The following is a 134,586-nucleotide window of genomic DNA, read 5'->3' as shown; positions in this document are numbered from 1 at the left end:
ACGAAATCTCCTTAGCAAATGAGAGAAAGAGAGAAAGAGGAAAAGAAAGAGAATGAGAGGGAGAGAAAGGGATTCTTAGTATTACTTTCGCGGATTCCTCTCAACGAAAACCCTTGGAGCTACTGTTTCTTCAACTGAATCCACTTTCACTTGTATTCGAAAATAAGATTTGCATCTCACCTTCTGGTTCAAGCTTCTTAACGATGAATTACATATATCTTACATAGATTTTCTATTTGATTTAGGAATCAGTGTTTTCCCCTAAAAGTTCAACTCTTGGGTTTGTTCATTCGAAGACTTGGGATTCTGTCAATCGATTAGAAGTGACTTATGCTATTGCGGAAGCCGTATTTGGGCGTGACCCCATGTGGATGTCGTGGTACACCAATTCCGAGCCCTGACTCATCGAATCGAGTTAGGGGTTACTACTTTACTCGAATTAAATTAGGTAAAAACCCTTAACTCTTGATTAAAGTCTAATTAGGTTAGAATTCACGTTACTAACAATGAAATTGTTAATGAATTAGGGTTTAGAGCATTTTTCCTAAATTTTTGATACTAGGGCCGCATCTGAATCGAGGATTTTCGACTCTAAGGTGAAGATCTACTTTCAAGCTTCTACATGAAATTTTAGATAATTAAATATGTTTATTTGCTATTTGGTTAATAACATGCTCGATAACTTGAATGATATGAAACTCCTAATATTAGAACTCTTTGATGTCGAATGTCAGAAAATGTTGATATGGATTGAATTATGTTGATGTAGATTGAATTACACTGAATTATACATGTGTTCAATTGTCATGTGTTGATATAGGTTGGATTGTATTGATGTTTATTGGATTGTACTAATTGATACATGTGCTCACTTGGTATATCATGGTGTGATATTGAAATTTCTTATAATTATGTTTATGTATTTGACAAATTCAAATTGTTGTGTGGTGGATCGAGCTTTGCAAATTATTTAAATAGGCGAATAACCTGCTTTAGGATGGCTATCCTATATTTATACGACCCGCCAAAATTAAACACGGATAATCAACAGTATTTGGAACTACACGAGATGCCTCGCACCCAATGTTAGTTTGCCTGAGCTCCTCTGTAATCGATCTCATCAATTTAATGTAGGACTCAATCATTCTTATGCTTGCCGATTATATAACATTCGATAGAATCTAGGCTATCATTATTATCATTGACTTAAGTCTAGTCATAATCATTAGTACATTATGATCTTACAAAGACTCATGAGCCGAGAATAGTGGTATGGGTACTGTGTCCAAGCTATTGACCTGTGCTAGGTGACAAGTCTGTCATATGGTAAAAAAATTGGGGTGCGAGCCCACCATATTGGTATAAATTTGGGTAACGAGTCTCCCCGTAATAACCATTGAGCACTTGTGAAGTCCATGAGCCTATCGTATTGTAAATGGAATTGATGTCGTGACTTCACCACATTTATGTTTAAGTGACAATACTTACATTATTTGCGCTTGTCCATAAGTGATGAACCCAAAAATAGATCAAGGGATACTGGTGAGGAGTCGCTACGTACTACAATGAGCCATATGATCCGGATAATGACTCTTGACATAATGACGGTATACTAAATTCGTCAATTTGTTATATGAATTGAGATTAATAATCACTTAGTTAATCATACATATCATAGGATAAGTGGTTGCGAAATAGGCATTAAAGTCATTTATTGAGAGAATATTGGATTGTGATGATCACACATCTCATCGTAACATTAATGCACTTAATAACTAGATTCGGAAACTGTTTATTTTGTTATGTCATCATTACTTGCATCTGGTTGTGTTAATAACATGTGTAACTTACTTAGTATTTGTGCATTAGAGGTAATATGCTTAAGGATATTACATGTATGAATACGTATTTGTTATGAATCGACTTATCACTAAAATGTCCTAAGTATAATCTTGTGGATATTTCTTTACTATGTGTTCATTTGAAGCATTCTATTTGACATATGTAGATGACTCAGGAATATGACCAGTTGGTGGTGCCCTCTAGGTGTTCTAGTAGATCTCTAACTTCTTTCCGCTTGATAGTTGTATTTTCTATTTATGTTACAATTATTGTTATTTATATAATTCTCATTTGGGTAGGTACCACTTTTGGAATTGTATATTTTGATTATTAGCCATATATTTTTTTGTTTTGTTATCTCTATCTTACTTTGAATCTGCTAAGTTGAAATGTATTACTCTGATTATTTGTGTATAGATGAATGTGAAGCTGAATGAGAACACACGTACATTTCTCTTAAGATCATACCCGAGAACTCAGAAAGTATTCGTACTCAGGTGTCGAATTTTGGAGCGTGACATGACATCACTAAATTCAGTGAGCCCCGCCATGAGGTACATGTTATATCAAAACTTTGGCGAGCTCATTGTAAGGCTTGAGCCAAAAATTAAGACAGATCCAAACATCAAGTGGACCACACTGCAGAAAGTAGTGGGTGATTAACCGTCTACCATTAAAATCTTCTTGGGGTTGGATCAATATGATATTTGCTTTTCCTCTTCATCCAGGTCTGTGTGACCTTATGAATAGATTGGATGGAAAATAAACATTATGCTGGCCCTACGAATGTTTTAACGGTGGGAATCATTGTCCCCACTGTTATTTGTGGTGTGGTCCACTTAAGCTTTGGATATGACTCATTTTTTGGATCATGCACTAAAATGATATGAATGGTGTGGATATATAAATACATGTACTGTTTATATGTTTAGCGCACATTGATTGTCAAATTTCGTAAGATAAAAGTGTTACAAGTCAGATCGCAAGTTTGGAATCACAACTACTCTACATCAGCTCAAGATCGGCTTATCATCTCAAGAAGTCGTCGCCCGATTTCAAGACAAGTTATCCCATGTATTTACTAAAACACAGGTGGTATAACCCTAAAAAAGACCTAACGGCTCTTTCAAAAATTCATTCATTTTGGGTTATTTATATTGTATTTGTTCTAGAGTTTGGCCAGCCGAACTTCTGGTTTGGCCAACTTAGCTTTCTCGACTAACCTAACTTCAAGTTTGGGCTTAAAATCAAATTCTGTTAAAAATTCGGCCAGCATAACTTTTGGCTCGGCTAGCCTAAACTTGAAATTCGGCTAGCCCGAGTGAAGTTCGGGTCAAATTCCAACAATGCATTTATTTGAAATTTGTAGGAATTCAGCCAGCCAAATTTCATCTTGGGCTAGCCAAATTTTTGATAAATCTTATCCCGCGTTATCCAATAATCGTTCAAACGAATCCATTGAAATTTGACCAGCCAAAGTTATTCTTAAGCTAGTCGAATTTCCAATATATTTGGCTATAAATAAAAGCCTTCTCTCATTCTAAACTATAACGAAAAATCACTCTAAACCTTCTACAAGTGAGAGAGAAGCTCAAGTCCTTGGCAAGCTAATTGTGTGGTATTTATAATATTTTTTTTTAGTTTATTCAATTCCCTTTCTCAATATTATTTTAATCTTATTTTAAATAGTAATCTATACTCCTCTTGAGATCTAAGAGAATTGAAACAAGTAGTCATTGTATTTTTCATTTGTAAAATACTATAAAACCTTATACTCTCTTTTTTTTTCTTTCTTTTTTTCTTTTTTTTTGAGTAAATACTGCCTCCTCTACATTCAAAAAAAGTTCTTCTGCTACAAATTCTACTACGTTTTTGAATCAGCATTTGAAGATAAGTTCTTTACTACTTATTTCATTTAGGTTTTTCCGAGATAGCCTGAGAAAATCTCAGTGGGTTGATTTGTAATAGCTTATGAAAATCACAAAGCGGGTTTTTAATTGTGATAGCCCGTGAAAATCACAAAAGGGGTTTTATTATGGTGAGCCCATGAAAATCACAAGGAACTATATAAAGCTGTTAAGGTAAACCTGTGAAAACCTTGTTATAGTTAAAGCCAAAATTACGAGGGTAGGAATTTTAGGAGTGAAGTAGGTATGGTTGTTTTAAGCACCGAATCACTATAACTCCTTGTGCTTTGTGGTGAATGTTTTATTCTTTTTTGTGATGGATGTTATTTATTTCATTTTTGTGGTGAATGTTGTAATTACTTTATTATCTCTTGCTAGTTTGAAATATTGATTTTAAAGACATTCATGAAATAAGGTTGTCCTGCATAATAATTTTGGTAAAGATTATCATACGAATTATTTGGAATCAAGGTTTTAATACTTAGCCAATTGAAATTCTGTGTTCTTTATATATTCCACTTTTATTTCGATTATTCGGCATTGTGGGCAGGGATGAAAGTTGGGTGGGTTTAACCCGATCGACCCATGACCAACCTGACATTGGGTTGGGCTCGGGCAGGATGTATCGGGTTCGATCTCGAGCTTGGGCTATACAAACACCAACTTGATAAAACTTGGGTTGAGCTCAGGTTGAGGTCTCGGGTTACCTGACCCAACCCGAACTCGATCAAAATATATGTTACTTATAAATTATAATTGAGCGTGGATCGTCTATGTTGAAGGCATAGGAAATTCCAGTGCCGTCGGGTCTCACTAGTCCATGTCATTTCCGATGACTAAAGCTAACAAGATATGCCCAATTTCTCTTTGCCACATAGATTGCGTGCTACACAACAGGACTTTTAAAGGAGGAATTGTCCTATATTTTAGCTTGTTTGTTTTTTTTTTTTTTTAAAGTTCTTTACCTTAAATAACTGCATAATTAATAAAATCATTGGTATAAAAAATAAGATGGGTTTTGAAATATAATAAACTAATGTAATAACAAAAATATTAGCATGTATTCCCCGGACCCATTCTGTTTGAGTTGGGCTTGGGTTGAGAATTCCCAACCTGAGGTTGGGTTGGGTTGGATTGGGTTGGGTTGGGTTAGGGTTGAAGTATAGGAACATTAGGTTGGGCTAGGATTGAGCACCAACCCGCCCGACTTTCATCCCTATTTGTGGGGCCGTGTAACTTTGATCTCCTACTCCTTACAACCGTTCGCGTTCCAGGGCCAGTGTAGTTGACACGCTCCTCTTTGAGCGCCATGTACACACACCAACCAGGTCGATGGTGTGTGACACATTAGGTAATCTGCTTCCTCCACAGTGGCCTGTTTGGATTAGTGATCACGATACTAATGCGCTGTAAACTGTGGTATAAAAAAATTTATAAAAAAAAAAAAAAAAAGAAGTAATGATTACCATTGCTACGGTAGTATAAGGTAACCAAAACGACGAGTATGGTTTGTTTAATGTTTTTCACATGTACAGTAATTTCACTAGCTCAAAGCACTTAGATGTGATTTCGCTATTATGTATTATATCTATACCATCCATCCATTTGCAAAATCATATTAAAGCGTATCTCCAAAAATGAGCTTGATCCAACGGGCGCGGATTAGATGCTGACAAGGTCAGTATCCAAATCGCTACTGAAGTGACATCACCAAGCTCTGTGGACGCCACCATGATGAATGTGTTATATCCATACCGTCCATCCATTTGGAGAGAACGTTTTATGGCATGATAAAAATAAAGAGATAGATCTAAAGTTCAAGTGGACCTCACCATAGAAAACAGTGGGGACAGTGACATCCACCATTCAAAACTTCTTAGGGGCCAAAAAGTTTCTGAACAAGCTTATAATTTTGTTTTCACTTCATCTATGTCTATGTTAACTTATGAATAGGTGGATCTAAAAAATACATCATGTTGGGCCCTATAAATGTTTCAACAGTGGGTGCGACTGATCCCATGGTTTTCTGTGGTGGGTCCACTTGAACATGAAATCTATTTCATTCTTTTGGTCATGGCATAAAATGATCTCTAAAAATGGTTGGACGGTATGGATACAACACATGCATCATGCTGGGGCCCACAAAGCTTGGTGACGTCACTTCAGTAGCGATTTGGCTACTGACATTGTCAGTATCCAATCCGCGCTCTGATCCAACACCTCTATGACTCTAAGAAGTTTTCAACGGTAGGCATTTAATCCCCATACAAGCTATGGTGTGGTTAATGTCTTCTTTGAACCTACCTCAATTCATATCCCAGTTAATGAAATGATCATGCAAGACCGATGGATGATGTGGATATAGCACAGACAATATGAAGGGCCCACAAAAGCACGCCACCTTAACATACTTCCATCTATTAGTATCATGGGGTGATTCCAAAGAATTATTGCAATTTAATAGCTATTAATATATAATAAAGAAGAAAGAGTTAATGATACGAGTTTTACAAAACATTACGACGGTGATCTATTATCCAACGTGTGTAGCCCGATGCTACTTCACTGGCGGAGAAGGGACGCCGATTACCTCCACAGGACGCGGATTTCCTGCAAAAGGATTCTGGGTAGGGCCACTGCGATATTTGTGAGAAATCCAACCCGTCCAACCGTTTTTCGAGTTCATTTTAGGATATAATGCCAAAATTGAGGAGGATCCAAGACTCAAATGTGACACATGAGAGGAAACAATGATGAAAGGAATGCCTACCGTTGAAACCTTCCTAGGCTCCACCTTGATGTTTATTAGCCATCCAAACCGTTTATTAGCTTATTTTCACTGAGATAAAGTGAAAACACCGTAAAATTAGATCGATGACAAACTTTTGTGGCTATATAAATGTTTCAACGGTGGTCACTTAATCTCTACTGTTTCCTCTCGTATGGCCATTTGAGTTATGGGTCGACCTTATTTTTGGTCACGTGTCCTAAAATTGAGCTCGGAAAACGGACAGCCGGGTTGAATTTCCCACGAACATAGCTGTGAGCCCGAGTATTCTTGCGCAGGAACTTCCTGCTAAAGGCTTTCACAGGAAATCCGCGTCCCTGCGACAGCGCGACAGCATGTGACAGGACACTCGGGAGTGCTGCCTCGATGTTCGCGAGAAATCGAATCTGTACATATACATATGTTATTTATCCGATCATCCCCAAAAATGAGGCCGATTCAAGATTAAGAAGTAAGTAGGGAAATGCTTACCGTTGAAACCTTCTTAGGTCCACCTTAATGTTTATATACATGACATCCATACCTTTCACAAGGTCATTCCTGCTAGGATGAACTGAAAATACAAAAGTAGTAGCTGAAACGTCTGCGACCCACGAATATTTCAACGGTAGAGTGTTTCCTGTCGCGAGGCCTACCTGAGTTTTGGATCTGCATTATGTTTGGTTCAATGTTGTAACACGATCTGAAAAGATGGATGAATGGTGTGGGTTTCTCACAAACATCAAGGTGGTAGCCCAACTGTGGCAGGCAATCCCATCCACGGAGATTCGTGCGAATCCTCGCTTGGAGACGATTTGCAGTCCCATGGGTGGGCTCCTAAATGCAGCCGGTGGGGTTGATCTGGATTCCACGACCAGATTTTGTTTTACGTCCGTGGCCGTTCATAATGCATTGTATGCAGCCATCCATTAGGGGCCACATATTATTAGTATCCTGGTAATCGGAACCGTCCATTTTGTGTCATCTACAATTTATGGATAACCTTAAAAACTAACTCTAAAGAGATGATGAAATTCTAGAAATTGAAAGAAGATGTTCAATGGCTCAGATTTAACTCTAAAAATCAAAGGCTGATATCATTAAATAAATTACCATTATGGAATTATAGCTTATATACATTAGTAAAGATAATATAAATGATTTAAATCAGCAGACTATTTTAGCATGTGGGCCCTAGTGGGTGGCAACGGGCAGATGCCGAGGTGCAACCGAGGTAAATCGAACTCTTCTTAATAGCGAATTAGTGCAGCCTCGGCCTGATTCAAGACGGTGCGGCACTTACCATGGGGCCCACATTAATGTATTTATTCTATATCCACGCTGTCCATCCGTTTTATGAAATTATTTTAAGTCAGGATTCCAAAAGTGGAAAAAAATCCAAATCTTATGGATCATACTATAGGAAATTTCAGTAATTGAACGTCCCACCGTTAAAAACTTCGTGAGGCTCATCTTAATGTTTATATGGTGTTTATTTTCCATCCAACCTGTTGTTAAGGTTACATAAATCTGGATGAAGTAAAAAACCAAATATCAGCTTGATCCAAAACTTTTATGGCCCATAATAAACTTTTAATAGTCATTCACAACTATTTCCATGGTATGACCCACCTGAAATTGGGATCTGCTTCATTTTTTTCTCATCCTCTAAAGATCTCTGAAAAAACAGATGGACGGTGTAGATGTAGAATACATGCGTCAAGATGAGCCCTGCAGTAATGGCTGGTGCATCTTGAGTGAGTCCGGGGTTGCGCCTAATCCGCCGCGGCCTTCAGTAAAACGGGTCGAGAGATTTACATCTGTACGACCCATTTATGGCCCGTTTACATTTGTAAGCCCACTTCTTTTGTACCGCTCAAGAACAAGCCCCATGCGTAGGGACGGCTTCCCAAAGGTCGAAAATGCCCCTCCTATACCAGACACCTTATTCACGCTGGCAGCCGCTTCTCCACCCAGAAAACATGGTTTTTTCTTCTTTTCTCTCCCTTATCATTCATCATAGTTGTAGGTTATCATTTTCTGCTTACTTCTTCCCCTCTGTGACTGTCCATCCAAGCAGTAAAATCCTTCTTTTACCGCTTTCTTCTTTCTTCTTTATCTGGTCGAGAATATACACCCCACACACATCCTTTTCAACTTTTTTGAGCTTAAGACAGGACGAAAAATGGTCCGTCCAGCTAAGAAGCTTCGAATGGTAGGTATATTCAAATCCCTGCTTTTGTTTTGTGGACCCCACTGTATATTATACTATATATGCGCACGATCTACAATCCATTTTCATTTTTTAAAATATATTGAACTTTCTTTGTGTGGACCCCACTGTATATTATACTATATATGCCTATGGTCCCCAATCCATTTTCATTTTTTAAAAATACTGAATAGTATGGCATGTTGTAAGTGCTATAGTTTATATCCCTGTTTGTTGTCAAATTTGTGGTGCCAAAATCACTGTTATGTTATATATAACCTGCGCCAAAATCACTGTTATGTTATATATAACCTGCTTAAGTGAAGCTCTCTCAAGGATCAACATACATGAACAAGCTAAGCTCACATCAAGCAAAGCTCTCAAGTACAAGACTCAGGATCTTGAATGAAAGAACTGATCACAAGACAAGACTCTTGAATGCAAGAACTGCTCACAAGACTCAAGCTGAAAAGAAAAAGAAAGTACAAGGCAAGACTCAAGCTGAACTCAAGACTCAAGCTGAAACTCAAGCCACTTTCATGATTGAGCTACTTCAAGGTTTAGTCTACATCAAGACTTCAAGGCTCATTCTTCATGGTCTCTTGTTTCAATGTCCATACTTCATGATTGAGGTTTGTTTGACCATAGGATGACCTTAGAAGTAGGTCATTTCGGATACATAAGTCGAATGTTATTTTACATGTGATTGGTCTGTTCTTCGACCAGTCTAGGCTCTGCTTCGACTAGTCCTAGACTTGCTTCGACCGCCTAAGAAATTCCTCGACCATCGTAAGTTTGTTACAAATTCGGATAAAATCTTATCCTTCGACTAGTCCTGGAACTGCTCGACCGATCGTAGGAACAGTGTCGACGCATCTTCGAGTCGTAGAATCTACGACTCAAAGTCAGAGAAGATATTCAGGACCTACGACTGCGTCGAAGGAAACCTACGACTGGTCGAGGTGACCTACGACGATCGTAGGAGGGCTACGACCGATCGTAGAAGCCAAAGCAAATCCCGCCGGATTTTTCAAATATTGGTATGGCTTCGACTAGTCGAAGAGCACTCTGGACCGAAGACTCGATCTTCTCACCTATAAATAGTGCACGAATCTCGGAAGAAATCATCGATTTAATTATAGTATTCAAGCCAATCTTCGTCGAACTTCCGAGAGATAATTTTGTGCTCCATCTAAGCTAAGTGTGCTTATTTAATATCTTCTTTCCTTAGCTTTATTTTAATTGATTTTGTTTCGGTTATCCAATCCGATTTGAAAAGAGGAATTGTTATTCCCTTTCTTTGGAATCAAAATCAATTAAGGCAAGCCCTGTTTGGTTTAATTTAAAATCAATTAGATCTAGAACCATTGTAATCAGTCTTGGACATTGAACTTGGACATTCAATCATCTACTTTGATTTGGTTCTACCGCCTACAACGAAGAAGATATTCGGTATTTTACATATTGTAAATTCCTTTCTAATATTTTGGTTTCTTTCAAGATTTGCCGAAAAATCTTGTTATATTGGTTATCCGAGGAAAGCCAGGAAAACTCGAAGTGGGGTTTTTAATTGTGTAAGCCCACATACAAAGACACAATTGTAAGGGTTTTGGGTGAACCTGGGAAAACCTATCTTTAGTGAACGCTAATATCCCTTGTGTGAGGATATTAGGAGTGGAGTAGCTTTTTGTGTGGCTGTTGGATAACGGTTGGTGAACACACAGGCGAACCACTATAAATCCTTTGAGTTGTGGTTGATTGATTTATTCTTTTAATTATTTTTATTCTTTTTGTGGGATGTATGTATGGTGGTGAATGTTGTAATTATTTCAAGCTTTGTGAGAATGTTGTAATAGCTTAGAATTTACTTTCTGCTATTCCTTTATAAGCTTGTTTTTCAATTTCATTTTGAAAGTTGTTCCAGCAAGGTTGCCCTGCCATTTTTATGGTGTATGGCTGTCCCTAGAACAATACATCTTTAATTACAAGTTATTTCAATTCAGTTCATATTTGTTTTTGTATTCCTCTTCGATTTGAGACTTGATACAAAAACCTTTCTAGAAATAAGGTTGTCCTACCATAAACTCTGTTTTTGGTGTAAGGTTGTCCTTAGAATAACGTTTGTATCAACCTCTCAAGATCTGAATTTTGAGGTTGTTTTTCTTTCCTGCATTATTATTTAATTTGGCTATCATTTTCTTTATTATTCCGCTGTTGTAAGTTTTTATTTGGCATTGTCCTATTCACCCCCCCTCTAGGACATATAGCTTGGCCTTTTCAAGTGGTATCAAAGCCTAATAGCTCCTTTTAATTCTTGGATTTAATTCCTGAGCTAACGATTTAAGCTATTCAGATGTCAAATTTTGATAGCCTTTCAGTCACTAGGCCTCCACCCTTTGATGGCTCCAACTATGCTTATTGGAAAGCCAGAATGAGGATCTTCCTCAAATCAATGGATGAAAATGTGTGGCAAGCCACGGTGGTGAATGGAATCCTCCTATCATGGAAGTTACTGGGGTTGATGGTTCAAAGTCTATGAAAACCACACCATATTACCAATGGACTACCCTTCAGAAAAGTGAGAGTAGTGTAAATGCTAAAGCACTAAATGCAATTACTTGCGCACTATCACCGGATGAATTCAAAAGAATCATCTCTTGTGATACTGCAAAGCAAGCTTGGGATATATTAGAAATGACACACGAGGGTACTACAATTGTCAAAAAATCTAAAATCCAACTCCTCACAACCAGATTTGAAGAAATTCATATGGAGGAAAATGAGATGTTTATGGACTTTTACACTAGATTGAATGACATTGTAAACTCAATGTGGGGTCTTGGCGATAAAATCCCAGAAAGTAAAGTATGTGCAAAAATATTACGCTCACTTCCTGAACGGTTCAATTCTAAAGTAACCGCAATCCAGGAACTTCGTGATACGGATAATATGAGGGTTGAAGAACTAGTTGGTTCTCTACAAACCTACGAGTTAAACTTTAAAGCTCCTAAAGGTAAATCTATCGCACTAAAATCTTCTAAATGTAATTCAGAAGAAAATTCTGATTCAGGAGATGATATGGCTCTTTTAGCTAAAAAATTTTACAAAATTTTCAAAAGCAAGAAAAGAGTTGATTTTCAAAAATCAAATGATAAAAGAAGTTTAGACCCAAATCTCGAAAATCTTTGAAAGATAGTCAATGTTACAACTGTCTAGAATATGGGCACTTAGCAAATAGATGTCCTAAAAGGGACAAACCTAAGAAGAAGGGTATGTTGGCTACATGGGATGAATCATCTGATTCTGAAGGTTCTTCTGAATCAGAAGATTCTGAAACCGAGTCGGGCAATGAGGTCAAAGCTCTTATGACTCTAGCCAAATTCACATTTTCAGATAATGACTCTACAAGTGAAGAAAATCTGAATAGTGAATATGAAAATGAAGATGATCTTCAAGACGCTTACAATGCCCTATATAAGGAAAGTTGTAAAATTGCTGTCAAACTTAAACTTCAAAAAGAAAAGTTTTCTAAACTCAAAAATTGTTTTGAATCGCTTGTCTTAGAAAAATCACAAATTTCAGATAATTTTGAAAAATCAAAATGCGATTTGGAATTTAAAAACTCTCAAATTGTTGATTTAAAATCTGAAATTGAGAATCTTAAAACTGAAGTATCCTCTCTTCTGAGTTTAAAGGACACATGGAAATATGCCCAAGGTGATCCAAAGTTAGAAAAATTGTTATCCGGATCAAGAAAATGTGGCGATCGATCCGGGTTGGGCTATGATAAAAATCAACCTCCTAAACAAAAGTATACTCCTCCTATGTTTGTTAAAGGAGAGTCCTCAAACTCAAAAGGGAAAAGTACTTATCAAGATTTTTCTAAAAATTCAAAAACTTTTCAAAAACCTAGAAATAGCCATGTCAACTTTAATCAGAATCGAAATCCACTAGCTGAAAAGATAGTTGATTTACTCAAGGAGCTATTAAAATCTAACTCTATAGGTCATTCCTACAAGTATACACAAAAGAAGACCAACTATGTTCCTAAACCCAAAACAATTATGAAATGGATTCCTAAAGTCACCGCTTGGTTGCTCACACCGCTTTCAAAGCAACAAGTCATTCAAAGTGGTACCTAGCGGTGGATGCTCCAGGCATATGACAGTGACAAAGCTTTATTCACCGATCTGAAAGATATGACTGATGGGTCACCACATTTGGTGATGGTAGCAATCGCAAGATAATAGGCCAAGGTACGGTTCAACTTTTTAATCTTCCGTGTTTAAAAATGTTTTATATGTTGAAGGCCTAAAGCACAACTTGCTTAGTATATCACAAATATGTGATAATAACCATAATGTTCGGTTTTCTAATCAAAGTTGTGAGATATTAAACAATAAGGGTTCTGTAATATTAACTGGACGTAGAACGTCCGAAAATTGCTATATTATTAGTGAATCCAGCTCATCTAATCAAACATGTTACATGGTCCATACAGACGAGGCGATTTATGGCACAAACGTCTTGGACATGTACATTATCGAAATTTATATCGATTGAGCAAACGAGAACTTGTAAGAGGTTTACCCAAACTTCAGAAATTAGATAAAATATGTGGTGAGTGCCGGATAGGCAAACAAACAAAGAACTCACACAAAAAGGTGAATTCAAATACCACATCAAGACCACTCGAACTTCTCCACATGGATCCGATAGGACCTACCAGAACAGAAAGTCATGGTGGGAAAAAGTATATCCTAGTAATAGTTGATGACTTTACCAGATTCACTTGGGTAGTCTTCTTAAGGGATAAATCTGAAACCCTTGAAGAAGTAAGAAAAGTTCTCAAAAGGATTCAAACTGAAAAATCTTCTCAAATCAGTAAAATTCGTAGTGATCATGGATCTGAATTTGAGAATAGCAATTTTGAGAAGTTCTGTACCGACCAAGGAATATTACATGAATTCTCTGCTCCCAAAACTCCACAACAAAATGGAATTGTAGAAAGGAAGAATAGGGTGCTTCAAGAAATGGCTAATGTCATGTTGAATAGCATGAAGCTCTCTAAAAATCTTTGGGCTGAAGCAGTCAACACAGCTTGCTATATTATTAACCGAGTCTACACAAAAAAAGATAATAATAAGACGGCTTACGAATTGTGGTTCAATAAAAAGCCTACTGTTAAATACTTTCGAGTTTTTGGCAGCAAGTGCTATATTTTACGTGATCGTGAAAATTTGGGAAAATTCGATACGAAGAGTGATGAAGGTATTTTTCTAGGATACTCTTTAAACAGTCGAGCTTATAGGGTCCTGAACAAAAGGACTGGTGTGATTCAAGAATCCATTAATGTTGTCATTGATGATCATTTAAACACACCAACTTCTAATTCAGATAATGATGAAGTACTAATCATTGATAAACCTGATACTTCATCTAATCAAACTGATTCTGAGTTGAGGACTGTTAAAGATCATCCAACCACACAAATTCTTGGAAACCCTCTCACTGGTGTTCGCACCCGTAGACAACTTGAGGATATATGTAATTATGTATGTTTTACATCCCAAATTGAACCATCTAACGTAAAAGAAGCACTTACTGATGAGAACTGGATTGTTGCGATGCAAGATGAACTCAACCAATTCATAAGAAATGATGTTTGGTATCTCGTACCAAGACCTAAAAATAAACACATCATCGGAACAAAATGGATTTTCAAAAATAAGTCCAAATGTGGAAATATAATTAGAAACAAGGCTAGACTGGTGGTACAAGGTTATACTCAAATTGAAGGGATTGATTTCGATGAAACCTTTGCACCAGTAGCACGTCTTGAATCTATCAGACTATTTATATCCATTGCATGTTTTAGAAATATAAAGATCTATCAGATGGATGTGAAAAGTGCTTTTCTAAATGGCGATTTACATGAAGAAGTCTATGTTGAACAGCCAATGGGATTTGAAGATTCCAAAAATATTGATCATGTATATCGGCTTCAAAAGGCACTTTATGGATTAAAACAAGCACCTAGGGCATGGTATGAGAAACTAACAAAATTTCTTTTAACTCATAATTTTCAAATGGGATCTGTTGATAAAACTCTGTTTGTTAAGAAACAAAATGATCATATCTTAATGGTACAGATTTATGTTGATGATATCATTTATGGATCAACTTGTACTAACTTGACTACTGAGTTTGCAGATTTGATGAAATCACAGTTTGAAATGAGCATGGTTGGGGAATTGACTTATTTCCTTGGATTGCAAGTAAAGCAACAATCAAGGAATATTCATTTCTCAATCTAAGTATGCCTTGAATCTAATCAAGAGATTTGGATTTGAGAATGGCAAGAATTTCGATACTCCTATGAGTACTACCCGAAACTATCAAAAGACTCTAATGGTAAAAATGTTGACTCAAAACTTTATCGGAGTATGATTGGTAGTTTGTTATATCTAACTGCTAGTAGACCCGATATTTCTCTAAGTGTTGGTATTTGCGCAAGATATTAATCGATCCAAAAGAATCTCACTTGATTCCTGTCCAGCGAATTATTAGATATGTCGCAAATACTGTAAATCTCGGTCTCCGGTATCCTCATGAAACCAATGTTCAATTAGTTGGGTACTCGGACTGGGCGGGTAATCTAGATGATAGAAAATCAACCAGGTGGTGGTTGTTTTTTATTGGAAATTGTCTAGTTTCCTGGTTTAGTAAGAAACAAAATTCTATTTCACTTTCAACAACTGAAGCTGAGTATATTGCAGCTGGTAATGCATGTACACAGCTTGTCTGGATGCAACGAATGCTAAATGATTATATTAAACAGGATTCTATGTTATTACATTGTGATAATTTCAGTGCGATAAATATTTCAAAAAATCCTATTCAGGATTCTCGTACTAAGCACATTGACATTAGATTTCATTATATAAGGGAATTAGTAGAAGAAAAAGTTATATCTCTAGAATATATTCCTACCGAAGATCAACGTCTGATATTTTCACAAAACCTCTTGATAAAAGTAGGTTCAAAAAGATGAAATTTGATCTTGGCATGTGCATTTTAAATTGATAATTTATGCCTTCTTGTATATTATTGTATATATTTGCTAGATTAAATTTCAATTTTTGTGTATATTGCAAGATATTGGATTTTTGGGGTTTGTACGGATTTACACGACCAGTCGTACTACGACCGGTCGTAGATACCCACGACCAATCGTGGAGCACCGGTTTCACTTCAAATGGTATCTATGCTATCTCAAATGGTACTCGATTTGTTTGCCTTCCTTAATCTGTCATTTTATTCTTCAATTTCGTCTCCATCCTGGTCATAGTGACATTCCATTTGCATACTTTATGATGTATTGGCTACTCATATGTTAGTCGATATGCTGTTGATGAAGCACCAATCCATCATCGATCTTCAACAATACAAATATTAATAAGATGAAGTTGGATCTGCTTCGAACAAGGTGGTGGAGGTGGTGGTGGTCTGAAGAAGCTGGTGTTGATATTAATATGGATGATATTTTTGAGGAACCGGATTCGACTCTGCTAATGATCCGATTTTGTACCATCTCGATGTTGATGCACGTCGAGTGCATTAGAAGATAAAGTTGAGAATATTAATGTTAAGTTGGAGAACATGTCTGTTGCTCATGATTTGCAATTCAAATACATGCGCAAATACCTAAGGCGCTTGAACAAAGGCATGCACCAACTTGATCCTTCTATTCTTACTCCATCTTCAAGTTCTAATTCCGACTAGTTTCTATGAGACTTTTGGTATGTAATAACTTTATTACTTTGCTCTTGTTTGATTGAGTTTGAGTTGGATTCTATGCTGTTGGATATTTGTTTTTCATGTAAAATTTATGCTGGATATATGTGATGCTATCTTGAGTATCTCTATGACTCTTTTGCTATACTCTATTTCCTCCTCATGTTTACTCTCATTCCTTTATTTAGTTCTCCTTTGTCATATTGTGACAAAAAGGGGGAGAATGGTTTGTTGTTAATGTGATTGTGAGAGGAGTAGCATTGGTTATGTTACTCGGGGGAGTGGGGTGTCAAGAAGAATATATGTTTGATCTTGTTTGATCTTGTTTCTTGTTGAATGTTGAAACCGGTTGAATGTTAAATGTTGATTATTGATTTGCATGTATTAACCGTTGTTTTACTTTTGTTTGGTTATGTGTTTTTGTCACTAATTTGACAAAGGGGAGATTGTAAGTGCTATAGTTTATATCCTGTTTGTTGTCAAATTTGTGGTGCCAAAATCATTGTTATGTTATATATAACTTGCACAAAATCACTGTTATGTTATATATAACTCGCTTAAGTGAAGCTCTCTCAAGGATCAACATACATGAACAAGCTAAGCTCACATCAAGCAAAGCTCTCAAGTACAAGACTCGAGGATCTTGAATGAAAGAACTGATCACAAGACAAGACTCTTGAATGCAAGAACTGCTCACAAGACTCAAGCTGAAAAGAAAAAGAAAGTACAAGGCAAGACTCAAGTTGAACTCAAGACTCAAGCTGAAACTCAAGCCACTTTCATGATTGAGCTACTTCAAGGTTTAGTCTACATCAAGACTTCAAGGCTCATTCTTCATGGTCTCTTGTTTCAATGTCCATACTTCATGATTGAGGTTTGTTTGACCATAGGATGACCTTAGAAGTAGGTCATTTCGGATACATAAGTCGAATGTTATTTTACATGTGATTGGTCTGTTCTTCGACCAGTCTTAGGTCTGCTTCGACTAGTCCTAGACTTGCTTCAACCAGTCTAAGATCCTCGATCAATCGTAAGTTTGTTACAAATTACGGATAAAATCTGTTATCCTTCGACTAGTCCTGGAATCTGTTCGACCGATCGTAGGAACAGTGTCGACGCACTTCGACCGGTCGTAGAATCTACGACTCGAAGTCCAGAAGATATTCAGGACCTACGACCGGTCGAAGGAAACTACCAGTCGTAGGTGACCTACGACGAGTCGTAGGAGGCTACGACCAATCGTAGAACGGTCAAAGCAAATCCCGCGGATTTTTCAAATATCTGATATGGCTTCGACTAGTCGAAGAGCACTCTAGACCATCGAAGACCTGATCTTCTCACCTATAAATAGTGCACGAATCTCGAAGAAATCATCGATTTAATTATAGTATTCAAGCCAATCTTCGTCGAACTTCGAGAGATAATTTTGTGCTCCATCTAAGCTAAGTGTGCTTATTTAATATCTTCTTTCCTTAGCTTTATTTTAATTGATTTTGTTTCTCCATTCCAATCCGATTTGAAAAGAGGAATTGTTATTCCCTTTCTTTGGAATCATAATCAATTAAGGCAAGCCCTGTTTGGTTTATTTTAAAATCAATTAGATCTCGAACCATTGTAATCGAGTCTTGGACATTGAACTTGGACATTCAATCATCTACTTTGATTTGGTTCTACCGGCGCTATAACGAAGAAGATATTCGTATTTTACATATTGTAAATTCCTTTCTAATATTTTGGTTTCTTTCAAGATTTGCCGAAAAATCTTGTTATATTGGTTATCCGAGGAAAGCCAGGAAAACTCGTAAGTGGGGTTTTTAATTGTGTAAGCCCACATACAAAGACACAATTGTAAGGGTTTTGGGTGAACCTGGGAAAACCTATCTTTAGTGAACGCTAATATCCCTGTGTGAGGATATTAGGAGTGGAGTAGCTTTTTGTGTGGATATTGGATAACAGTTGGTGAACACACAGGCGAACCACTATAAATCCTTTGAGTTGTGGTTGATTGATTTATTCTTTTAATTATTTTTATTCTTTTTGTGGGATGTATGTATGGTGGTGAATGTTGTAATTATTTCAAGCTTTGTGAGAATGTTGTAATAGCTTAGAATTTACTTTCTGCTATTCCTTTATAAGCTTGTTTTTCAATTTCATTTTGAAAGTTGTTCCAGCAAGGTTGCCCTGCCATTTTTATGGTGTATGGCTGTCCCTAGAACAATACATCTTTAATTACAAGTTATTTCAATTCAGTTCATATTTGTTTTTGTATTCCTCTTCGATTTGAGACTTGATACAAAGACCTTTCTAGAAATAAGGTTGTCCTACCATAAACTCTGTTTTTGGTGTAAGGTTGTCCTTAGAATAACGTTTGTATCAACCTCTCAAGATCTGAATTTTGAGGTTGTTTTTCTTTCCTGCATTATTATTTAATTTGGCTATCATTTTCTTTATTATTCCGCTGTTGTAAGTTTTTATTTGGCATTGTCCTATTCACCCCCCCCTCTAGGACATATAGCTTGGCCTTTTCACATGTCCTGATAAATTAGCAAAATCAAGACTCAAATGGCCCACATTGAGGATTTTTTTAACAAAGAATGAAATCAGATGTGAAACTAAATGAAAACCGTGAAAGAGACCGAGCACCGACTGAGTTAACAGACCGAGGACCCACTGAGTTATTGATGAGGACCGTGAACTGAGCTAAAATGACTGTGAACTGAGCAAAAATGACGAGAACTGAGCTAAAATAACCGTGAACTGAGCTAAAATCACCGTGAACTGAATTAAATTGACCGTAAACTAACTTAATTCTGACCATTCCCCGTCATTTCATAGTCAATTCCCTTCACTCTATGGTCGTTTCCAATCATTTGATGATCATTTTCAGCCATTCCCCTTCACTTCACAGTCAATTTCATGCATTTCATGGTCAATTCACTTCACTCCACGATCATTTCCATGCATTTCACGGTCAATTCCCTTCACTTCACGGTAATTTCCAATCATTTAACGGTCATTTCCGGCCATTTCCCTTCACTTCACGGTCATTTCTATGCATTCCACGGTCAATTCGCCTCACTTAACAATCATTTCTATGCATTTCACGGTCAATTCGCTTCACTTCACAATCATTTCCATGCATTTCACGGTCAATTCCCTTCACTTCACGATCATTTCTGGCCATTCCCCTTCACTTCATAGTCAATTCCATGCATTTCACGGTCATTTGCCTTCACTTCACGGTCATTTCCATGCATTTCACGGTCAAATGCCTTCACTACACGGTCATTTCCAGCCATTCCCCTTCACTTCACAGTCAATTCCATGCATTTCACGGTCAATTCGCTTCACTTCACGGTCATTTCCATGCATTTCACGGTCAATTCCCTTCACTTCACGGCCATTTCCAATCATTTAACGGTCATTTTCTGACCATTCCCCTTCACTTCATGGTCATTTCCATGCATTTCACGGTCAATTCGCTTCACTTCACGGTCATTTCCATGCATTTCACGGTCATTTCCCTTCACTTCATGGTCATTTCCAATCATTTAACGGTCATTTCCGACCATTCCCCTTCACTTCACGGTCATTTCCATGCATTTCACGGTCAATTCCCTTCACTTCACGGTCATTTCCATGCATTTCACGGTCAAATGCTTTCACTTCACGATCATTTTCGGCCATTCCCCATCACTTTACGGTCAATTCCATGCATTTCACAGTCAATTAGCTTCACTTCACGGTCATTTCCATGCATTTCACGGTCATTTCCCTTCACTTCACGGTCATTTCCATGCATTTCACGGTCATTTTCCGGCCATTCCCCTTCACTTCATAGTCAATTCTATGCATTTCACGGTCAATTCGCTTCGCTTGATGGCCATTTCCATGCATTTCACGGTCAATTCCCTTCACTTCATAGTCATTTCCATGCATTTCACGGTCAATTCCGACAATTCCGCTTCACTTCACAGTCAATGCCATGCATTTCACGATCAATTCCCTTCACTTCGCGGACAATTTCATGCATTTCACGATCATTTCTCTTCATTTCACGGTCAATTCCATGCATTTCACGGTCATTTCCCTTTACTTCACAGTCAATTTTATGCATTTCACGGTCAATTCCTTTCACTTTACGGACAATTCCATGCATTTCACGGTCAATTCCCTTCACTTCACAGTCACTTCCATGCATTTCAAGGTCAATTCCAACAATTCCGCTTCACTTCACGGTCAATACCATGCATTTCCTGTTCAATTCCCTTAACTTCATGGTCATTTCCATGCATTTCACGATCAATTCCCTTCACTTCATAGTCATTTCCATGCATTTCACGGTCAATGCCATGCATTTCCATGAATTTTTATTCTGACCGTCTCTATCAGCATAGTAACGGGATATTCTCGTGCTTCTTTAAATAGAGCATTAACATACTCAGTTATGTTTTTAGTGACCAAATTGAATCTTTTTCCTAGGGAAGCGCGAAGATGCCCACTTTTCATACCCTATTTTCCTCAGCCATGCATGTACCAGGGGGTTGGCATGTTCGATATCATGCATTAATTTTTTTGAACTCAACCCTCCTGCAAGTCTTTACAGCTTGCCAGTAGTATATTTCTAACGACTTGTCTTTGAACGTGTCCACCAAGTTTCGATATATATGGTACGCGCAGTACCCATGGATTGCTACTTGGAAGACCTGGAGAACTTCTTTCATTCGACCTTTTATGCCGGTCTAATATGATCACAAGACCAGGGCAATCCCCTAATGAATCGTTAAGGTAGGTAAGGAACCAGTTCCAACTGTTGTTGTTCTCTGATTCTCCGATACCAAAAGCGACTAAAAAGTATGATTGTCGCCATCAAAAGCCGTAGCAACGAACAGAACACCCTTGTACTTACCTTTTAAATGCGTCCCGTCAATGACCAAGACCCTTCGCAGAGATATTTGAAAACTTCTGACGTACTGCCTGAGCGCAACAAAACATCTCTCAAATCTCATCATCTGTTTATTCACAAGCAAAGCGGTCGTTGTCCCCGGGTTCGCCATCCTCAACTCATGCAAGTACATCGCGAGTTCTTTGTAAGAGTCTTCATAAGACCCCATTACGCAATCGATTACAATCTCTTTAGCACGCCATGCCTTCTCATAACCAATAACAATATTATACTTCTCTTGTATTGTGAATATAATGTCATTCGGCCTTAACCCCAAGTGCTGCTTAATGCGATTGACAACCAGTTCACTGGCCAGCTTACTGCTTGCTTGCCGATGGTCGCTCTTCATCCATGACATTCCACATATATTTATGGATCTATAAGTCTTAATCTTGAATATCCCCGCTTCATTCACCGTAGATGCATGTACCCTCCATTCACACTTATCTTTCATACACGCCACAATGAATTTCTTGGATGTGGAATATAGGACCTTCTATTGAAAGTTGTTGCAAATTACATATTAGCTCAAAAGATACTTACACCAGCTCTTATCCTTAAACGTTTGACCAACGACTATATCAATCGGGTCATCAAGTGGATATGAATAGTGACAGGTCTGCATTGGTGTATCCAACATCCTCGAAAGGCACAATGGGAAGCCTGATGGTGAAGTTCGATGTTCGAGCCTGTTCGGGCAATGGAATGTCGCTTCCACTTACGTTTCTGGTGTTAAATGTTGAGGGCAAGTCTACTCTTGTAAATGAAGGTGATGCCGTATATTCACTTCTGAGATTCACGTCAGCCGACGCCCTCACTTGACTTGTCATGAGGTTCGATGTCTAAGCTGGCTCGAGTATTGGGCTTAGAGGTACCTATGAAGGTGATGTCATGTCTTCATATTTCTATCCATGTTACTCACCCAAACTTACAACAGCTGGGGCGTCATGTTCGAACGCACTGTAAGCCACCAGGTCTTCGAGTACTGCCTCATTAACGTGTGCATTGTCTTGATGAATAGAGGGATGTAGTGATCCAGATGCTTTAGCTGTGCTTCCAAGAACATTCTCACATCTTCATCGTCTTCAATTATAGTTGAAGGGGTTGATTCATTTGTGCAAGGCTACAGTACTTTCAACCTTATATTGTAATGCTCAGGTCTAGTCTTCACAACTCGATGCATTTTCGATACAAGCTGTTCATACGTAGTGTCAACTCTCACCACTGAAGGTTTGAAGTAACCACCCTTGTACATGTATCGATTATTTTCGCTAGCTAACTCCCCACCATATGAGGATATGATCATTACCGAAGCTATTTTCTGAAAATAAACACAATAATATAACTCGTTTAGTATTCACATATATAAGGTGGATTTGACTGAGTAGTATGAAATCCACCATTATATTATCTCAAATATGATTGACTTAGCGGTCACATTTTCAAAGTTCTCAAATATGTCATCAGTTCGCGATGATTTTCCCCTTGCTTCGTAGTCAATTTCACTCACTTCTAGGGCAAGTTCACTCACTTCGCATTAAATTTCACTCACTTCTTGGTCCTGAAGTGATTGAAAATGAGTGCAAAGTGAGCGTGTGTCTAATTTTGGGCTCAATTGTAATTACCATATAAATGGGTAACAATTATTCACCTAGGTAATTGCCACATCTTTCCCAATGTAGATGTGACAACTTACTTTTTTAACACTTAAATCGAGAATTTTATAAAATTAATGTGGGGCCCATCGTGATGTATGTGACGTATCCACACCGTTCATTTGTTATGTTAGCTGAATTTAGGGTATGAGCGAAAAAATGAGGCAGATCCAAAGCTCAAGTGGACCACACCATTGAAAACAGCAGGAATCGAACACCTACCATTAAAAACTTTTTGGGGCCTTTAAAAGTTTTGCATATGGCTAATATTTGTGTTTTCCCCTTATCCATGTCTATGTGACCCTATGAACGAGTTAGATGATGAAAACACCTAAATGTGGGCCCAGCTAAGGAAATAACTTTCAACGGTATAAGAATTAAGGTCATTGTTTCCTTTCGTGTGAGCCATTTGAGTGTTGGATTAGCCTCCTTTTTTGTCTGATACCTCAAAATGTTATAATAAAATAGATGGACGATGTGGATATATCATATACATTATAGTGGAGTCCACATATTCAATTCCATGCATTTTTTTGTGAAGGGAATTGACCGTGAAATGCATGGAATTGTCCATGAAGTGAAGGGAATTGATCGTGAAATGCATTGAAATGACCGTGAAGTGAAGGGAATTGACTGTGAAATGCATGGAATTGACCGTGAAATGAAGGGGAATTGCCGGAATTGACCGTGAAATGCATGGAATTGATCGTGTAATGAAGAGAATTGACAGTAAAATGCATGGAATTGACCATGAAGTGAAAGGAATTGACCGTGAAATGCATAAAATTGACCATGAAGTGAAGGGGATTGACCATGAAATGAATTGAATTGACTGTGAAGTGAAGGGCTTTCGCATAGAATTAACCATAAAATGCATGGAATTGACCGTGAATTGACCGTGAAATGCATAGAATTGACCGTGGAATGAATGTCTTATTGGAATTTTGAATCGTAGTGGTAAGAAATTCACAATTTCAAAGAAAGCAACAAATGCATTCAATATATAACATTCACAATCGTATTACAAAATATTGCACTACAAATTCACAGTCATATTACAAAAATGCACTACAATTTGACTGGTAAAATACGTGAAATTGACCAAGTAGTGCATGAAGTTGACCGATCAATTGAGTATATTGACCGGGAACAAAGTGAAATTGACCGCGAAACTTCGTTAAATTGACTGCGAACTTCTTCGAGTTTATTAGATAGCCACGTAAAATTGACTTTGTAATGTATGAAATTGACCACTGGAAATTGACCACAAACTTATAGGTAAACACTTAAAAATTTACCAAGAATTTAAATTTCAAGATAATTGACCGCGAACTCCAATCACTCCCTGACACTCAGTGAAATCTATGTTCGAGAAAAAGAATAAGAGTGTGTTGATGTGAAACATGTTTTTCAGAAAAAAGTCTTCAAGATTTCACGTCTTTCAATGCATTGGCATCCTTTCAGAAAAAGAATGCACTTAGTCTTGAGTAGAATGCAACACGGAAGATGTAACGTGATGGTATAAGGAGATTTAGTGAAGAAAATGGGTGAATTTAAGAAATAGGGATGATATGGGTGCGTCTGGACTTGTATTTGGGCGTAAATGAGAGAATGGAGTGAAATTGATATAGGAGGGGCATTTTCGACCTTTGGGAAGCTGTCCGCACATATGGGGCCTATTCTTGAGAGGTAAAATGAAGTGGGCTTACAAATGTAGATGGGCCATAAATGGGTCGTACAGTCGTAAATTTCTCAAAAGGCATGGATAGGACGCGGATTCGGTGGATCGCGTTAACAACGAGGTGGGTCGAACCCGGTAATACCAGCACCAGAACCCATCTAGAGACGGACGCTCATCGCAGTGGCTCTACGGGCCCTTCTTGATGCATGTGTTGTATCTACGCGGTCCATTCATTTTGAAAGATCATTTTAGGGTATGAATAAAAAAAAGGAGGCTAATCTAATGCTCAGGTGGACCACATCACAAGAAATGGTGGGAATGAAATGCCTACCATTGGAAACCTATTGAGGCCACAGAAATTTTGGATCAAGCCTATATTTATATTTTGTATATCTGACCTCATGAACAGGTTGGACGGCAAATAAACATCACGGTAAGGTTTCAATGGTGGGCGTCATTGTCATCACGGACTTCTGTAGTGTGGTCCAATCAAGCCTCAGATCTCCCAACTTTTTAGGCTTATGCACTAGAAAATTAATGGATGGACAAACATATACGTTACGGTGGGCCCCACAGAGCTCTACCAGGACTGTCCGTCTCTAGATACGTCGCTGTGGGAGTTGTACCTAAACTGCGCCACGAGGCAGGTGGATCCGTGACTGCAGGGTCCACCGTGATACATGTGTTTTATATTCACGCGGTCAATTCGTTTGCTTGCACATCTGAGGGCATGAGATGAGATAAAATAAAGTAAACTGAATCAGGTTCAAGTTTAAAGTTAACCATATGGTGAGAAACAATAGAAATTAAATTCACACCATTAAAATTTTTTTGGCTCCCATGATGCTTATTTTTCATCTAACATGTTAATAAGGTTATAAGAAGTTAAAATACAAGTATGATCTTGTTCTAAATCTTTTGTGGTCCTTAGGAAGTTTTTAATAGTGGATGTTCAATCTCCATTATTTCCTTAGGTGCGGTCGACTTCAGATCTGGACTTATATCTTTTTTGGATTTACTAAAATGAGTTAGTAAAATGGATGAACAGTGTGGATATAAAATACATACGTCACAAAACAGTGGCCCTACAGTCATGGATCCATTGACCTTGACGCTTTACCTACTGTAACGGGGTTTTAAGTTTCATGGTTAGCTAATCTAGACCATTGGCACGCTGCATCTCTCAACAAATCCCAATAGCATTTGCCTTGGATCTACCAAATTTGGCACTTTATGGACATTTATCAATCCACCATTAAAAGTAATAGGTTAATGGTGTGGATTATGAAAACATGGCCCAACTATTCATAGGGGTGTACACGAACTGAGCTAGCTCGGTTAGCTTGCTCGACTCGACTTGAAAAAGCTTGATTCGATTCGAGCCAAGTCGAGCTGATTTTTTGAGCTCAAAAATGAGTTCGAGGCGAGTTCAAGCTGGCCCAGCTTAAATCGAACCAGTTCGGTGACTCGGTCACTTTGATATTGATGTTAGACACCAATTGTTTGATGAAATGACTCAAAGAAGTGTGGCTTGTGACAAGGAAGGTATGTATATGAAACCAACACCCTTTTTTCATGATTTTTATGTTGCTTAGAAGGTGTTTGATAAAATAACTGTAAAACCATTGTTGCTATCTCAAATATAGTGAGATTTGGAAGGTGCAGTTCAGGTGTTTGTGAAAATGCTTCAAAGGCGAACTCGGCTCAATCTTGGCTTGAACTCAACCCAAGCTGCTGACCGAACCGAGCCGAGCTAGCCAGTTAGGCTCAAGGACAAAGCCGAGCCGAGTTCGAGCTGAGGTCAGCTAGTGGCCGAGCCAAGTGCTCGACTCGGTTTGACTCGATGTACACTCCTAACTATTCGTGGTGGAAATTGCCACGGGAGTCCTCTTTTACTTGAGGATTGTTTGGTTTTATAATTTCTAATGTAATTCAAAGGGAACCACCATTGTGTCTTTTAGGGTGTTTGGTTAAAAGAAAGTATGAGAATCAAATACATAAGTAAACTAATAAAAAAAAATTACAATTGTTGATGTTTATATGCCAAAAGGATGACGTCCTATCGACAATGTCAAATGTTAGTGATGTCACCAAAGTTACAAGGATAAGTAATCATTATCTATTTTTAACCAATTATGTAAGTAATCATTATCGATTTTCAGCCAATTGTGAAAGTTGTAAATGAAAACCAAGTGTTCGGTGAGACTCAATGTTTGATTAATGTACTTGACCAAAATAGGAGCAGCTTAAAAGCCTGTTTGGGAGCTTGGATTTGCAATGCATTGGAATTCAAATCACAATTACATTAGAATCAAGTTATTCTCAATCCTCATTTGTGCTTAGTTGAAATGCTCGTAAATCCAAATTTCTTGTTTTGGAGCTTGTATTTGAAAGGTATTAGAATTCTCCAGTATATTTATGGGACTTAAATTTGATTAACTAAATCAGCTTTCATAACACAAATTATTATTATTATTACGTCATATTTGATACAATGATTATATACATTAGCAAAAAAGGAGGAACTTTCTAACCTTAGGTGAGCCACAAATGCAAGGATAATGAATAGGCTGCTCATCATGCCTTTTAACCATCCATTTATATGTACACCGTTTGGATTGTCCAGATCATTCTATTGATATGAGTTTAGTGTTGCACGCAATGATTAGATATGATTAGATTGTCTTGAGGTGCCATCAATGTGCCAGGTATCCAATGGATTAGTAGCTAAGAAACACCTTTGTTATTCATGTGACTCTCCTACCTTTAAAGATGAGGCAAAAAAAGGCATTTACTTCATATTCCACTGGAATCCCAACATTTTGATGAGATTTAAAAACATAAAAAAGAAAAAAGAAAAATAGAAGATAGATTTAAAAATTTTCCATTCACCTCAAAAAATAAGGCTCTCAAATGCAAAAGGCAGCTATTTGGATTTGAAATACAACCATTTATCACTAAATCCAAGGTGCCAAATGGGGTGTAATTGTCACCGAGGTGATAAGTTAATAGATGTTTCCTTAACGATAGGGCCACCTTGATGTATGTCTTGTATGTCAATACCGTCCATCAGTTTTTCTAACTCAGTTTAAGGGATGGTAGATCCCAATCCTAAGTAGGCCACATAATAGGAATTGAATGCCAACTGTTAAAAACTTCCTGAGGCCACAGAAGTTACGGATCAAGTTGATAATTTTTGTTTCCCTTCATTCAAGTCTGTGTAACATTGTCAACGGGTTAGATGTCAAATAAGCATTGAGGTAGCCCTTAGGAAGCTTTTAATGGTGAGAGTTCAATGACTGTGGCTTCCTATGATGTGATCCACTTGAGATTTGGATTTGTTGCCTTAAAATGAGTTGGAAAAACTTACAACACATACAACAAGGTGGGCCCCACAGTTAGGGAAATACCCACAAACGGATTACTCAAAGTAACATTTGATCCGCTCTCAAACTAAATCACCTTCAAACATGCCTTTGCATGCCCTCATCTATGACATAGCCATGTGGCTTAATCAAATCTCACTAGGCCTCATCGGACTTGCTCTCAAGTGAAAAAAGGGACGTAAAGCTGAGGTCCATAAGCAAACTGTTATGAAGCAAATATCTCTTAAGGGACGATTCCCCGTACGGATGCAGATTGGGTAATGAGGCCCGCACAAGCACTATGGCTACCAGTAGCAACCGGTCAGTATTATGTGGGCAACACCATAATATATATGTTTTATATACCCATCCATTCATTTTACCAGCTCATGTCAGGGCATTAGCAAAAAATAAAAACAAAAGAGGTGATTCCGATCTCAAGTAGACCGTGTTACACGAAAAACAGTGGTAATTGGACACCTGCGGTTAAAAAAATTATCAAGGTTCACTGTAATGTTTATTTGTTATCTAACAAGTTAATTAGGTCAGAGAATTCTGAATGAAGGGAAAACACAAATATTAGCTTGAGTCAAAACTTTTATATGATTGGGTCACACAATTATGAACGAAGGGAAAACACAAATATCAGCTTGATTCAAAACTTTTGTAATCCCTGAAAATAATGGCCATTCAATCACCACAGTTTCTTGTGGTGTGGTCCTCCTTAGATTTAGATATACCTTTTTTTTGGGCTCATGCTCTAACATAATATTGAAAAATAGATGGATGGCATGGATAAAATGCATGCATCATGATGGGCCACAGAACTTTTCCAACAAATAGTGAGGTCAATATCTACAAGGTAAGTGTCTAATAGGCATCCCTCTTGGTGGTGAGATGGTGAGATGATATGGTGAGGTTTGATTGGCCGGCCATGTGACAGTGTGTACAACCTGCAAACTGTCAGCCAATCAGTGCTCACAAAACATTTCATCACCACAGGGTGGCGTGGCCTTTCCTATCCAATTCGTCCTCAATGAACACTTGTGGACAAGTTTTTGATCAACGAGGAACCCATTAAACCCTAGCACACAAGTGACTCATAGAGATGTTCATGTTATATTATCAGGTTTGCTAGCTAGTTAGAACGAGAGTGAAACACAAACTGAGGAATTTAAAGATTCACCCTTGTCTTCCTCACTTAAATAGACCACAACACAACAAACAGAGTTCTAGAAGTGTTTTCCCTCCGTCTAGGGCTTTACACGAGTCAAGCTAGCTCAAAAGCTCACTCGACTCGACTCGGCTCAGCTCGGATTGACTCGGCTTGAAAGGCCGACTCAAGGCGAGTCAAGCTTGTTTACTAAAGCTCGAGTTGAGTTCAAGCCAAGTTCGACCATGGTGTATTTCAACTCGACTCGACTCGAAGCTCGAGCTCGAGCTCGACTCGGCTCGAGTAATATATTTTAATAATATATTTATATATATTATATTAATATTAAATATAATATATATATATATATATATGTTTTTTTTTTAAAAAAAAGATGTTAAAACTTAAAAGTTTTTAATAAAAAACCCTACCTGTCCCCATTCCCTCTTTTTTTTTTCTCTTACCCTACTGAGGTAAACTCGACTCGACTCGAAATAAACTCGACTTGACTCGAACTACTAGCTCGACTCAAACTCGACTCGAAAGCTTTGGCAAATAAGCCAAGCTTCAATGTCAGGCTCGAGGGCGAGCTCGAGCTCAAGCTCGAACTCGAGTATAGCATGGACAAGTCAAGTCGAGCTTGGCTCACCTCGACTCGGCTCGGCTCAATGTACAGCCCTCCATCCTAGCCATCGAGCAGATTAGGTGTTATGTAGTAGGTGTTACCCTTACTGTAGGGTCCACCTGATGATGTGTTGGTCTATTCATTTTTTTGGTATTATTTTATTGTATGAGCTAAAAATCAAGTATACCAAATCTTGGTGGACCATACCTAGTAATTGAACAATTATTATTAAAACCTTCCAAAGACTCACCTTAAGTAGATCTATAATGTTTATTTTCCATCCATTCAGTCAAACATGGATGAAGGGAATTTTCAAAGATCATCTTAACCGAAAACTTTTATGACATAAAAAAGCTTTAATTGGTCATTTTTCATTTATTATAGTGATAATGGTTTACCGGAGATTTGGATATGCTTAAATTTAAGATAACATAAATGGTAGAATGAACTGAAAAAATATATAGGCATCATAGGTATACAATACATTCATCAAAGTGAGCCCCACATAGTCAAGGCCTGTTTGGCCCGACTGATCCCATAGTATTAGGAGGGATGGGATCACAATATCCCAGGACATGCATGACGAGCCAAACAGACCCGGTGAACTTGTCCTGGGATATAAGTAATCCCATGGATCTTAAAACAATCCATTGAGATCACCATCATTACCTTAAAATTGATCCCATCCCTTGGTTGGACGGGTTGGAAGGTAAAATCCCGAGATATGCCGGGTGTGCCAAACAGATCCAGTGAACTTGTCCCGGGATATAGCAATTCCATGGATCTTAAACCAATCCACTGACACCACCATCATTACCTTAAAATCCATCCCATCCCTCTTAATCCCACGGGATTCGCCCGGCCAAACAGGCCCTAAGGGTAACACTTAATCCGCTCACATCACAGTGGGAATCACCTTCCGAGTAGAATTAGATGACATATAAACATTATGGTAGCCTCAAGAAAGGTTCACCGCTGCCAATCAACTTATTTTTTATAGTGTGGCCCACCTGAGTTAATATATGTTTGAATTTGTGCTCGTGTCTTAACATTAACTGTGGAACTATGGACGGAGTGGATGTTATAATGCATCGTGGAGGATTAGTGCTATAGGAAACTCGCATGCATCATGATGCTCTCTCCTTGTAGAAGTTTCACGTGCGAGCAGGATCGAGTCCTTCATCTGGTGGGCCACCATTATGGCTGGAAAATTAGGCTGGTCAAGCAATAATATCCCACACGTGTACGATAATATGGACAACTATCCAGTTCTCATTGTTTGGTTCACCCGACCAATGGGATCTTTTACATATGTCGTACGTGTGTACGTGCTGCCGATAGCCACTCATATTTTTTATAGAAAAAAGATCTTGGAGAGCTATGCGAGTACATTCGCCTCAAAAGTGGACACCAGGAATATGTGTAAAATCCAATCTGTTCATCAGACATCCCAACCAATCAGGAAATGCCAAGTTCCAAACTAGGTTGGCACGATCATTGGCTGGTGATCGATATTTGTACGGAATAAAGTAACGGTTGAGATTGACCAACTTTCCAAATTCCGTGTCCACGATAGACCACCAAACTTTATGATCATGATTTTTGATCAGTGGACCTAAACATTTGTGGATCGCTTGACGAACGATTCAGATCTATCAGACGTTTTATCTTATCATGGTGTGAAGCGAGTGACTCAGCATCTCTCTCAAGCTGAACACCGGAAATCTACGATGCCTTCTTTATTAACTACAGCCGTCTTGTCACACCATGACAAATCTCGTTCACATGAAAATTTATTCGGAGATTTACGATTCTGGACGAATTTTCGAGATATTAATGGAAAAACCTTGCGAAAAAAAATATTATTTAACTTTATTTAAAAAAATAAAATATTAATATACATTTTTATAGAACAATTTCTCTTTTTTTAAATCTGATTTTCGAGATAATATATTGATAAAAACTGGATATTGAAAGTGAGGCGTTAATTCGTGACAATATCATCTAATTCATTGATCGCGATATTATTGTAGCATTTTTAACAACCGAGATTTTGTATCGCGTATTGGATCGATCTAAACGAGGGCAATCCTACAATTAAATACAAACATAGGCTACAATTTAACTTCTCCACGGGTTATTTGTATAAATGGACTCTTAAGGTGGATTGGTTGCGGTAAGTGCTCGTACGTACTGGAAATAAGAAATTGTATTCATGAATTCACTTTTTCATTTATTGGATGACGAAAATGTCCATTACCACATTCGTGCCATGTAAAGTAAATTTTGTACTAGAAAATGAAATATTCTTTTAAAAGAGACATGGGCTCCACCCAAAATGAAAATTCAACCTACTATTTTGTGGATCTGATCCATTCATCTTAATTGAATAACTATGAATTGATGAATGAGTCTTTTTAGTTTTATGTTTGAAGTTCTTTATAGCTTACAACTACATTGATGTTGTGCATTAATTATAAACTATTTTCTTTTGTGTGATTCATTTATGATAAGTCTTGTCCTCAAATTTGAGGCGACACATAAAATTAAAAATCCCTACATCTAAATAATATGAATTTACTTTAAAATAACCCAGTGAACCCCACATAAGATATGAATGGATCAAAATTCGGAGCCCTTCCATGTGAGGGTCATTTTTCCGTCTCCTTCTTCCATTTTTTCATGAGAGGGAATGATAGTGTTTTTTAGCTATCTTTCTTCTTCATTATTCTTTCTTCCTTCTTCGTCCATTAATTTCATTTATAGTTGTTTTTTTTTTAATGTTTTTTAATTTGGAATGAACAATAAAAGTTTGTGAAAGGAAATAACGTATAGAAGAATGCTATAATTAATAAATTTTAATAATGGAAGAATATTATAATGTTGGGAATTTGTACTGCGGAATCACACAGATATGGATTTAGGATAGCAATACAATGACACCGAGCAAACATAAGAGAACACAGAGATTTAACGTGGAAAACCCTTTCAAGAAAAAACAACGGCACAAAGTAACAGAATTCCACTATAAAAATAGAAATTACAAAGAGAAAGAACTTACCCGTTTTGAACAACCTCGAATCTCACCCTTGTTATAACCCTTTAGAAACCATAAAACCCTTTTAAGAACCCTTGAAACCCCTTTAAAAAGCCTTAGCATATTTTAAAATGGCCCTAAGGATCCATATTTATAGTTTAGGAAACTCCACTTGCACCTCTCTGAAATCTCCTTAAATTTACGCAGTCTGCGCAGAATCCGTACACCATCTACGTAAACTTCGACTAGTCGAGTCAGGGCTTTGACTGGTCAAGCCTGTCCCTTGACTGGTTGAAGACCTCGAAAATTTTAAAAACATTATTGTTGAACTTCGAGTCAAACTTTCTTTGACTAGTCGAACTTTTTCTAGAACTTTTCAGATTTAAAACATCTTTTTTAACAACAATCTTCACCATATCTTAAATCTTCAAACATGTAGCTTTTTGATCTCTTCTCTTATCTTTGCTTTTCACCATAGCTTCATCAATACTTCTTGTGCACACTTCGTCCTTCTTTTACGCCATCGTCAAGCCCAGAGAAATCGCACAGAACTTGAACTTCTCTATAGGAACGACCTTGGTGAGCATGTTTGTCGGATCTGAATCCACATGCCTAACCACTTTTGCCCCTGTATTTCCAAAAGATAAGACGTAGTCCTTCATACCTCGAATGTATCGAAGTAACCATTTCACCGCCACCCAATGTTGCTAGCTGGAGTATTTGCTTACAACACCAATTGCTCGTGAAATCACCGGTCTAACACAGATCATGACATACACTGTCAACTGCATTTGAATAAGGCTCATGAGACATATACTGCTTTTCCTCATCTATTTTGGGACATGTCCTAACGAAAACTTGAAGTGAGCCGCGGGGGAATACTCACTGACTTTACCTGGTCCATCACATACCTACTAAAGGTATTCTACCTGTGATTACCAGAGCTTGCTCCTCTTTTAGTTTATATGAATATCAATACTGAGAACCTTCTTTGCAGCCCTCCGATCTTTCACTCTGAATGTCCCACTTAACTGAGTTTTTAGTACATTAATTTTTGACAAGTCATGATTGGCGATCTATATGTCATCAACATATAATTCCTGACTCACCATAAAGGAATCAAATTATAAACCACCACCTAGGTGACAGGTCGTGCAACGACCTCCTGCAAACTTTTTCTCGACCCTTTTAAACTTCGAACCGCTCTAATTGCTTCATGTAAATCTGTTCTTCTAATTTTCCTTGTAAAAGTTTAGACTCTACATCTATCCTTTTAACTCAAGATTGTATTGGGCAACTAGCGCTAATATGGATCTAATAGTCATCTGTTATACCACCGGCGCGAATATTTCTGAGAAGTCGATCCATTCTCTCTGAGTATATCCCTCCGCTACCAGCCTCGCTTTCTATCCATGTTGTATCCTTTTAAAGATTCACCTGCATTCAACCGCTTTCCGGCCCACTGGAAGCTACACCAGCTCCCATGTGTCAGTCTAGTACAATGAGTCCATCACATCGTCCATAGTTACCTTCCACTTCTCAACACCAGACTCACCTAGAGTCATCTGAATAGTAGACGGATCACCCTTGCCTATAACTAGAGCGTATGCGATATTAGAGTCATTCATGTACCTCGCCGCTATCCTGCGATTATGTTGTATGATTCTTCTCACAAGTGGCTGCTCTACCTGATCTGTATCGCTGTCTACGCGTCTTAACCTTCTTGCCTTACCCGCTCATGTTGCCATGCTCAGCATGCCACACACGTGCAGAGGTGTAATCCACTATAGCCATTCCAGCCCCACCTTTTGAAATGCTTCCGATCGACCTGTACATGTTATCGAGTCGTTGTGCTTTCATGATTACCCATGCTCCATTAGATACCTTAAGGACACCATCAATACCTGCGTACTTGCAGCCCATTGCCTTAAGTACACCAAGAGAAATCATATTCTTTTTCAAATCAGGAATGTGTCTGACATCAGTCAAGGTATGCTCCATCCCATCGAACATCTTGATGCACATCATACCAACAACTACCACATTACAAGCATTGTCATTGCCCATAAATACCCGTCAACTATCACACTCTCTGTAACTGGCAAACCAACTCCGATGAGGAGTCATGTGAAAGGATGCCCCTATGTCTAGAATCCACTCGCTCCTATGATCATCGTATGGGCATCTGATCGTAGACACAGACAAGACATCACCATCACATCCACTCGATCCATCTGACGTGACAACATTGGCCTCCCTGTATGAAGCCTCAGATTCTTCTCTCTTAGATTTAGGATTTGTACAGTCATTCTTCATCTGTCCTTCCATCCCACAATTCCAGCACTTTATCTTACTTTGCCATTGCCATTGGATTTGGATCTAGAACTTGAAGATCTTGTAACTTGTTCAGAATTCCTGCCCTCGTAAACAATGCATCAGAAGATGTCTTCATGTCTCCGTTTAGCTTTCTTATGGCCTTCCCATGAAGGGCTAAGATAACGGTGTCGACACTAAGGGTTTTATTCGTGGTACACATTGTGTCCTTGAATGACTCATATGATGCCGGAAGAGAATTCAACAACATATATGCTTGTTTCTCATCTTTCATCACTTCCTCCATATATAACAATTTGCAAACTAATTTATTAAAGTTGCTGATGTGAGCCTCCAGATATCCATCCTCTGCCATCTTAAAGTTATACCACTAACGCTTTAAGTGTAGGCAATTTTCAAAGGATTTTTTCTCATAGAGATCCTCTAACTTCACTCATAACTTACATGTAGTTTTCTCCCTCATTACATTGTAGAGAACCCCATTCGTGAGACATAAATGAATCGAGGATAAAGCCTTCTTATCAAGAGTATTCCAATTATCATTAGTTATAGAAGACTTTCGCTCCTCAAGAACACCATCTTCGTCTTGCTTGATTAAGGAACTGATCATCTTAATCTTCAATAACTCAATGTTATTTTTTTCTGAGTACTTCTCAATATCATACCTAGTGCTTACCATTATTGCCTATCTCTCAGATTCAGATCATGCCCCAACGATTACTTTGATACCGCTTATTGGAGATTTGTGCTGTAGAATCACATAGATATGGATCTAGGATAACAATCCAATGACATTAACCAAATACAAGAAAATATAAAGATTTAACATGGAAAACCCTTTCGGGAAAAAATCATAGCACAAAGTGACTGAATTCTACTATGAAAATAGAAATTACAAAGAGAAAGGACTTACCCGATTCGAACAACCTCGAATCTCACCTTTGCTACACCCTTTAAAAACCCTAAAACCCTTTTAAGAACCCTTGAAACCCCTTTAGAAAGTCTTAGCATACCTTAGAATGGCCCTAAGGACTCCTATTTATAGTTTAGGAAACTCCACTTATGCACCTCTTTGAAACCACCTCAAATTTACGCAGTCCGCGCAGAATCCGCGCACCATATGCATAACCTTCGACTGGTCGAGCCAGGGCTTCGACTGGTCGAGCCTGTTCCTCGACTGGTCGAAGACCTCATAAATTTTAGAAACATTATTGTTGGACTTCGAATCAAACTTGCTTCAACTAGTCGAACTTTTTGCAGAACTTTTCAGATTTAAGACATCCTTTTTAACAACAAATAATTGATGAATTTTGTAATAGAGGAATGTTGTAATGGAATAATGGTATAATGGATGAATGTGATGAACCTTATAATGAATAGATGTTGTAATAGATAACTGTTATAATGGAAGAATGTTGAGATGCATTGTAATTGATGAATGTTGTATGATAGATCATCGATATTTATTATGAATCACCCATATTTACTTTGGATCACTAATATTCAATGTAGAATTACATCATTAATATTCACTATGAATCGCTGATATTTTCACTGTAAATCGCAAATATTCATTGTGGGATACCCATCCGACAAAAATGACTATAACTCCCTCGTTATATGTCTAATTTAGGTGATATTGTGCTCGTTGAAAATGTAATTTGATGAAATTTCAAATGGCTCTAGAATCATCTCATTTTGACAACATTTGATAACCTAAAAAGTGGGCTCAAATTTTGTCATTTACCGTGGGATAGTTGATATTCATTATGGGGTATGGGGTATCGGTCCATGAAAATGATCATAACTCTCTCATTACATATCTGATTTTGGTGATATTGTGCTCATTGGAAATGTAATTTGATGAACTTTTAAATGGCTTTAGAATCATATCATTTGAAATAATTTTATTGCCAAAAAGTAGGATCAAAGTTTATTATTCATTGTGAGATAAGTGATATTTATTATGGGGTATCAGTTCGACGAAAACATTCATAACTCTCTCGTCACGTGTCCGATTTGTATGATCTTGTGTTTGTTGGAAATGTAATTATATGAAATTTCAAATGCCTTTACAATCATACTATTTGGATCTCATTTAATTGTCCAATAAATAATCTTAAAGTCCATCATTTACTGTAGGCTAAATCGGACATGTAACGAGTGAGTAATGACCATTTGAAAGTTTATCAAATTACATTTCTAATTAAATGGCGTTGAGATGATTCTAAAGCCATTTGAAATCTCATTAAATTACATTTCTAATGAGGACGACATCACTTAAATCAGACATGGAACGAGAGAATTATGGACATTTTTGTCAGACTGATCACCCATGGTGAATATTAACGATCCCACAATAAATGATGAACTTTGGGCATACTTTTAGATAATCAAATGGTGTCCATATGATATGATTATAAATTTATTTGAACGATAGTCAAATTACCTTCCTAATTAGAATAAGATCACCTAGATCAGACATGTGACAAGAGAGTATGATCATTTTCATCGGATTAGTACCTCATAGTGAATATCAGCGATCCTACGGTGAATGATAAATTTGGGCCTACTTTCGGACAATTAAAATAGTGTCAAAATGAGAATGATTCCAAAGTCATTTAAAAGTTCATTGAATTACCTTTCCAACAAATACAATATCACTCAAATCAATCATGTAACGAGGGAGTTGTGTTAATTTTCATTGGGTTGATACCCCATAGTAAATATATACGATCCACAATAGAAACATTAACGATCCACAATGAGTATCGACGATTCACACTAAATATCGATGATTCACATTGAATATCAACGATATAATTATATGTTAAATATTAACAATCCACAATGATTATCAACAATCTAATTCTATACTGAATATCGATGATCCACATTAGAAATATGGGCGATCCGCGGTAAATATGGACAATGTATTATACAACATTCATCAATTACAACATACTTCCTTCTTAACATTCTTCCATCATAAAAATTCATCCAATTACCCATCACAATATTTATCACATTTATTAATTACAACATAATTCCATTACAAAATCCATGCATTATAATATTCTTCTATTGAAAAATTTATCAGTTACAACATCATTCCATTATAAAAATTTATCCATTATATTATTATTCTACACCTTATTTTCTTTTACAAACCTTCATCATTTATACAAAAAAAAAAAAATCTAAATTTTTTTATAAAGGTAAATAAGGAATACTGAATGAAAGAAAAAGAATGAATATTGAAGAAAAAATGGAGCAAAAAACCACCATCCTCTCTTCTCATGAAAAAAATAAAAATAAAAGAAGCAAATGACCACCCATTGAATTATCCTAAAGCAAATCCATCCCATTCACATGTAGAGGTTTTAATTTCATATTTTCAGTATAAATTTGGAGAAAAAAATTCATCACAGATGAACTGTACAGAAAAAAAATAATTTAAAATTAATGCAAAATATTAATGTAGTTGTGCACCACTGCACCATAGATAATTTCAAACTTAAAATTGAAAAAGACTGAGTATTTTAATCATGCGAAAAGTAAAAAAGCGAATTCAGGATGAAATTTATTATTTCGATCTTTACAAGCTTCTGGCACAACCAAGTCACCTCACGAGGCCACCTGGATAAATAACCCCTTCTCCACTGGCAAGAAACCTTCACCGAACGAAAACGCTAGCGCGACTCCTCGTACTCACGTGGGGGCGAGACGATTCGTTGTCTGACAGGAGGACTTCATTTAGATGAGATCCAGTCCGTCCATCAGATTTGACACCCTATCTTTGGTCTGAAAGCTAAAGATCGGGCCGATTAAAATCTTAGATGGTCTAACCAATAGGGAACAGTTGATCTTGCATACTTCCCACCATTAAAACCGTCCAAATTGTATTTTGGGTCCACCGTGCCATCTATACACTATCGAATCTACTCATCTGATTCTAAAAATAAGGATGAATCGATCCACCGAGAATCATAATATTCCAAGACTTACATCGGCCACGAAGTCAATTTAAATTTCTTACCGATGATTTTACACGGTTACGTAAGGTGCGGCCCACATAAGTTTTGGACTATACTAATTCTTAGGATCCACGGTGAAAATATTACGGAAAACCTGATGAACGGAGTGGATCTGATGCATATTTCCCCCCCTACATGATGCCAGATCAGTTGTAGGCACGCCCCCCGTGACTACGGGCAGTCAGGCAATCAGCCAATCACAGACCTCCTTCGAGGTCCTAAGACAGCTCTGGAAGCCTATGCTCGTTTACGGAGCCTCTCCCAAACTCTCTTCGCAAGCGTAGAAAAAATTCTCTTCTTGTCATCTCCGATCTTCCATCTTTCCTACCTTTTAAAGACTTCTCAGGTTTTCGTTGCAGAGAAAAAAGAAAAGAAAAGAGAAGAAAGAAAAACAAAATCAGTTCTTCTTCTATTTTTCTTCTCGTTTTCGTTCTCTGTTTCTGTAAGCTATTTTCGAATTTTATGCTGTTTTTTTCTTTAAAAACTTCTAGATGATGTTTGCATGCCTCTGTAGTGATCTGTTTTCTTTTTGTTCATGGGTTGTATAGGTTGTTGATCTTGCATGGACTCGTAGTTCTTTTTTCTCAAAATTTCTGTCATGGGTTTTGCTATATTTGTGGAAATTCGTTGTTTTTTTTTTTGTTTTTTTTTTTTTTAATGAGATGATGATGTTTGTCATGTCGATTTTCGGGTTTCAAGCTCTATACTTGTGGGCGATAGGCAATGCATGTGAGAAATCATGTCTTGGTTTGATTATTTTCGTGGATGGTGTTCTTTTGAATGGAAGATTGCAATGCAGTTGGTTCTCTGAGTTCTTTCTTGTCTGAATTTGGTCCAATTTCAAGTTGAGGATGCGTCGTGTTTTCTTTGTATACACCTGAAACCGATTTCGACAATTGTAGTTCTGTATTGCAATGTGATTAGATGTGGGTTTGCCGAAGTACGGTTTTGAAGTGTTTGGGTGTGGATTAGGATATGAATCTTTATTTCTCGAGGGCTGTTTGGAATGTTCAGGAAACGTATACTGCGGTGTAAACCTTTGTGATGATGTGACTATAACAATGGCCAATGTCGGTGGGTGTTCTATATCATGGTCTGTTTTCGTGTCGGCAGGTGTCTGTTGAGGAAACAGATACCCTGGGAAAGAGACTGTCTCTAATTCTCTATCATGTTTCGGATTGGCACGCCAGTTATTACCTTGAAAAAATAAAAGACTGTTAAGTTGGAAAGGCTATCCAGGAGGAATCTGTTTCCTGGCCTTTCCAAACATCCAAATGCCTTTAAGGAGGGTTACTTAAGGAAATGGGTTCCTTTCCAGGATCTTTCCAGGTAGCCAAAGGACCTGCAAAGTTCTAAATGGGCCTTAAATTAATGATTCCTAATTAGAGAAATGCTGCTCTGTCAAAGGTGTGTGAAATTCCCTCCTCATGGTAATGTGGCAAACGTGTGTGGTGATTGGGATGTTATATGATGGGCTGCAGCATAGATGGCCTACTGGCCAAAAATTGCAGGGTTTGGACAACCCAGATCATCCAGGCCACTGATCAGATAACTGTCAGAGTTAAATCCCATCGATTTTGGGCCGTCAAACCAATGGTCCTGATGACCACACATTTGTGATGTTGTACTGTAATGGGGGAGTTGTGTAGAATTTAAAAGATGCAGATGCATGATGGTTTAATACTTTTCAATTAACTAACATACATTGCATGGGAATTGGACTGGAGACAAGCTGGCATTGTGCCGACAATTAATGTGGGGATTTCTTATTTTAAGAGATATTAGAATGTGCAGTTATTCTTGTAGTAGCATCTGAAAACTTGGTATTTTGCATTTCCTCAAAGTTAAAGAGGTTTGTATTATGCTAGACTACGATTAAAAAGTATATATTTTCATTTAACCTCACCCTTGAAGTTTATTGTGCAAAGAAGCTTTTTGGAGGGTTTGAGACTCATGTTATTTGAATTGGTATATTCTTTTCCAATGACACTATGCTCGGTCAAAAGCGAAGTGTCTTCTATGTTGCTTAATGCCCCTACTGCTACACCACAAGCTTTATCCGACTAATTGGGTTTGGCTCAAGGTATTCCGTAACGGTAACGGTGGCCGTAGTGGCGACCACCGTTATACGGGTTGTAACGGTCGTCACGGTCTCTCTCTCTCTCTCTCTCTCTCTCTCTCTCTCTCTCTCTCTTTCTCACATTAAAAAACCGAAAAACTTGTATCGGCCTCGTAATGGGCCGTTACAACCTTTATGGGGGCATAATGGGCCGTTACGGGAGATGTAATGGCCATTATTGGTTGTTTTTTCTGCAACAACTGTTACTACGATCCCATAACGTGTAACGGTTATCACTATTAACTTTACATAATGACTTTTATGACCTCATATCGGCTGTCACGGTACACATGGGTTGGCTTCATGAATCTTATTCCGCCAATCCACTCTATCAAGGATCATATCCTCAGTGACCATAGGTCATCAAGTCTTTTCTTATGACCTCCACCTATGTCCTCTTGGGCCTTCCCCTTGCCCCTTTACCACCTTCAACTTGAACCGGCTCCTAACCAGCACAATTCTTGGTCTCCATTGCACATGATAAAATTATTCAAGTCTACGTCCCCTCATCTTATTACTTATTGGTGCTACTCCTAAAATCAGATTAGATCTATTGTGCTTTTGGTCTTTTTTTTTTTTTTTTTAAAAATTTTAATTTTAAATTTTAATTTTTACTTTTCCTATCATGCACCTTTTTATTTATAGTGGGTTAGAACTGTTACTATTGTTTAAGATGGTACCTTAATCTTTCGTCCCTTTTCTTAGTGGCAAATACAAGATTAACGAATTGCTGCTTCTTCTTGGAGTTTCAAATATATGAAGTGGAGTTTCAAATATATGAAGTTCTAATGTATAAGTTGCAGAAATTTGCAGGCTATTACCAGCATGGACAATGGTAAAATAACTATTACCAGCATGGATAATGGTAATATTATAGAATCGAAGGCGTGGACTGTTCCATCAGGGCTCATGACTCGTATAAAGTTTGATATTTTGACTGAAGGAGAGATGGTAAGTGTTTTATTTATTTATTATTTTAGGTCTTTCTGAAAATTATTTGTTCCATAATTTGTACCCTGTTGTTTTTTTGGGTTTCTCTGTTCTCCCATTATGTATTAACTTGTCATGGATTAAGCTTGTCACGTACCAAAACAAGATTATTGCAAGAGTTATTACCATGTATCTTGTATTCATAGTGGTTGTTTGCAACATCGGTGTGGAATATTTATTATCAAGTGCTGTCACTAGGACAGTATATGGAATATGGAGTATGTGCATGAATGGTTAGATAGGTGGCGGTTGTGGACTTCTCCCCTGCTCTTAATCTTTTGGATTATTCTCAGATCAATATGAGTATAGCAGTAGTTTTCCTCAGCATGTGAGCAATATCCCATTGCTTTTGCTATTCTGATTCCATGCTTAATACATGTAAAAAGGTCTACTATGTGGTTCATTAGGTTCTTTTATGACATGTTGTCCTAAATGCTTCTCAATTCATTTATTCAAACTGCAGTCTAGTTCTGTAGTTGGAATCTTTGATATCGTGACCCGATATAACTTGGCTGTGCCATTCTACATGAGATTAGTATAAATGAGATGTGTTTAATGCAATCAACAGAGAATAATGGTAGCAATGGTTAAAGCAAAATTGTTCCAATTGAATTTATTGGCTGGCCTCTCAAATGAATTATATCCACAAGAGCTCAAAGTTCAACGCAGCTCTGAGACCCAAAAGAGCCTGGATTTACCTTGGATGACCACCACTCTTCGTGATAGAGTTTTCCATATGCATGTTGAACTATGTTATCTCCAATATGACCCTCAACTCCAAACACCCTAAGGGATCATTTGGACACACCGTCAAAATGCCGGTTCTTAGGAATGAGGGTTGCTGCAAAAGCTGATTCTCCAAAACCAATTGGCGAGTAGGCTTTTTAGAGCCTATTTCGACGAGTGGGGGATCAAACCGATGTTTGAGGGATGGTTTCCAAATGGTTGCAAAATCCTCGTTTCAGATCAAAATGAGGGTTTCTTTAAGAACCCCCATTTTGATGGTGCGCCCAAATGGGCCCTCAGATGGCAATTGATCTAAGATGGCAACTTGAAACCATTGAGTGAATTTACTTCCCACCTGAATTTTTCTTTGTTTCTTTTAGAACCATGATCTATCAATTAGACATACTTTTAAAAGATGAAATCAACCCCCTTTTGGTGAACTCTCGCTTTAGATCTATTTCAAGAAACACCGCTGGTAACATCTTCGACCAAGTTGTTTTGAGCCATGAGTCCAGAGCACACATGGTTATGCTTTGTTTGGTCCAACAATTGCTTCAATTCTGTATTTCTTTTCTCATGGTTTTGTGATTTTTGACATGCATTGTATCTAATAGAGTGGTCCAGTAATGTTAGCGTAGCTCAAGATTCAAGCACACTACAAATGTTTCTTTTCCCCTTGTTTTACTGCTGTGATTATTAATTTTTTTCATTGCCACTTCATTTAGACTGTAATGCTTTTTGGATAACTGTTTCAGAAAAAGTTCTCTGCCATAGTCATAGATGAGACCAATGACGTGACTGATCCTAGGTTAGGGATGCCAAACCTGTCTTCTCAATGTTCAACATGTGACTCGTGTGACATCAAAAACTGTGAGGGTGAGCCTAGGATGCTTTACAAAAAAGGCTTGTACGAGATACACCTGTTTGTTTTTATGGATGATTGAGCTCAAATACATTGAATTATCTGCAGGTCACTTCGGGATTTTCAAGCTTCCAGCAAACGTTTACCATCCATATTTCGTTTCAGAAATTGTACAGATTTTGAACAAAATGTGCCCTGGATGCAAGTCCATTCGGCAAGATAGGAAGATCAAGGTCAGGTACCTCTTTGCTCATACTAAATCTTTTGATGCTTGATTGATAAGATTTTAAGTTTTTGTCATTTTCCAATGTTAATTCATCTAGAACTCATGGGAACCACTTCTCTGTTTTTTCTCCTTTCGTGATGTGATGTTACAAGCAATTAAGATGTCAGCTAGGTTTAAAACCTAGATACTTGGCAGAATTGTAGTTTTGAGCTTATCTATGGTCTAGAGCCCTTCAGAATCATTGCCTTTAGGGAGAGCTTGATAAGTCGGGTACTCTAATTGCATGAGAAATTAGGAAAAAGGCACTTAGAAAGCAGCAACTTTATTTAGTGCAGAACATATGTTGAGGGTAGTTCTAGATCTGGGCCAAAGACGGACAAGGGATTTATTGAAACCATTGAATTCAGAACATGGTAAAGTGGCTCCTGGATGGGGAACTACCCCCTTCATGGCTGTTGCAATGGCTCTATTTGTGATATTATTTGTGGGATGAATTCGGCAATTTAATATCTGCGTGTCTGTGTGCATGCGCTTGTGTGTGTATATGTCTAATGTGTATGTTCATTCTATGATTTGGAAAAGAATCATGTTGGGTTAAATCAAAACAGAAATTAACCCACACTTTAAGTTTTTCTACCCAGTCAAAACCCCAAAATCAGCCCATTCCAGCCCATTAAGATCCCTAAAAATCAGCTCCATTCCAACCTATTAAACCCCCCTACAATAAGCCACATTCCAACCCATTAAAAAACCCCCAAATCAGCCCCATTCCAGCCCATTAAAACCCTGAAATCAGCCCCATTCCAGCCCATTAAAACCCTGAAATCAGCCCCATTCCAGCCCATTAAAACTAAAAAAATAAAAAATCAGTCCCATTCTAGCACCTTAGAAGGGAAAAAAGCCATATTTCATATTCCACTCCAAATTCAACTCCAAATTCAGTCTCCATTATAGTCTATTAAAAAGTCCAAAATCCCATACCAATAATAGCCCCAATCCAACCCTATTTCAATTCATTGAAGCCTTAGAATCTCAATCCATCCTGTCTATTACTTTCCGACACCACCCCCTGATACAATGTCCACCAATAGTGGTAACATATATTGAAGGAGGCTTACTGATCAACAACGAGACAATTGCATCACTAGGCTATTCGCAAAAGTAGCCAGCCTGGAAATTGTTATTGACCAACTACATGGAGAGCAACCTGATCCCATTGGAGATCTTGATGGTGACTCAAATCCACAACAAGGGTTCTAACCTGAACCTTCAGTGAATGAAATGGTACGGGTCCTCAGGAGTCTATTTATGACTTCATGCAACGGTTCTTTCTAGAGAGAGCATCTGACGCCTTGATAGAGACACCCAAGAAAGATGATATCACCAAGAAAGTGCAAGTTGAAGTTTTGGACTTCACAGGTCATCTTGATGTAAAGGATTTTGTCAATTGGATTACAACATTGGAAGGTTATTTTGTATGGTACAACATGGACGATGTCTAGCGAGTGGTCTTTATCAAGGTCAAGTTAAAGGGTCCAACAAAAATCTTGTGACGAAGAATTGATGACAACAATCTCATCATGGGTCATCCTGTTGTCACTAGGTGGGGTTGACATGAGAGAAAGCTGGAGAGTAAGTTTTTGCCGTTAAATTACATGGATATTGTTCTTTAGGAGCTCCTTACGTTCAAACAGGGAACTTTATTAGTGGATGACTACATTGAGAAGTTTAATGAGCTTTGTGTCCGTTGTAAGCTTGCAGAGATAGACCGCGTAACGGCTAACTACTATCGGGCAGGGCATGGATATTCTTCGTTAGGAGCTCATTGCATTCAAACAGGGAACTTTATTAGTGGATGACTACATTGAGAAGTTCAATGAACTTTTTGTGAGTTGTAAGCTTACAGAGATAGACTTCGTAACAGCTAACCACTATTGAGCATGGTTACGCCAAGAGATCCAGCGCGAGATAATCATGTATGATTTCGAGTCAGTCGATAATGTTCATCGGAAGGCTCGATGAGTTGAACAACAGCTGCAGCAACACTCTGATGTTTTGGCTCTCCGGTCGGGGAACCTTCTGGAAGAAAAGTTCCCGATGCACATCTTAATCCGACTCCACCACATGGCTACCAACCACCTCCCTACCATTTTCAGCCGCGCCCCCCAGTTGTAGACGCCGCTTGTGAGGCCACCACAACCCTTGTAGTGGCCTTCACCACAAAACTCATACTAAAGGCAACCAGTGCTGTAGGGGCATGACAATAGGGGGGTGAGGTCTTAACCCTAATTGTCCTCTCAAGCGAGAATGGTGAGGTGTTGATTGTTATTGTTGCGGGCAAATAAGGTACTTTTCTAATGAGTGTCCACAAGCCAGGAACCTCCATTATTGTAGTAATGAGGACCCCTACTACCTGGACAACCCTGAGTATTATGATGAGCACATCAAGATGGAACAACCCTATGCAGAGCAATCATCATAGCTCGATGACCCTCCTATTGAAACTGCGGTTGAAAGCCCTACTTTTATCATACGCCGCCTCCTTACCACCACTGAAGAGGAAGAGGAAAACTGGTGATGGATCACTATTTTCCATACGCGAGTAGAATGTCAGGGTAGTTTATGTAACATGATCATCAATGGTGGCAGTGCAATGAACATCATATCTCAAGCTGTGATTGATAAGCCCAAGTTGTCAATTGAAAGTCATACAAAACTATATAAGATTGTGTTGGTCGACGACACTGCCATCCCCATGACTCGAAGGTGTTTAGTGTCCTTTAAAATCAGCATATATGAGGACGATATTTGGTGTGACATAATTCCAACAAATATCATCCACATCTTTCTCAGTTGACCTTGGCTTTTTAATTGGAAGGTACAAATCGACGGTGAGGCCAACAAGCATACGTTCCTATGGCGAGATCATTGGATCTAGCTTCACCCATTATAGCCTACTTCACCTCCTTCATCTACGCCCCAATCATTGACATCAGTTGCTCTCTTTAACTCCCGTATTCTCCCAATGCGGAAGTTCGAGAAAAAGAGCAAGGAGAAAGGCATAATGTTCGCTCCAGTCACAAAACAGGTGTAGGAGCCTATTACTGATTAGGATGAACGTATTCCTAATGAAGTTAAATCCATGCTTCATGACTTCTAAGTTTGATTCCTGATGATCTGCTTGAGGAGTTGCCTTCGATGCAGGATATCTAGCATGTCATAGATTTTGTTTCTTTACCCATAGAGTTGAGACCAAATGCAGAAGTTAATAATTTCATTCACCATAAGCAGCAGGTGCATGAGGAGGTTTGACGCAATATCGCCGCAAGTAATGAAAGTTATAAGTAATATGTAGATGCAAGACGTTGTTTTGTCAAATTTGCAGAAGACGACATGGTTATGGCCAATAGTCGTCCTGAACAATTACCCGCTGAACCCTTGAAGAAGTTTTGTCTTTGCAATGCGGGACCCTTCAAATTATAAAGAAGATCAGTACTAACGCTTATGTTTTAGATCTCACACTAGAATACCTATTAGTCACACTTTCAATGTGGAAGATCATTCCATCTATTGTGGGCACCACATTGAAAATGATATCAAAGAACAAGTTATCACACTTCCAACCATTTTGCCACCTATAAATGTGGCCATTGATGTTCTTGACGACCAAATCGTCTCTACGCACCAAGGTGGTTACCAGAAGTTTCTCATCCAAGGACCTCTCTTTGATGCTACATGGATCATAACTAGTGTTTTAAATATCGATGATATCGGCCGATATATCCCACGATATATCTTGTATCCCACCAGTGCGATACGAAACGCACAAGTAGTGCGATATATCCCACATGTTCGATCTACTGAGCATTTTCGAATTTCGATAATTTTATTTTCTTTAAATCATATTAAATTAGTGTCAAATTGTTACAAATCCATGATTGTTCACATTTTGCATGGAAAATCATGGATTGGGAGTTTCGATTTCGAGATTTTGAGGAGATGGACCGAGTTGTGGAATTTTTTTTTTTTAAACTCAAAATTTCTCACAAATCGTTTGCAATCTGTGTCTAAGCATCAATCAAACATGTAACCTAATCTAGTGATTCTTCTTTTCCTTTTGAATATATTGCTTGTGTTTCCACATGTCTTCTTGCATTTATAAATTATATGAATATACATTGAATATACTTGCATCAATTCAGTTAAACACCGCATAGATTAGGACCCCATACAAAGAAAACTATTGTGTACTTGATTTTTATAATATTTTGATTTATAAGTGTGAATTAATGTCTTTTTTAACAATCACGGAAGTTTCATTGAAAAATTCAACCAATTTCCCAATGTTTCCCCATGTTTCCAACAACAGCAATACATTACACGATATAACCGATATATCTCATGCGATAATCGATACATATCAGTATCCCAAGAATGTGATACGTAACGTGATACTGATATTTCGAACACTGATCATAACTACAGACTTCTAATGTCTAAATCAGCTCTTAAACTTGCTGGAGTCGAGTTCTTTCAAGCCGGGGAGAACCGATGCAAGTTTGATGGGCCTAAAATCCATAGGCCAGGCCCAACCCCAAGCCTTGCAACTGGCCCATCAATAAAGGGGTCCAAGCTTCCTGATTAAGCAACTAATTATGCAGTAATCAATCGGTAAAATCTTCTTAAATGCATTCTTATCTCTTAGGGACCTCTTTATAGTTTTTCATTTTTTGTAATAAGTCATTGGTTGTTAGTGACATTATGAGTCTTCCTTATATGTATGTCTCAAAGCTTATATAAGGGCTTGGCATGAATAGTATGAAGGCACCTTTTGAATTGAATCAAATTTCTGAAATTGTTGTCTTCCACTTTGTTTATGTTCTTGTGCTTATATTCAAGGTGCCTACGTTTGGGCAGATCCTTCCCATCGGCCGGCTCAACTAACAATCCTCTAAAGATATGCGTGCATGCACATGCACTCTCCTTCACATGCCCAAAAGAGAAGAAAGGAGGAAGTTAGAAGGGTAGCAAAATTGAGCATTTTCCTATATTCATAACTGAAGCGGAGGCCTCTTTATATAGGCTTCTAACAATAATTTGCTCATTAGTGAACCATCACATACTTGTTAAGATTTGCATGCGCCTACATTTGGGCAGATCCTTCCCATCAGCCGGCTCAACTAACAATCCTTTAAAGATATGCGCGCGTGCACACACACACACACACACACACACACACTCTCCTTCGCATGCCCAAAAGAGAAGAAAGGAGAAAGCTAAAAGAGTAGCAAAATTGAGCATTTTCCTGTATTCGTAACTTAAGCAGAGGCCTCTTTATATAGGCTTCTAACAATAATTTGCTCATTAGTGAACCATCACATACCCATTAAGATTTGCATGTTAACCAAGACATTTAAATGGTAAAAAAATTGGGTTTAATATTCGATGGATAGATCACAACATTCTTATTACTGTTAGTATAGTTAATTAATAATTAATTGAAATAAAATTTCTGCAAAACAAGCATTGAGCATGTGAAGGAAAGTGAAAGGAACATTTAAATATACCAATTCTTTCTCTATAGTGAATGGAACGAATACAAAGGTGCACTATTTATAGGCTTCTTGAGCGTACCTTGGAAGATTCTAGAAATCTTCTTAAGCTTACTAGAGAGATCTTGGAGATCTTCTCAATCCTTTCTAAAAGATCTACATAGGTTACAAGAATATTCTCATAACACATATGAATTACAAAAGATGCAGTAAGACGAGTTACACCACAATTTCTCAACATATACCACTATTCCTTAACACTTCCCCTCAAATTGTAAGTGAGTGAAGGCAACCAGTTTGCTAAGTATCCAATGATTCCAACTTGAGGAAAAGGCTAGTACAAAAATCGGCCTACTGTTGAGAAGGAACAAGAATTTGCCCTCAGGCAACCTTCTCATGAACAAATGATAGTTAGCTTGAGGTGTTTTGTGCTTGCATGAATTTTGTACCATATATGAAACACTAACATTTTCACACTAAAGAATAGAAGGACCGGACAGTGGAATATAAAGATCCTGAACTTGGCAATTGTAAATGCCATGGCGCGATACTTACATTAACATTGAAACAAGAAATCAGTGTGTTGTTTCTTTGTACACCAAGAGAGAACATTGCTTCCTAGAAATAGGCAGTAGCTAGAATTACATCATCAGTTGTCTAGTGATCCAACCCAGTTGGGATTAGAGTATGTAGTTAAGGAGTGAGAGGAACTCAACTGAATGTAAAGGCCGTGCGAAAGAGTGGCTTTCACAAACTGAAGAATATGCTTTACATGGAAATGATTGTGGTAGGCCGATGCATAAACTGACATGTTAAGTTCATTGGGTAACTTTAAGTCAAGTGAAAGGGAGGTACTGAAAGGCACCAACCTTACCGTGGTATTTAGATGGATTGGGAAGACGGTGATGCAAGACAATTAACCACTTGCTCTAAATGCTCAAACTGATAGAGCATGGTGAATCAATCCCTTTATCTCATAGCCCAGGCCCTGCATCCCATGGGTTAAGACCTCGACCGAACCCTCCTAGTGGGCCCCACACCACATGGGTTCCGCTTCACACGAGCCACCCGCCTCACAGGGGCCGCCCATGCCGAGTGTGCCCCTGCATCTCACAGGCTACCTGATGCGGACACAAGCGCATTCAAGGTGCACCAACGAAGAAAGCGCCAACCACAAGTGCCGTCCTTGTGGATAGGCGACTATTGAGGAGCTGAAGACCTTTCACATGTGATTGGACATATAGAAGACCCCACTTAGGGAAGGCACATGTGAAGGAAGATTGGAGAAAGAAGACCGAGCGCCCAAACTTTCCCATACTTATGTTATTTGCGCGTTTTTGACTTAGTTAGGGGTCTTTTAGTAATTTTATGTCTTTATTTGCTTATCCTAGGGGTATTTTACTAATTTTATGTCTTTATTTGCTTATTTAAGTGGGGCTAAAGCCCTAAACTCGAATTTCAACTATTGATTAATGAAAAGCAAACCATTTGGTTGCCTCCTTCCTCTCTTCTCTCTAATGGTGCTTCTTCTCTTCCCTTGATCTTCTTCTTCTAATTTCTTCTTGTGCCCCTTCAACTTCTTCAAGGTAATAATTTTCTTCATTCTATTTTCCAGTTTTGGCTAATCCTTCTTCGATCAAAATCTTGAGAACCGATCGAGACCCTAAACCCCCAAATTCTCAAATCCCTAATCTGAGAAACTTCTTGGTTCTTCGGACTAGTGATCTTCGTTGATCGATTGGGTGTGATCATGCAAGATCGGAAGGTCTCATCCCTCACCGGATCCAACCTAAGTAGTAATTGAATTCCATAATCCATGGTTGTGGTGATGGCCTGCTCCATTGCATGTTTCCTTCATGATTTTCTCAGTTATGATGATTACTGTTAGAATTTTAGATCATTTATTCCTTTTATTTCCGCTGTTTAATTGTGTCCATGAGCATGCATCATAATTAGGGCTGTCCTGCGTCAAATTTGGTACCAAAGACTAGGCTTGCATGGTTTTTGTCTAGATCGAGTTATCAAATTAGGGTTTTGATTTTTAGGTTTAACTTAGGAAAGTTCCAGGTTTAGAAAGTTTTCAATTTTAGAAACTTTCCAATTTTAGAAAGTTCCTAATCTGGAAAATTTTCAGATTTGAGTTGTTTCCTATTTCAACTTAATTGTGTCAGTTCATAGTAGTTTTGCATTCATCGCATTCATCTTGAAAGTCATAACACCTAGTAGTCTAGTTAGGTAGAGTTTGGTTCAAGTCTTCATTGTATGCCCACGAGAAGAGGTAGAGGTTTCAGACTTTAACCTACCATGAATAACGAGCAGTTATTTGAGCAACTTGCTCAATTGATACAAAAGATAACCGCCCTAGAAGCGGGTCAAAGGCGTGAGTTTGCCCGCCTTGAGAACCAAATTACCACTATCATGACTAAGGTGGAGCAACTAGAGGCGTCCCAAAAGGAAAACCTCGCTGTAGGGGAAGATGCGCACTCCCAAGTGGAAGGAATCATTGAAGAACGCGCTGCTACACGTGGTGGTAGTGAGGATAAAGATCGTGGTAACGGTCGTGGTGTGGTGGGAGAGGCACGAGCCACATGTGGTCATCGAGACCGCTATGATCCAGATGAGCGTGCGATAAAGAGTGTGAGAGTTGAGGCCCCGAGTTTTGATGGGCGCTTGGATCCCAAGGTGTTCCTTGACTGGGTTGCTGACATGGACCACTACTTTGAGTGGTATGGCATGTCGGAAAACCGTCAAATGCGGTTTGCTAAGATGAAGCTTGTGGATCAAGCCAAGCTCTTCTGGACCAACACCGAGCGTAGGATAGAGAGAGTTGGTAGAGCCCCTATCACACATTGGTATGAGATAAAAGAGAAGTTGAAGGATAAGTACCTTCCTCTCTCATACCATCAGAAGCTCCTTGACCAATGGCAATCCTTACGCCAAGGGTCAATGTCTGCCGCTGACTACATTGTTAAATTTGAAGAGTATGTGATGTGATGTGATATCCGAGAAGACCCTCTAGTAACGTTCTCGCGTTTCAAGACGGGCCTTTGTGCGGATCTTCAGCGCGAGCTTATTACTCGGCCCTTAACGGACTTAGATGAAGCATATCAAGTCGTGCAGGAGTTAGAGCAATATCTGAAGGCTCCTGTCGTTCGTCGTTTTGAGTCCCGAGACTCCAGTGCTAAATCTAGTTCCCAAGGAACTAGACCTAATATTGGTAGTCAACCTAGGGCACAGGCGACCATTCCGCCTAGGCCTAGGGAGGACAAGGGTAAAGGAGTTCTTGGTGCCGGTCCTAGTAACATGAGCCAGTGAGGTGCTATGAGTGTGGCAACCTTGGCCACATGTCTAATCAGTGTCCTACGAAGAGCCGTGGGAGAGCCTTAGTTATAGGTGAGTCCCACGAGGGTGGAGATGACCAGGGTGATTATGAAGTTGAAGAGTATCACCCTGAAGGAGGACTTACTGATGAAGAAGAAGTGGATGGAGAAGCAACACTTGCAGTAGTCAGGCGTGTGTTAGCTCAGTCTAGAAGTAGTGCTGACTGGCGTCGAAGCACTATCTTCTACACTATTGCCAAGTGTGGTGAAAAGAATTGTAAGGTGATAGTGGACAGTGGAAGTTGTCAGAATGTGATTTCCACTAGCACCTTAGATCGCTTAAAACTGAAATCCACACCTCATCCAGACCCGTATAAAGTTTCTTGGGTTGACAAGACATCCCTACCTGTCACTCAGCAATGTCTAGTCCTCATCGAGTTTGGGTCATACAAAGAGTCCCTGTGGTGTGATGTTTTACCTATGGATGTGGGACATGTTATCCTAGGTAGACCGTGGCTATTCGATAATGATGTCACGATCTTTGGCCGTTCAAATGCGTGTACTTTTATGTATAATGGTAAAAAGATCAAACTTAATCCCATGCCACCTGAGAATACACTAGGGAAGAAGAAGGATGAGAAGGCAAGTGAGCCTAGAGAAGTGGGGAAATCCAAACCAGTGTTTTAAATAGCGGTAGCGTGATGCGTAGCGCTTAGCCCTCTATAGCGTGTAGCGTAAATACGTAGCGTGTAGCGTAAGCTACACGATATTTCTATTTTTTAATTTAAAAATAGGATAAATATAATAAATAGTGGAAAAAAAAGGGAAAAAATATAAAAATGCCTAAAAGATGATTCATTTTATCAATTGTAAGCATGTTTAAAAAAGTTATTAGTTATCATTTATCAAAAGCCAATCCACATATATAAGCTAAATCAAATAATTATCACATCAACAACTTCCTAAGTAAACCACTTTAATTAATAATGTCTAATTGAAACCACAAGTCACAATTATGAAAAGAAATAAAAATCCCATGGGTTAAAAGTATCAAGTACAATACAAGTGTCACATTGCTCAACATTAGAAACAAAGAAAACGTGAAAAAATAATAAAAAAACTAAAATAGTAAAAAAATAGATGGTAGCTTACGCTACGGACGCTACGCGCTACGTAGCTGTAGCGTACGCTACGACCCTTGTAGCGTGCGCTACAGGGGATTTACGCTATTTGGGACGCTACGTAGCGCTACGGCCACGCTACGCTACGTAGCGTACGCTACCGCTACGCTACGGGCGCTATTTGAAACACTGATCCAAACCTAAGTCTTTACATATAATCAGTGCAAGAGAGTTTGAAAAAGAGGCTAAGGAGGATTCTATGGTGTATGCTCTTGTGGCTAGAGAAATTACACCTGAGGTTCCATCAGAGTTGCCCCGTGAGGTGACCTCGGTTCTGAAGGAATACAGTGATGTATTTCCTGAAGACTTACCGAATGAATTGCCACCTGTGAGGGACATACAGCATGCCATTGATCTTGTCCCAGGGTCTACTGTACCGAACCTTCTTCACTACAGGATGAACCCTGCAATGCATGCAGAGTTGAGGAAGCAAGTTGATGAGCTTCTGCAAAAGGGTTTCATCCAAGAGAGTATGAGCCCGTGTGCTGTGCCTGCATTGTTGACGCCAAAGAGAGACGGCACATGGCGCATGTGTGTGGACAGCCGTGCCATAAATAAAATTACTGTCAAGTATAGGTTCCCTATACCTAGACTTGATGATATGCTTGACATGATGGCCATGTCCACTATATTCTCTAAGATAGACCTCAAGAGTGGATATCACCAAATCCGTATACACCCAGGAGATGAGTGGAAGACGGCGTTTAAGACGAAAGATGGGCTGTATGAGTGGTTGGTCATGCCCTTCGGCTTGACTAACGCACCCAGTACTTTCATGTGGGTGATGACACAAGCTTTGAGGCCGTTCATGAAAAAATTCCTAGTGGTGTACTTTGACGATATTCTTATTTATAGTACTACTAAGGAATCACACCTTGAACATTTAAAGAAGGTCTGTAGTGTCCTTAGGAAGGAAAAGTTGTACGCTAATCTTAAGAAATGTGCATTCATGTTTAGCCAAGTTGTGTTCTTAGGATTTATAGTGCCATCTAAAGGGATGCGCGCAGACCCTGAAAAAGTCAGGGCCATAGTTGAGTGGCCAGAACCAAGGAACATTCATGAGGTGCGAAGTTTTCACGGCCTAGCAACTTTTTATCGTCGGTTCATTAGGGGTTTTAGCACGATCATGGCTCCCATTACCGAGTGCATGAAAAAGGGAGAGTTCGTGTGGTCTAAAGCCGCCCTCAAGGCTTTTAAAGAAATTAAGGGCAAGATGGTGGAAGCTCCTGTCATGCGTCTACCTGACTTTTCTAAAGTCTTTGTAGTAGCGTGCGATGCGTCTGGTGTCGGTATAAGTGGAGTGTTGAGTCAAGAAGGACACCTAGTGGCCTATTTTAGTGAGAAACTGAATGAGGCAAAACAAAAATACTCCACTTACGACAGAGAATTTTATGCGGTAGTGCAATCCCTGAGACATTGACGACACTACCTCCTACCGCAAGAATTCGTTTTGTTTTCTGACCATGAGGTTTTGAGATATTTGCATTCTCAGAAGAAACTCAACCCAAGGCATGCCAAGTGGGTAGCGTTTCTTCAGGAATATTCGTTTGTTTTGAAACACAAGGCTGGGGTTGAAAACAAACCAGCGGATGCCCTTAGTAGGAGAGTGGCATTGCTCAACTCCTTGAGTGTACAGGTAGTCGGATTTGAGCAACTGAAAGATGAATACCCCATATGTCCTGATTTTGGGGGTACTTACGCGTCGCTCTCTAGTGACCAGCATATTATGGGTGAATATGTTCTTAAAGATGGCTTTCTTTTCAAGGGAGACAGACTTTGTATTCCCCGTATGTCCCTTCGTGAATTCCTCATCTGGGAACTTCATTCAGGAGGGATAGCTGGCCATTTTGGTCGTGATAAGACTATTGCCCTCGTGGAAGATCGTTTCTATTGGCCAAGCCTCAAGCGAGACGTAGCCAAAGTTTTAGGGCAGTGTCGAACATGTTAGCTGGCAAAGCAAAGAAAGCAAAATACCGAGCTGTACACGCTATTGCCAGTGCCACATGCTCCGTGGCAGGACATTAGTATGGACTTTGTGCTCGGGCTTCCCAAGACTATAAAAAAGCACGATTCCGTTTTTGTCATTGTGGACCGTTTTTCTAAAATGGTGCATTTCCTCCCATGTTCGAACACGTCAGATGCGTCTCATGTTGCTCGTCTCTTTTTTGATGGTATGGTGCGTCTCCATGGGTTACCTAAAACCATAGTGTCTGATCGTGATGTTCGATTTACTAGCTATTTTTGGAAGACACTGTGGCACATTATGGGAACTTGTTTGCAATTTTCTACTGCTTACCACCCACAAACAGATGGTCAAACTGAAGTGGTAAACCGTAGCCTTGGAAATCTTCTACGTTGTCTAATGGGTGAACATGTTAAGACTTGGGACCTAATTTTACCAACTGCTGAACTTGCTTATAATGGGTCAGTTAATAGATCTACAGGGTTGAGTCTTTTTGAAATTGTAAGTGGTTATAAACCTAGAATGCCCATAGATCTCTTACTGTTCACTCCCCAAGTATAGGGTTGTGATGTAGTAATAAACTCGGTAAGACCGAGGTCGAATCCACAGGGACTGATACCTGTACGTTATCTGAAACCAAGTGGAACTAGAACTAGACTAAGATGTGATCTAAACAAAATAGAATTTAAGGAATAATTGTGGAATAATTATCTAAAACTTTAAGGAATTCAGAGAAAGGAAACTAGGAATTCAGAGGATCCACTTGTAGAGATCAGGGAGATCTTATGCCTGCTTCAAAAATCATGAAAATTAAACTGAACTTCTTCTGATATAATTTTAAAGAGATGAAAGGTATATGAATTAGAATGGATTCCATCACCACACCATGCCCAGGAGACAAAGTTAACAAAAGAATTAAACTAATTACCAACCAATCAACATGCCATGAAGGTCAGGAAGGGTACCGTCATCCGACCATGCCCAGGAGACTATGGTGAACAACAGGGCTACCTGATGTCATAAACATCAAAAGGAGAAAGAAATACTCAAAACCATCGCAGATCCATTGTAATTTTAGTCACAACAAACCCTTAAAAATACTGAAAGTATTCCTTTTAATTTAAACAAAAATCAACATCAGTCCATCTAAACAATAGGCATAAGCTAAGTTTCCCCCATCAGACTACAAGCTTCACCTCTTAGCCCTAGCTAAGAGGTTCAGCCAAGAAAGGACATGATTAGGCTGAATCCAAAATACACAAGAGAAGAAGAAGAAAAGAAAAAGATAAAGCCAAGCCTGCCACTGGTCTCACGTGCAGTAGCAAAGCCTCCCCTGTACTCTCTCACGCTCCCGTTACAGCAGCAAAGCCTCTGTTCCTCCTCGTCTCCCCCCAAATTGTTGCTTCCGTGCAGCAGCAAAGCCTCCCCTTTTAAAAGATGAACGGCCTCCCCCGAGAGCTGCTGTGGAGTCCCAAAAGGAATAGGTTGCTGAAACCGTCTTTACGCAGCCAGCTATTCAAACCGCGTTCGTAGAAATGCAAACCGACTTGCGTTTGGAATGTGATTGCAAGACAGTAATCGTCCTTGGAGTAAAAATTTCTCCATGGCTAGGGTGAAGACCCGCTGTGTGAGCTTTTAGACGGATCGGATCAGACCTCCGATCGTCATCTGGGCCGTACATCGCCCCACGACGTCAGACACGCGTCCGTGCGTTACGCGTGCGCAGGGGTCGATCTGAGATGATCGGTGGGGCCCACTGCAGCTGACGTTTGATGAATCCACGCCCTCCATCAGCTTAGTCTCAAGAAATCGTTCAGAATTGATTGGTTTTGGATTGCTTTTGACGTGGTCCACTTGATTTCCCATCTTGCCATCCGACCTGCGTTTGAACACTATTTTCCTGTGTGAGCAAGGATGGGGCTGGAAGAACCTCCTGTTTACGGTCATTTTCACCTTGAGGAACGAATGGACGGTCCAGATTTCCCACTTGATCGAAGGTGGTGGCCCACAAGGCTTCGTCCGCAGCCCCTATTTCGCAACAGGGCTGCGGAATTTCCGTAGCTTGAATTTGAACGGGTCAGCTATGGCTGACCGGTTTGATGCGGTTTGATGAACCGTGAGTGCACATGCGCTATGCACAGGCACTTGCATAAAGTGGGACCCACCTTGCTTCTTTGGAAAATCCACATCGTCCATCTGGTTTCCCATCTAATTTAATGGGGTGAGACCAAAATTGGAGTATATCCAGATATCAGGCGGGCCCCAAATCACTGATTTATGGGCTGATCTATCCGTTGAGCCACTTCTAGAGGGATCCAATGGCTGAAATTTGACGTGTACGGTTAGTTTTTGGTCCTCGAGCCATGTATAAAGTTTCGAGCCGAACAGATGATGGAAACCCAGTGATCTTGCATTCTGGCTGACTTTCAGGCCGCTTGAGCTTCAGTTTCTCGATTTTTGCGGATCCCTGTCGTGTAATTCCGTTGATCTTGGTCCCCTGGAGTCCCGTCCAATGCCTTGGTGATGCCAGAGTGTTAAATCCATATTTTTAACGTCCTTTCCAGTCCACGCTCCTAGATTCACCTTGCATCACGACATGATTAAAACAAGGCGTTAAACAGTATCATGCTCGTAAATCCAGCTAATAAGTGGGGTCTAATATGCAATATTTGATCCTCAACACTTACCTATGTCTGTTACCCAAAGGTCTTCTGAGTCAGCCGATGCATTCGCACGCCATATTCATAATTTGCATACACATATTAGACAGCGGTTAAATAAGAGCAATGATGATTATAAAGTTTCAGCTGATTCTCATCGTAGAGTGCAAGAATTTCAAGAAGGAGACTATGTAATGGTGCGAATAAGGCCAAAGTGATTCTCTCAAGGATCTGCAAAGAAATTACAAGCGCGTAGTGCTGGACCATTCAAGATATTACAAAAGGTTGGGTCCAACGCGTATCGGGTTGACCTTCCACCTGAAATGAGCATTAATCCAACTTTTAATGTGGAAGATTTAGCCCATGCCCATACTCCCATTGTTGATACATCGTCCCTTTCATGGCCTTTTTCTGAGTTTGCTACCCAACCCCTTCCACCCCCTCCTCCACCCATTACCCATAAAGAAGCAATTGAGGAAATCTTGGATGACGAGATAGTATCCACGAGAGATGGGGGTTTCCAAAGGTATCTTGTCAAGTGGAAGAACAAACCATCGTCTGAATCTACGTGGCTGTCGGGCGACGCATTGCAGGGTATTGATCCAGATCTACTCGAGCGCTACAAAAGTTTCAACTCGTCGGAGTCGAGTTTTTCTCACCCGAAGGGAATTGATGCGGACACAAGCGCATTCAAGGTGTACCAACGAAGAAAGCGCCAACCACAAGTGCCGTCCTTGTGGATATGCGACTATTGAGGAGCTGAAGACCTTTCACATGTGATTGGACATATAGAAGACCCAACTTAGGGAAGACACATGTGAAGGAAGATTGGAGAAAGAAGACCGAGCGCCCAAACTTTCCCATACTTATGTTATTTGCATGTTTTTTGACTTAGGGATCTTGTCAAGTGGAAGAACAAACCATCGTCTGAATCTACGTGGCTGTCGGGCGACGCATTGCAGGGTATTGATCCAGATCTACTCGAGCGCTACAAAAGTTTCAACTCGTCGGAGTCGAGTTTTTCTCACCCGAGGGGAATTGATGCGGACACAAGCGCATTCAAGGTGTACCAACGAAGAAAGCGCCAACCACAAGTGCCGTCCTTGTGGATATGCGACTATTGAGGAGCTGAAGACCTTTCACATGTGATTGGACATATAGAAGACCCAACTTAGGGAAGACACATGTGAAGGAAGATTGGAGAAAGAAGACCGAGCGCCCAAACTTTCCCATACTTATGTTATTTGTGCGTTTTTGACTTAGTTAGGGGTCTTTTAGTAATTTTATGTCTTTATTTGCTTATCCTAGGGGTATTTTACTAATTTTATGTCTTTATTTGCTTATTTAAGTGGGCTAAAGCCCTAAACTCGAATTTCAACTATTGATTAATGAAAAACAAACCCTTTAATTGCCTCCTTCCTCTCTTCTCTCTAATGGTGCTTCTTCTCTTCCCTTGATCTTCTTCTTCTAATTTCTTCTTGTGCCCCTTCAACTTCTTCAAGGTAATAATTTTCTTCCTTCTATTTTTCAATTTTGGCTAATCCTTCTTCGATCAAAATCTTGAGAACCGATCGAGACCCTAAACCCCCAAATTCTCAAATCCCTAATCCGAGAAACTTCTTGGTTCTTCGGACTAGTGATCTTCGTTGATCGATTGGGTGTGACCATGCAAGATCGGGAGGTCTCATCCCTCGCCGGATCCAACCTAAGTAGTAATTGAATTCCATAATCCATGGTTGTGGTGATGGCCCACTCCATTGCATGTTTCCTTTATGATTTTCTCAGTTATGATGATTACTGTTAGAATTTTAGATCATTTATTCCTTTTATTTCCGCTGTTTAATTGTGTCCATGAGCATGCATCATAATTAGGGCTGTCCTGCGTCACTACCTCACTTGAGCCTAATGTGAAAATGCTAGTGCATTAATCACCCTGGTGAGGAGTCTCGAACACGAGACCTCCTGCTTTGATACCACTTTGATGCAAGACAATTAACCACTTGCTCTAAAAGCTCGAACTGATAGAGCATGGCGAATCAATCTCTTTATCTCATAGCCCAGGCCTCACATCCCATGGCTAAGTACCTTGGTCGAACCCCTCTCATGGGCCCCACATAACAGGGTTCTGCCTCACATGTGCCACCCACCTCACACGGGTGGGGCCTGCCTCACATAGGCCGCCCACCCCGAGTGTGTCCCTGCATCCCACAGGCCACCCCATTCTATCCCGGTGTGAAAATGCCCCTGCATTAGAGGGTACTGTCGTAAAGAGAAGGTTTAGACAAAATGGCAAAAGGAGCAGCGTGAGGTATGTGATCAATCATGCAAGTTTGAGATAGAAGACACTGAGCATATTTGGTTTGAGATAGAACTAACCTCAAGGAAACTGTGGGAGCCTCTCTACATAGAAAATAATGAGGACCTAAGTCTATGGCTGAATGGCTCATGAGTAGTGAAACAAGGGAAAGAATAGACGGTTAGGTGACAATGAAGTTATCAACTTACAGATGAAGAATGACAAGAGCAGGGGAATTTGAGAGAACAAATGTGGATGAGTTTGCAAGGTTGCATTTGAAGCCAAGCTTGAGTAAAGCATTGTTGAATTGTTTAAACCAAGCACAAGGAGCTTGCATAAGTACATAGATGGCTTTATGCAAACAATACACATGATCACAAGAAAAGGAATTGTGATGAGCAAGAGGATAGGATGAGGCTTTTATTTTATTATTTATTTATTTTATTTTTTTTTTGAACTCTTAAAAAGAACGATTTTGAAGAGCGCAAAGAAAAGGAGGAATCAATTTGAGAACTAATGAAGGCAAAGTTATTTTTTAATTTGTTTTTTATTTTAATAATGAAAGAGACATTGACTGAGATTTTGAGAGGAGAAAAGGAGATTGGGTGAGAAGAAATTAATGTAAGAAGATATATTTAGGAGAAGTGGAAAGGGATTTCTTTGGTACAAATCATGTTCCTCCGATGTGGTCTTTCCTCAAGGCAAACTGTTTTACAATCAACTGGGCTAAAGCGTCAAAGGTTTTCGCGTATAGGCCTGGGGACTTTTTAAGCGGTTCATGTGGATTTTCTTCTCCTTTTTATCTTGGATGAAGGATGTGCACATGCAGGCATGCTATGTTAAAGGAGTTTTTGTATATGTGTTTGTAGAATCCATATAGAAATGATAGAATAAAACGAGTTTAGGTAGACAACATTCTCTTGCTGAGGAGAAAACTCTAAAAAGAATCAACCTCTTTGAATTGTGTGGCTTGTGCAAAATTTCTTCTTCCTCTTTCTTTTTCCCATCCATCCTATGTCAACTTCCATTGTATACAAAGGAATAAACTATGCATTTGATTGGTGAATGGCGATTCTAGTGACAACAATCAGTGTTGTCTTATCCTTAATTGAAAATCTCACATTATAGGGTATTTGTGAAAAAATTGGTTGCTGGTAGTTTTATTTTTTACTTTTAAGCATGTGAATTTTAAACGTTTTCAATGATTTGGTGTCTCAAACATGGAAATACATTGTTAGAACTGGTTGCTTGGCATGATCGAACTTCTTGTGGCTTTTGTGTTTACACTTCTATTCCATTTAATGTGTGGATTTAACTAGATCTCTGCATGTTGTTGATGGTAGTCGTTTCTTGATCTTTCTATATATGTGCTAGGGCTCAGGTACATTATCCAAGAAGTGGACGTCAATAAATGATGAGCATATGGGGTGCAAATATTGCACCGTAAGTTCCCTTTACTTTTCATCTTGTGCACTCCCTTTGTTTCTTTCTATTGAATTCTCTCTCTGTTTTTTTTTTTTTTTTTTTTCTGTTTGAGAAACAGGCAAATTCTAGTGAATGGTACCCTGGAAGGAAGTTTAAGGTTGCCTCAAAAGATGCATCTGGGAAGAGAAGTTTACTGATTGTAGCAGAAGTGAATGATAGGTTGCCAAAGAAGTTTCAAAGTAAAAATCTTAATGAGGTATTGCCTGCAGATTATTGGGATTTTATACCAAAAGATCCACATCAACAGAAATTTTTCATGGAACCGAACAAAATAATCTTGTCTCCATACCAGGTAACATCTTTAAAAAAAATAAAAAAAAATAAAATCTTTTCTCATTCATTGCATGCGTTAATATTTCTTTGCCTTTGCTAGAGTGAAAGCTTTTTGATTTATGTGAGGCTTCATTTCTGTTAATTGTATCCGTGTGGCATTTCTTACCATATTTAGTTGGACCATGAAAACCAAATCCCACTCAAATGACATAGCTGATGGAGATGACACTGCACAAAGTTGTGTACTGATCAGTAACAAAATATCTAAGGCAACCCTCTATGGTGGTGGGAGTTTTGGACTCCACGGTTCTGGCCTATTAATAACAGCATGTGAACTTGAACAAATAGAATGGTATTTGGGTGTATGATATGACATCCTATGAAGACGACCACAACAAAAGAGACTCATTGAAAGGTGAAAGTAACCTATGCATTGATCTGGGTGATATCGGTAAGAATTGTTACTAGAAAATTCCATTCGTGAGCACAGTAATTCATTGACTGCTCATGTAGGGATGCGCGATGATTTTCCCTCTTCTTGCTTGTTACATGACTTCGCCATAAGGAGGATGATTGTCTTGTGGATGAGAGAGGAGCTTTTCCATCTACTTCAACTTTTTTATTTTGCTTACCCTCTAATGCCATTTTAGTTCTTAGATATGTCAGGCCTATATGCATGTTCTGCTGCATGCCTTTTTCTTTTTTTTGGAAGGTCATATGAGCTCTTGCTACACTTTGGTAGTTTCATGTTTTGACACCACACCACGGCCACCTTTACATGGAGTCACTTATTTACCATTCCTCTATTATTTCTTACCCTTCATAGCACCTTAGCTACCATTTTATAATGATAGGAAACTTGGTCTAATAAGCTAATACCATTTGTAGTGAAGAACAGTTTTCAGGAGTTGTGCATTCTGCATTGATGCAAAATAATCAAAGTGGCTCGATATACAAAACAATTTGCCACAGCTTTCTCTTCACTATTGCTTTACAAATCCTGAGTTTGTCCTGAAGGGCCTATTAGAATTCGTGGAAAAAAAAAAGGAAAAGGAAAAGGGTGTTTTCTGCATTGATGCAAAAAAGGAAAAGGGTGTTTTCTGGGAAACATCATATCTAGAAAACAGTGAGAAAGAAAACTGTTTCCCTTGATTGTTTTTCAACAAGTTTTCTTGAAAAAATGTCTTCATTTCAAAATCTATTGTTTGGGGAAAAAAAAAGTTTTTTTTTCATGAAAATTATACCCAAATGGAAGGTGACCTGTCTGTGTGCTGAAGATGAATTGTGGCATACATGCTACATTGTCACACATGACACATTGGCACATGTGGGACATTAACACATGTAGATGCTTGAAGATGGATGGTGGTGCATGTTGCATATGTGGCATGTGGACACAATGGCGCTTGTGAAGTGCTGAAAGATGGATGGTGGCACATGTGACACATGTGGCATATGTGTGGTGCTTTTAGATGGATGGTGACACATGTTGTAAGTGTGGCACATTGGCACATCGGGGACACTTAGAAGATGGATGGTGGGACATGTGACTACCATGTTGGGCACTTTATAAAATAAGGGGAAGACATTTCTTAAGTTTGGGCAAAGAAACAAAGAAGGGATATTTTTTATTTAATGAGAGTGAAATGGAAATGTCATTTCCAAGAAATTTACAAAAAACAAACAATGGAAATGCCATTTTCATGGAAATGATATTTCCTCAATTTCTATCTCATTGAATCCTAATAGGCCCTAATGCTAAAAATAATGTATGTACATCTTGATGCAAGCCACTGACGAGATGCTAATGAAAATTACGACTAGTAAGGGTAAAACTATTTTGACAAGTGTGAAGCGCTCTTCTTGGATTGGTGTTAGTGAATACGTGGAGAAGCACATCATCACCTCTATACATCATCGTCTCCACCGTCATCATAATCATCAAAGCCTTGTCCCAGCCAGGGTGTCCCAAAACGGTTACGTATCGGCCGTAACGGCCGATACGTAACGGTAACGGTGGTACCTGTTACGGCCGTTACTGACCCGTAACAGTTGTTACGGGCCTTGGAAAAAAAAAGAAGAAGAAGAAAATAAATAAAAAACCCTAACCTTTTTCCTTTCTTTTCCTCTTCTTCTTCTCTCTCTTCTTCTTCTTCTTCTTCTTCTTCTTCTCGGCCTGCTACGGCCCTGCTGCGACTGCGGCTGCGGCTGCGGCTACGGCCTCCTCCTCCTCCTCCTTCTTCTTCTCTCTCTCTCTCTCTCTCTCTCTCTCTCTCTCTCTCTCTGTTCTTTCCCTCTTTCCCTCTTTTTTCTTCTCTTCTTTCCCTCTTTTTTCTTTTTGGTTTCCCTCTCCCCTTCCCTTTTTTTTTTTTTTTTTGGGGCAGCGTAAGCTGCTGTCGGTACGTGTCACGCTGAGACGAGCGCTGACACTCCTCTAGCTCTGAGTTGTACGAATGGTTCAAAGGAGATCAAAGTTTTATAGGCTCCACAATGATGTATTTATTATATCCACACCGTTCATCTATTTTTAAATATTATTTTAGAGCATTACCTAAAAAATGAATCGTATCCAAAGATCGTCCGGACCACACCAAAAATAGCAGCGGAGGTGATGATTTTCACCGTTAAACAATTCGTAGGCCCACCGTAACATTTATTTTCCATCCAATCTGTTCATAAGGTCAAAAAGACCTGAATGAAGAGGAAAAACAAATTTCATATTGATCTAAAAGTCATGTGATCCCAAAAAAGTTTTCAATGGTAGACGTTCAATCCCGCATTGCTTTTTGCAGTGTGGTCCACTTGATAATTAGATCTGTATTATTTTTCGTGTCAAGTCTTAAGACAATCTCGTCAAATGAATGGACGGTTTAGATATAACACATTCATCATGCGTGGGGCCCAAGAAACTTTGACATGTGTGCTACACTTCACAATCCAAGTCTCACCTAATTTGGGGCCATAAAAAATTGTACCAAAGACATATTAACTTAAAATTTACTAATTAAATTATAAACTGCAATTGCTAACTCACAATGCCAAAATCAAATTATTTGAATAGTTTTTAATTGTTATTTAGTGTACTCTTATTTTTTAAAATAGGGCCTTTTGGTTTTTTTCATGATTCACTATCCAATAAATGTCCACTAATACATAAGTGGGATAATGACAATAAATTGCATGAATTTGAGGCTAATTTGGGGCATAGATTGGTCCTCCAAGTCAGCCCAAAATTGGCAACGCCATCTACCTAAATTTAATTTCATTTTTTTAAAGAACTACTAGGAGAAAGATATTAAATTGTTAAGTATATAAATTAGATATTTAGAAAATTAAATATATACATTTTGTAGTCAAATTCAGGTTACTTGGTTCAAAAATTAATCAGACAGTCCGATACAGCTTCTCACCAAAGAGTGGACCGTTACACCACCATAAACATGTTCCAATTTATAAATGAATGCATATTTGGAATGCTTAGAATATTCCGGATTTAATACATATTTTTTAATATTTTTTTGGCAAAAAAATTTTTTACGCCGTTACGGGCCGTTACGCCCCCGTATCGCCGTTACGACCCCGTATCCGTATCGGTTTTGGAGGTCACCGTTACGCCAACCGATACCGATATGGGACACCTTGGTCCCAGCTTTTGTTAAGCCTGTCAATGCTAATGCCCTATCTTTGGCAAGTGAACAAGCCTTCATATTTATTCTTGCCACCCGAATCCGAGTCATTTTAGGTCTTCCTCTTATCTTCTTTTTTAGGCCCTTAAACTGTAATCGATGTCCCTGTTCTTACTGGAGCCATTTCTTGCTTTTGTTGCACACGATGGACCCTTCTCAGTATTCTCTCCATTTTTATCTCCTATTGGGATTCTCCTAGGCTGCTTCACTCGACCTTATTCCTAATTCCATCCTTGTCTTTTTACACATCCATCTCAATGCCCTCATCTCCACAACACTCAGTGTATGCTCATACTATTTTCTCATTGTTCAAAACTCTTCCCCATGTAGCATATCTGGTCAAAGAGCCATCTTATAAATTCTCCCTTAAAATTTAATGTGAATTATCACATAATACTCCAGGGGCACATATCTACTGCATCCACACAGTCCTAACTCTATTGGGAACACCCTCATCAATCTCCCGATCCTTTTGACTACTAGAGGCAGCCAAATGAAAGCTAAACACTGATGGGAGCTCTTGGGGGAATCTTCGGGATTCCAGGGTGAGTGTGTCATAAGATATGTCCTAGGAGCTATCAAGTTTTTTTATTTTTATTTTTTGTGAACCTGTGGGTTCCAGAAGTTCAAATATGGGGGAGCTGTTGGCTGTCATGGTTGGGACTGAGATCCTCATTGATTACGTTGGAGGGTCTGTTACAGTTGAGGGCGATAGCATATTGCTATTGTTTGGTCATCCGGGAAATGTGATCTATCCTTGGAATTATTCTTCATATCCAACTTTGTAAGGCTCCAATTGTGCTCATTGGAATTTTCTTTTTCAGCAAGCTCATAGGGAGCTAAAACCAAGGAATGGGCTGTTAGCCTTTCACTGTATAGGGTCCTCCAATCACGCTTATTTTTCTTTCTTTTACCTCCAGCAAGCTTCCAGGGTGTAAAACCAAGGGGCTCTTGCCTTAATGAATCATTGTACTTCTTTTCTCATTCGGCCTTTTCAATAAAATTTGATTGTTATAAATAAGAAAAGGATTTCTAGAACATCTATTGGGTGTGGGTTACAAACTCAGCCTAGAAATATAGAAGGGCAAAACTGAAATATATAAATAAGATAAAACAGAGACTTGGAGTGTGACATTTTTATTAGTCACATTGGTATGTCTCAAGTAAATCTACCGGGCTTAGAACACTTTTATCTGCGGTCGACTATCATTCAACAATATCAAGATATTCTGAAGTGTTGGAGACTGATGATTCCATATTGACCAGTGCTGTTGATGGTTTTAACATCCTTTCTGCTTTCATTCACATAATTTTTCTCTTTTTTAGTCTCACATTGTACAATTTAATCTGTTTCTTTTGCTGTAACTTCGTTGTTTAATCTCATGGAGTAACTATTTTCTTTTTTGTTTAAAGAAAAGGTTGCAAGTTCTGTTAGTTCCATTGGAAATAGCTAGTGCAGTTTGCTTGCCTTGAACTATTTTAATGTGTTTTTGTGTTATTTATTTGCACAGGTATTTTTTCTGTTGAAAGATCTTGACCCAAAGTTCATCGAGAAATTTGTTCCAAGGCGGGAATTGTTATTTCTTACTTCTTTCCCTGTTACCCCAAATTGTAACCGTGTGACAGAAGCAATGCACTTGTTTTCTGATGGCTCCAGATTGATTTTTGTGAGTATTTTCTTCATTCACTGGAATCTTCAGTTCTTGTGTAGGTGTAGATGTGGACTATTCATTTCTTTTAGATGAAGTATTTTTCTGTCCAGTCTTTGGTTGCTTTCCATCACTGATGGGTGCTTTCCTTTTAAATGGAGGCAGGATGATCGCACCAGGGCTTACAAAAGGCTGATCGATTTCAAAAGACAGCTTAGTGAGTATGGTCAGAGTCAGCCTGATGGAGATGTCCAATGCATTGCTGGCAATCGGGTTTTGGACTGCCTAAATGTGTCCAAGGCAAGCAAAAATTGTAAACAATTTAATATGAAGTAAAGATGGGTCCTAGTGCATCAGCAAGTGATAAGTGTCCCAACGCACCAGTCTGTACAACATGGGCCATGGTTCAGTGATCCCAGCTGTTCTGATAGACCCCATTCTGAATGAGGGATGCCCCAGAAATATATTAATGGAAGATGCCAACTCTTTGATACAAGTAGGCAGTAGAGAAGAAAGTACCTAGGCAGTCTATGGGAAAAGGCTAAAATTATGTGGTTAGGATCTTCCAATCAGGAAGGCTGTTGTGTCATCCTCCATCCTTAATGGGTCCATCAGATAGACAGTCTGGATCAACCAATCATGGGCTTCACTTGTATGTGCTGGGACATCAGGACCCTATAATTCCTCTAAATGAGATCATTTTTGCTGCAATTTGTGATTAAGATTGCTCATTCATTGCTGCAGTTACGTACCAAAAAGTCATCAAGCAGTACAGATGTTGCTTCTAGTAAGTCTGGTTTGAAATGGATTAGAGAAGTCCTCCTCGGAAAGCGGACAGATCACGTATTTCGTATGACTGTGGTTGGTGACCCAAAGATCAGATTGGGTGAAATTGGTATCCCACATGATATTTCAGAAAAATTAGTAATTCCTGAGAACATTAACTTAAGAAACTTGAAAAAGCTGAACAAGTGTTGTAATTCTCGTGTGATTCAAATGAGAGATTGCTACGCAAAGAGCAAAGCTGGTTTAGCTTCTGTGCATCGTCGGAATGAACTTCAGGTAGGCGATATAATATATAGACCTTTGGAAGATGGAGATCTTGTGTTGGTAAACAGGCCTCCGTCTGTGCATCAACATTCTCTTATTGCATTTTCTGTTAAAATTCTCCCTGTGAACTCAGTCATTGCCATAAATCCTCTTTGTTGTGCACCTTTACTTGGAGATTTCGATGGCGATTGCCTTCACGGTTATATTCCCCAATCCATCAACTGTAGAGCAGAGCTTAGGGAGCTTGTGTCTTTAAACCGTCAGTTAGTTAATGGACAAGATGGCCGAAACCTGGTTTCTCTAAGTCAGGATAGCTTAACTGCTGCCCATTTGATCACAGGGAGTGAAGTTTTCTTGAACAGATTCCAGATGCAGCAGTTGGAAATGTTGTGTCCACGTCAATCAAAGTGTCCCACAATTCTTAAAGCGCCGCCACTCAAGACTACTCTCTGGACTGGGAAGCAATTATTTAGCTTGCTCTTGCCCCAAGGTTTGGACTTCGATTATGCTTCGAATTCAGTCCTTATCAGCAATGGCGATTTGATGTCCTCTTCTGATGAATCTGCTTGGTTACGGAATACCCGCAAGAACGTCTTCTCTAATATGATCAGACATTGCCCAAGCCAAGCTCTCAATTACCTGTTTGCTGCCCAAGAAGTACTTTGTGAATGGATATCAGGGAGAGGCTTAAGCGTTTCTTTGTCTGATATTTACCTTTCACCTGATTCATATTCAAGAATGAAAATGATAGATGAAGTCAGTTGCGGATTGCAAGAAGCAGATCGAATATGTCGTATCAAACGGTTGATGTTGGATGATGGTATGGAGCATTTTCTCAAACACGGTGAAGGGGATTTAGACCCGCCGCATGTCGAGGGTCTTCGAAAGCAGAAATTAGCTGTTTTAAACCAAGCTGCTATTGATGCTTTTAAAGAAGTCCGTTATGATCTTCAAAATGTCATTCATCAATATGCTGGTACAGACAATTCAATGTTGGCAATGATTAATGCTGGGAGCAAAGGCAACCTGCTCAAACTGCTTCAGCAAAGTGTTTGTCTTGGTTTACAGCATTCAACAGATTCGTTACCTTTTAGAATCCCAGACAAGCTTTCGTGTGCTTCATGCAATCAGCAAAAGTTATCTGGGTTGCGCAGGAAGGCTCATGATACAATTGAATCCACTGAAAGGCACATTTCTTGTGCTGTGGTTGAGCATTCCTTTCTCGATGGCTTGAACCCTCTTGAATGTTTTGTTCATGCATTATCATGCCGTGGCAATTGCTTTAGTGAGAATGCAGACCTTCCAGGAACTTTGACCCGAAAGCTGATGTTTTACATGCGGGACCTGTATGTCACTTATGATGGGACAGTGAGGAGTGCTTATGGGAATCAGCTTATACAGTTCTCTTATGGTATTTCCGAGGACACGTCTGATCGGGATGATAAGTCCCACAAGTTCTTTGGGGAGAGGATGTTGGAATGTGATGGACTTGGGGGGCAACCTGTAGGTGCATGGTCAGCTTGTTCCATTGCTGAAGCTGCATATAGTGCTTTGGATCAACCAATCAGTATGCATGAAGCTTCTCCATTGATAAACTTAAAGGTCCTTTATCCTGTTCATTCATTTGTTTTTATTGCATTTCTTGGAGTTTGATGTAATCATTATGGGTAGTGAGTAGCGCGTTGGATCAAGTTGGCATGTTTCAGTGTACGGTGCTTCCGTGTGTTTGTTGTAAAAAGAATTGCTTTTGTAACTTTTGTTGGATTCACGTTCCTGAAACTTGTTACTAGAGCAAATATACTATGGTTTTTCTACTTTTTTGTAACTTTTGTTGGATTCACATTCCTGAAACTTGAAATGAATATATATATATATATATATATATATATATATATATCTGTGTGTGTGTGTGTGTGTGGTGAAAACTCAGTATGTTTGCTCATTTCCTGAGGATCTTTCAAACATGCCCTAGTTTCATATTTAAATGTTGTATTCCATTTTGTCTCTAGGGAAGCGAATGAGATTACAATTACCATCATGCTTGCAAAGGAGAGTTTTCCAAGATCTGGTCTTTAGATTGGGATCTCTCATCCACCACCTTGATGGTTATTTAGTTATCCAAAAATTTTCCCCATTACTTATAACATGAGGGTTTGTTTGGGCATTGGGTACAAATATATTATTATATTGTGGTAGTCACTGCAAAGGGGTAAGGTTACTGCCCTTGCAAAGGATAAAAAGAACAAAAAGATAACCTACATTATCTGGTTGGAATGTTATGCAGCCATTAATTCTGTAATCTTCTCTACGTGTAATCAGTAAAATAATCTGTAACATTTGGTTAATGGAACAATGAGGCTAAATCTTAGTCCATGATACCTAATGAGATTTTTCTTGCGGTTTCTATTCAACCATACAGAAGGTATTGGAGTGCGGTCAGAAAGAAACCTATGCGGACCAAACTGTATCCCTTTTCCTGTCCAAGAAACTAAGGAGATGGACCTATGGTTCTGAGTATGGGGCATTAGAAGTGAAGAGTCATCTTGAAAGAATTTTTCTTTCTGATGTTGTGACTACTGTCATGATTGTGTAAGTTTGTTTTTCATACGATTGCTCTCTGATTTAATATTTGGGCTATTACTATATCTATGAAATGTAATTCATGTCTCTTCTTTGTTTGCGTGAATGTAGTTTCGAGCCAGATATTATTGAGGCACAGTTCAGTTCATGGGTTTCACATTTTCATGTGTGCAAGGTACTATGTTCATTTCATGGAATGTATCTGTCTGTACAGTTTGCACCTTCTCCACATGTAGCACATGTTCAGACATGGAAAGAATATGGAATATCTGAGTGGCATACCACATGGTCCCTACATGAACATGGAATATGCAATGGTCAGGCTTGTCTACTCATCTGGAAAACCACCCTAGATTTTTAAAAAAAAGAAAAAAGAAAGTGTGTTTTGAATAAAAAAAACTCACATGTGTAGCCTGCCTGACGAGCGGAACAGCCTGACCTTTGTTAGGATCACCTTCACAGTGGGGACCACCTTATTCACCTTTCAGATGTTCCTCTCACTTGCAGTGATGGCGCATATGCTGTGTAACGGTTTGTGTGGAGAGGGGTGCGTGTGGGACTGGCAAACCTCTCTCTATGTATGAAGTTAAAATGAGGTAGCTGATCCATTGCCTCTGGAGGCACAAGATGAGTGTCTAGTAAATTTAGCTTTTGATCAGTGATAAATCGATGATGGAGCCCATGGGACAAACTATCTTGGTCTTGTCCACATCACATGTATGGAAACGGATATGTGAGGCGTGCTGATTCTTATGTCCCTAGAAGGATTAAATCAGCTTACACGAATTATAATTATTGATTGACATATCATTTTCAGAATGTGATTTGTTTCTCTCTATTCTTTTTTTAGGAGAGGATGAGGAAGAGAAGACTAACAATTGGGTCAATAATAGATGCACTTAATAAGAAATATAACTCCAGAGGAAAAACTAGCACTTATCTTCCCAGGTTGCAGATTTTAAGCTGGTAAGTTCTCTTTGATCCTAGAATAAAGGGCATGACATGAGGTTCTTGATCCCAGCTGTGACTAGAAATACAATCCACCTGCCTTTCAATTTTCTAAGTTCTCAGAAAACCATTATGGTCATTTGACCAAAACCCGTGTATAGAATCGGACGATTCAGATCACATACGATAATTGTATAGATAAAAAGATTATAAAAAATCCAATTCCTATAATTTCAATAATACTCGAGTTTTGGCCATGTGAAAGAAAGCACAGCTGTAATTATTGAAGTTATTAAATTTACCATGGTACTTCAATTAACACTTGCAATACCTGACTTGTTGATCTTGAAAAATTCACAATGTCGTTTTCGTCATCATCATCAAAGCCTTATCCCAACTGGTCGGGGTCATCTAAAAAGATTATTTATGTGCTAGTTGGCTGTATTATCTACACATTAAACCTTGATTCTCCATAGAAACTGCGTAGTCTTGAATTCTCTCTTCTCCATACCTTGACCTAAATGATTGCATGGCAGTGATTGTTCATTAGACGATGTTCACCATGAGCATAGCGAGAAAATTTGCATCACTGTGGCAGCTGAAAATTCTAAGGATTCTCCTGTGCTGCTTGATACCGTACGGGATATGCTGATTCCAATCCTCCTTGGAACAGTTATCAAAGGTGTGATTCGTTTTCCAACATACTGTTTCACCCCTAGTTGCATTCAGAGCCTTAAATGTTAATTTCTATCAATATGTCTTGCTTCACATTTTTATCAACTTACCCATTGGCCGTTTTATATCAACTTGTTTCTCTTCAACTTTTGTTGCTTTGGTTTGGTATTTGTGAGATGAGAGTAGATAACTTTCTGCTATTGTGGCAAGTTGATGTACTACAATGGTATTAAAATACGGCTATGTTACGGCTGTTTCGGCAATTACATAAAGGAAGTTGTCACCTCTGTTACGTGATACAGGGGTGAATTGGTCTGTTATGAAAAAATGGTCCGAATCGGCCGATACGTGCCTATAAAATTCTGTATTAGCACTATTTTGGGACTGATACGGTCATAAAGGGCTCATTATTAAGTTTTTATTTTAAATTTTCTTGTTTTTCCAGTTCTTTATTCATTTAAAACACAGAAACTAATGTTAAACTAGATCTAGGCCTCTTTTGAGGATCGAAACACAAAAATTTTGAGTGGATTCAATGAACTGAAGTGGTGTGGACCATTTTGGGAAATATCAGAAGGGGTAAACCGTCACTTCATTTTTTTTCATTTTCCATCCTCTTTGTTGCTGTATTTATATGTAAAGGGCCCTAATCTGCCAAATCATGCTTGATTTCTATTTGATTAGGGCCTATTTGGTCGACTTTCAGCAGGTCAAGTTGACACTACCTGACAGATAATGTTCTTAGCGAGTGGCCCATTACACCATCAAACAGATGTCCACAGCCAAAAAGAATACATATTTGGAACCCCCACATATTTTGGAATTTAACTAATAATTCTTGAGATCTTAAAAAAAAAAAAAAATCACAAAAACAAAAATAGGCCATTACAGTGTATTGTATTGGCCAGCAAGTTGGCTGATACTATTATGTGATACCTTGCATACTACCAGTTGGGACAGAAAAACCTCTTCATGAAATGGAGAACTATATCAACTTTCAAAAAGCTTTAGTATATATCTCAAGTACTTTTATTCAATTATCTATTAAAAACAAATTGGTTTCTGGGAAGTTTAGGAAAGTATGAATTACAAATTTCTATTCCGGCAGTGGTGAAAAATGCCACTTTGCATGGTAATGAATATAGAATGTTTGTGGACCTTATCAGTTGTAGACTCTTCTGTTGACACTGGATCATATGGACAGGGTTTTCCTAATACATAGGTAGTCCCTTTTTTCTATAAATATAATTGTCTTCTATGATGGATGACTTAATCTAATCCAATATATCCTGAAAATATTCTCAAATGTGGATCTATACACCATATCATCCCAAACATCCAAGGCATTCTCAGATTTTGAAACATACACACACACACTTATGTTTACTATACATGTTTTAGTTTCTAGCTAGATGTTCAAGCATGAGCATAATTTGCATTTACTATGTTATTCAGGGTTTTTGGAGTTCAAGAAGGTGAATATTTTGTGGCATGAGCCACCAAAGACATCCAAGTTCCGTAAGGACTCTTCTGGTGAACTTTTTCTGAAGGTTTCTATGTCAGAGGACTGTGAAAGAGGGAAGTTATGGAATACTGTTCAGGATGCATGTATCCCAATAATGGACTTGATTGACTGGGAAAGGAGTCACCCAGACCATGTTTACGATATATCTTGTGCCTATGGAGTAGATGCTGCATGGCATCACTTTCTAGAAGTGAGATTCCTGTCCATTGATCTTACTTCTGGCTGCATTTGAGATTCAACATCCAGCTTATGCATTGTTTGATAACATTCTTTGTGGTGTTTGAAATGCAGACTTTGAGATCCACATTATCTGATATAGGAAGGGATATGCATCGAGAACACTTGCTTATCCTTGCAGATTGTCTCTCAGTTACGGGAGAGTTCAGTGGTCTAAGTCCTAAAGGAATAAAAGAACAAAGGGATCAGATATCCATCACCTCACCCTTTATGCAAGCATGCTTCTCTGTTAGTTTTTCTCTGCGCTTGTTGTTGTGGTTCAGTAGCTTCCCAATCCTCAATGGCTTCTTAATTCAGTAACCAATTTATTTCATGTTTGAATGGCGGGATTATGTAGAACCCGAGCAATTGTTTCATCAAGGCTGCGAAGGAGGGGGCTATGGATGATCTTTTGGGGACATTAGATGCTGTGGCATGGGGCAAGGAAGCCCCCATTGGGACTGGCGGACCTTTTGATATTTTATATTCGGGAAAGGTATTTTTTTTAAATCAACGAGTGAGAAATAGAAAGCTGAAGGGGAACTTTGTGAGATCCTTGACCTGATGAGATGGAGTGTATAATCAGGTTTTTAGTTGGTGGGGCCTATCTCCAAAAACTCCCAGATTGGAAGATTGCAGCCACCAACTTGGCCTCCTCTCAGTTGAATGTGGAGGTTGCTGTATTTCTCCTCTTAACCATCTATTTTCTGTTGAGGATATTTTTGGGGAATGGTCCATCAATGGTGGGGCCCAACAGAATAATGGTTTTGTTCAGTGAAATTTGGGCCTCACCCATACTAATTAAAAACCTGAGTATACTTTGTGTATCTTTGGGTTGAGAATTGCATTCTCCAATAGAAATACACTGTCAAAAAGGTAGGCTCTGATATGGTGCGATGATCTCATCACCACTTTGGGCTGGGTATCAGCAGTTGCTTTAGCAACTAAGATCATAACATGGCAAAGCACAATGTTCTTAGTAGAAGATAATTCCCAAATTTCATTACCTTGAATGCTAATCTCTATGCCTTGACGTGATAAGATGTTGTTGTCCTCCCAAAAAATTTTCAAGCACCTTTTTCTAACCTCGTGATGTTATTTTGTAGCATGGTAGTAATTCCATCCAAGGATGAGTTCAGTCAGTCTTCTCCATGCTTTTGTCCAATGAAAAATGTTATTTGCAAATTATAGATGGTCTTTCTTTTCATGAACTGCTCAAGTTGGAAGCTAGATGAGTTGAACTTGATTTTTGTCTTCAACTCACCATTTTTAGGCAATAAGTTATTTTTTATATAATTATATATATAACAAAAGGTACTATGAGGTCGACCTCATGTGAGCTTCCCATGAGGTTGAGCTCTTTCAGTCCTTTTGTAATGTGTGTCCGACATCCACACCATCAATCGGATGCACCCTTCAATGGTGGGCCGTGGGATTAAAAATCAGGCCAATTCATGACTAAGGTGGGCCGCACCACAGACAACAGTTGGGAGTGGATGCCCACCCATTGAAACCTTCCTGATTGTTTATAGGCCCATTTAGGATGTGGTTAAGGCATCCAGCCTATGCATTGTGTGTGTCCCACTTGGATGAGGGTTCACACCAAATTTCAGGCCATTCCAAAACTCCTCATCAAGTGCTAATAGATGTTTTAGGCATGATTTCACATGGTTTCAGCTCAATTCCGGATATGGCTAATTTTTGGGACATCCCATAACCTAGAGGGGACACACCAAATGCATGGTGTGAATGTCTGACGCATCACAGTGGGGCGCACGAGCTCAACCCCATAGTACATTTTCCCATATGTGTGTGCGCGCGTGCACGCGCATGCATATCCTATCAGCAGTTTCTAATTGTTTTTCCCCCACACTTTCATCAGGGGAAGGATCTTGATAAACCTGTGGCTATTTATGAAACATTGTGTAGCCAACCGACTACTCAGAAAGATGAAATGGGGCTCAACGGACCTGGTGCTTGTGATAAAATCTGCAAAAGATGGGGAGGGAAATCAACCTTTATATATGACAATTGCAGATCTGAGTATCGGACAAGTATGGAGTGCAAATCAAATTCAGATCCAAGACTTTTTCTTTCAAAGGCTGGCATTAAGGATATGTGTATTTTATTACAGGAAATATTACACAAGTAAGTTAGCCTCAATGATCTCTTCCTCCTTTTCCTGTTGATAGAATTGCATGTTATATGAAGCGATGCAATGAAATTGAGTTTCATTTAGGGTTGGACTCTGAAACGCTTCAGTTGGTGTGTGTTTTGCTTTAACGGTCTGTTTTATCAGACAGGCAATTCCTTATCCATCAAAGGTACAGAAATATGAGCACTTTGGCTATGGTAATGGAACCTATTCTTCATTGAATTTGTGAGCATGTGTGGCATATAAATTTCAAAACTAATACTGAAAAATGAATCTATGTATCTATGTGTGTCTGCAAATTGTTCTCGGCTCCCTCTTTTGATTGATAAATGCACCCCCCATATTTGGCTATGTAATAATTGTGGGAAGGATGTGTGCAGGGTGTAAGTTGTATCTCTCTACATTATATACTAATACATATGTAAAGCAGAGAAGTATGGTTCATGACCTAGCATAGTCGTTGCTTTTCCAAAAATGCCCTAGAAGCATTTATCTTTCATCAATGATTCGATATTGTTAGTATAAAAACGTCATTTTAACCCTCCTTCAAAACTCTATAAAGAGGAAGCTTTTTGGTTGATGACTTCAGATCTTAGTTTCCCCAAAGAATGGCATCAACATTTATATGGGTGAGCTGCCTTCCAACCTATTCAAAACCTGTTTCAATTCTCACCTGTCAAACCATTGGAAAATGAAACATCTCAACTTAAACAAAAATCATCCCTCCCCCCCCCCCCCCAACATCTCTTTATCAATGAAGAAGGCAAGGAGCAGTAAGTAGATGTATTTCAATCTATAACACCTTGCAACAGTAGCCATCCTTTGAATCTAACAAGAAATCGATTGTGGAATGTGACATCCGGAGGTCCTACAATCCCCCCCCCCTCTCTCTGATGCAGTCGCCCCATGCTCCACACTTGTTCACAAGAAAAGGCCCACTTTCCTATTTTAGCCCATCCCTATTTTCTTTTTCTTTCATATCTCTTTGTTAGCAAACAAGTCATCTTAGAATTTTCTTAAGTGCTTTCTTATTATAGAGATTATATGTCAGTAAATAAGCATTTTTCTATTTTGGAGATCTTGGCAAGCTAGGAATCCTGTTTTTAGATTCCATAGATTATATTGAAGGTTGTAAGCACACGTTTTAAATAAGGCTTAGGCCTATGGAATAAGAAATTGTTGAATGGTATTCTCTTTGAGCTAATTCTCTTGCTTCATTGCGGTATTTGGGGGCTGCATGTTTCATAGCGGTATTTGGGTACGAGCCTACTCATAGTCATTTCATTTTTTTTCTCTCTTTTGTGATTTAATCTTCAATTTGATATGTTGAATCTTATTGCAATTAGTTTCTTCTTTGATCTAGTTGAATTAAAATGGTATTAGAGGAAGTTCTACTCTTAGGATTTTATTTTTTTTCTTTCACCTTTTTTCTTCTCTCCCCATCTTCTTACCACATTTTTTTTTTTACCCAGTATTCATTCCAAACCTTCCCACAATTCCTTAAACTAGCTTATTAATTTAGCCCTTCCACCATAGACCACAGTGCTCGAAGTATTGGTATCGCTACAAGTTTCGCTGGCCAGGGATATGGAAACAATATCGATATCACCGATAATATCACTGATAACTGGAAATGTGGGGAAACATGGGAAAAACAGTGGAATTTTTTGTGAAACTTCAGGAGATGTTAAAATGTACATATTTGCATATTTAAAAAAATTTCAAAAAAAAAAAAAATTGTAAAAAGAATGCATACATAACAAGTTTCCATTTAATGGGGCCTTAAAAGCATATGTTGTTGCAAGAAATCAGTCAAACCATCCCATCCGACCTATTTAACCATCCAACCTTCCAACCAAACATCCATCAATATTGCAAAATATCAACAACACATGATATTTCACCAAGAAATCATCAACAGTTGGAAAGGAAACGGAAGATTGTGGTCTCAATATCGCGCATGTTACGATATCGATAATATCGAAATATTATCAATATTATCAATGACAAATTGAACACTACATACAACCATGTGCCCATGAAAAAAAAAAATTTTGAAATAAAAATTTACTATTGATACATTTATAATATGAGCATTACCTAGAATTTACATAGTCGAAAATATTGGCGATACACTAGCGATATTGATGCATTGGTAATACAAGCAACACCTAGAATTTACATAGTTGAAAATATTGGCGATTACATTAGCGATATTGATACGTTGGCGATATTTAGCGATACATTGCTAATACCTGAAATTTTTTATACTACCAGCGTTATCAGTATCGCTACTAGTGTTATCGGTATCGTTGAGCTAGAGATAAAGATAATATCGGAGATATTTCGATAATATCAGAGATAATTCGAACACTGCTAGACCATATATAATTTCTATCTCACCTAAACTATCACCTTATCTCCATCCCAAATCCCACTAGTAAATGGCCCATACCCTAATCATACACCCAACCTTCCCAAAACCTTTTTTCATTCCCTAATAATAATAATTAAAAAAATCCCGCTATCTTATGAGCACCAGAAGAAGATGACTTATAATCGTGGGATGACTACAGAATCATAGGGTAGGATTGTATCAACCTTACAATAAGTGGTCGATTTGATCAAGAAATGGTGGAATTATATGGAGATCCGTTTCACAGCCAAGGTAGATACTCTAGTGGATGGATTATTGTTCTTGAAGAAGCAAGAAAGGGAATCATTCCCAACTGTCAAACATCTATGGATGGCCTTGAGGGAGATTTGGAATATGGGAATGTTGACTCAAGGCATCTTAGTTGAAATAGTGTTTTTCACGAAGAAGAATATGAGCTTGGCTATGGGATCCAACAAAATCGCTATGCGCAACTCGGAACAACAGGAATGAACAATCTCCAATGAGACTATCCAAGCTATCTCGAAGGAGGACAGAATGTTCGCACTGCGGATCCTGCTAAGCATGTTAAGATCGAGATTTTAGACTGTGCCCAAGATATTCAATGACCGACTAAAGTTAATGGAGCGATATTTTCGCTAGTACGAAATGGAAGAAGCCATCCCTATTTTCTTTTTCTTTCATATCTCTTTGTTAGCAAACAAGTCATCTTAGAATTTTCTTAAGTGCTTTCTTATTATAGAGATTATATGTCAGTAAATAAGCATTTTTCTATTTTGGAGATCTTGGCAAGCTAGGAATCCTGTTTTTAGATTCCATAGATTATATTGAAGGTTGTAAGCACACGTTTTAAATAAGGCTTAGGCCTATGGAATAAGAAATTGTTGAATGGTATTCTCTTTGAGCTAATTCTCTTGTTTCATTGCGGTATTTGGGTACGAGCCTACTCATAGTCATTTCATTTTTTTTCTCTCTTTTGTGATTTAATCTTCAATTTGATATGTTGAATCTTATTGCAATTAGTTTCTTCTTTGATCTAGTTGAATTAAATTGGTATTAGAGGAAGTTCTACTCTTAGGATTTTATTTTTTTTCTTTCACCTTTTTTCTTCTCTCCCCATCTTCTTACCACATTTTTTTTTTTTACCCAGTATTCATTCCAAACCTTCCCACAATTCCTTAAACTAGCTTATTAATTTAGCCCTTCCACCATAGACCACAGTGTTCGAAGTATCGGTATCGCTACAAGTTTCGCTGGCTAGGGACATGGAAACAATATCGATATTGCCGATAATATCACTGATAATAGGAAATGCGGGGAAACATGGGGAAAACGGTGGAATTTTTAGCGAAACTTCAGGAGATGTTAAAATGTACACATTTGCATATTTAGAAATAAAAAATTTGTAACAAGAATGCATACATAACAAGTTTCCATTTAATGGGGCCTTAAAAGCATATGTTTTTGTTAGAAATTAGTCCAACTATCCCATCCGGCCTATTTAACTATCCAACCTTCCATCCAAACATCCATCGATATTACAAAATATCAAAACACATGATATTTCACCAAGAAATCATCAACAGTTGGAAAGGAAACGGAAGATTGTGGTCTCAATATCGCGCATGTTACGATATCGATAATATCGAAATATTATCAATATTATCAATGACAAATTGAACACTACATACAACCATGTGCCCATGAAAAAAAAAAATTTTGAAATAAAAATTTACTATTGATACATTTATAATATGAGCATTACCTAGAATTTACATAGTCGAAAATATTGGCGATACACTAGCGATATTGATGCATTGGCAATACAAGCGACACCTAGAATTTACATAGTTGAAAATATTGACGATTATATTAGCGATATTACATTGGCAATACTTAGCGATACATTGCTAATACTTGAAATTTTTTATACTACCAGCGTTATCGGTATCGCTACCATGTGTTATCGGTATCGTTGAGCTAGAGATAAAGATAATATTGGAGATATTTCAATAATATCAGAGATAATTCGAACACTGCTAGACCATATATAATTTCTATCTCACCTAAACTATCACCTTATCTCCATCCCAAATCCCACTAGTAAATGGCCCATACCCTAATCATACACCCAACCTTCCCAAAACCTTTTTTCATTCCCTAATAATAATAATTAAAAAAATCCCGCTATCTTATGAGCACCAGAAGAAGATGACTTATAATCGTGGGATGACTACAGAATCATAGGGTAGGATTGTATCAACCTTACAATAAGTGGTCGATTTGATCAAGAAATGGTGGAATTATATGGAGATCCGTTTCACAGCCAAGGTAGATACTCTAGTGGATGGATTATTGTTCTTGAAGAAGCAAGAAAGGGAATCATTCCCAACTGTCAAACATCTATGGATGGCCTTGAGGGAGATTTGGAATATGGGAATGTTGACTCAAGGCATCTTAGTTGAAATAGTGTTTTTCACGAAGAAGAATATGAGCTTGGCTATGGGATCCAACAAAATCGCTATGCGCAACTCGGAACAACAGGAATGAACAATCTCCAATGAGACTATCCAAGCTATCTCGAAGGAGGACAGAATGTTCGCACTGCGGATCCTGCTAAGCATGTTAAGATCGAGATTTTAGACTGTGCCCAAGATATTCAATGACCGACTAAAGTTAATGGAGCGATATTTTCGCTAGTACGAAATGGAAGAAGCCATCAGGTTACGTTTTGTTGTCCTGAACTTGAAAGGCATAGCTCAAGATTGGTGATACTCTATCAAAGAAGACTTTTAACGATGTGGCCTTCCACTCGTTAAGTAATTGGGGAGGAAATGAAGGCGAGATTGAAGTAGAGGTTTATGTCGCTGGATTATGAAATGAATTCTTTCTATGATCTTGCTTCTGCAGGATAATTTGATTGTGGAGGAATACACACAACATTATTTATGATTTAGTTATTCGCAATTGCTTAACGGTGACTAGAAAAGCAGTAAGTGGTGCGTTATTACAATGGACTATAGTTCGATATTCAAAGAGAATTAGTGATTGTTCGACTCAATAATGTAGACGAAGCGTATCAAATGGTCTGAAAAGTGCATGAGCAGAAGTTGGTGATAAGACTTGACAACCTCCAAGTAGGGGGTCGTGCATCATCTTACTATTAGTGGCTCCACAGTGTGTTTGCAACTAGTCGCATTTCACAACAACTTTCTTCGGGATTAGAAAATTTGTCAAAACTCTATTTCTAATCTTCTTTCTTGAAGCAGTGACACAATAGGAGAGTCTTATTGCAGCAACTCAGGAGAGGTTGACCAACGCTTGCTTTAAGTACGGTGGTTGTGGATATTCGTGACAAAGTGTCTCTCGCATTCTCTAGTTTTGTGAGGGACAAGAGGGTGAATAGTATAAAGAGAACTTCATTGTGTACCAAGTGGAAGGTGAACATGAAAGCAATCCATGTGACAATTATGAACCCAAGGAAGGCCTAGATGGCATTAATGAAAATAAGTTGTCATTGGTGGTTAGGAGGATTTTGACGGCACCAAAAGAGGAGGCCGAAAAAGATTGGTTGAGAACTAATATCTTCCATATACGAGTATTTTGTGGTGGAATGGTTGTCAAGGTCATTATTGACAGAGGAAGCAATATGAATGTGGCCTCGCAAAGTATGGGGGACAAGTTGAAGCTGAAACCACACAAGCATCCCAAGATGTACAAGATTGTGTTGGTGAATAACGTGTTCATCCCCATGCCCAACCAGTGCTTAGCGAACTTCTCCTTGGTTGTTATGAAGAATCACTTTGGTGTAACATCATTTCAGTGAAAGTCCTACGTTATTTAGGCACCTGTGGATATACAACAAAGATGTGATTCATAAGGGCCGCAAGAAATATAACTTTATGTATAAAGGAAAGCTCATTAATCTCACGTCTCAGCCCCATGAAGGGTGACGAACCTGAAGAGGAAAGTCAGCTTCCACAATGTTGAGTATGGCTCAATCCGTGGAGCAAAGTTCGGAATGGAGAATCGTGTATGCTTTGGTAGGATGCAAGATCGATTCAACTAGTGATGTTGTTGTCCAACTACCTAAGATTCAGGACATTTTGTCCCAATTTCAAGATTTGGTCCCTGATGGACTATTGAGTGAGCTTCCATCCATGCGCAACATTCACCACACCATTGATTTTGTACCTGGAGTGCTATTATAAAATCTTCCGGCATTTCGAATGAATCTAACAGAGCATGCAAAGCTTCATTGACAAGTGAAGGAATTGTCAGCCAATGATTTCATTCGTGGTAGCCTCAACCTGTGTGTTGTGCTGGCATTGTTGACACTAAAGAAAGATGATAGTTGGTAGATGTGTGTTGACTGTCACACGCTCAATAAGATAACAGTGAAATATTGTTTCCCATTCAATGCCTAACATGCTCAACATAATGGTGAATGCTATAATGTTTTCTAAGATCAATTTGTGAAGCGGGTACCACTAGATAAGAATTTTGTCATGGAGATGAATGGAAAACTGCTTTTAAGACAGGATGCATTGTATGGGTGGTTAGTCATGCCTTTCGGTTTGACAAACACACCTAGCATGTTCATGTTGGTGATGATGCAAATTCTACGGCCATTTATAAGCAAGTATGTCGTTGTGTACTTAGATGACATCCTCATTTATAATTCTTCACGAGAAGATCATTTGGTCCATCTTTGTTAGGTGATGAGAGCATTACACCCAGGGAAAATCTACATTAATTGGAAGAAATATATATTTTTGAGTTCCAGCATGGTCTTTCTAGGGTTCATCATTTTAGTAGAAGGCATGAGAGCTGATTCTCAAAAGGCAAGTGCCACTGTTGACTGGCCTACTCCCACGACCATTCATGAGGTTTGCAATTTTCACGGGCTAGCAATGCTTTATCGAAGGTTTATCCGGAACTTTAGTTCCATCATGGCATCCATTAAGAAATGTATGAAGGCAATTCCATTTAAGTGGACCAAAGCAACAACAAAGGCATTTTAAGAAATCAAGTAAAAAATGATGGAAGCTCTAGTTCTTAGGCTTCCCAATTTTGAAAGGGTGTTCGAAGTTGCTTGTGATGCATTCCATATAGGCATAGTAAGCATCCTCAATTATGAAGGACATCTGGTGGCCTTCTTTTGTGAAAAACTCAATGAGGCACTAAAGAAGTATTCTACATATGACGTGGAGTTTTATGCTATTGTACAAGCTTTGAAACATTAATGTTATTACCTAATTCATAGGAGTTTGTGCTCTATTCGGATCACTAGGTGAGTTCTTAGAAGAAGTTGAGCGCAATAATAAGTTGAGTATATTCAGGAGTTCACATTCAACCTAAAACATCGGGTTGACATTGAAACTAAGGTAGCAGACACCCTTAGTCGAGAATCACATTTATTGTCTACCTTATTAGTCTTTGTTGTTGAGTGTGAGAAACTTAAAAGAGGCTATGCAGCAGATGATGATTTTTGGAAGGTATTTTTAACACTTACACCAGCTCAAGCACCGAGTACCCACGATACAACCTGCATGATGAGTACTTATTTTATGATATGGGTTTGTCTTCCTAAAAGCTCCTTATGAGATATTGTTATATGAGAGCTTCATTAAAGTGGCCTCGCTAGTCACTTTGGTATCAACAAAACAACGACCTTAATTGAGGATTGTTTCTATTGGTTGAGTTTAAAGAAAAATGTTGGAATCATTGTTCGTCAATGTCGAGTGTGCTATCTAGGCAAAGGTAGCAAGCAGAATATCGGTTTTTATACTCTACTGCTTATGTTGGATGCTCCATGGGAAGACATTATTAACATGGGTTCGTCTTGGGATTGCCGAAGGCATGACGTGGTTATGACTCTACTTATGTTGTAGTCAACAGGTTCTAAAAATATGGCCCATTTTATTCCTTATAAGAAGACATCACATGCTCTACACATTGCCAATGTTTTCTTCAAGGTGGTTTGTCTATATGTTGTTCCCAAAACAATTGTATCTGATTGTAATGTTAAGTCTATGAGCTACTTTTGGCGCACCTTGTAGTTTAAGATGGGAACTAAATTAAAGTTCTCAAGTGCTTATCAACCACAAACAGATGAGTAGATTGAAATCACCAATTGCGGTCTTGGGAATGTACTTCGATGTCTGGTTGATGATCGCATCAGTTCATGGGACATTGTGTTACGACAAGCTGAGTTTGATTATAACAATTCTGTGAACCACACTATGAGACTCTTCTTTTGAAATTGTGACAAGTATGTGACCTCGACAACTTATTGATTTAGTCCACATCCTATTGCAACTCGATCGACCCAGGATGCCGAAGCTTTTATATTGCATATTAAGGAGATACATGAGGAAGTCAGATGAAGGATCACCTTTACTAATGAAAATTGCAAGGGGCATGCAAATGTTTGACAATGTTTTGCACAATTTCAATGAGATGGTGTCATGGTGCAATTCAAGCCCGAGAGGTTTCCAGTAAGATCTCATACAAAGCTCCACTTCAAAGAGGCAAGTCCTTATCCTATTTTGAAGAAGATAAGTGATAATGCATATTTGATCGAGCTTCCACCCAATGTTTTAAATATCGTTATCGCATAATGTATCGCACCCTTGGGATATGGATACATATTGGTTATCGCATGGGACATGTTGGTTGTATCGTGTAATGTATCGCTGTTGTTGGGAAACATGGGAACATTGGGAAATTGGTCAATTTTTTCAATGAAACTTTAGGTTTTAAAAGACATCAATACACGCTTAGAAATCAAAACATTACAAAAAAATAGGGGTTTCCTTTGTATGGGGTCCTATTATATGCATTGTCCAACTGAACTGATGCAAGTATATTCAAAGTCTATTCATATAACTTATAAACGTAAGAAGACATGTATGGAAACACAAGCAATTCATTCAAAAGCAAAAGAAGAATCACTAGATCAAGTTACATACATGTTTGATTTCGTGTTTGGATTAAAAGATTGCAACTGATTTGTGAGAAATTGAGAAATTTCAAATTTTCCTTATCTCCCTAAATCTCGAAATCGAAGTTCAAAATCCATGATTTTTCATGGAAAACATGAATAATTATAGATTTGTAACCATTTGACACTGATTTAACGTGATTTATAACAAAAAATAGATCGAAAATCGAAAATGTTCACTAGATCAAATAGGTGGGATATATTGGTAGTACCTATGCGTAGGGGTGTACATCGAGTCGAGCTGGCCTCAGCTCGACTCGGCTCGGCCACTAGCTGACCTCAGCTCAAACTCGGCTCGGCTCGGTCCTCGAGCTTGACTGGCCAACTCGGCTCGGTTTGGTTAGCAGCTCGGGCCAGTTTGAGCCAAGTTCGAGCCAAGATCAAGCTGAGTTCGCCCGTGCAGCATTTTCACAAACACCTGGACTGCACCTTCAAAATCTCACTGTATTTAAGACAGTAGCAATGGTTTTACAAGTATTTTATCAAACACCTTCTAAGCAACATAAAAATCAAGAAAAAAAGGGTATTTGTTTCATATACATACCTTCCTTGCCATCAACCACACTTCGTTGGGTCATTTCATCAAACATTTGGTGAGCAACATCAATATCAAAGTAACCGAGTTACCGAACTGGTTCGATCTAAGTTCGATTTGATCTGGGTTCAATCCGAGTCAAGTCGAGCTAGGGCCAGCTCGAACTCATTTTTGAGCTCAAAAAATCAGCTCGACTCGGCTCGAACTCAGCTTCAAACCGAGTCGAATCGAGCGAGCTAACCGAGCTAGCTCGGTTCGTGTACACCTCTACCTATGCATTTCGTATCGCACAAGTGGGATACAAGATATATCATGGGATATATCGACCAATATTGTCTATATTTAAAACACTGCCTCCACCTGAACTGAAGATCAGTCCCATTTTTAATGTGGAACGCCTTACAGTTTATTTTTGACATCATGAAGACGAGCATAAAAGAACAAGCTATCCAGATACCCAAGGTGGCCACCCCAGCTAGAAGAAATCATTGAAGATGTGTTGAATAATCAACTAGTTTCCACAGAAGTTTCTCATCAAGTGGGAAGGGCTGACCGAGATTTGATAATACATGGATCTCAGCAAATGATTTTAAGTGCATCAATCCGGAGTTCTATAAGGAGTACATTGCCATTAGCTAGACGGACTCAAGTTTTTTGAAGCTGGGGGGGAATTGATGCAATCCTCCCACATCCCACACGTATGCACAAGAAGACCACATGCACGCTCCACATGTGTGCACCAGAAAAGGCTCACTTTCCTTTTTTAGCCTATCTTTAATTTCATTTTCTTTCGTATCTTTATGTTAAAAATAAATCATCTTAAATTTTCTTACTTAAGTGCTTTCTTATTTTAGAGATTCTATGTCAGGAAATAAGCATTATTTTTTCTATTTTGGAGATCTTGGCTATCTAGGAATCCTATTTTTAGATTCCATAGATCATGTTGAAGATTGAAGCACTCGTTATAAATAAGACTTGGGCCTATGAAATAAAACAATTGAATAGTATTCTCTTTGAGAAAATTCTCTTGTTTCTTTATGGTTAGCGTTGAGGGGGGAGGGGAGTAGTGGTCTCTAGTATAAGATTAGTGGACGGTTGAGTTTGCTCACAATCATTGCATTCTTTTCTCTTTGTGATTCAAACTTCAATTTGGTACATTGAATCTTATTGCAATTAGTTTCTTCCTTGATCTAGTTGTATTACTTTCTTATCTTTTCTTCTCAGTTGTGATGCTTTCCATTTTCTTTCTCATGCTATTATAGCTTTTAGTTGTATTGAAGATACTTATAAAACTCTTTTTTCCTCCTCTCCTGAAGACACTTAACAGAGCTGCTTTGACCTGTAGGTACCCAGTTAATGCCTATGTAAATGAAGAAGAAAGGTCCATTTTGATGAAGGCTTTGTCCTATCATCCTCAGGGAAATGAGAAGATGGCGGGAGCCCAAGAAATCAAGGTAATGCAAATTTATTTATTTATTTATTTTTTATTTGTGTGTGTGTGTGTGTGGGGGGGGGGGGGGGTGGTTTGGACCAAGGATGGAGGGATGGAGATTGGATGTAATTCAGGTCACAAGTGGTTTGAAACTTTGGCAAAACAGATCATCATCATCATCGATGCCTTATCCCAATTAATCAGGGTCAGCTACATGAATCCTGTTCCACCTTTCCACTCTGTCAATGGCCATATCTTCAGATAAGGCCATAGGTTATCTTCTTTTCTTACAGATGGTTGTTCATATTGTCATACATTTTTGGGATGCTACAGAAATAGAGAACTACATACAGCATGCTAGTTTATATGCTCTGCCCCAAATCAATATTGGCAATCAGTGTTGGGTTGATGTGGTTGTAACAGTTGGAAAAACAATGACCCACCTAATGTCATTTTTTATTTTCATGCACTCCCAAACACAACTTGGTGGCCAACCATCTGTTCTAGAACTATTCAAACCGCTCGGAATTTGGGGCACATCCAAACACAGTAACCATGTTTCAGTTGGTCTGCACTTGTGGTTTCGGAGATTTCAGGAAGCGTTATGTTTATGTTCTTACCTGTTGCATTCTCTCATGATGGCAGGTTGGTCATAACCCATTGTATCCCGAATCCCGCTCCCGCTGTTTTATACTGGTGAGGAAGGATGGGTCGTTTGAAGATTTCTCCTATCGGAAGTGTGTTGAGGGTGCAGCGCGACATATTTCCCCTGAATTCGCAGCCTGGTTTCGAAACAAAGTGTTTAAAAGATGACAACAACATCTAACCTTCTCCCTTCTTTTGAACCACAAAGGCAGTGGACAGCATGTTGGCTCTGATACACGTGTATATGGGTTCTCACACATACAGAACTTACAGCCACTAACATATGTGGCGATGCTAATCGCCTTTTTTGTGCTTGGGAATATGGCTATCCACATAACCATTGCTGTGGAGTTGCATCGTCATACCGATTACAGAAAGAACCATTTTTTGATGAACGTAGTTATGGCGGCTATTTAAATGAGTAGCAACCATACAGATCTTACTGTTGCTATACTCAAAAGTGCAGCCATTTATTTATGTTTGTGGTTGCATCTTCAGCAGAAGCAGATGAACCTTTCACCATTTTTTTTTTGTCCAAAAAAAGAACATTTGGAAATGTTGAGGTGGACTGCCTTCATTTTTGTACCATTTTCTTTATCTATGATGTATAGTTGAATTCATTGGCTATCTAAGCATTTTTGTTTTAATTGAGTTTGTTTCAGCCATTGATTGTTTTGGGAAAATTTTGGTCCTTTGTGCTCGAAAGTATTCATTATATAGACAAGGGGAGGTGTTTTTGTTATAAAACTGTAGATCTACAAAACCGGGGAAAAAAATCAAATCAGGCTCAAAGCACGTATCGGATACGCTTTCCTTAAAGCGTCATTCATCCCCTCTCGACGGTATGAGATCGCTATAGGATACAACAAGCCTTGATGGTCATGCGTGCAAACAATCATGAAAAAACTATGACAGGAACTCTGGTATGCAATTTTGGAATTCTGGTAGACTGTTTTGTGAACTGAACCTACAACTTGTAAAGAGAAAACGAAAAATAAAATAAAATGGAGGATTATTATCTCTGGAAAGAACAATGCAAGATGCATTTGATTTTTGAATTTTACTGAGTTTTACAGAGAGTGAAGGGCAAGGCACTTCTGAACAGTTATTTTTTAATCGTTTAGTACATTGCAACGGTGTGTGCTACTGGCGCCTCTACTGCCTCACTGCTCCTGCTGCGCATAAGTCAGTGTGCACACAATGCAAGCTAGCCTACTTCACAAATTTCAAGAACTTGAGCTTATAAACCCGTCTAGCCTTTTCTCTCCTAGCAACATAGGACTAAAAAAATATACTTTTGCAGAGTTTTATAGGAAAATTGAAATTCAAATATTTTTTAATAAAGGAGAAGAAAAGGTGCATGTGCATGGGCTCTAATGCAACATTTCTATTATATTAATTTAACCAATCCCAACAGTTTTGCTTGAGGAGAGATTGTAAGAGGTTAATTGCCAAACGTGTGCTGTGGCATACATGAGGATCTGTGTCGTGTATCAGGCATACATTCTATCCACATGATGAATGTACCAGCCTGATTTATAAGCCAGTAAACGGTAGGTCCCACCTAACGATTGGCTTGGATCTCACATGTGTGCCAGGATTCAGCCATTTAGTATCCTAGGACTATCTCGGCATATATCTTAGCAGTCATCGTCTGTAAGAGGTGTTGCATGATGAAAGGAAGATGGTTTCAACCATATTCACGGGCTTTCAATTTGCACAAGAACTGTTGATTGCCGTGCGCCAAAAAGTTGGAAAAACCTTAGACTTAAACCATTCGGGGGTGGGTTGAGTCTTATGATAATTCTTTTTATGCATTTAAGAATGGCTTTGCCTCGCTCGCTTCTAGAGATAACTACTGGTCATCACTGGGTGGGGCCCTCTTACAGCCCTAGACGCACAGTAATGACCATTGAACGGTCACATTCAAATGAACAGTTGAAAGTAAAGACAGCTGGTAGTCCACATTCGATGTGAAAAACGGCCAGTGTCTGTCAGTCATGATCATAGTCATATATGATCAGTGGGCCCACTAGCTAGACAGTCTTGATCACCATCCGCTTCCACGCGTACAATTGCTCGGGTAGAATCACTTTGGTTTTTGAGTAATAGTCTACACCAGAACGTTTTGAGTACCGGGACTATGGTGGGGACTTTGGTTGCCCTAATGGAGAATCAGGACCATCCATCTAGTGGCCAAAAAACTATAGGGTGTAGATCGTCCACACATTGGGAGGGATGTCCCTTGAAAAAAAAGAGGATGACCCTCTGCTTTAATTCCAAATGGTTGACCTGCTGTGACAGGAGAATAGACTCAAATCAATAGGCAACCTAACCGCATGAGTACATTTCGATCATGAACACATTCCAATTCTTTTCTATTTCATTTCACAATACCTCCTATAACCTTATATATCAAAATGGAATAGGAAAAGAAAAGAAAAGGGGGGAAAAAAAACACTGATTGCTCTAGCAACCTCATCACATCAGGCACTTGTCTGCTCTGCAGTCAGCCATTTCCAAACTCTTAAATCGCCAGTTCCATCACCAGTAAAGAATACACCGCCTGGACCAATCTGGATTGCCCGCACCTCCCCTTTTGAGAACAGCTTTCCCCTTTCACTAAACCTAAAGAAAATGAAAGACTTCAGGCAAACAAACCAGAGAGAGAGAGAGAGAGAGAGAGAGAGAGAGAGAGAAGAGGAAGATATTTCTTTCTATTCAGTTAGGTGCATTCAGAATGGAAGAATTATATGGAACAGTCTGTGGATATGCACAGGGTCCTCAACTGTGGGTTCCATGGATCCATGATCAGACTGTTGCCTGAATAGGCCCCCCACTGTGTGGAGGAGTAAGTGTTTTCAGGAATCCCAAATAAATGGCACGGCCCATCAGATCCATGCGCAAACTCAAGACAACTGGAAACTGTGCAAAATCCATTCAAGGTTCATCTAATTACCCTCTACAAGAATAAACAAGACACATATAGATACACTTCTCTTTCTAATACAAGACAATTAACCACTGGCTCTAAAAGCTCAAACTAATTGAGCAAGGCGAATCAATCCCTTTTATCCCATGGCCCAAGCCCCACATCGCATGATTTAGGACCTCGGCCGAACCCCTCTAGTGGGCCCCACATCACATGAGTTCTGCCTCACATGAGGCACCGGCCTCACACAGGCCACCTACCCTGAGTGTGCCGCTGCATCCCACAAGCCACCCTACTTGAGCCCGGTGTGAAAATGCCCATGAATTAATCACCCCTGGTAGGGAGTTTCGAACACGAGACCTCCTGCCCTAATACCACTTTGATGCAGGACAATTAACCACATGCTCTAAAAGCTCGAACTGATAGAGCATGGCGAATCAATCCCTTTATCTCATAGCCCAGGCCCCACATCCCATCGGTTAGGACCTCGGCTGAACCTTCCTCGTGGGCCCCACATCACATGGGTTTCACCTCACACAAGACACCCACCCTGAGTGTGCCCTTGCATCCCACAGGCTGCCATACTTGAGCCCAGTGTGAAAATGCCCCTGCATTACTTTCTTTCCTTTTTAAGGCAAATAAAGATATACTTACGAGGGTAGGTCATAGAAGCGGACAGTGTTGTCATTGCATGAGCTGAGAAGAACTGGCCTTGCTTGTGCATCATGCATCCCAAAAAGAGAAAGCACACCCTGCCAAAAGCATGCAAACTACGTTCTAAATTGAATGTATGAGGTATCATAAAAGTAATAGGAAACTGCTTCCTTTTTATGCTAATAAATACATGTGCGAGATTCCAATGTCTGATTGCAAAAGTACTAAACAGTGACTACTCATCATGGTACTAAATTGAATGTTTGCAAACAGGCTTGGGTTTCGTTTCATCAGGATAATGTGGACTGGCTCAGCTGTAATGGTACAAGGGTAATGATATATTTAAGCCGTGTTGATAGGCTACTTTTCATTGATCAACTACCCCTGCAGTTGCCAGGACCGATGACATTCTCTAGAATATGAGAATGCACCATACAGGGGAAATGCTATTATGCAGCATGCCATAAACATTCTGCATAGCTACCTCATGGTACAGGTGGCAAACATGCGTGGTGATTCAAGACTATCTGGTGGGCCAATGGATGGAGAAGGCATATCCTAGAAGCATGGGGAGTGGACTGTGGTAGCCATCTGATTGGTGGCTTGCAAAAGGAATGGTTAGCTCACAGGTCAAAACAGAGCAGTGATCTGCATTCCACAACCAAACACACTACTGTGGTCACAATTGTCCACTGCAATTTCAGGCATATAGCCCACAAACATGGTGGCCCACCAGATCACCAGTCCTCATAGCCACATGTGTTTGCATGTGTCATGATGGAGCCGCATAGGACTTCTATGAAGGGAGCTAAATAGCAAGCATTTCTTTTTAATCAGAAATGACAACAAAAATGAAAATCATTCCAACATGCTACTTCAGCATCCTCAGAAGGCAACAAAAGCCTATTAAAATTGATCTGAAACTTGTCATCAATCCCAATATAGAGTAACTGAACATGCTGCTGCTTTGCATGCAATAAGCCATTTCCTTTTTCCTAATATTCTTGAAGTGAAATGTTATATGCACGGATGCTAAGCTATTAAAAAAATGAGAAAAAAGAAAGACACGAAAGACATACATGCTCTTCATTGTGTGTGTAAGTCACTTCCAGGTTGCCTGTCTCCGTGGCAACCCACACCTGCAAAAGCAAAAGGAATACAAATGAAACACTTAAGCAGCTATAGTACATGCAAAACACTACAAATCACCAGAAGAAACTAACCTTTATTGTTTTGTCCAATGAACATGATAACAAAAATTGGTCCCAACAAAGAAGAGACATGATGACTGATGTGTGGTCTGTCAGAGTCTGAATGCACTGTAAAGTTCCAAGGTCCCAAACCTGAAGCAGAAACATGAAAAATAAACATTCCTGAACAATAGATTGTAAAGAAAAAAAATAACAATTATAAGAAGCATTTAATAAAGAAGAGAGGTTCCTAAAGCTCGATAATTCATAGTACCCAATGTGGGTAACAAGTTCTGCCATCCTATAGCAAACTGTTTCTCCAAAAAGTTATAATTGTCATAGGCAAAAAATGGCAAAAGGGAGGTCGTGGCTGAGTAATGAAAAGTGTGAAGGTTAAGGCATTGAGTTATGATGGTCACTTAAGCCTCAAGGCATTCCTCGATTGGCTTGGGGACATGGATCATTATTTTGAGTGGTACGATATGTCCGATCGCCATTGGGTGAGGTTCGCCAAGATGAAGTCGGTGGGCCAAGCCAAATTATTTTGGACGAATATCGAGTAGAAGATGGAAAGGTCTAGAGATGACCCGGTCTCATTGTGGGCTAAGATGAAAGAGATCTTGAAAGAAAAGTACATTCCACTCTCTTACCGCCATAAGCTTTTGGATCAGTGGCAATCCCTTCGTTAGGGATCAATGCCTGTGGCTGATTACATCGCTAAGTTTGATGAGTATATGATGCATTGTAACATTGAGGACCCATTAGTGACTCTTTCCTATTTCAGAATGGGCATCCAATCCGAGCTTCAACGTGAGCTCATTCCTCATGATGTCAGCACCCTAAACCATGCCTATCAAGTGGTACAAGAACTTGAGTAGCATATGAAACAACAATTCGTGAGGCGATTCGACTCTCGTGAATCTAATGTCAAGACCACCCCATGGAGCTAAGCCTAGTTTTGGGAGTCAATTCAGAGCCCCTACTGGTACTCAATCTAACAATAGGGATGTGAAGGATAAAGGTCTAGCTAATACCAGCTTGAGGGGAGGTGAGCAAACACATTGTTACAATTGCCAAGGATATGGTCATTTCGCATACCAGTGCCCTACGAAATCGTGAAATATGACCTTTGTAATTGGCCAGTTTGATAAAAATGCAAATGATCTAGGTGATTGCGAAGAAGAAGAATATCAGCCTGAAATTTGTGCTAATGATGAAGAAGATGGAGGAGTTGAGACCATGCCACTTGCAGTTGTCAGATGCACCTTAGACCATGCCAAAGAGAGATGATTGGTGCAGGAGTTCAATTTTCCACACTTGCGTCAAGTGTGGTGACAAAAACTGCAATATGATAATTGATAGTGGTAGTTGCACCAACGTAGTCTCCGCTAGCACTATATCTCCTTTGGGTTTGAAACTCATTCCTCACCCTCAGCCCTACTGAGTTACATGGGTTAATGCGTCCTCGATACCAGTTTCTCAGCGATGTCTTATTCCCATTCAACTTACTTCCTACAAAGATACACTGTGGCGTGATGTTTTGCTTATGGATGTAAGCCATATCATCTAGGGTAGACCTTGCCTGTATGATCGTGATGTGACACTATTCAACCATTTGAATACATGTTAATTATGTATGAAGGTAAGAGAATAAAGCTAAATCCTCTTCTGCCTAAAAGCACCCCAGCGAAGGAGGATAACGTCAAAAAGGGTGATCCAAAAGATACAGGGAAGTCCAACCTAAGTCTCTCCACATAATAAACACTAAAGAATTTGAAAGGGAGACTTAAGGCTGATTTAATGGTGTATGCCCTTGGAGCAAGAGAGGTCATTCAAATACATGTTCACTTATGTATGAAGGTAAGAGAATAAAGCTAAATCCTCTTCCGCCCAAAAGCACTCCGGAGAAGGGGGATGACGTCAAAAAGGGAGAAGTCCAGCTTAAGTCTCTCCACATAATAAACACTAAAAATTTTGAAAGGGAGACTAAGGTTGATTCGATGGTGTATGCCCTCGTGGCAAAAGAGGTCACACCTAAGGTTAGTGTAGAGCTGCCACCTGAAGTGATTCTGATGTTGGAGAAGTTCGATGATGTTTTCCCTGAGGATCCACCGGATAAGCTTCCACCCATGCGGGACATTCAGCATGCCATAGATCTTGTCCCCCTGTCAACTCTACCAAACCTTCCTCACTACCGAATGAACCTCATGGAGCATGTTGAGTTGAAGAAGCAAGTTGTGAGCTTCTTAGAAAGGGTTCATTCAGGAGAGTTTGAGTCCATGTGCCGTGCCAACCCTTCTCACGCTTAAGAAAGATGACACTTGGCACATGTGATTAAGACGAAGGACAGACTATACGAGTGGTTAGTCATGCCTTTTGGCTTGATCAATGCCTTGAGTATGTTCATGAGAGTGATGCCCCAGGTGTCGAGGCCATTTATGGGTAAGTTCCTGGTGGTATATTTTGACGACATCCTTATTTATAGTACCTCCAAGGAACAACACCATTTCAGGCAAGTTTGTGGGGTCCTTAGGACAAATTATGGTCAACCTAAAGAAGTATTCTTTCATGTCTGACAAAGTTATCTTCTTAAGGTTTATTGTTTCATCTAAGGGCATGTTTGCAGATCTCGAGAAAGTCAAGGCGATAGTATGTTGGCCTGAACTATAGAAAATTCATGAAGTGTGTAGCTTTCATAGGTTAGTTACTTTCTATAAGCAGTTCATTCGAGGCTTTATTTCCATTATGGCTCCCATCACAGGCTGCATTAAAATGGAGAGTTCAAATGGACTAATGCTGCTTCCAAGGTGTTCAAGGAAATTAACGACAAAATGATTGAGGCTACTGTCATGCGCCTTCTTGACTTTTCTACATTCTTCGAGATTGCATGTGACATGTAGGAGTCAAGGTGTTCTGTAGCGATAACGGTGGGCGTAACAGTGCCCACTGATAAGGATACACTGAATCGGTGTGACACACCCTTGTATCGGTCGATTTTTTTTCTCCAAAAAATCTAGAAAAATATTCAAAAAATCCAAAAAAATTATAAACATTCTAAATATGCATTCATTTATGGTAGTGTAATGGTCCAATCTTTGATGAGAATGTTATATCGGGTTGTTTGATGGATTCATGAACCTGACAAGCTGGAATTGGCTGCAAACATTTTATATTTAATTTTCTAACAATATAAATATCAATATAAATTAACGTTAATAAAGGTAATACCAAAATATCTCATATTTGTAGGTTTTACTATTATTTATAGTATTGGTGTATTACATACCTCGCAACTCACATATATTTGTAGGTTTTACTATTATTTCTCCAAGAGTACACCTTTGTTCTAAAACACAAAGCCGGAGTCAAACAAACTTGTCGAAGCCCTTAGTCGTAGAGTGGCGTTACTCTAATTCATATGCGTGGAAGTCACTAGGTTTGAACAATTGAAATGAGAGTATTCTACATGCCTAGATTTTGGGAAAGTGTACATGTCACTTTTGGATAACCAGTCGACGAGTGAAAATGGGTTTGTCCTAATCGATGAGTTTTTATTTAAAGGTGACAAACTATGTATTCCCTGCACCTCCCTACGGGATTTTCTAGTTTGGGAGTTTCATGCCGGAGGAGTAGCAAGTCATTTTGGTAGAGACACAATTATTACCCTCTGTCGATGATCGATTTTATTGGTCCAGTCTCAAACGAGACATTGCCAAAATTATTGGGTTATGTATGACCTGTCAGCTGGCAAAGCAGAAAAGGCAAAACACTGAATTATATATGCATTTGCCAGTGCCACAAACTCTATGGCAAGATATTATATGGATTTCATGTTTGGGCTACCCAAGACAATTAGAAAGCATGATTCCATCCTTGTTGTGGTGGACCGTTTCTCGAAAATGGCTCATTTTCTCCAATGTTCCAAAACGTCTGATGCCTCCAACATTGCCAAGCTTTTCTTTAGAGAGGTGGTTTGCTTGCGTGGTTTGCCAAAGACCATTGTGTCTGATAAAGATGTAAGATTTATGAGTTATTTTTAGAAGACATTTTAGCATATGATGAGAACGGGACTCCAGTTTTCATCACCATACCATCCTCAAACTGACGGTCAAATGGTAGTGGTTAATCGAAGCTTAGAAAACCTATTACGATGTCTTGTGGGTGATCATCAGGGTATCCCAAATCGATTACGTATCGGCCGATACGTAACGGTAACGGTGGGACCCGTTACGCGATACGGGGTCGAAACGGCTGTGGCCGTTCACGTTGCCGAAAAAAAAACCTTACCTTTTTTTCCTTTCTTTTCTTCTTCTTCTTCTTCTCTTTCTTCTTCTTCTTCTTCTTCTTCTTCTTCTTCTTCTCGAGCAGCTGCGGCTGCGCCCGGCTGCTTCCTGATCTTCTTCTTCTTCTTCCTCTCTCTCTCTCACTCTCTCTCCTTCCTGTTCTTCTTCTTCTTCCTCTCTCTCTCTTAATTTCTTCTTTCCCCCTTTCCCTCTTTTTTTCTTTTCTTTCTTTCCCTCTGTTTTTTCTTTTCGTTTCCCCCTCTTTTTTTTTTTTTTAATTTCCAGCAGCGGTAGGTACGTGTCACGCAAAGACGAGCGCTGACACTCCTCGAGCTCCGAGTTGTACGAACGGTTCAAAGGAGAGCAAAGTTATATCGGCTCCACGGTGATGTATTTATCACATCTACACCGTTCATCTATTTTCAGAGATCATTTGAGAGCACCAGCCAAAAAATAAATTATATCCAGAGATCATGTGGACCACGCCAAAAATAGCAGCAGAGATAATGATTTTCACAATTAATTCGTAGGGCGCGCGGTAATGTTTATTGGGCCCCCGTAATGTATATATTTTACCCATATCGTCCATCCATTTTGCCACGTCATTTTAAATCAGGATTCAAAAAATTAATAATATCCAAATCTCAAGTGGACCACACCATAGAAAATAATGGTTATAGAATGCTCACCATTAAAAATTACTTAAAGTCCACTGTAATGTTTATTTTCAATCTAACCTGTTAATTGGGTCACATTGACGTGGATGAAGGGAAAACACACATGTCAACTTGATCTAAAACTTTTCTAGCCCCCAATAAATTTTTAACGATGAACATTTAATTATTGTTGTTTCTTATGGTGCAATCTACCTAAGCTTTGGATGTACCTCATTTTTGGGCTCATGCCCTAAAATTATTTGGCAAAATAGATGGATGGTGTAGATATAACACATTCATCACGGGTTAGGCCCAAAAAACTTTGACACGTGTGCTGCACTTTACATCCGAGTCCCTCATAATTCAAGCTTTAAAAAATTGTACACGAGACATATATTAACTTGAAATTTGACAATTAAATTATGGATTGCAATTGCTAACTCACAATGCCAAAATCAAATTATTTGAATAGTTTTAATTATTAATTTGTGAACTTTTATTTTTTAAAATAGGGATTTTTATTATTATTTTATGATTCACTATCCAATAAATGTCCACCAATTTATAAGTGGGATAATCACAATAAATGGCATGAATTTGAGGCTGATTTGGAGAATAGATTGGTCCTCCAAGTCAGCCCCAAATTGGCAACGCCATCTACCTAAATTTAATTTCATTTTTTTAAAGAACTATTGGGAGAAATGATATCAAGTTGTTAAGTATATAAATTACATATTTAAAAAATTAAATATATGAATTTTGTAGTCAAATTCAAATTACCTAAAAAATTAATCAGACAGTCCGATACAACTTCTTACCAAAGAGTGGACCGTTACACCACTATAAACATATTCCAATTTATAAATGAATGCATATTTGGAATGCTTAGAATATTTCGGATTTAATCCATATTTTTTCATATTTTTTTGGCAAAAAAAAAAAAAAAAATGCACCGTTACGGGCCGTTACACCCCCGTATCACCGTTACGCCCCCGTATCCGTATCGGTTTCGGAGGGCACCGTTACACCAACCGATACCGATACGGGACACCTTGGTGATCATGTTAGGACTTAGGATTCAGTTTTACAAGTCATAGAGTTTGCTTATAATAGTTCAATCAATAGGTCGATAGGCATGAGTCATTTTGAAGTAGTTCATAGTTATAAACCTAAGAAGCCTATAGATCTCATTCCTATATCAATCTCCCATAGGCCATCAGAGTCTGCAAATGCATTTGCACGGCGCATTCATGATTTGCATACTAGAATTAAGAAACAAATTAATGTGAGTAATGAAAAGTATAAAATATTAGTTGACTCTCATCGCAAGTTTAAAGAGTTTCAGTTAGGAGATTATGTGATGGTTCAAATAAGGCCAAACTGGTTTCCGCAAGGGGCCGTGAAGAAATTACAAGCCCGTAGTGCGGGACCTCATAAGATATAAAAAAGATTGGGCTCCAATGCGTATGTTGTAGATCTTCTACCTGATATGGGCATTAGTTTTACATTCAATGTGGAAGATCTTGTGTCTTTCAAGAGTCTAGCAGTTTCACCCGCTAGCCTTCATTGACCCAAATGGTGGTGCTCCCGATCTGCCCCATGACCTATGGCCCTTGCCAGACCATTCTTCCCATTCTTTGCATTCTTTACCATCCATGCCTACGAAAAAAGAAGAGATCAAAGGTATCTTGGATGAACAATTGGTTTCTAACAGACACGAAGGATTCCAAAAGTATCTCGTCAAGTGGACGAATGGGCTAGTCAGACAATACATGGATTACAGAGACTAAGCTTCAAAAACTAGACTCTGATCTCCTAGAGCATTATCACAGTTTTATTTCACCAAAAGCAAACTCTTCTCAGCTAAGGGGAGTTGATGAGGACATCCAAGCACCTTTTAAAGTTATTCAAAGTAGGAGGAAAGCTGCCCCAGTTTCTTTGTGGCTAGGTGATCATTACATTCGAGTTCCTAACCACATTGAAGACTCCACATGCATGATCACGCTCTTTTGAAGACCTTACACTAGGAAGATGCATATGGTTTGCTTAGTTAGAAGTGTTGAACCGTTGGATCGTGACCGTGGACTATCTCGATCATTGAATCTTGACCATGGATCATCTTGATCGTGGACATAATGGAGCCATTGGGATGGGTTAGTTTCATTATTTTGTTTGTTAATTTTAGGTATTTTGTTTATTTTATAATTTAATTGAAATAAGGGTGTTTTAGACTTTTTATATGAAATAAGGGTATTTTTATAAAAACACCTCAAAACGGCTATTAAAGGGTTGGGCCTGTGAAGCCCTAGGGGGAGATTGTAAAATAAAATTTTCTTCTTTGTTGCTTTGAGCAAAGAAAAAAGTCTCCTGTGATTGGAGTTTGGTCTGAAGTCATCGAGTGACTCTCTCTCTCTCTCTCTCTCTCTCTCTCCTCTTCAAGGTATTCTTTTCACTTTTATCTTTTTCCTCTCTTTGTTTCTTTCTTCCTTTGTTTCCTCCCAAATCTCATCCCCACCATCCCCAAAACCCTCTAGACATAAACCCTAACCCAACCGAATGACCATATGGACCACCCCTCATGTTCGTACGACTGTACGGCCAACCCCATCCCCTATTCTTTCCTTCTTTTTGGTCTTTGATCCTTCCCCTTTAAAATGCCATAAACCTAAAACCCAAAACCCTAACCCTATAACCTAGAATTCCAAGCCCTAATCTCCCAAATTCTGTAAACCTTAAGTCTCCAGACCCTAACAAAGCGCAAGTGAATCCTCATATTTAAATCGAATCCTATGCTAGATGAAAGTTCTACCTTCCATTGGGCTGTTTTCGATCGATAATCTTAAGATCCAGCTATGGGATCGTGATGTGACCTTGAATTTGAGCATAGTTAATTACTTGATTTCTTTAAATTTGTGATAGATTGGCAATATGTTATATTTTGATTTACTCTAATAATCCGTTTATTAATTCATTCGCATCATTATAGTTTAGGCTATCCATCCTACATCATACAATCTCTAGAATTTTCTAGAAAGAAGTTTCTGGTCTTTCTTCTTACTGCCACCTAGTCCACATTTACTTCTCTAGTCCTACTCAAGACTGCTAATAAACTAATTAACTAACGAAATGAAGCAGAGAACACAAATATGTCTCTATATTAGTGTTTTAAACAGCTTATGTTATGTAGCGTAGCTTAGCTTTAATGCTATGTAGCTAATGAAACTAGCCTAAGTCGCGTGTAGCCTACACTACATGATAATTTGCATATGCTACATGCTACAGACTATACTACCCACTACATAGCTCACATTACATGCTGCTTTAGGTTCCGTTCAGTTGCCCAATATCATGAAATTTCATTATTAATCAATCTAATTTGGTGCAAAAAATCAAGAAATTGGTGCCACCAAGTGCAACCTTGATTAAGAATATAGAAGTAAGCTGCACACCATGTAGCTTACGCCTCACGTTTAGAGCGGTGAACGCTATGCTACACGCTATTTGCTATTTAAAACACTGCTCTATATAGCAGCCAGATACGTCCATGTATACAACCGTAGGGGTATACCAGCAGTATGGTTGGTACATAGGCCCTAAAATAGCAGGACTTCTAGCACCACCAAGTGCACTCCTGGGCACCAAAGTCCAATCTGATTCCACATAACTTGGGAAATGTCACACGTGGGATCAGGAGGTGTCATCTTCTAACCTCCTTTGATACACATGTGATATGTGGCCTAGATACATCGACCTATGCCTACATGAGAAGTGTCACAAGCAAATTCAAACACTTTCTCAAAGTTAGGAAGTCACGGAATCAGCATTTGTGATCTTGCACTTTATTTCCTCGAATGACCTCAGTTTTTGTTTTGGTCCACCAAAAAGGACCTCACTTCATACACTCTGTAATCAGAGCCATGATAGTATTGAATTTCTTCATGAACCTCTATTAGAAATGCTGCTAGCTCATGGAAGCTACGAACCTTGCTTGTGCTAGTTGGAGTAAGCCAGCCTAGGTTGATCGCACCTTTCGTTAAAACCTTCGGAGGAAGCTATGAATCCCAAGAAAACCACGCTGGAACTCATGAAAGTGCTTTGTCAACATTGATGTAGAGCTTTTCTTGACATAAAAGCTCATCACTTGTTGAAGGTGACACAAACATCCTCATTCAAACAGCACTAGAAACAAGATGTGATAACAAAACAACTTGCCAATAAAGGCTGTAGGATCTGTGTCATAACTCATAACACACATGAAGGTGCCATGCATGTTAGTTAGTCCAAAGAGTATCACTAACCATTCATATAACATCTCTTTCATCTTGAAAATCATCTTCCACGCGTGGTAGGGATCCTGATTTGGTGATAGCTGCCTCTCAAATCAATCTTCAAAAATATTGTGGCATTCATCATCATATACGATATATCATTGACATGGGATAGGAAAACAGCACTTGATTCCAATGGAAAAGAGACTACAGAATATGATCATCCTAGGGTTCAATCGATTGAAAAGAAAATATTGTGTCAGACATTAGGGGCAACCAAGACTATCAAAGATATGCCCATGAGAGTACAGCAGTCAACGGTCGGGGTTGGGTCCTGTGGTACCCGTACCTGCACTAACCAGGTTCGTGTCTTGCCAGAATCAGGTCCGGGCTTGTTCTCGAAGACCTGGACCCGGATCTGATAGGGTTTGGGTACCCATCGGGTCTTCGGATCTAGGTTCAAGTCGGGTTCAGAACAATAAGAGCATTTACATGGTCGGGCCCACCCAATGAATGGATACAAGCACTTGCCACTTTATCACATGTATGGTGTGTAAATGGGCTCTTACACATGTGGCTTTGGAAACTTCACTTTGTTGCTAGAATCATTACTATATATATATATATATAACAGCACTATTAAAACTAATTGGATACGGCCCAATTTTAACCAGTTCCAAGTTGATGGATCTGACCTGAACCCAGTTAGACCCAATTTTAAACCGGGTAAAAAGAAGATGAGATCCAAACCCGATCTTATTTATAACTTATCCAAGAAAGGAAGAGAAAATGTACCAATGTAAGAGGATAAAGTGTTCTAGTACCATTCATTACTTGGCTCAAATATCAACAATAGTGTTCTAGTACTTAGCTCAAATATCAACAATCTTTCTCTTTAATGTCAACCAATAAATTTGCAGTTTGCAACAATTGATATACACTTGCAGTGACGTTCAAGGAGCAAGCAGAAATGACAGAATCATTGTGGGTGTAAACATCAGCTTAAATTCTTACCAAAAACCAAATCCCTCCTTTTAAAACAACAAATGCGAAGACTAATGAGACATCATCTTTTAAAATAACCAACATCAAGACAAACTTACTTTTATTGTATGATCCATGGAACCAGAATACAGCTTCATGGCTCCAACAACTAATGATACAACAGCAAGACTATGGCCATTAAGAGAAGCAGCAGGCTCAAAACTGTTCCTCTCAGCGCTGAATTTCCATACTAATATACTGCCATCCTGCAGAAGCAAAGGGACCCAGAAGATTTCGTGTTCAACCCATGTTAGAAGATCATATATAAACATGGAGGTGCACATAAAGCCAGAAAAACAAAACCTTTTTTTTTTTTTGTAACGAAATCAACAACAGCTTCAACACTAACTATAGCACCTTAGAACGCACAACAGAAACTCAAGATGCAGTCAAACATGTACCTGTGTACCAGCGAAAAGTATCTCACTACTGAGAACCAATGCATAGACTTGCCCAACAGGTCCGCTAAGGCTTAGCTCAGCAGATGTTTGGGTGTTCCACACCTGCATGAATACCACCATTACCATAATCATGCAAGAAAGAATCAGCATGTACTAGAATAGCAAACAATACAAATATGAAACTACCTAATTTAAAAAGGATAAAATAAAATTCTACCTCCTACCAAACCAATCAGCTTTTACCTTTACAGCATTCGGAATTCCGACGAAAACCCATGGACCTTCACTGATCATGCACCCAACTTCACCTCCCAAATTAACAACTCCAGCACACTATACAACGCACAGACACCCCACATAAATAAATCCAAATAAAATACAAACATATTCAACTGCAAAAGGCCATGTTGTGATGTGATCTTGATTTGAATTGCAATTACACAAAGGAGAGGAGATGACCAAACTGCAGTTACCTTATCATTCATAATGAGGAAGTGGTCCTCAATAGCAGCTTACTCCTTTCAAGTACAACTTGAAAATATCGTAATTGGTCACTTCCAATCCGTTGTACAAATTACGGTGATTCAATCTATGAGGGCATCCAAATGCAGCCCAAAAATTCAAATAAAGAGCATTGCTACCTGCCCGGTCTGGCAGTCCCAAACTCGCACCGACTCATCATTACTCCCTGAATACAATTTATCCGACCCAGACGGAAAAGCAATCCCGCTAACAGCCTGTTACAACAGTTCTTTCAATGAAGCATGTACCACCCAAAAACAAAAAACTGCCCAAAAAACCCAGACAAGAAAGCCAGGCAAACCCACCTTTTGGTGTCCTTCCAGCAATGTCAAGAACGTAAAAGACTCGCCGACGAACCAAGAATGTACAAACCTGCAGGTCTCTCCATAGCTGCAATTCCCCGCAGCCCAATGACTACAGAGCTTATCCGCAATCTTGGAAGGAACCCCACCTCTGCCGCCTGCACTCCTTCCCCCCCTCCCTCGGCCACGGCCCCAATTCGAAGAACCATTATGGCCAGAGAAAGCTGGAGAGCCGGACGCTTGGGCATTCCTGTCGTCAGGGTACTGGTGGGTCCTCTTCGGTGGCAAATCAGCATGGAGAAAGTGGCAAGGGTGTCGGTTGCAGCGTCCCGCCTGCCAATGGAAACAGACCTTGGGGGACCGATGGTTGGCAGGTGCGGGGCCCAGACGATTGAAGATTATCCTTTTGTTTCCGTTCCGTTCCGCCGAATCCATGTCCATAGCTAAAACCCTAAAAAATCAGAATTCGAGAATGCGACTGTCGATGATCGTCTCTTAGAAACCCTAACTGAGATGGGAAAGATCTGTCGATCGAGAGAGAAACAGAAACGGGGTTTGGGAAATCGATAGGAGAGAAAAGGAGCATCAGAAGGAGAGAAGGAATAGAAGCAGCGGCAAGGAAGGAGATGGAAATGGAGATGGCACTCGACATTACATCATCGGCTGAGATTCTCCTTCCAATGGCGAATGATGAACGGTGGTGATGATGAAGGTGCCCTAGGAGTCGGAAATTTCAAGAAGGACGATGTATGAGTGGGAAGACCAGACCTGGAGTTGGAGATCTCGTAGAAACAGCTGCAGCGGTGAGTTGAGACGGTTGATCGAAGCTGCGCGCGCGGGTATTGCCTTGGCTTTTTATCTTTAGCAACTTTCTCCCCTCCTTACCAGAATGTCGCAATGTTTCCTGTTTTTGATGTTAAGCCACTTTTAGGGCTTGGTTTAGGCACGCGCCATAAGTTATTATTATTATTTTTCTTTTTCATTTATGCAAATAAACAATTTACTTTTCTAAGGGAGGTAAGTTTATCAATCATCCTTTTTTAAATGACTTTAACATCTTAAAATTAATTATAGCAATTGAGAAAAAAAAAAATTTAACTTTCTAACTTTTTATTTTTCTACCTACTCTCGACATAATGGACGGTTTATACTACAGGTGGGCTCTACACGATGAATGGCCCCACATTTGAATGTGGGGCCTATATGATGCACCGTCCAGGTCGAAGGTAGGCTCTACATGATGAGTAGTGCATTGAAGGTGGGCCTCACATGATAGACAATTAATGTTGATGGTGGTCTACATGATGGATGACACACATCAAGGTGGCCCCACATAAAGGGTGGTCCACATTAAAAGTTAGCTCCTAATGATAAATTACCCACATCAAAGGCAGCTTCGCGTGATGGACTACTCGCGTTGAAGGTGGGGCTGTATGAAGGATGGTCCACTTTAAAGTTGGGCTGTATAAGATAGGCAGTCTACATTGAAGGTGGGCCCCACATGATAGATGACCCACATCAAGGTGGGCCCGCATAATGGAAGGTCCACATTAGAGGTTGGCCCCTAATGATGAATGGCTAACATCGAAGGTGGGCTCTGCATTTTAGATGAACCACATTGAAAGTAGGGCCCACAGCATGGACGATCCACATCAAAGGTAGGCTTCACGTGATGGGCAACGGATGTTGAAGGTGGCCCCCACATGATGGATAATAACATTGAGAATGGCCCCACATGATGGATGACCCATGCCAAGATGGGCCTCACATGAGGACAGTTCATGCCAAAGGTTACCCATAATGATAAATTATCCACATCCAAGAAGGGCCCAACATAATAGATGGTCCACATTAAAGGTGGGCTTCATATAATGGACAATCCACATCCAATGTCTAACATGATGGATGACCTACACTTAGGGTGGGCCCCCTGATGCATGGGCCACATCGTAAGTGGGCCTCACAAGGTGGATGGTCCACATTGAAGGTAGCCCCACACGTTGAAGAGTTCACATTGAATATAGGACTACGGTCTGCCCATCACAATGAATGATCTTCCTCAAAGATTGACTCTACATGACGAACAATTGATACTGAGGATGGACGGAACAAAATTAAAAGATAAGTATTCATGTGATGCCAAAAGCCAAATATACTTTTCTATTATCTGACCAATAAGTTTGTCATTTACCTAAATATATTTACCCATTGAATAAGTAGAAACCAAGACACGCTACTTAAGGTATAACTTATATAATATTTTTTTATATGGATAAATTACTTATATGCAAGTAGTTGTGTATTCACACCAAATAAAACTTGAGCAGGAAATTTCTTCAAAATCTTTAAATCATATAAAAAGTTTAGCTTATAGTAAACTCTTGAATTGAGTATATCTAGATGAATCTATAAGTTCATTATTAAACTAAACTAATCATCAGGCGAGCTGCAAAAGTGAGCCCACAAATTTAAAATATTTGATGTGAAGTAGCTACTAAAGATAAGTGCTCACACATGGCAAACATATGCTACATCTAATCCTTATATTGAGTCATAGTGTGGGGCCCATGGCTTAAAACATACAGCCGTCCAAGTATTTTTATTTTTACACAACATGAAAATTAACAATACCTAATGATCCATAGTACTAATTGCAACCATTCAAACAAAATAACAATAAAGAAAATAAAAAACCAGAATCCAAATAGAACTTAATTAGTGGAGATAATTTGCTTGCCAATGTTACAATTGGTCCAACTGATTAAAAGCAAAACCAAGCTTTTCAATATGAAGGTCAACATGATTGACTAATAGAACTTCTATTACTTAGACATTGCGACATCTCATTAAAAATTGAATATGCAATGGAAAAACATCTGATAGTCATATCTCATCAAACAATCGCTCACAAATCAGGGGTTAAGATTGTTCAAATAATCTAATTTTGGAATTGTAAAACGACAACAAGGGTTTCACAATTTAGCCGGTTTAAATTGAGAAATGCCCACTGCATGTACAACATTTTAGTGCCCAAGTATCAAGCATCATATGCACCCTTAGTATCATATTGAATAATGCTTGGTACCCTTCATACACATGCGACTATATGGTTTAAAGCTCCACGGGTCCACTGTGATCTTTACTTGAAATCCACTTTATTCATCAAATTGCCAAATCATTTTAGGAACTGTGGACACCCCCACCTAAATGTTAGGAGACTATAAAATTTCAACGTAACTTCAAAATTGACTCCCTATCCACTTGGAAAAGTACCACAAACATATACAGATCAAATAGAGAAAATCCTTAGGACCCCATAAAGTCTTATAACAATTAAAATTGATCATAGGACACCAGCAAAAATTTAATTCATGTCAGTCATCATAGCCTGCTTGGATCTACTAGATGATTTGTAGACAACGGAGGTAGAAAAATGCCTTTAAACAGGCAAAAAAATATTGTCGAGAATCCATAGAGTGATTTTTATTTTTATATTTATTTATTTATTTTTTGTACTTTGTGTATGATAAAAGAGGATCTTAAATTAGAAGTTCCTTTTTAAGCTCATTCAAACCTTTGAAACCAACTGAGAATCCATTTTATTAATGCCTTGTATGATGGAGGAGGAAAGAAGGAAGACCAAGCAATGTTTAATACCCAGAAATCTATAGATGAGTCTATTCCTTCATTAGGGTAGGGTTTGTTTACGACTTTGGGCTATCATCCAATAATAACTACGGGTTAGGCTCTTCCTTTCCCTGGAGGAAGAACCTCTTTCTATTTACGGGCGTTAAAAAATGTTTAAAAATGTAGTACCCCACAATTTATAATAAAAAAAGCAACGAGTTAAGCAACTAAATTGAATTCTTACTGATCCAAAAAGTTCATTTATTATTCAAGAGTGCTCTTATCACCCAAAGAACCTAAAAAACGCAAGATTCCACCACATCAGCACTGGCGAGAATCCAATTTTGTCAGTATAGTTTGGAAAACAACGGTTCATTTCCTCCATTCTCTTGCTTGACAACACTTGGGAAGGCTTAGCTTATGCTTGTGAGGCTAGAGAGGGAGTACGAGAGGAGCTCAAGAGGGTTATCTTTGGTTAATAAGTGTACATAGGAAAGCTCTGCGGGAGAAATCCTATTACATAGGAAGGCTTCTAGTTGCAAGAAAAGTTTGTCAGCCTGCCGAGTAGGGTAAGAATTAGGGACACCGAGACATCTCTTTTCACATAGGAGTGTTTGGTTTCCCTCATTTTCTCTCACATTTCCACAAGTTCACACCAACATCCCCACATATCATTCAAGATTCTTATTTATACTTCTTGCTTTCTCTCTTTCTTATTTTTACTCTGACATGAGTCCACTTGGACCCAAGATGTAACCTCTTCCAGAACTCTTTATATGTAACACCCCGTACCTCTGCTACACCGGTGTTACCTTTTACACCTACATCAACCAAGATCAAAATGGATTAGCCAACTAGCTTAAAAATCAACATATACAAGATGGGAATTTCGGTTGAAATTAAGACCATCCATCAGGGTCTCCAGGAGCCAGAACGCGCCCTACAACATTCAAGAGGGTGAGGTTATCCGAACACTCTAAACTAAGACCCTTATGTCGATGAATACTGTTACAACACACGTATCGCCAACACTTAAGAGTTACTTAGTAACAAATCAAGCCTTCATTATAACCAGTACCTTATATTTACCGTTGAAAACAAGTATCAGGCCCACTAGATCGACAGATCACGTCATATGGGTTGATAATAGCTCAAAGAAGTGTGTAACAGCCCACCTGGGCCTCACCATCGGCCCCAAATGAGCCAGCATCCATGTATAGGGTCCCCAATGTGAATGGACGGTGTGGATTATGATAATGACGTTTCAATGGGCCCCTACACAATGCGCATGCACTGAAAACACTTGTGCTCGAAGTGCACTGAAACCTCTGGCTCGGTCAAACAAGCTTTGACCGAGCCCTTTACAAACGAAAAGATCTCCCGCCATCTGGAGATTTAAACCGACCACCTTTGAGTTCCAAAGTGGCCCACCCAGGCCACTTTCTGATCAATCCGAGCCATCCATCTGGTTCGTAGGCCTCGTCCGACCAGAACCATATCGCGGTTTGGTTCCATACATAGGGACTTGGAAGATCAAACGGGGCCGTTCGAAATCCTCCGTGCGACTGGGATCCGAGATGGTGGGCCCATCTACGACCACCTAGGTGGCCCACGATCGGAATAATCAGACAGTCCCATCTATCCGTCCGTCGAATGGATGTTTTGTCCGTTGCCAAAAATGGCCGGACATCCACCTGTAGCCAGCAAAGAACGAGGGAACCTTTCCCTTTTTGGAAGTTGGCCGCTGACCATCCGATGGGCCTCATCCAACCGTCAAAATTCCTCCCTCCATGGCTATATATATATATGGGACCCTGTAGCCCTTGGGATGGGCGCAAAGGAGAGAGAGAGAGGAGAGAGGAAAAAGAGTGAAAAGAAAGAAAGAAAAACAGGGAGACCGACCCCCCGTTTCAGCTTGAGAAAAGCAGGTAACGGCCCATCGCTCTCATTTTTCTTCCTTCTTCTTTACCATGGACGCCAGTATAAGAGCCGTGGCCGGCTCCTTCAAGCCATGAAGACAGGCCGTGCCAAGTTCTAATGGGCTAGTGAGCAAAGTTCGGTGCCAAGCCAATCGATGGTTGTGTTCTAGGCTGAGATATGACGGTGTTTTCGGACTGAAGCCATGCAAGATGGTGGCTGTATTTCGGGTCGAAATCAGGCCATCTAATGGCACTGGTTGGAACTGAAAACGAACCGTCCATCAGGCCATACATCGGCCCTGTTTTGAGCTGGAACCAGCCAAACAATGGCCATATCTCGGGCAGAAAACAGGCCAATACAGTGGCATTTTTCGGGTTGAAAACCAGACCATATTGCAGCGTTGTTTTGGGCCTAGGCCAAGCCAATTAATGGTTGAAGTCTGGGCCGAAAATCTGGCATGGAACGAGCCGTGTTTAAGCTAGAAATCGGGGCCAGAAATGGTTTTCAAAACAGCCTGCAACAGAGGCCTTGCAGCTAATGGGCTGCTCTGACCCCAGGCCATACAAAAAAAAAATGCAGGTGGGCCTCACCCAACGCCAGTGGGCTGCCCTGACTGTGGGCCCTGCACTGACCGTGGGCCCCACCAAGTGCAGGTGGGCTGCACTAATGATAGGCCACTTGTGTTTGGACCGTCCATCAGGGACGTTGCGTCCAGATAAAGATCCTAGGTTGGACGTCCCTCAGTGACGTCCAGTGTTGGACGTTTTTTTTTTTTTTCTTTTTTTCGAAAAAATAATAATAAAAAATAAATATATTATATATGTAAGATAGTATACATATACATTACATAGATATGTGGTGGGCCCCACGTGGGACCCACCTGTGAAGTGAATACTGGTGTACATATACACCAGCTATATAGCTACAGCATGGAGGGCAGTGTTTTAAATCAAGGCTGTCCATCCACTCTGTCTGCAGGTGGGCCACACCGTGCATCAGTAGTGGGCCACGTATGAGACCCCCACCTTGATGTTGGGGTCATCCAGGCCGTCCATCAACTGACGTCTAGACCTGGACGTTTGAAACAGAGAATATTAGAATACATACATATATATATATATATATATATATATATATACATATATATATATATATATACATATATATATATACTGTGCATTTAGCGTGGTGGGTCCTACAAGTGTGGACCCACCTCATGGATACATTCTACATCTGGGCCGTCCATCTGTTGGACGGCCACTGACCTGTGTGATCACCTGCACCGTCCATTGCTGGACGGTGCCATGTAAGGCCCTACCTTGATGTATGTTTTGTATTTCACGCAGTCCATTTGGACGGGCCGTGGGGACCCTACCTTAATGTATGTGATTCATCCAAACCATTCATCCATTTGGTGAGCTCATCCTAAAGGTAGAGAAGAAAAATAAAACGGATCCAGTTATCAAGTGGACCACACTGCCATAAACAGTGGAGAGCTGAACGTCCACTGTTGGAAATCCTTTTGGAGCACCGAAGTTCTGGAACAACATGATATTGCTCATCCTCTTAAGACAAGTCCTGGTGACCATATGAGCAGATTGGATGGAAAGTAAACACCATGGTAGGCCCTGTGGGGTTCCAACAGTAAGAATCATGATCACCATTGCTATTGGTGATATGGTCCAGATGACCTTTTCAACAAAATTCATCCTTTTGTGGTAATATTCTAAAGTGATCCCTTAAAAAAATAGCTAAATGATGTAGATAGTGCAGCCCATTCGTGAGGCCCACTTGATACATATGAGGTCCCTGTGTGAGGACCAGTTCAACCCCTGGTAAGGATGAGCTTGAGCCCAGGTAAACCACCTTGCTTGAATAAGTACATGGTGGGCTTAGCACGAGCCTAAAAGGCCTTCTTGCTGCATTCCTTTGAACCTCCTTGTTAGTTGGACAAAGCCATAGAAATACCTAACAAATATAAGCTGTAATTTTAGGAGATTCCTTGAGTGACTTTGGACCACAAGAGAATTTGGATCAAGGATGCAACCACGACCCTACAGGTGATGATTTTCTTCCCCTCAAGTTTTCCATCTCTAACTAAACCAGAAATAATAGCTTTATTAATATAAATGGCTAGCTAGACTAATGATAAATTGTGTGTGAAAATAGACTGTATTCACTTGACCTATCTGTTTAACATAATGATTCTCATGCTTACTATCGTTTAGATTCTTGATTTATCTGAACTGCCTAGGTGAATAATCTAGTCATTCATGTTATGTATCTTATGTTAACTCAGTTACTAGGTATTGATAGAAATATATGTATTGTTTGTTATTTCTTTTTCATATTATGATCTATGTTGCTATGACACACATACTGTTGGAATCTCTCCATGGGAAGTTATAAGCAAAGGAGAGTCCGTGCTTAGGGTGTAATCGGACGAGTAATGATGTGGGTAGGCCCCTGACATGGAGGTTTTGGTTGTCGGTATTTGATCATGAGGTTTACCATCCATGTGTGGTTTCGCCTAACTGACTCGGGATAAACTTCACAACCTTTCTAAAACCGCTGTTTACTCGTCCTTGAACCATTCATGCCATCATATTTTAATCGTCACATTTGATAATTTCAACATTTCATTCCCAGTCGACATTGGTGGTGGCCTCCTTATATTGAGTTGATTGACCACATGTTGGTGGGTACTACACATACCCTAAGACGGTAGCCTCATGTACCGGGGATGGTGGTCATGGGACACTATGCCCGAGCCGTCGGCCTATGCTGGGCTATAAGCTTCCCGTAGTGACCGTGAGCTTAATTAAATTGGCTGAATGTAATTGAACTAATGACGGATTGGCAAATCATGCATACATGGCACAGACAAGCATCCGTTGCTATCATACGTGATGTACGTATTTGTTCGACTTGATGCTTTTCCCAGGTCGATGATGTTCGACTGGATGTTTTTCTGAGGTCGATGATTACATGGGTGACGAGCCCACTATCCGCACAGATGAGCATCCCCTGGGCGATGATTGCATTCCATACATTCACGCACTTAAGAAGACTGCATCTACTGTGTTTTGGATTACTCGTGTGTTTTTATGCTATTCCTTGTTTAGGGCGGCGGTGTGTAATCTTGAGAAAAGATTACACTGATATGACCGCTCATTCATCAATGTTTAACCGTACAAAGGATGCAGGTATAGAATCCAAAGAATACACGGCTTACTTGGAGGTGGTGGCAGTCGAGGAGGAGTTATGCATCGAGGAGCCGCAGTGGGAAGCTGCCACCTACTTTGGGCTAAACCAGTAGATTAGCTCTTTATTTTTATTTTCAGTACATTTAGGAACTTGAGAAACATGAGGCTATGTAATTGGCCCCCAGCTGAGTGAGCCATAATATTGTTCGTATGTTGGTTCAGATATATATTATGTTCTTTTCCCACTATCTGTACTTTGATTTACTCGTTGATCACCATTATCTTGAACTAACTCCTGGGTTCTTGGAATTCGAGTCACGTAATCGGGTTCTGAAAACTAGGGCGTTACATTATATCCTATAAAAAAATGTAAATTTTTGTAAATAAAAAACTGTAATTTATGTGGATGAAAAATGATGCTTAATCCCTTCATTTTCTGGCCCCTTATTGTAAATGCACTTATTTTTCAATCACACTTGTTAGTGTGTCAATAAGTCAGTTGAGCCCTTAGAAGCTGAAGACCGAAGACACATGAAGACTCGGAGCATTATGGAGTGAAGAAACATGTAATTTGATGTACCTTAATGACCCTAAACTTAAACCTCTTTATATCTAAAACAACCCTAGCCTCTAGATGATTAATTCCTAAATGGGTAAACATTTGCTTGATCATTACATAGCCTTATGATTTTAATTTGATCATAAGTAGATAGCTTTAGAGGTGCAAAGTTGTTGTAAACTCATAGACCAAAACAACAAATTTTTAGTGGATCTCGATCCTATCGATAGGCCATCAATGAGACTCGATATGATCGAATATCTTATCGATAGAATCGAAGAAACAATCCAATAACCAAATTGTAAATTCCTAAATCTTTTTGATGAAATCATAGACAAGTTCGATCTATTTGAAGGCTCGTTCAATTGTATCGACAGAGCCGTTAATTAGTCGTTGGAAACTTTTCTCCTATAAAATGGGCATTTAGTTCTTGGACAAAATAATGAGTTTTAGTGCAATTAGAGCATAGGTGATTCTCCACTCATTATCTCTTTCATAGACTCTAAGCGAAAGAGATTCATGACACACTTCTTGATTCTTATGATTAACCACTTTAATGAGTATTTTAAGTTTCATTATGAAAGTGTTCATGTTCTCTCCCCTATTATAGAGATTAGACACAGATTTATAAGTAAATTATTGTCTGAACATTCTCTATAACACCCATCTAGGTGAATCCCTACTACGAACCAGTTAGTTGTAGGAGATTCAACCCAACTCACATTACCTGAGCATCTCAATAGGAAGTCGTTGTCAGTGGCCAATTTAAAGAAGTGGAAGAAGACTCACTTTGAAGATCAGAGGAGCACAAGAGGAGTAGATTCAAGAAGTGAAGACACATCAACGACTCTCAATTTGACAAGTAAAGTTGTCATTTTTAGAATCCAGATATTCTGTCCTTGTGTAGGATTGAGTATAGAGTTTGTGATCCAAACTCACGTACGTTCTTGTGTAGGACCGTATCGCCACCAACACAGGTGTGTATGTGTTAAGTCCTTGTGTAGGCCTCTAATGAGAGTGTACATTTATTAGGTCTTTGTATATGTCTCTGACAGGAGTACATTTGTAAGATCTTATATAGGCCTTCAGCGAGAGTGTACGTTTGTAAAGGTTAGGGGTAAACTTATTGAAAACTCTTAAGATAGTGAAATCCAATACACTCAATGAGAGTGTGTCCCACGAGAGTGGAGTAGGCAAGTAGCCGAACCACTATACATCATTGTATTTGCAATTGTTTATGTGGTTGCAATTCTATTTATGCTTGTGTACGATTTGAGTATATGAATGTATGAAATAAATTGTTATGTTAGGAACTTAACTTAGAGCACACACAATTGACATTTTCACGTCTTACCATATAGAGTAGTTGTTCATAATATTGCATCTCTTGTAGTCTATTCAAGCGGGCCCAAGCCTAAGTGTCACGCCCCAAACCCGGAGATCGGACTCACAGGAATCCCGATCACTAAATCCGGTGCCGACAGCTTCCGTAGTACCCTATTCTCGGCTTCTAGCGCTCATACGCCAAATTCCGATCCTAGGATCCTATAAGGAGGATTTTTTAATGTACATTTATCTCGTAAAAAGCATAATCATGAGTTTACCTAAATCACAAAGGCAACATCATCATCACATATCCACTAATACAAACTTTGAATACAATGCTGAAAGGGAATACATATGTCAAATAAAATCAAAGCTTCAGAAGACAGTTGCACGCTCCAAGCTCAACGCTGCTGCAACCTAATGCCACCTGCATGCATCTATCATGCATAAGCTCATAAAAAACTTAGAGGGTGGTGTAAGTGTATGAGCAGTATATGTGTGCTCAGAATGTAATATCAGAGAAATGGAGATACTGATAAGTCTACAAACCATATAATATCAAAGTAAGTAGAAATACTGACAAGTCCATGAGTCATACAATATCAGAGTATGCAATACAAATCAGCTATGCAAATGAGGAGTCAAAAGAGCCAAATATCAGATGCCGAGAGTACAATGCAATATGTAATTCCTACTAAGTCCGTCTAGGCCATATAAGTGCAGAAACATAGTAACCCAAAATGCCATATGCCGAGGATGTAATGTAATATGCAATATGTGGTGCGAATGAAATGACCAAGCTGCAGCATAAAGTCGGGATGATAGTACGTGGTATTGCAGGTTATGGGGCCTATCACAAAGGACTTTTATCCAAACCAGTCCCACACTTAAATTCGGATAGATAGACTCAATGTGGTAAGCTCTTGATCTCAGGTTAGTCACGCGCCCTAACCGAAATCCTAGCCATTGCGAAAGTACACATAACAATAGTTGTGCACCACCAGCCCGAGTGGATAATGAGTAAATGAATGAATGAATATAATGCTGAGTATGTAACTCCTACTCCATAAATCAGTACTGTACATCTCTGGGATCATCAGCGGGGTTTAGTACACTCTACACCAGCTTGCCGCCCTATCAAGCGCACAACTAGGTAAGTGGAAGAGACCTCACTATTCGCCTGACCAGTAGTCGCCAATATCTACCTGACACGTCGATAGCGGACCCATTCACGAGCTGGTCAAACTTATCCTACCTATGCCTACTCCCTCGGGTGAGTAAGGACACACCCTCTCCCAACCGACCATGACATAGTGGGAGACACGACCACCTGGTATTCGGCACTCGGGCGCTCATATATATCCACTCGGTCTAGACATTGGGGCATCCTCTGGTACTAAGAGGGTTTAAGAATTTTCACCCAGTGCCATCTATGGCAGCCCGATGCTAATAACATATTTTCGGTGTCCCATCTAACCATCCACGATATGCCTGTAGAGGCTACGACCCTGATGTCAATAGGGCGTACAGTAATCACAACACACAATGCAAGGTGTATGAGTCATACAATCCAGTCATGTATCAATCCTGCGTATACCGTGCGCTCATGTGAGATAACCTCCACCTATCTGGGAGTCTCATAACAATATGCCTAATGTCATATGCAATGGTCAATCACATCTCATAACAAACATGTAGTTAATGCGTATGGGCATGTATCATGATGCTATGCTGTCACATACTCATAATCGGTATCAATAACAGGCATCGACAATCGACCTCGACAATGTGGACATTTAACCAACATTTTCCCCAAGGAATGGCCCACATAGAGCCTAACATATAGTGGACCCATGACCTCACACAATGACTAAATATACAACAACATGGGCCTCACTTAAGAGCTTAATAGACATCACGATGAGCCATAACCCATGGGCCCAAACACATCGCAATGGGCCTCTCACATGAGTCTATTATACATCACATCGAGGTGGTCCTCAATGAATGGCATTAAATACGTCACATTGGGCCTCATATACATCAAGTGGGCCGCATCACATGGGCCATATATACATAACAATGGGCCTCTAAGACAGGCTTAATATACATCACAAAGGGCCACATCCTATGGGCTTTATATACATTACATTAGGCCTCGACAATCGGAATCGACCTCGACAATCAGAATCAACCTTGATAATCAGAATCGACCTCGATGATCGGCCTTAACAATTGGAATCGGTCTCGATAATCAGAATTGACCTCAATAATCAAAATTGGCCTCAATAATCAGAATCGGAATCGGCCTCGGCAATCGGAATTGGCCTCGTCAATCGGACTCGACCTCAACAATCGAAATTGGCCTCGACAATCAGAATTGGCCTCGACAATCAGAATCGACTTTAACAAGTGAAATTGGCCTCGGCAATCGGACTCGGCTTCGACAATCGGAATCGGCCTCGACAATCGGTCTCGACAATCGAAATTGGAATCGGCCTCGACATTCAGAATCGGCCTAACAAAGGGCTTAAGAGAAGGTCACAATGTGGATATTTAACTGTCATTACACATCAATGTGGACATTAAACCAGCATTGCTCACAAGGAGTGGCCCACATAGAGCCAAACATCATAGTGGGCTCATGGCCTCACATAAGAGTCATATATACATCAAGTGAGCCACATAGCATGGGCCTCATATACATCACAATGGGCCACATATCTGTGCCGCATATACATCACTATGGGCCTTACCAAATGGGCTGAAAATATATCACAATGGGTCACAACCCATGGGCTTCAAATACACAACAGGTGGGCCCTGCACCAAATACATCAAGTGGGCCGCATTAATGAGCCTCATATACACAACAGGTGGGCCCTGCTCATGGGCCTCAAATACATAACATGTGGGCCTTACACATGGGTCTCATATGCATCAAATGGGCCACGTATCTGGGCCTCGAATACATCAAAAGGGCCATGCGTCATGGGCCTAATACATATTACAATGGGCCTTGCCCATAGGCCACGAATACATCACAATGGGTCTTGCCCATGGGCGTCAAGTATATCACAATGGGTCTTGCCTATGGGCCTCAAGTATATCACAATGGGCCTTGCCCATGGGCCTCAAATACATAATAGGTGGGCCCTTCACATGGGCCAAAAATACATCAATCGGGCTTCATTAGATGGGCCTCATCATATATATAGTGGGCCTGATGGGGCAGCTTATAGTGCAACAAAACAGATGGGTATACTTTAAGGTGGCCTTACACATATAGCAAGTGGGCCTACACCTCCAAATGGGCCCACCAGATGAGCAACTTGGATATACAACACATCGAGTGGAATACAAAACATATGTCATGGTGGATTTCCAACAGATGGATAAACAGTTCAGATGTAACACATACATTAGAGTGAGGCCCATGAGCACGTCAGATGGATGGACGGCTCAGATGTAACACATACATCAGAGTGGGGCCCATGAGCACGTCAGATGGATGGATGACTTGGAATAGATGCAGCAAGGTGGGCTCCCACGTGCGTGTGGCCCCACCACAATATACATACACACACACACACATATCTGGTGGGTCCCACCATAATATATCATATATTTATATATAATATATATGCTATCTTATATATTATATATTTTTATATTATTATTATTATTTAAAAAGAAACACCAACGTCCAGATGGATGGAAGCTGGATAAACTACCTACATTGTGCGGTCCATCGTCGAAGCAATGGACGGTGTGGATTTAACAATCGAGCAACATTTGCTGCAAGGGACCCACCGTCCCAGCTTTCTACGGATGGTTGGGATAAGCACCTCAACAAGGTGGGCCACACCTATGGCCCACAGATCTGGATAAAGCTGATATCTGTGTGTTTCCTTCGTCCAGGCCCCACCGTCCGCAGATGGATGGTTTGGATGTAGATCCAATGCATCAGGGGCCACCATCCTAGCTGATAGATGGTGCAGATATAACAAACACACCAAGGTGGGTCCCACAGCCACTAGACGGCGTGAACATGAGACACATACATTATGCTGGCCCCACAAAACTTGCTGACGTCAGTAAGCAATGGGACCCATTGAGCTTGGTGGTGTCAATACAATAGCTATATAACTGGTGTGAGGTATCTAACCAACCCGTTTTCCATATTAGGTGGGTCCCTCATGCACGACCCACCAGAACTTGGTGTTGCTGTACACTTACCAATCAGTTTTCAAGGTGGGGTCCATCTTGTGGATGGCGTGGATCAAGTGGGCCATACAATCATCATCATCATCAAGAACAAAGAGAGAGAGAGAGAGAGAGAGAGAGAGAGAGAGAAATAGAACGGTGATGATGGGAGGAGCTCCGCCACTACAAGCTCCTCCATGATACAATGCATACATCAAGATGGGTCCCACCATAAGTGGGCCCTCAAATCACTAAATCCAAGCAAAACATATAAATCTAACCATAAGAGAGCACCCACCTTGATCTTCTCGGACTTCTTCTTCCATCAACGCATCCTAGAGCTCCGGGGGATGCATTTTAATGGTGGAGATAATCTTTGTATGGTGGGATTAGGTGGTACGGAGGTGGGCCACACCTAGCTTCTCCATGGAAGCCATGGACGTTGGGTGCTTGGGAGAATGAGTAGAAAGTGAGAGAGAGAGAGAGAGAGAGAGAGAGAGAGAGAGAGAGAGAAGATTTAAGGAGAGAGGGATGAGAGGAATGGGTTGTTATAAGGAAGGGTTGACTTTGGAGATGGGAGAGAGAGGGGTGCCATGCTTTGTTGGTGAGAAAGTGATGGGCTAGGTACTTGCTTGTACTTTGATTGATTGATGTGAGGGGTCGTAGAGATTCCCTCAAAATTCGTAACGCGTAGCATTTTTCTCAAACTGAACGCGAGCCAACATCTCCTGGCCTAGGTATCGCCTTGGCACGTAATACACAACATTGGAATCGCAGTAACAGCACGATCGCTAGGGTACAAGTTTCAAGTCGAGCCGACTCTAGAATATGGGATTCAACTTAGGATCGCGCACAATTGCTGATAACAGATCGCGGGTCACCGGAATTCAGTCGAGAGGACCGCAGAAGTCTACGGAACGGTATGGGCTAGGATACGAGTCTTACAGCTCTCCCCTCCTAATAAAAATTTCATCCTTGAAATTTGCACTATATACAGAACTCAAAAGAATGAGGAAAATGGCATCAGAAATACAATATCGGGCATAATCAAACATCGAAGAGATGAGAATAACACTTGTGAATCTCAGCCTCCCGCTCTTAGGGCACCTCGTCAGCACTATGATGATCCCACTGAACCTCAGATCCTGGATCAAAGACGATCGAAACTAGAATACAATGCAGCCTCACAATCTCAACGGTAGGGAGCTATATCAGAAAATCTCTAAGTTATTCGAACTCGGGGATATAACCATTCTAAGTTCTCAACAATCATAGAGTATAAGGTAGCTATCAACAGATATGTGATGTTATCCTCAGGTATTCCCGAGTTATGCTCTGATACCATCTTCTGTCATGCCCCAAACCCGGAGATCGGACTCACAGGAATCTCAATCGCCGAATCCGGTGTTGACAGCCTCCATAGTACCCCATTCTCGGCTTCCAGTGCTCATACGCCAGATTCCGATCTTAGGATCCTATAAGGAGGATTTTTCAACGTACATTTATCTCGTAAGAAGCATAACCACAAGTTTACCCAAATCACAAAGGCAACATCATCATCACATATCTACTAATATAAACTTTGAATATGATACTGAAAGGGAATACATATGTTAAATAAAATCAAAGCTCCAGAAGACAGCTACACGCTCCAAGCTCGACACTGCTGCAACTTAATGCCACCTGTACACATCTATCATACATAAGCTTATAGAAAGCTTAGAGGGTGGTGTAAGTGTGTGAGCAATATATGCGTGCTCAGAATGTAATATCAGAGAAACGGAGATACTGATAAGTCCACAAACCATACAATATCAAAGTAAGCAGAAATACTGACAAGTCCATGAGTCATACAATATCAGAGTACGCAATACAAATCAGCTATGCAAATGAGGAGTCAAGAGAGCTAAATATCAGATGCTGAGGGTATAATGCAATATATAATTCCTGCTAAGTCCATCTAGGCCATATAAGTGCAGAAACATAGTAACCTAAAATGCTATATGCCGAGGATGTAATGCAATATGCAATATGTGGTGCTAATGAAATGACCAAGCTGCAGTGTGAAGTTGGAATGATAGTACGTGGTATCGCAGGCTATGAGGCCTATCACAAAGGACTTCTATCCAAACCAATCCCATATCTAAATTTGGATAGATAGACTTAATGTGGTAAGCTCTTGATCTCAGGTTAGTCACGCGCCCTAACCGAAATCCTAGCTATTGCGAAAGTACACATAACAATAATTGCACACCACCAACCCGAGTGGATAGTGAGTAAATAAATGAATGAATATAATGCTGAGTATGAAACTCCTACTCCACAAATCAGTACTGTACATCTCTGGGATCATCACCAGGGTCTAGTACACTCTACACCAGCTTGCCGCCCCATTAAGCACACAACTGGGTAAGTGGAAGAGACCTCACTATCCGCCTGACCAGTAGTCAGCCAATATCTACCCGGCACGTTGATAGTGGACCCATTCGCGAGCTGGTTAAACTCAGCCTAGCTATGCCCACTCCCCTGAGCGGGTAAGGCCACACCCCCTTCCAATCGACTACAACACAGTGGGAGATGCTGCCTCCTTGTATTCAGCACTCGGGCGCTCATGTATATTACTCGGTCACTATGTTGGGGTGTCCTCTGGTACCAAGAGGGTTTAAGGATTTTCACCCAGGGCCATTTATGGCAGCCTGATGCTAATAACATATTTTCGGTGTCTCATCTGGCCATCCATGATATGCCTGTGGAGGGTACGACTCTGATGTTGCTAGGGCGTATAGTAATCACAACACACAATGCAAGGTGCATGAGTCATACAATCCAGTCATGCATTAATTCTACGCATACCATGTGCTCATGTGAGATAACCTCTGCCTATCTGGGAGTCTCATAACAATATGCCCAATGTCATATGCAATGGTCAACCACATCTCATAACAAACATGCAGATGATGCGTATAGGCATGTATCATAATACTATGCTGTCACATACTCATAATCGGTATCAATAACCGGCATCGACACCTCGATAATGTGGACATTTAACCAACATTGCCCCCAATGAATGACCCACATAGAGCCTAACATATAGTGGACCCATGGCCTCACATAATGGCTAAATATACAACACCATGGACCTCACTCAAGAGCTTAATACACATCATGATGGGCCTAACATACATCACAATGGGCCACAACCCATAGGCCCCAAACACATTGCAAGCTTACATGGGTCTATTATGCATCACATCAAGGTGGGCCTCAATGGATGACCATAAATATGTCACATTGGGCCTCATATACATCAAGTGGGCCGCATCACATGGGCCACATATACATAACAATGGGCCTCTAACATGGGCCTAATATACATCACAAAGGTCCACATTCCATGGGCCTTATATACATTACATTAGGCCTTGACAATCGGAATCGACCTCGATAATCAGAATCGACCTCGATAATCAGAATCGACCTCGATAATCAAAATCGACCTCGATGATCGGCTTCAACAATTGGAATCGGTCTCGATAATCAAAATCGGCCTTGATAATCAAAATCGGCCTCGACAATCGAAATCGGCCTCGATAATCAAAATTGACCTAACAAAGGGCCTAAGGGAAGGTCACAATGTGGACATTTAACCGTCATTGCACATTAATGTGGACATTTAACCATCATTGAATATCAATGTGGACATTAAACTGTCATTGCTCCCAAGAAGTGGCCCACATAGAGCCAAACATTATAATGGGCTCATGGCCTCACACAAGTGTCATATATACATCAAGTGAGCCACATAGCATGGGCCTCATATACATTACAATGGGCTATATATCTGTGCTGCATATACATGACTATGGGCTTACCAAATGGGCCGAAAACATATCATAATGGGTCACAACCTATGGGCTTCAAATACACAACAGGTGGGCCCTGCACATGGGCCTCAAATACATCAAGTGGCCGCATTAATGGGCCGCACCAATGGGCCTCATATACACAATAGGTGGGCCCTACTCATGGGCCTTAAATACATAACATGTGGGCCCTACACATGAGTCTCATATGCATCAAATGGGCCACGTATCTGGGCCTCGAATACATCAAAAGGGCCACGCATCATGAGCCTAATACATATTACAATGGGCCTTGCCCATAGGCTACAAATACATCACAATGGGTCTTGCCCATGGGCGTCAAGTATATCACAATGGGCCTTGCCTATGGGCCTCAAGTATATCACAATGGGCCTTGCCTATGGGCCTCAAGTATATGATAGGTGGGCCCTACACATGGGCCAAAAATACATCATATCAGGCTTCATTAGATGGGCCTCATCATATATATAGTGGGCCTGATGGGGCAGCTCATAGTGTAACAAAACAGATGGGTATACTTCAAGGTGGCCCTATACATATAGCAAGTGGGCCTGCACCTCCAAATGGCCCACCAGATGAGCAACTTGGATATACAACACATCGAGTGGAATACAAAACATACGTCATGGTGGATTTCCAACAGATGGATGAACGGTTCAGATGTAACACATACATCAGAGTGGGGCCCATGAGCACGTCAGATGGATGGACGGCTCAGATGTAACACATACATCAGAGTGGGGCCCACGAGCACGTCAGATGGATGGATGGCTTGGAAAGATGCAGCAAGGTGGGCTCCCACGTGCGTGTGGCCCCACCACAATATACATACACACACACACACATATCTGGTGGGTCCCACATGGGGCCCACCATAATATATCATATATTTATATATAATATATATGCTATCTTATATATTTTATATTTTTATATTATTATTATTATTAAAAAGAAACACCAGCGTCCAGATGGATAGACTCTAGATAAACTACCTACATTGTGTGGCCCACCGTCCAAGTAATGGACGGTGTGGATTTAACAATCCAGCAGCATTTACTGCAAGGGACCCACTGTCCCAACTTTCTACAGATGGTGTGGATAAGCACCTCAACAAGGTGGGCCACATGTGTGGCCCATAGATATGGATAAAGCTAATATCTGTGTGTTTCCTTCATCCAAGCCCCACCGTCTGCAGATGGACGGTTTAGATGTAGATCCAATGCATTAGGGGCCACCGTCCTAGCTGATAGACGGTGCAAATATAACAAACACACCAAGGTGGGTCCCATAGCCACTAGACGGCGTGAACATGAGACACATACATTATGTTGGCCCCACAGAACTTGCTGATGTCAGTCAGCAATGGGACCCACTTAGCTTAGTGGTGTTAATACACCAGCTATATAACTAGTGTGAGGTATCCAGCCAACCCATTTTCCATATCAGGTGGGTCCCTCATGCACGTCCCACCAGAACTTGGTGTTGCTGTACACTTGCCAATCAGTTTTCAAGGTGGGGTCCATCTTGTGGATGGCGTGGATCAAGTGGGCCATACAATCATCATCATCATCAAAAACGAAAGAGAGAGAGAGAGAGAGAGAGAGAGAGAGAGAGAGAGAGAGAGAGAGAATGGTGATGATGGGAGGAGCTCCGCCACTATGAGCTCCTCCATGATACAATGCATACATCAAGATGGGTCCCACCACAAGTGGGCCCTCAAATCACTAAATCCAAGCAAAACATATAAATCTAACCCTAAGAAAGCACCCACCTTGATCTTCTCGGACTTCTTCTTCCATCAACGCATCCTAGAGCTCCGAGGGATGCATTTTAATGGTGGAGATGATCTTTGGATGGTGGGATTAGGTGGTAGGGAGGTGGGCCACACCTAGCTTCTCCATGGAAGCCATGGACGTGCTTGGGTTGCTTGGGAGAATGAGTAGAAAATGAGAGAGAGAGAGAGAGAGAAAGAGAGAGAGAGAAGATGTAAGGAGAGATGGATGGGAGGAATGGGTTATTGTAAGGAAGGGTTAACTTTAGGGATGGGAGAGAGAGGGGTGCCATGCTTTGTTGGTGGGAAAGTGATGGGCTAGGTACTTGCTTGTACTTTGATTGATTGATGTGAGGGGTTGTAGAGATTCCCTCAAAATTCACAACACGTGGCGTTTTTCTTAAACTGAATGCGGGCTCACATCTCCTGGCCTGGGTATTGCCTCGGCGCGTAATACGTGGCGTCCGAACCGCGACGACGGCGCGATCGCTAGGGTACAAGTTTTTGGTCGATCCGACTCTAGAATGTGGGAACAACTCAGGATAGCGCGCAATTGTTGATAACAGATCGTGGGTCGCTGGAATTCGGCCGGAAGAACCGTGGAAGTCTAAGGAACGGTATGGGCTAGGATACAGACCCAAGCCTAAGTTTTAATTATATTTTAATTGGTGAATATTTTTAAGTGGTCCTACTCATCCCCCCTCCCCCCTGGGCTTAGCCGTAATTCTAAGCTCCACTAAGCTTCCTCGTGCCATGGTAGACAATCCATACAATTTTACTTATTTGGAATTTTCGGCCATATAATAATTGTAAGAGTCACTAGTGTTATTGAATTTCACGATTTTCTCGACACTCAGGTGATTATATGGCTTCTAGCAAGTTGTATATTGTAAACTTCCTTTTAACTAGTGGTGACTTTAATTTGTATACATTAATCTATGTTAATACCATACTCCACAAGGAAAATACATACACTAGAATGCGCCGAGAAAGTGAGCGCAACCACTCTCGTGGGTGTTTTTATAGGGTTCAATGGTTGTATACCTTTCAATGGTCAGAGATGAAAGAGTTGTGTTGGTCAGAGGCTAGAAACAATGGTAATGCATTTACTATGGGTGATAGTGTTACTTTCTCGCTAGAATTAATGGCGATGCATTGATTATGGGTGCATTGTCAAATCACTGATGTTGTAAGAATCAATGACCAGTTTGACCCCACGATGGGCAACAATGGTGGTAGGAGATTTCTTTTTCTTTTTTTACTACTATCCAAGTTAGGATCAACTCTCCAGACTTGATTGTTAGTGAAATCGAGTTGTTAGAAAGTGAAATAGGAAAGGTGCAGGCATATGGGTTATGAGAGAGAGAGAGAGAGAGAGAGAGAGAGAGAGAGAGAGAGAGAGAGATCATGATGGAATTATGTCACAAAAAAAGGGAAAGTGCAGATAGATAAATGGGTTGAGAGAGAGGAAGGAGTGTTGGAGAGAGAGATGGGGGGAATGAATATGACCATTATAAAAAGGGCTTGCAATGGTTGATTTTCGACCGTTAAAGTGTATTTAAGAGTAATCGAGGGGAGTGCAGTTTGGATTTTTGGTTCGACTCAATGTTTTAAAAAACATTTCAAAAATGGGATTTAAATTACATTCAAGTCTAAATCCCTTGAATTTCATATTACCAAACACACTAAAAATTCAAATCCCATCAATTGCACTAGATTTTAAAATTGTGTAGATTATTTACCATGGTACGAAGAAGCTTGGCGGAGCTTAAAATTATAGCTAAGTCATAGAGGGGGTTAAATAAAACCACTTAAAATTCTTGTTAGTGTACTGATTTGTGCATCCAGTTTGTCAATCATGTAAGTCCATGTGTCATGCAATCAGTTGAGCCAATGGAAGCTGAAGATCGAAGACACGGAAGGACATGAGCATCAAGAAGCACGAAATAGGTAAATAAGATGCCTTGGAGACCCTAACCCTTGACCTAAAACAACCTTTTAAATCTCTAGATGATCCTTAACTTTATAAGTAAATCTTATTGATCATCCCTTAGCCTTATAAGCTTAATTAGAATATGATAAGTAAGGCTATAAGATGTACAAAGCTACTCTAAAATCATATGTCCAAAACAGCAATCTTTTGAATGATGCTCGATCTCATCGAGTAGTCATCGAGGGGTCTTCAATGGCATCGAAGACCACTCGATGAAATCGAGTAGGTAACTCAGATCTGTCCAACAAGATATGATTTTTTAATCTAAGTTTCTCGATGGAATCAAGGAACCTCTGATGACATCGAAGGGTCTCCTTAAACCTATCGAAGACCACTTGTTAGCATCAGATATCAATGTGTAAATTATCCAGAAATAATTAAGCTGAAAATTCAATTTTCTCGATGCCCTCAAAGGCATGCTTGATGTCATTAACATATCCGCTATCTGTCATTTTTTAATCGTTGGAGCTTGAATTCTTTATAAATGATATTCAGTTATTGGGCATTTGGATGAGTTTTTGGTGAAAGAGAAGCTTAGGTGATTACATAATCATATCCCTCATCCCAAGCCTCTTAATCCGTGAGATCTAAGTTATTTTTCTTGTAATTTATCACTTGGAAAGAGGATTTCATCCTCGATAATGTAGATAAACTTTTTCTCCACATTCTTGAAGAGATTATACCTGAACCAATAGTTAAATCATTGTCTAAACCCTCTAGAATACACATCTTGGTAATTTCCTAGGCATTATAACTTTCCATTTGTTGTAGGAGATTCTATTCAACTTCTCATCACCTTGGTCACCACAAAAGGAGCATCGCATGCAAGATATTTGATCCTAGAGCTGAAGCATTGACGACGCATCGGCATCATCATTGGTGAAGCAAATAGGAGCTGATTGAAGTATGGAAGAGCATCGATCAAACAATCAAAGATGACGCATCAACGAGGCTTAATTCGACAATTGTCATTATGTGAGTCAACGTATAATCATTCCTTGTATAGGTTGAGTGTAAGCGATTGAATTGTTAAATTCGATTAGGTTCTTATTTAAGACCTTGGTTCTTGTGTATAATCTAAATTAAGTCCTTGTGTATGTTATCCGGTATGGGTGTATACATGTTAGTCTTCGAGAGTCTAAGGCTTAGTTTAGATGAATCAAATGTTTACCTATGGATAAATCATCTAGAGGTAAGTTGTTTTGGGTCTATGGTTAGGGTCACTATGGCACCTCAATTTACATGATCTTGTCATTGATGCTCCATGTCCTCTATGTCTTCGGACTTCAGCTTCTAAGGGCGCAACCGTATAACTGACACATGGACCCACATGATCGACAAATAGGTGCATAAATAAGTGCACTAACAATGTCTCCCTTTTTCAAGTACATGACAAAAACCTAACACAGACATTATCATTGTCTATACTAATGACAAAACAAAATAACTAAAAATATTATGTCAAATTTAAATATTTACAACTTGAATAAAATATACATGTAAAATACAACCAAATCATAAAAAAACTTAATTTTCCATTTTCAAATTTAAACACATAACTACACTTGTTTAAAAGAAAAATATAAATTAAATTGTACCTTGTAGAAGGCATACAAACAATATCTACTATATCTAAAAAGTATCTTAATGATAAGTTAAGTCTACAAACTTCAATGACTTCCTCTAATGTCATTCCTCATATAAAATGATCTTTCAACATTAGTTGAAGGCCCATTCTGGAGCATATCCTCCAAGAAATTACATATGTGAATATTTATACTAGAGTTTATTCACCAAGAGTTTGTTGACATAAGATTCAAAATATATTATAACTAGGTTCTTATCTTAGTAACTAGTCATTTTTAACTATTAGCAATCTTTCTTCTTCTTATGACCCAACTTCTTGTAGAAGAAGCAATCATCATTAGGACTTTTTCTTCTTAGATTTAGTTTTAGATTTAGGCTGATTAACACTCAAAGGACTCATAGAATGCATTCCTAAATTGCCCTTCCTTTTCTTATTTCCTTTTTGATCTTTGACCATATGTCACTAGGTGCACATTGTATGTCTTACCTAACTTTTTGAGTCTCTATTTCTCTTAAACACATTAAGATATTAGTTCGTTCAATATTCATTTTTTCTTTAGTTATTGTAATTGATTTGGAATTGACCGAACTATGAAAGTAGGGAATTCATAACCAAGAAAATTAGGAGTTTATCTTTAATCTTAAGGTCCAATATACAATTATTTTATTAACTACATTAAAAAATTCACCGATATACTCCCTGATATTTTTCTTACCGTTATAAGTGTCTCAAGTCAGCTTATGTAGAAGCAAACTCAGCTCAGCTTTATCCGACTTCTGAAATTATTCCTTACTTCGGTTATGAACTTTTTAGCTTTCTCAATGTTAGACATGATACCTTATATGGTTTCAGAAATAGAGTTCTTCATGATCCTGAGACACATCTTATTTAATTTAGTCTAAGCCTTGTAATGTACTTTATCTGATTCTAGACTGGAGTTAGATGGTTTGGGAGGCTTTGCTTCCTCTAGGGCAAGGTTTAAGTCGATGCAACGTAGGGCTATTTTAACGAACGACTTCTATTTAGGATAGTTATACCTAGTAAGCAAAGATATGACAATGAATCAGATTCGAACATTAGAACAATTCATAGTTGGACATACAAAGCATAACATTTACATTAATGAATAAACAAGTTCTATTTAAACATTACGTGAACATAAACCTTAAATATTACATATATATTGTCATTCGATCAATTGAGGCCTTTAATCTAGGGTCAAGAATGATGATAGGCATAATTATCAATTCCAATAAGAGCTTGGCATATCATCACAATTCCTCTATTAGGCGAAATTGTGATATAGGAGAGGCTCTGCAGAATATGAAAATGACTAATGTTGATAAAATAAATATAAGATTATAACACCCTGGTTCTCATAACCTAAAGACGATCGCTCAAGTATGAGAACCCGAGGGTTACGTCATGAAGTAAAATTGTCATTCAGCTAATTACCAATACAATTCATAGCAACAAAATATAACCATTGTATAAACTAACAGAAGGAGTTCAACATCCGTGAATAATAGTAAGAAGTAAAGCAAGATCCCACAGTAGGGGATTTTTAATTACAAATTCAACTAAGTCGCACAGAAGTAATGCTTAAAACAAGAAAGTAGATAATTCCTATATCATCAGTGGAGCTCTATCAGCTCAACCGGGTTAGCGTACTGTCCTTTTTCTCCATACTCCTCATCAGCTACCCTAGGGGTGTCGCCATAGGCACCGTCTTCCTCCATCATACCTGTGTCTATTTGGTGCAACCACACGATGGGGTGAGTGAAAACTCAGTGCGAACTTCCCTCATAGGTTCAACCATAACACATCATTCCAAAATAGGTTAACAATTCATATTTGATTCATAGGGCAATATAACTACATATGCATTTGCATGAATGTATGAATGTATGTTCAAGTCACAGATCTGGTTATGCACATCCAGCTGTCAAAACAAAAGACCACCTGTCATAGGTAAACTACCTAGAAAAGGCCATGAAGGTGAGTGCATCCAAGGATGACCTCCTGGAAAAATACCCGGGGTATGCCGAGGAGGTATAAAAATCTCAAAAAAGCTTCGTGTAAGGAAGGAGTGGCCCAAAGTGCGCATATGCACATAACCTGATGGTCGAACTTAAGTAATACAACCTTGAACAACCCAACAAGATGTGACTTTCGATGAACACCAGGAAAAGCTCACATGTCATGCGTGGATGTTATGCACCATGATACTATATACATTACTTTGATAGAATAGGAATGACTTTCAACTTTCAATTAAGAGATATCCAACTATGAGTTCAATATGGACTTACATAACTTCTTTACATTCAAAGGAGAGCTCACTAAGTGTCATGTGGATTTTTAAGTGAGGTCACATCATTTGAATTATTTAAGAGTCCTTCTATATCCCTTAAGGACTCTACCCATACACATACTTTATACTACTCATAATGTATAATGAAATAAGAATTTGTAAGACTCAAGTCGTTTCATTAGAGTCATGCTCATGATGTAAGGATGACGAGAGGAATTTTTCTGTCTTATGGTAAACAATTATAATTATGAAGGTGGAATTCCAATCATCACTTTGTATGCCATATGTAAACAAATTCTCATTTTCCATATTGTAAGAACTATCCACATGATGGTACCTACAAAATTAGAGATTTAAGGAATATAGAAAGTCATGAAGGTAATGTCTCACTACACAATTCACAGATAATCTAGTATGAAAGCTTTCTTTTCTCATCATGTCTAATGGGGATATACACATAGGTAATTAATTATAAATGTGGCATGGAGTTTTCAAGCCAGCACATCATACACATAATTAAAAGGAAATATGGCATTAAAACAATTTCTTCATGAAAGTCAAGATAACTACGAATTAATAATTCTCTAAAATTATCTACATTAGAGATGTAATCCACATGGAAATTAGTGAATAGAAGAGGCTATGAGGGATGCTCCTCACCTCGATTGGATGAGGTGCGTCTATGAACACCTAGTTTGAGATTGATTGAAGGAAAAGGTCCTTCAAATATATCTGATGCAAACAGTCCCTAATTAGAGTAATATAGCATCCAAGTGAGTTAGCACTGAGTTGACTCGGATGGGTTTTCAACTACCAACTTTGCCGAGTCCGATTCAAGGGTCTTGTTAGCCTCAGGGTTAGATTGAAGGCTCGTTGAACTCAATGCTTCTCAGAATCATGCACAACCGGTAGAAGTCAGTTATACTCAGCCGGAAACTGGCCGAGTCAGCTCGACTATGGTTATTGAGTTGACTCAGTGGGGTTAAATGGTCGGGACAGTTCCAAACTGGGTAGATCTGAAACGCCCTTAGCTAGCTCCAGGTTCAGCTAGGTGAGTTGCTTAGTGGGCCCAATTGAATCAAGCCCACAGATTATGAAACGGCCCTAAGTCACTAACTCGGTAGAGCCACCATGCAGATGGCATTGCAACCTTCTGCATCTGGCGAACCAGAGCACGGCTCGCAGTGCCAGTCTCAGCTCCAGGAGGAAAACCGACCACTGCCATGGAGGTAGATCAAGTTTTGCACATTAGAATAGTGCTAGAATGGGGCTGAGTTGGCAGTGAAACCAGTCGGTCGGTGGGTGGAATCTGTCAATGACAGGGGAAAAATGGATGGATTTACCTGATCAGAGGCTGTTCTTGGACGTTGGAAGGATCTGGACGTGATGAGCTAGCTCCGGGTTCATCAGGATTCAAATCCACAATCCCAGACTCAGTTTCAAGTGCTGAGTTGACAGGGGATTTGAGTAGCGTGAAACAGGGCCTGCTGGAAACTCGTTCCAGTAGCAGACCATACCTTTCTTTCCTTCTCTCTCTCTCTCTCTCTCTCTCTCTCTCTCTTTCTTTCTTCTTTCCCTCTCACTATCACCTGCCTCGCTCTCAGTCTGCTTCACAACAAACAGATAACTCAATGAGTCGAGTTGCTGCAGTGGCATGCAACTCGCTCGGCTGCGCTTCCATTCTCTATATCTCACTTTCCTATTTCTTCTCTTTCTTATCCTGGAGTTCGCCCTAAGTCCTGGCTTTTTATAGTTGTTTCCGCTTCTGGGTCCTTCTGCTAATCACAGGGATTAGCGAGTTGTTAGCTCAAACGATTGGGAAATGCGTTATCAGGGTCCCATATAATCGCTAATTGTATGCACGTGCCCAAAAATCCTTCTCTGATAGGTTTTGGGTGTGATGGTCTGCATGATGGACGACTCGGATGAGTGAATGGGCCACACATGAAAAAGATGGGTCTCTCGGCTGATTTGGGAAGATGGAGTGCCAACAATGGCAAATCTATAATGGGTGGTTTATTTATGGATCAGGGCCATTTGGACGGTCCTGATATGGCTTAAATACAATGTGGGGTCCATTTCATGGTGAAGGGTGGCCGTTGATTATCACACTTGTTAGGCTGGGATCGGTTTTTAGATGTGCCTACGTCTTGTCGATTTCTCGGCTCTCTTACGAGATACACTAGGAGCCCTAATCTTAGCATCCCAGATAAGCTCTAAAGAAGCTTCTAAGCGTTAATGGATGGGCGACATGGTTTGTTACTATAAGTGGAGATATTTTTTTCGCCATCCGACGTGTAGGTGAGCATTTTCGGAAAGGGTAGGGCTGATAGGGAAATTCTTTGCGTGCGCGGGAGGTAATCGACCATTCCCAATGGTTGGTTTCTCCAACAACATGAGTGACGTGGCTTTTCTTTCCCCGTTAGC

The 134,586-nt window shown here is 39.5% G+C and overlaps 2 protein-coding genes across 5 annotated transcripts; one reads left to right on the top strand and one right to left on the bottom strand.

Moving 5' to 3' along the window:
• The first annotated feature begins 39,594 nt into the window (after nt 1-39,594).
• Nucleotides 39,595-90,172, top strand: LOC131248472 (DNA-directed RNA polymerase IV subunit 1). Of its 4 annotated transcripts, none has more exons than XM_058248750.1 (18): nt 39,595-39,799; nt 42,290-42,427; nt 43,948-44,068; nt 44,163-44,287; nt 62,627-62,695; nt 62,796-63,029; nt 68,208-68,363; nt 69,090-70,997; nt 71,815-71,984; nt 72,087-72,150; nt 72,826-72,941; nt 73,460-73,605; nt 75,054-75,313; nt 75,415-75,588; nt 75,698-75,835; nt 77,222-77,487; nt 88,776-88,884; nt 89,508-90,172. In XM_058248750.1, the coding sequence occupies exons 2-18, from the start codon at nt 42,302-42,304 to the stop codon at nt 89,673-89,675; spliced, it is 4,350 nt and encodes a 1,449-aa protein (XP_058104733.1). In that variant the 5' UTR covers nt 39,595-39,799; nt 42,290-42,301; the 3' UTR covers nt 89,676-90,172. The 4 variants fall into 4 exon arrangements, with proteins under 4 accessions (XP_058104733.1, XP_058104732.1, XP_058104735.1 ...); XM_058248749.1 differs by having other exon boundaries at nt 39,611-39,799; nt 42,280-42,427; XM_058248752.1 differs by lacking the exons at nt 39,595-39,799; nt 42,290-42,427; nt 43,948-44,068 and having other exon boundaries at nt 44,162-44,287; nt 62,634-62,695.
• A 1,692-nt stretch (nt 90,173-91,864) lies between these two features.
• Nucleotides 91,865-106,659, bottom strand: LOC131248471 (zinc finger CCCH domain-containing protein 17-like). The gene is made up of 9 exons (XM_058248748.1): nt 105,763-106,659; nt 105,577-105,672; nt 105,179-105,268; nt 104,936-105,037; nt 104,594-104,740; nt 94,317-94,436; nt 94,173-94,232; nt 93,094-93,191; nt 91,865-92,135 (listed from the first exon to the last, which is right to left on the bottom strand). Exons 1-9 carry the CDS (start codon nt 106,198-106,200, stop codon nt 91,994-91,996), a joined length of 1,293 nt encoding a protein of 430 aa, XP_058104731.1. The 5' UTR covers nt 106,201-106,659; the 3' UTR covers nt 91,865-91,993.
• Nucleotides 106,660-134,586: the final 27,927 nt, after the last annotated feature.

The sequence above is a fragment of the Magnolia sinica genome, chromosome 6 (assembly GCF_029962835.1).
Source record: "Magnolia sinica isolate HGM2019 chromosome 6, MsV1, whole genome shotgun sequence".
Lineage (NCBI taxonomy): Eukaryota > Viridiplantae > Streptophyta > Magnoliopsida > Magnoliales > Magnoliaceae > Magnolia > Magnolia sinica.
The sequence above is the reverse complement of the archived record's forward strand: the minus strand, read 5'-3'. Positions and strand labels throughout refer to the sequence as shown.

What these genes read in the sequence shown, in the direction of transcription:
- LOC131248472 (XM_058248750.1), top strand. Translation starts at nt 42,302, where the DNA reads ATGGACAATGGTAAAATAACTATTACCAGCATGGATAATGGTAATATT. An exon ending in CACATTTTCATGTGTGCAAG is followed by an intron (nt 72,151 to 72,825) that starts GTACTATGTTCA and finishes TTCTTTTTTTAG; the next exon opens with GAGAGGATGAGGAAGAGAAG. An exon ending in CGGGAGCCCAAGAAATCAAG is followed by an intron (nt 88,885 to 89,507) that starts GTAATGCAAATT and finishes TCATGATGGCAG; the next exon opens with GTTGGTCATAACCCATTGTA.
- LOC131248471 (XM_058248748.1), bottom strand. Translation starts at nt 106,200, where the DNA reads ATGGACATGGATTCGGCGGAACGGAACGGAAACAAAAGGATAATCTTC. An exon ending in CCATGGATCATACAATAAAA is followed by an intron (nt 94,437 to 104,593) that starts GTAAGTTTGTCT and finishes TTTCTGCTTCAG; the next exon opens with GTTTGGGACCTTGGAACTTT. An exon ending in CGCTTCTATGACCTACCCTC is followed by an intron (nt 92,136 to 93,093) that starts GTAAGTATATCT and finishes CATTTTCTTTAG; the next exon opens with GTTTAGTGAAAGGGGAAAGC.